The sequence below is a fragment of the Molossus molossus genome, unplaced genomic scaffold (genome assembly GCF_014108415.1).
Source record: "Molossus molossus isolate mMolMol1 unplaced genomic scaffold, mMolMol1.p scaffold_m16_p_2, whole genome shotgun sequence".
NCBI lineage: Eukaryota > Metazoa > Chordata > Mammalia > Chiroptera > Molossidae > Molossus > Molossus molossus.
The window spans coordinates 117,361,226-117,505,404 of NW_023425355.1; the positions used below are offsets into that span (position 1 = coordinate 117,361,226).

At 37.7% G+C, this 144,179-nt stretch overlaps 2 protein-coding genes and 1 pseudogene across 2 annotated transcripts; 1 reads left to right on the plus strand and 2 right to left on the minus strand.

Annotated features, from left to right (window-relative positions):
• Positions 1 to 31,336: 31,336 nt before the first annotated feature.
• DYNLT3 (dynein light chain Tctex-type 3) lies at positions 31,337 to 49,071 on the plus strand. Its single transcript, XM_036271703.1, has 5 exons — positions 31,337 to 31,422; positions 33,858 to 33,899; positions 46,100 to 46,223; positions 46,853 to 46,930; positions 47,223 to 49,071. The coding sequence occupies exons 1-5, from the start codon at positions 31,393 to 31,395 to the stop codon at positions 47,297 to 47,299; spliced, it is 351 nt and encodes a 116-aa protein (XP_036127596.1). The 5' UTR covers positions 31,337 to 31,392; the 3' UTR covers positions 47,300 to 49,071.
• Positions 49,072 to 71,785: 22,714 nt separating this feature from the next.
• LOC118635805 (cytochrome b-245 heavy chain) lies at positions 71,786 to 113,100 on the minus strand. The gene is made up of 14 exons (XM_036270737.1): positions 113,060 to 113,100; positions 108,393 to 108,540; positions 105,334 to 105,429; positions 103,818 to 103,928; positions 98,547 to 98,631; positions 95,907 to 96,052; positions 93,655 to 93,845; positions 90,145 to 90,274; positions 87,069 to 87,161; positions 83,590 to 83,843; positions 82,573 to 82,735; positions 78,518 to 78,664; positions 75,100 to 75,224; positions 71,786 to 73,995 (listed from the first exon to the last, which is right to left on the minus strand). The coding sequence occupies exons 2-14, from the start codon at positions 108,435 to 108,437 to the stop codon at positions 73,869 to 73,871; spliced, it is 1,713 nt and encodes a 570-aa protein (XP_036126630.1). The 5' UTR covers positions 108,438 to 108,540; positions 113,060 to 113,100; the 3' UTR covers positions 71,786 to 73,868.
• Positions 113,101 to 131,966: 18,866 nt separating this feature from the next.
• LOC118635471 lies at positions 131,967 to 132,699 on the minus strand (annotated as a pseudogene).
• Between the last annotated feature and the right edge of the window lie 11,480 nt (positions 132,700 to 144,179).

Genomic DNA, 144,179 nt, shown 5'->3' on the forward strand with positions numbered 1-144,179 from the left:
GTATTTCCAGCTTGACAGAATACATTCCCCTTTATTCTCAATTAACAAAACCATTTTTACCCCTTGTTTAAGGCCCATATTGTAGTGGAATGACATCTAAAACAAACAAATCTCCCCCTTCACACACACACACACACATACACACACACACACACACACACACACACACACACACAAGTCTGACTCTAAAAAGCCTTGCAAAGCCATGTAAGCATTTTCTGATGTTTCTTTATGAAGTAGTAAAGAACTATACCTCAACACAAAGCAAGACATCCCCAAGGTCCTCTCTTAGGCATCACTCTACTCAATCATTTATGGTAGTGTCTCCTAGTCTCTCTCCTCTCTCATAAATCTCCCCAGTGCCTCTTTCACATAGCTCTGCAGCCTCTCCAGACTATTCTCATCTTCTGGAGGTAGGGCTAACCCCTTTCATATGTAATCAACTTGGCGTTTTCACTTTTTCCAATTATTTTCTCCACTTAATACTGTAGCATCAATGCTCCAACAACCCAGGATGCTCAAGAGGTGAAAAAAGAAAAAAGGCTAAAAATACACGTGTTATTTTTCTTTATTTATTCTTTTATCTTCACTCGAGGACATTTTTCCATTTTTTGTTCAGATAGAGCTAGAGGGAGAGAGAGGAAGAGACAGAGAGAGAGAAACATTGACGTGAAAGGGACACACCGAGTGGCTGTTTCCCACACAACCCAACCAGGGCCGGGGACAAACTGCAACTGAGGTACGTGCCCTTAGCGGGAACCGAACCTGGGTCTCTCTGGACCGCAGGCTGACGCTCTAACCACTGAGCCAAACAGGCCAGGGCTACACATGTATTATTAAAACTGGTTTCTGTCATAACTAAAAGCAAGGTTTCAAAGTGTTTATGAAAAATTATCTCAGTTTTTCCTTTCTTCTTCCTCTCCTAATGCAGCCCCTTTTGGGGGAAAAGTGGGTTTATTATTATTATTTTTTAAATGTCTCTCCCTCCGAACTAGGGGATTCAGGTTGTGCTTTTGAGATAATCAAGAAATTGAGGAATTACATACATATTTCCTGCTCAGTATTAGAAATCTCCTAACTTAAGCATTCCCAACTTGTTGAGAAAGACTGCACTGTTTTAAAGATGGGACGATAGCACGGCTGGTGTGGCTCAGTGGATTAAACATTGTCCCATGGACTGATAGGTCCTGGTTCAATTCCCGGTCAGGGCATATGCTGGGTTGCAGGCTTGATCCCCAGGAGTGGGCGTGCAGGAGGCAGACAATTGATGTTTCTCTCACATCAATGTTTCTCTCTCTCTCTCCCTTCAAAAAATCAATAAAAACATATTAAAACATAGAATAAATAAAGATGGGACAATAGCATGTATGGTAAGACTGCAAGCAGCTCAATTGAGCTTTGTGGTCATAACTTCAAAAAGAAACCAATCATAGATGTCTTGGGCTCTAGCCATATTCAACATTTGGAATCATGTGCAGGAGAGTAGAATCAACTGGGGTTGGAATTTTCCCAGGTGATTTTAACTGAGGAAGAGAAGATCATGAGATTTGAAGGCATTTTCAGGGAAGGGATTGTGCAGGTAGATCATGGATCCTAAAGGAGGTAAGTAGTGATGAAGAGTGAAAAAGTGATAGGGTTATTGTATTCTGGGTCTAAATGGGATCACACAATTACTTTGGTGAGGATTTTAGAAGTGAGATAGGAAGAAAAGAGTAAGGATCAGAAAGTCAGATGATTGAAAATAACATTTTTGAGGCTAATATCTAAGGAGCAAGAAAGATCTTCTCCTGCTTGGTACCTGCTTCATATCCTATTGTGGGCATTCAAGCCAGAGGAGGGACGGATTACTAGGAGTACAAGAAGCTTTGTATTAGTGTCACGGCTAAGGGACACCAATAAAAAAGTGTATTTTTTTTATCAGATTTTATGATTCTTACTTATGTATTTCCTTGGCTTTTATATATATAGGGTGGTCTGGGGGTATGAGTGAAAACAATTAGCACATTGACTAGGGAGAAGTAAGCAGGCACCAGAAGAGAAAAAGACTTTTATATAAGTTGATTTCTTTCCTTCAGACTCATAGATTCTATGCAATACATCTATCTTATATTCTTTCCTCTTTTTCCTGTACTCATTCATGTAACTAAGTGTGAAATTACAGTTATGTCTCTGGTATGGTCTGCTTGTTCACATAATTGCACAATCATAAAAATATTTTTGCCTAAAGTTTGAAGGATTCATTTATTTTGTATGTTTTGGTCCCTCCCGCTCCTGTCATTTGTAGCAAAGCTTGTAGTTATTGAAGTATTTATGTAACTACAGATTCTACTCATGTTATGAGCGATCCCTGTTTTATCTCATCCACAAATTACAAATTTAAAACAAATCTCAAGACTCAGAATATAGGCATGCTTCGTTTTATTGATCTTTACTTTATTGCACTTCACAGGTGATTGGTTTTTTACAAATTGAAGGCAAGACCCTCCACCAGCAAAAAAGTCTGGAACTGAGCCTGCAATATCTCTGGAGTATGCCTGCATTTCCTTCCATCACAAAGGAAAAATATCTGTTTATAATTTAGTGTCTGTCTTTTAGTGGAAAGAAATGCTGACCTATTTATTCAGGGTCTATAATCTGACCCTGTTGTCCATTATAGTGCTTTATTGCACTGAAGGGAACTATGTACTGCTTAAATAATAAATGAACGAATCAGATCTGTACTGATTCAGGGAAAGAACAGGTGTAGAGAGACCCATTAAGTCTCACCCACCCCTTAATTTCTATGATTCTTCTAAACCATGTCTCATGGAGGACATTCCCTGATGATTTTGAAGGACTGCAGTAAGGTATTTACACACATAAAACACTTCATTAAGTTTAGCCATTTTACTCATCAAAAATCTGCAGGCTTATCATAGGAAATTATTCATTGTCCAAGTTTATATGCTAATGACCCTCTTCATAGTCAAAGCACATTATAAGTATTTATTCACAGGCCAGATGAAAACCTTTAAAGAGGTTAATTTTAAAACAAAACAACTGTTTTACAGGAAGAATATAACACTGAATATGAACAAAAATGAGCATTTGTGTCATGGTTTCCCATAAGAAAGCATTTGCTAAGCACCAGCCCTAATCACGTATATTCACTCAGTACATGATGCAGCCCTGGTATTCAAATGCATAATAAAATATGAACATATATAGATTGATATCTGTCTACATTAGAGGGTTGTGGTTAGATTTCTCATTGTAATTATTATCACTATATTCCATCCTCCTTAGGTAAAGACATGGATTATACAGATGTTAAACAATGTGCTGAAACAACATGATCAAACAAATTCCTTATTCCTTTATTCCAAAGTGTAAAAACTATGAATAAGCACTCACTGAAATGTTCAAGGCTCCACTGTCTCCCCCCAGAAACAGACAAGGATGTGGAGAACAATAATAGCTTTTTATAAAGGGGTTTCTGCCCACAGAGTCTTATCTCTGTTTCACCCTTAGTTAATGTTTCATGGAATGGGGGATTCAGAGCCTGGAGATTGTCAGTCATTGTATCAAGGGCATTAGGTTGATGTGGCAGGAATTTGTTCAGATGTGAAGGGCTTTTCACTAGAATTGTCTGTCCTGGAGTCATTTTGGAATTTGGTTTTAGGCTATTTCTTTTAGAAATCATAATACAGTAATGAAAGCTATGATTTTCTTTGATTCTTTATTGGCTAAAAATTTAACACAACTCAACACTTGAATTAATCCAACTCATCTGCCTTTTCTCTACTCAAATCCAGGCTGGAAGTAAAAGTCACTTAATGGACAAACTGTAGCCACTGTAACTCTGTGGTCTCCTTCCACAATGGCATTTTCAGAGCATCAGGGGAAGCCTCTGATAATTTTCTGGTCTGCTCAGCTCTGCTTCTCCACCATGGCCATTACAAACATTCTGCCACTCACCAATCCTCTGAATCCAAAATATTCCTGTCACTATCAGCATATTGGTTCTCACTTCACCAAGAAACTGAATCCATCATATGAGACCTCCTTTAACTTCTTGTCACTTAATATAAAAACACACTTAAAATGGGAGGCATTCTTTTTTTCTCATAACAAAAGTAACAATTCCTCCACTGGTTCTTTGATGTTTAGTCTTTCTTGCTCACAAACTATGGAAAAACATGTTTCTGCTCCTTTCTCCTTTGGCTTTAATCCCACTCCTAGGGTTTATTGTAACTACCAACCTCCCTGTCTTGTATCTCTAATTGAAGTATAAACCCCATGAAGGCAGGAAACTGGTCTATTTTGCTTCCCATAGTATTTGTAGAGAAGAGATCAATACCTGATTTTATATATATCTATATAGATAGATAGATAGATAGATAGATAGATAGATAGATAGATATAGATATAGATGATATAGAGATAGAGATAGAGATAGAGATAGAGATAGAGATAGAGATAGAGATAGAGATAGAGATAGAGATAGATATAGATGAATGATTGAGAGCTGAGAGGAATGAGGCAGAGTGGTATTAGAGAACCCAGAGTGTTTTATGGTTCAACTTCAATAAGTTTGTTCCATTTGAAACATGCTGTGAGAGTCTACACTGATAGGTAATCTTTCATCAACAAAGCAGTGGTACTATTGAAATACTTATCTGTATTTGCTTATCTAACTCAACACAGTCTATGTCCTCAACCAGTTTTCAAGTTTATGGCATTTATATTGTGCTGTGCTACTTAGGTGCTACTAATGCATTCATTTCCCAGTGAATTAGTTATCAGAAAGTTAAATAATAAAACTCAACTTGAGATGAGGAAGCATACAAGAAATATTTTTATAGAATTATACTTATTTATTCTATTTATTGGATGATTGCATAATATATGTTCATGTTAGATACCAGTGACATGGTTGAACTTAGTGTGTTTTCCCCCAAAGAAAAGCATTCAGCCTTTACATATAAATGTCAGTGAAGATACAAAAGGTCAACTCCAGGAAACAATGTCATCCAGTAAGGGAAAAAAAAAAGAAACTATTTAGGCCTGTCATTTAAAGGTTATATTTGAGGTCCAAATAAAATGAACCATTCACTCCCAATCTATCACATATCACATTGTGAATCTATCTTGAGGAAGAGTAGAAGAAAAACAGTACATAACAGCCCAAGTGCCCATCAGTAGACGAATGGATCAAAAAGCTGTGGTACATATATACAATGGAGTACTACGCAGCGGTAAGAAAGAAAGATCTCTTATCCTTTGAGACTACATGGAGGGACCTGGAAAGTATCATCCTAAGTGAAACAAGCCAAACAGAGAAAGACAAATTTCATATGATCTCACTGATTTGTGGAATATAATGAACATAACAGTTTGAGGAATGAGGTAGTCCCAGAGACGCGGAAGCGGGGAACAGACTGACAATCCCCTAAGGAGTGGGGAGGTGGGGGAGGGATGAACCACAGAACTTATACGCATGTATGCATGAACAGTGGACATGGACAACAATCTGGGGAAGGGGCAGGGAGGGAAGGGGGAGGGGGAAGTCAGTGGGGGAAAAAAGGAGAATCATCTGTAACAAAAATTAATCAATAAAAAAAAAAAAGATTATGTTTCTTTGTCACTTTTCATCTAAGGTAGTCCAAAACGAATTTTTGTGTGAGGTTTTTGCCTAGTAGACCATATTTTTTCTTAAATTTTAGAATAAAATTAAATACATATTTTTTATTTTAAATAACTATTTCAATATATGTTTGTTGATGTGGCCTGCTATGTTCTAACACTAGCCTGGACTTTGAAGGATAAAGACAAAAAAAAAAAAATGATGCTTTAGCTGAGTTGATTCTCAAAAGAAGGGTAGAAATTAACCAGGCTAAGGAAGGTAAAACTGCCAGAAAGAAGTAACAACATATTCAAAAGCATGGAGGCGTGAAAAAAAATTACAATGTTTCCACTTGACCGGAGAAAGAGTACCTGTGGAGATATAAAATTAGGAGTCCTTATATATAGAGGATAGTTAGATCACAACAGGGATGGGGGAGGGTGTATTCAGAGTGAGGGGAAAAAAGAGCACGGAGGTTGAAATACTAGGAAACTCATATCCAAGGGATGGGAAGCAGAAAAGCCCCCCCCCCCCCCCCCGCAAAGAGAGAGAAAGAACAATTATAGAAACGAAATCACACACACACACACACACACGTAATAGAATAGGTAAATTGCATTAATGACTTTAATTTTTTACCTTTCTCTGTATCTACTCCTATTACTATGTACATTTTCAGTGCCTTCCTACTCTGACTCTAGACTTGATCACATGACATGTTTTAGCCAATGGAATGTTAGGTATGACAGAGATTTGAAAAGCACCTTGTACAATTGGGTTTATACTCTTGCATCTCTGCCATGACAAGGATTAGCTTGGGTAGCTCACAGGTCATAGCAGAAGGATTAACCACCCCCAACTGATCCAAACCTAACTCAACAAACCCCCACCTGACTCACAGACCTATGTTTAAATAACCAATGACTGTTGTTTGAAGTCACTGAGTTTTGAGTTTGTTTGTTATGTAATAATAGTTGACTAATACACAGAGCTTCAAAGAGAGAGTGATCAGTTGTGTGAAATGCCAGAGAAAGAAAATAAGGATTTAAAATAGTACATTGAATTAAATAATTAGAAGGTTTCTGTTGACTTTAATCAGAGCAATTTCAATGAAGTGGTGGGTTTATAACCACAACTGCAGAGTATTTGAAGAATTTAGGGATAGGGCAGTCTACTAATTTATGGAGATAGACTATGAATGTGGTGTGGAGAGATAGAGGGCAATAGGTTCAAATATATGAATAAATGGTGTTATCTGAGGATAGTAGAATTATAAATACCATTATACACTTAGGAGAAAGAACCAGCAAAAACAGAGTGGTTAAAAACATAGAAGAAAAGAGAATGACTTATGCAGAATGATCCCAGAGCAAGTGGAAGGAGATGACCACTAGGTCAAAGGAAGAGGAAAATGCCTTGGTTAGAAGGAGTATTCTCCACTGAGCTGGGGGGGATAGAAATAAGAATTGGATAGATAAAGATAAGTTTCCAGAAAAGAAATAGATGAGAAATAATAGTGAAACAGGGAATTCCTGTATTATGACCTCTGTGTAAAGTACAAAGGATATTCACCAGGTGACTGCAAAGTCACATCACAAAGAGTGAGAAGAATGATAAAAAAGAATTTCTGCCATTAAGTGAATAGAGGGAAGATTTATTCCAATATTGAGTAAAGCTCAAGATATTTTACCAACTAAAGCTGAGAAGTTTATAGTGGTAAGAATACATGATTGTATGATTTCTCTAGATAGGGTTTTTAAGTCAGGTCTGGGAAAAGGTGGGCAGTTGGAGGGATTCTACGTTAGAATGTCACAGAGCAGTGTGATAGGAGGAAATATATATCAAATATATAAGGATCAATTAGGGAAGGAAATTTTATCAGTACCACTGTTCTATGCAGCCATGAACAAGGGAAAACACTACAGTATGTAACAACTTAAATAAGTAAGAGGCTATTTTTCTCATACAACAAAAATTCTGAAGAAGGAATCTAAGGGCCATGCTGTAACTCCACAATATCATTATTATAACATCATTATATTATTTGTTTTCATACTTGTCATATGGCTTTGATCTTTATAGTTGCTAGATTACTGCTGAACAAGTGCATCATCACATCTTGAGTTCCAGTCACAGAGGGGGAGGAAGGAATCAAGGGCTTTCTCTAAATGAGGTTCTCTTTGGAAAGGAAAGCCTTCCATTTGAACTTCCCATAATATATTTAAACAGAACCGTGTCCCCAAAATTTAAGATCTTAATTTTCTAAACTCTATTGCACAGGGAGGCTCAGGAAGAGAGCTTTGATATTAGAAATTAAGTAGGGAAATATAGTATCTAACACAGAAGTGAGATCAAGAGAGAGCTGACTCATTGCAAGGAAACAGAGGAACCAAAGATAGAAACTTTCAATAAACTTGAAAATCAGGTGTGGTGAGAAATGAGAGGAGGTGAAGGGATATTGAAGGTTAAAATTTCTGGGGTAAAGCAATTTAGACAATAAAAGATGATTGTTGAAGAGCCATGAGGGTGAAGGTGCTTGGAATAGAGAGGGTAAAAAAAAAAAATCAGATAGGAAAGAATCTTTTATATGGATATGGATATTTCTCAGGATGACTTGGGGTTTGAATAAAGTAATAAGTTAGTGTTGTTAATAAAGAAAACAATATTATTTTCTGTATATCACATCAGTAATTAAAACAAGCCCCGTTGAACATGTTTAAAACCTGAAAGAAATCAGTATTACTCCAAAGAAACTCAGACAGCAGGTGCAAGAGAAATTTAATATTCATGGACTATGCCAGTTAGCTATGGCTAAATGTAATACCTTAAAACAATAACCATCTATAATTTCTGGAAGTCTATTGACTGGCTGAGTAATCTGGGTTTTGCTGATTAGGGCTGGGCTCGGTATATTTCAGCTTGGCTCATTCATACATCTCTGTTCAGTTGGCAAGTCTGCTGACTGTTAGGTCTAGGATAGTCTCAGCTGGGAGGACTAGGCTCTGTTCTTTGTGGCCTTTCATCTTCCACCAGTCTGAAGTCATTCTTATACAGAGGAAAGAGTCCAAGAAAGAAAGCAGAAGTGTGCAAGGTTTCTTGCCATCTAGTCTCAAAATTGGAGCAATATACTTCTTCCTCATTGCATTGGTCAACATCACAAGGTTGGTCAACATTTAAAAAGTGGGGGAATTCTATCGATAGTATCATGTCGTCTGTGAATAATGATGGTTTCACTTCCTCCTTTCCAATTTGGATCCCTTTTATTTTTTCTTCATGTCTGATTGCTGTGACTAAGAATTCCAGTACTATGTTAAATAAGAGTGGCGAAAGTGGGCATCCTTGTCTTGTTCCTGTTCTTAAGGGAAATGCTTTTAGTTTTTGCCCATTGAGTATGATATTGGCTGTAAGTCTCTTATATATGGCCTTTATTATGTCCAGATATGATCCCTCTATTCCCACATTGCTGAGCATTTTTATCAGAAATGGGTGCTGGATTTTGTCGAAAGCTTTTTCAGCGTCTATTGATATGATCACATGATTTGTATCTTTCATTTTGTTTATGTGGTGTATCATATTTATTGATTTGCGAATATTGTAGCAGCCTTGCATCCCTGGGATGAATCCCCTGTGGTACATATACACAATAAAGTACGATGCAGCTGTAAGAAAGAAAGATCTCTTATCCTTTGAGACTACATGGAGGGACCTGGAAAGTATTATCCTAAGCAAAACAAGCCAAACAGAGAAAGACAAGTATCACATAATCTCACTTTTTTGTGGAATATAATGAACATAACAATCTGAGAAATGGGGTAGTCACAGAGATGTGGAAGTGGGGCACAGACTGACAATCCCCAGAAGAAGGGGTGGTGGGGGAGAGATAAACCACAGAACTTATATGCATGTATGCATGAACAATGGACATGGACAACAAAGCTGGGGACAGGGCGGGGCGGGAGGGGGTGGGGGGAACAGTGGGGGGAAAAGGAGAAACATCTGTGACAAAAATAAATTAATTAATTAAAAAATAAAATGAATAAAATGTAAAAATAAATAAATAAATAATTTTTAAAAAATAAAAAGCATGTATAAATTAAAACATAATCTATGATCCTTTTAAAGAATGTATTGTTAATTCAGCTGTGCCATAGAAATGACTTATTATATCAACTTGATTTTACCTAAAAATATATATTTTCATTACATAGGGAAAAAAATAAAATGAAATAAATAAAAAGTGGGGGAAAGGACTCCATGTCTTGGTGGAAGGAGCTGAAATATCATAATATAATGGCCACAGCTATAGGAAGGGGAAAATTACAGCCATTTTTGCTATCAATCTATTACATTGTTTATTTTCTTGAGTCATTTGTTGAAATTCATGACCATGGTAAGTCTGACTATATATTCATCATAAAAATAAGCATACATGCTTGCAGCTTCACTAAATGGCTTATCTTAAGTTACTTAGAAGTTATAATTTGAAATGTCTGTAGATGGAAGTCATAAATATGAATGTACATAAGCCACTTAGAAGTTTGAATAGCTTTTATTTTTCAGATTGAATTGCTAAACTTAGTAGCTACTATGCATATTAAGCTTTTGTGCCACCTCAGTAATAGTAACTTTGCTCTCATCTTGCCAGCCATGTAACAATGTACAGACTCATCATTGAATTGCTTGGCTATCATGTGCCTGATTTACTAAGCAACTTGTTAGAATACTGATGAAGCTTAGGCAGGCAGTGATAGCTTTCTATTTTTAATGACAGTGATGAAACAAAGAAAAGAGAACTTTTTGTAAATCCAGTGATCCCTCACACCTCTGAAACAAACAATATCAAGCCTAGTGTTCTCAAATCTGTGACTACCAAATGTTCTCCTGACTCTCCCCACCCAAACCATACACACATCCATCTGTGTCAGTGAGGCTCATTCTCTCCCCTCCTCTCTTCCTCTCTCCTCTTTCCCACTCTCCAAGTTAACTCTCTGTGAGTATAGGTTTGGAAAGAGTAAAAGCAGAACACGCAGCCTGCTTTCTCTGGATGAGTGAGTTTCTCTAACAATGACTCTCTCAAATGCCACAAAAAAGCTGTTGTCAGGTGTGGGACTTGAGGGAAGACTCAACTCCCTTACCAGTTGTTCTTTGATGCATCTCTTCAGAAGCCATGAAATGGTAGAGATTTAAGAGCAATCATAGCTTTTTACACAGTTCAATGAAACAATTTTTCCCTTGAAAGTCACTTTATTTCCAGTGGTACTTTCCATACCGATGTGTTAAAAATGTCACGGAATCAAGCTTTTTATTAACTTGTCAGTGTATCCAAAGTATTCCACAGAACCTCCATGGGGGAATTTTCTTGCCTTTTAAACCTACACATTGCCACAAAGGCTTTCCTCCCTAATTAGCAGTGACAGGTTCTCTTTAGTGGAAACATCCCACTCTAAGAGTACAAGAGGGAGCAAGTGGATGGAAATAGATTTGGATCATTTTCTAGGCACAGAAAAAGAAACCAACAGTGCTAACTGCGTATGGCTCAAAAGGGAATATTAAATGAATAAGTCCAGGACAGTGAACTCATACAAGTCAACAGTGGATTAAGGTAATAACACAGGCTCCTTATTCCAAGGAAACTGAAACATCTTCGATGCTTTAGGGACTGAGATTTTCCCCATCTCAGAGTCACATGGCTGAGTCCACAATCTTAGCCCAAACTGTGGGATCTGAGATCATTCTGGTCCCTATGACATTACATTCTGGCCATCATTAGTCATTCTATGGAAGTCCTGACTAACCAATTTCTTGGTGTCTGGGTAGTTTCTAGAATACATCTTTCTTGACTTGCACTGAATTTTATGGCCCTAAACTGTGGATGTCCATTTGTTTCCTACCCTGTTCTCCATCCCTATGTATTCGGATTTCTGAGGGATTATGAGTCCACCCTGATATCACTGAAAATTCATTCACTTAAACTAAGGTAAAATTCAAATTTATTTGATATCCTCAGAAATAGGCTAGGAACCTGTTGAGTAGTTTTTGTAGAGTCAGCCCTATTCTTTGACCCAAAGAGTCCTCATTTGTGTAGCACGATTTTGAGATAGTAGACCATGCCTACGACCCAGGTATTTAATATGAACAGCTTTCCAGAAGATTCCAAGATACTACTATTGGAGTAAAGAATCATTTTGGCTCTCAGTTAAAAAAAAAAAAAAAAAAAAAAACTCTCTTGCAATTACCATTCAAATTTTATATGGCACCCGAACATAATATTAAAAGGTAAAATAGTATACTGTCAGACTTCTACTTTCAGTTTCAATGTGTAAGGAGCTTGGAAGTTGTCACTCTCAACCTTATGACAAGAAAAAGCTAAACAGAAAAAATGAGTGAATTTTTCTTGGACCCATTAGAAAACTTAGGCTGCAGGAGAAACCACCATTCCAAAATTTGGAGAAACAGGTGAATCCCGAGAGTCACGGCTAAGATCTGTTTACCTGTAGCAGAAGTAAATACAGCCATAAATCGGTAAAAACACTTAAATGGTTATTTTGAGGAATTGCTGGAGGCCGAATGTGAACTAGAATAAGAGGGAGAAACTGTGTGGTGATGCAGTCTTGTGGCAGGTTCATATTTTTTTTAGATTTACCTTTGAGAACCCCACCAGGTTCTCATAGTGAAGAGCTGAAAAAGATCCCCTGGCAGCTCTGACAGTGAGAGGGGAAAAGTAGCCATTGTTAACTGTGCCCACAGTATTCTTAATGGCAAAAGCTACTCTCCAGAGGTGAATGACTTTACCAGAGTTGTATCCCACTTTGAGGATGGGCATTTATCCTACTCCATTCCCCTCTAGCCTTCCTTTCTCACCTTAAGAGGGGAAAATAAAGCTAAAGAATGCTTGTGAAAGTTACAGTCTAGGGACACAAGTCCATGAAAAGACTGAGATATCATCATAAGGTTAGAGAACGCTTCCATCCCAAACCTCTTACTACCACCGTAACAGGGCTTGAATGTAATGAAAGTGGATTTTCGCTGAAAGAGTAGCAAGATGCAGACTCTTTCTGAGAAGGAATACTTAAGGAAGCCCAAAGGCAACTGCGGAGGCAAAAATAAGATACTAGAAGAATTCGAAGCCTCTGGGCACCTACAGCTATAGCAAACATTAAACAGAGCCCAACTCCTAGATATATTAAAATGAAATGTTGCAATAAAAGCCTACTTACCACAGTTCCTATTATCTGATATATCATGCCTGGCTTCCAACAAAAAATTCAAGTTATGTTAAAAGACAATAAAACTCACAATCAGAAGTGACAAAACAAACATCAGAACCAGATTTTTGAACTTTCAGACAGTAGATTTAAAATGATTATGATTAATATGTTAAGGGCTGTGATGGATAACATAAGACAACATGCAACAGAAGATGAGTAATTTAAGTAGAGAGGTGGAAAGTCTAAGAAAGTTTTAAAAAAGCTAGAAATGTAACAGAAATGAAAAATTCCTTTGATAGGCTTATCAGTAGACTGGTTATAGCCAAGGAAAGGATTGGTGAGCTGAAAGATAGGTTAGTAGAAACTTTCCAAATTGAAATGCATAGATATCATACTCTTTGAAAACCTTCAGCAGCATATAAAATAGTAATTTTTACTATAACTGTATTTGCCAAAAAATTAAAACATGTTGCTCAGTGTATTTATCAGAAATGGTTGCTTTTTCAGCATCTATTGATATAATCATATGGTTTTTATCTTTCATTTTGTTTATGTGGTGTATCACATTTATTGATTTGCAAATATTGTACCATTCTTGCATTTGGGGGATGAATCCAACTTGCATCTCTCTGACGATTAGTAATGTTGCGCATTTCTTCATATGTCTCTTGGCCATTTGTATGTCCTGTTTGGAGAGGTGTCTATTCAGCTCCTCTGCCCATTTTTTAATTGGGTTCTTTGTCTTCCTTTTGTTGAGTTGTATGAGCACTCCATATATAATGGAAATTAACCCCTTATCTGATATATCATTGGCAATGATGCTCTCCCATACAGTGGGTTGGCTTTCCATTTTGATGACTGTATCTTTTGCTGTGCAGAGGCTTTGAGTTTGATGTAGTCCCATGTGTTCATTTTTTCCTTTGTTTCTCTTGCCTTAGGCATTGTATCAGTGAAAATTCTGCTGCGTATGATGTCTAAAACTTTTTTGCCTACATTTTGTTGTATGATTTTTATGGATTTATGAATCACATTTAAGTCTTTTATCCATTTCGAGTTTATTCTTATGTATGGCGTAAGTTGGTAGTCTAGCTTCATTTCTTTGCATGTAGCTGTCCAATTTTTTTCACCAACAATTATTGAAGAGGCTGTCTTGACTCTACTGTATGCTCTTGCCACTTTTGTCAAATATTACTTGAGCTAATTGTCTTGGGTCCATTTCTGGGTTCTCTGTTCTGTTCCATTGATCTATATGCCTGTTCTTGTGCCAGTACCAGGCTGTTTTGATTACAGTGGTCATGATGAATCCTTTTTGTTGATGTATCACTGGATCCAATTTGCTAATATTTTGTAAGGGATTTTGGCTTCTGTGTTCATCAGGGATATTAGCCTGGAGTTCTCTTTCTTTGCAGTGTCTCGATCTGGTTTTGGAATTTACATATTATGCTGGATTCATAAAATGAGTTTGGAAGTCTTTCATCTTCTTGGAATTTTCTTAGAATAGTTTGAGGAGAATGGGTGTTAGATCTTCTTTGAATGTTTGATAAAACTCCCTCAAGAAGCCATCCTGGCCTGGGCTTTTGTTTGCTGTGAGTTTCTTGATTACATCTTCAATTTAATTAATTGTTATTGGCCTGTTCAAGTGTTCTATCTCTTCCTGGTTCAGTTTCGGGAGACTGTGTGTTTCTAGAAAGTTGTCCAATTCGCCTAGGTTTTTCAACTTGGTGGTGTATAATTTTTCGTAGTATGTTTTGATGTTCCTTTGTATTTCTGTGGTGCCAGTTGTTACTTCTCCTCTTTTGTTTCTGATTTTGTTTATTTGGGTCCTCTCTTTTTGATTCTTGGTGAGTCTGGCCAAGGGTTTATTGATCTTGTTTATCTTTTCAAAGAACCAGCTCTTTGTTTCATTGATCTTTTGAATTGTTTTTTTTTTTTTTTTAGTTTCTATGTCATTTATTTCCGCTCTGACTTTTACTATTTCTTTCTTTCTACTTGCTCTGCGTTTTTCTTTTTTTTACTTTCTAGTTATTTTAGTTGTCGGGTTAGAAAGTCAATTAGGAATTTTTCTTGTTTCTTGAGGTAGGCCTGTAATGCTATGAACTTCCCTCTCAGGACTGCTTTTGCTGCTTCCCATAGATTTTGTGTTGTTGTGTGTTCGTTTTCATTGGTTTCCAGGAATTTTTTAATTTCTTCTTTGATTTCCTTGGTAAACCATTCATTGTTCAATAACATGCTATTTAGCCTTCAAGTATTTGAATGTTTTTGTTGTAATTGGGAAGAGATAAACCACAGAACTTATATGCAGGTATGCATAACCATGGACATTGACAACAATGCTGGGGATAGTGCAGAAGCAGGATCAGGAGGAGGGGGTCAATGTGGGAAAAAGGATAAACATTTGTAACAAAAATAAATTCATAAAATAAAATAAAAAAAGGAGTCCTCATTAACCAAGTTATCAAGAGACTCACATTCTTTTCCTCCTGTTGGTCTTCCAAACCTTCAGATCCTCCTCATTCTAAGAGTCAAAGGAGGCTCATCATCATCACACATGTTGAAACCCATGAAGAAAAGGAGAAAATGAAGTTGAGGCCAGGCATCTTCATTTAAAGATACTACTAAAGAATTGCTCACCAGTTCATGGTAAACAAACATAGCTGCAAGGGGTTCTTGGAAATATAGTCTCTACCTGGTGCCTACCCAGTTTAACAGCAGAGGTTTCTAGTACTAAAAAGGAAAAAAATGAATATTGGGAACATTTTGCAGTCCTGGTCACAGTCCAGTCTCTGGCCACCCAAGTATCCGGGAATACCACTTTCCCAACTCAAACAACTCAAACTGCCTTGCAGTTACTTTATCTAAGTCAAAACCCAGCATCTCTGGATGATGCATATATCTATCATGTTTGGATGTGATTTCTCAAGGTCTGGCAATCTATAAGTTTAAATACAAATGATCAACCTCCCCATCATCTAATATACCAGAGTGGGGAGGGATAGAATAACCACACTCAAAGCTCCCATTTGGGAAAAGGAAGAATGAGAAATAACACTCATTGTTCATTGTAGTTATCAAATTCTGCTGCCCACCAATTGTAAAAATTTCCTGCGCTGGCAGTGGAGGGCCACTGGTTCTATTCTGGAAGTAACTTTTTTGTTTCTTATTCTGGAAGGCCACATTTGAAATGGGTTGCACAGTTTTTATAGCACAATTTCTGCTGGTACAGATTTGAGGGAGTAGGGGTTAAAGTTTAACCAGATTTGGGCATTATAAATCCATCAAAAAATTAGAACCCTACTAGTTTATTTGTTTTCAATCAGTTCCATATAAAACTAACCAGGAACAGTAGTTCTTAAATTTGCCAGCATTTTCTTTTATTTACTAATCTCTGCGCTCAACTCTTTCATTTTATTTTATTTTTTTTATTACTTAATTCATTTTTTACAGATGTTTCTCCTTTTTGCCCCACTGATTCCCCCCTCGCCCGCCCTCCCTGTCCTGTCCCCAGCTTTGTTGTCCATGTCTATTGTTCATGCATACATGCATATAAGTTCTGTGGTTTATCTCTCCCCCACCAACCCCTCTTCTGGGGATTGTCAGTCTGTACCCCACTTCCACGTCTCTGGGACTACCCCATTCCTCAGATTGTTATGTTCATTATATTCCACAAGTAAGTGAGATCATGTGATACTTGACTTTCTCTGTTTGGCTTGTTTCGCTTAGAATGATACTTTCCAGGTCCCCCCATGTCGTCTCAAAGGATAAGAGATCTTTCTTTCTTACAGCTGCATAGTACTTCATTGTGTATATGTACCACAGCTTTTTTATCCATTCATCTACTGATGGACATTTGGGCTATTTCCAGATCTTAGCTATTGTAAATAGTGCTGCCACTAACTTGGGGGAACATATATTCTTTCTGATTAGTGTTTCAGGCTTTTTAGGGTATATTCCTAGAAGCGGGATCACTGGGTCAAATGGAAGTTTAACTTTTAATTTTTTGAGGTAACACCATAGTGTTTTCCATAGTGGCTGCACCAGTCTGCATTCCTACCAGCAGTGTGCTAGAGACCCCTTTTCTCCACACCCTCGGCAACACTTGTTTGATGATTTGTTGATGGTGGCCATTCTGACAGGTGTGAGGTGATATCTCATTTTTGTTTTAATTCGCACCTCTCTGATGATTAGTGATGTTGAGAATTTCTTCATATGTCTCTTAGCCATTTGTATGTCCTGATTGGAGAGGTGTCTATTTAGTTCTTCTGCCCATTTTTTTAATTGGGTTCTTTGTCTTCCTTTTGTTGAGTTATATGAGCACTCTACATGTATTGGAAATTAATCCCTTATCTGATGTATCATTGGCAATTATGCTCTCCCATAGAGTGGGTTGCCTTTCCATTTTGGTGGTTGTTTCTTTTGCCGTGCAGAAGCTTTTGAATTTGATGTGTCCCATGTGTTCATTTTCTCCTTTGTTTCTGTTGCCTTAGGTGATGTATCAGTAAAAATTCTGCTGCGTATGATGTCAGAAATTTTATTGCCTACATTTTCTTCTAGGATTTTTATGAATTCATGAGTTACATTTAAGTCTGTTATCCCTTTTAAGCTTATTCTTGTGTATGGTGTAAGTAGTTTCATTTTTTTTTTTTTTTTTTTTGCATGTAGCTGTCCAATTTTCCCAACACCATTTATTAAAGAGGCTGTCTTTACTCCACTGTATGCTCTTGCCACCTTTGTCAAATATTAATCGAGCATGTTGTCTTGGGTCCATTTCTGGGTTCTCTTTTGTGTTCCACTGGTCTATATGCCTGTTCTTGTGCCAGTACCAGGCTGTTTTGATTAACGTGGCTTTGTAGTATAACCTGAAAACTGGTACTGTGATTCCTCCTACTTTGTTCTTCCTTTTCAAGATTGCTGAGGCTATTCGAGGTCTTTTTTGGTTCCATATAAACTTTTGAAGTATTTGTTCTAGTTCTGTGAAGTATGTCATTGGTATTTTGATGGGGATTGCATTGAATCTATAGATTGCTTTGGGTAGTATGGGCATTTTAATGATGTTAATTCTTCCAATCCATGAACAAGGTATATGCTTCCACTTTTTTATATTTTCCTCTATTTCTTTTTTCAATGACCTGTAGTTTTCTGCAAATAGGTCCTTTATTTCTTTGGTTAAGTTTATACCTACGTATCTTAATTTTTTTGCAGTGATGGTAAATCGGATTGTTTTTGTAGTTTCTCTTTCTGTGAGTTCATCATTGGTATAAGAATGCCATCGATTTCTTGATGTTAATTTTGTATCCTGCTATTTAGCCAAATTCATTTATTAAGTCTAGTAAATTTTTGATGGAATCTTTGGGGTTTTCTACGTATAGTATCATGTCATCTGCAAATAATGACATTTTCACTTCTTCCTTTCCCATTTGAATCTTTTTTATTTTTTCTTCCTTTCTGATTGCTGTGGCTAAGACTTCCAGTACTATGTTAAATAAGAGTGGTGAAAGTCAGCATCCTTGTCTTGTTCCTGTTCTTAAGGGGAGTGTTTTTAGTTTTTGCTGATTGAGAATGATGTTGGCTGTATGTGTTCCATATATTGCCTTTATTTTGTCGAGATATGATCCCTATTTTCCCAGATTGCTGAGCGTTTTTATCAGAAATGGATGCTGGATTTTGTCAAATTTTTTTTCAGCATCTATTGATATGATCATATGATTTTTATCTTTCATTTTGTTTATGTGATGTATCACATTTATTGATTTTCGAGTATTATAACAGCTTGCATCCCTGGGATGAATCCCACTTGGTCATGGTGAATAATTTTTTTGATCTATTACTGGATTTGATTTGCTAGTATTTTGTTCAGGATTTTGGCGTCTATGTTCATCAGGGATATCGGCCTGTAGTTTTCTTTCTTTGTAGTGTCTTTTTCTGGTTTTGGAATTAGAATTATGCTGGCCTCATAAAACGAGTTTGGAAGCCTTCCTTCTTCTTGAACTTTTTGAAATAGTTTGAGGAGAATGGGTATTAGTTCTTCTTTGAATGTTTGGTAAAATTCCCCTGTGAAGCCATCCGGGCCTGGGCTTTTGATTGCTGGGAGAGTCTTGATTACATCTTCAATTTCTCTTGTTGTTATAGGTCCGTTCATGTTTTCTAGATCTTCTTGGTTCAATTTTGGGAGACTATGTGTTTCTACAAATTTGTCCACTTTACTTAGATTGTAGAATTGTTGCAGTATAATTGTTCATAACAGTTGTTAACAATCCTTTGTATTTCTGTGGTGTCAGTTATTATTTGTCCTCTTTAATTTCTGATTTTGTGTATTTTGATTCTCTCTCTTTGCTTCTTTGTGAGTCTAGCTAAGGGTCCATCAAACTTGTTTATCTTTTCAAAGAACCAGCTCTTCGTTTCATTGATCCTTTGAATTATTATTATTATTATTATTTTTGGTCTCCACGTCATTTATTTCTGCTGTGATCTTTACTATTTTCTTCCATCTACTTGCTTTGGGGTTTTCAGTGTCCCTGGTTATATGGTCCTGTCCTGCTGCTTTTCTGTTGCTTTTTTCAGAGGATTTTTCTTTATTTTAGTTGTAATTCCCATTTGGTCCTGGGAGATCGTCTGTGTAACTTCTACTCACTCCGCCTTCATTTTCACATCCTCTAAGCTGGGTCTCACAGACCTTCCTGGTGCCCCAGCACCCTGCAGGTCCCGAGGGTAACTGGATCGCACAGTCCCTTTGGGGACCTGGCTCTATGCCTATGTTATGTGCTGCTGGGTCGTGCAGGCCTCTCTGGTGCTTCAGCACCCCGCACGTCCCCGGGTAACTGGATCACACAGTCACTGCTGGGTCGCACAGGCCTCTCTGGTGCCCCCACACCCTGCAGTTCCAGTGGGCAGGCAGCTGGATGGCACCAGTCTCTCTTGGGCTCTGGCTTCCCTCTGCTCTTGTGAGCTACTGGACTGCACAGGCCTCTGTGGAGCCCCAGGTCCCACCGCTGGTGGCTGGAGAGTGCTGCTGACCTGTGGGGCTCAACTCCTGCTCTGTTTTTGCTGTAGTTTTTGGGGATGGGTCTCAGCTGCTGGTCTGTGCTTCTGTTGCCTGGGGATGGATGTCTGCTCCCCAGCATCTGTTGCTGGGGGTAATCTGGACTCTGATCGGGCTACTACTATGGGAGATGGTGCTGGGCTCCGGGATGTCCGCGGCTTCCCCGACCAGCACCTTGGGAGCTCCACTACTGGGCACTGGTCTGTGTTGACACAGAGTGTCCACTGGTCTGATGGTGCCAGGTGTGTTAGGGGGCTTAGGTTGCTGGGCCCCAGCAGCTCCCACTACCGCCTCCCAGGGAAGACCCAGGATCTTCCAAAATGGTGGGACCCTCTCTGCAGCTCAGAGAGAAGCACCCTGAAGGGCCACTTACCACGGTAGCCTGCTGCTCCGTTCACAGCACAGGAACTTTCTGCTCCGTGGCTCTGCACTGCTGAGGTTTGGTTGTCCACCTTCATGTCCACTCACACTCTCTCACACACTCACCCTCCCTCTAGTCCTGCCCGCCGCCATCTTTGCACAGTCTCTTCTCTGCACTCAACTCTTGTCCTCTTCCTCAATTATTTTTTTTTCTTCCTCAGTATAATGGTGGCTACCTTCAAGGCACCTGAAACTGTGAGCTTGGGAGAAATGATAAAACCTTTAATCTAAACTTTTCTGCTAGTCTGGTTCCTATCTCCTGGCCAAGAACCATTGCATGAGATATTGTTGAGAAAGGCTGGAAGCAACAGTCTTACCCTGAGGTGTTGGAAGTATGGAAGCAGTTGGTTTTTCCAAAATTGCAAAACCTCGAATAATCAAATTCTTAATCAATTTAGATTGTAGGTTACAAGTTGAAAGTATCTTAATAGAACTATCTTCCTTTTCTTTTTTGTTTTTGCAAACTGGTTAAGTCTTTCTCGCCTGTGCTTAGTTTTTGACTGAAATACTTTTCTAAATTAAGTCATGATATACCAACAAAGTGACTTTGGTAACAAACTACTTCTCCATGAGATTCAAGCTCAGTAGGCAAATGGGCTTTCTTTAAATGCATTGAAAAAAGTTAGCAAATGTTTACTATGACATAATAGGGGTCACCATCTACCCAGCCTGCATTATCTGTTTCCTCACTGCCTGCTGACCAATCTGCCAAGCAAGTAGCACATGTTTCAGATTCTGTTATGTCTGCCCTGTTTCTGGTAGCAAACTTGGTGTTTGTTTGGCTGCTTTACCAGAGATCAGAATACAATGATTTTTTATAAAGATAGACAATTTATATGACTCTCACAGAAAAGTCTGAATTGGAGGTAGACTGAAGAATAGGGAAACTATTTTAAAAAGTCATCCAGAAACAGTTTTCTTCTCTTTTTTTACTTTACTATCCTCAAGGATGTTGTCTTCAAGTTCGGTTAAAAGTGGCTCACCACCACTTACCCAGCTTCTGGACTACAGAAACAAGAAAAGGGAAAGTGGAAAGCGATAAACTTCCTTTTAAGAATGTGTCAGAGATTTCAGATTTCAGATATTACTTCCATTCAATGGTGCACAAGAGTTGGCTCATGGCAGCTTTACCAGCTCAAAAGAAGCACTTGTTAAAATTTCAAAAATTTTGTGAGCTGGTTGTGAAACACAGCCATTATTAAAGATTGTAATATAAATATTTAAAGCTTGTCTTTCCTCAGTTATTTTACTCCATTTACTATATTTACTACATTACCTATTCTACTGATTTTGTTTGCATCTATGCTATCAGTATGGTGGGAATACTATATAATAGTGCTATTGCATAATTTGCTACTTGAAAATATTTTCATTCACTGACATTGCATCTTGAAATCAGAGATGGTGGGAGTATTTACACCATACAAATCAACAAATGCTATAAATTATGGCTTCCTCATTCCCTTCTCTGGCACCTACTATATCTCTTTGGCCAGAATTTACTGACATGGACACATCTGGCTGCAAGGGATGCTAAGACATGTAGTCTCTACCTTGGCGGCCATATACCCACCTATAACCTAAGGATTTTATTACAATGAAGAAGGACACAATGCATATTGAGGAACAATACGCACTCTCATGTGGAAGAGTAAGCCCTGGACAGGATTCTAGAACTGAGATACACTTTGCCGGTAGTTCATTAGTAGAAATGATAATAAACTCAAAATAGAGACTTTAGTACTTGTCTAATCCATCATCACAAGGTTAATGAAAATTATCAATTTAATTTTATTATAGTAGACTGAGAATTTGAAACAAGCTCCCTGTCCTGTGTCCAGTTCCTAGAATGTGTGTGTGTGTGTGTGTGTGTGTGTGTGTGTGTGTGTGTGTGCTGGAAGACAAGAAACTGATCCTTTTGTACCTTCAGAAACTATGAGGAATTACTGAGAGGAAGAAAAATAATAGAGGATTTAAGAATGTACCTAAAATATTCCCAGGTGACTGGGGACTTTGAAAAGTGGAAGCCACCCACAGAGAACTCTATACCTGGCTCCACTTTCAGAGAAATCTAAATTAAAACACCAAGTGTACTCAACTATAAAAGAAAGTCTGTACTTTTGATTTACTAAGAAATTGAAATATAGAGGTATCTAGCCCCTTCTTCTTCAATGCTGCTCTTGTAAAGGGTAAGTCTTGTTTTAAAGTTTCAAGTCTGTGAACATTTTTTTTTTCAACTGATATACTAAGCTTTACAATTAGTTCTCAATAGAGACTCCTAAAGCAAGAAAAGATACGACTGGATGCAATGCTTATCTTTGGGATCTGGTTGCAAAGTAAACATCCATGCAACCCATTTGCTCTTCCACATTAAAGTATAATAAAGATCTTCAGACTACCTAATATGGTCAGAGACTTGTCTTATGCATATATAATTTATATTTATATATGCATTTATATTAAATGAGCATTCTACCCAAACATTTATCTTTTATATCATGTTAGAACTGAGAACAAAAGAAGCAAGAAGTAAAAATATAGATATTAAACTTCTTAATTCCTCCTCACACAAAAATAAAAATTACAAGTGTCTGTTTTTTGTATTATTTCTACAGGAGAACATAAAAGCCCTTGCAAGGTAATGGATGAATTCTTAGTGTTTTTGTTTGTTTTTTTAATTTTTTTATCCTCATTTGAGGACATTTTTGCATTTATTTTCAGATAGAGCAGGAGGGAGAGAAGGGGGAAGAGAGAGCGAGAAACATCGATGTGAGAGAGACACATCAACTGGTTGCCACCCACACAACCCCAACCAGGACCAGGGACAAACTGCAACCGAGGTATGTGCCCTTAGCAGGAACCGAACCCGGGACTCTCTGGTCCACAGGCCGACGCTCTAACCGCTGAGCCAAACCAGCCAGGGTGAATTCTTAGTGTTTGATAATAAGAATGGCTAATGTTTCTATGGGGTTAACAGAATTGGGAAAGGTTATACAGATAAATAATACTTTAAGATGTTGGACATTTGGATTCTGGAAGGAATACAAAATTACAAAATTGTTTTAAATGATTTATCTATTTCTCATTTCTTATTGTTGGACATATTCTTGTAATAATATTCATTGAGCACCTATTATATGCAAAGTTCCATTAAGCCCTAAAATAAACACAAAGAAACTCTCAAGAAGCTTGTGTTTTAAAGAGGAATTAAAAACAAACATATTTCAGCTCAACTTTGGTAAAAATATTAAGGGCAAATACATACAGAGTGAGGGGCAAAAGTAAGTTTACAGTAGTTTGTATGAAAAATAATACAATAAATAATAAATAATAATACAAAAAATAAACTGTGTTTCATGTACTCACAACCATAAACCCACTGTTGCCCCACTCTATATACATATACATACCTGTATATACACACATATGTAATATTTGCATATTGTCTGCTTTTCCCCATTGGACTGTAAAATCCATGGATACAGGGAATTTTTCTTGTTCACCCTCATTTAACACAATATTGACATTTGGAGCAAAATAATTTATTGTGGGGGCTGTCTTGTGCATTGCAGAATGTTTAGCAGCATCTGTGGCCTGTACTCATTATATACACCCACCCTGAGTTATGACAATCAAAAGTGTCTCCAGACATTGCCAAATGTGCCCAAGGGTCAGGAGGAGGCAAAATCGCCCTTGATTGAGAACCAGTTCTAACATAGTGTGTGCTAAGTAAACATCTGTTGAATAAATGAATGAAGGAATGACCAAACTATAGGTCACAAAAAAATCCCAAGAAGTAATAAAATTTATTGTTCTAACTTCCAGCAGAACTAAGCTTACCAAAAAGTGCATTTACCTTGTTTTAATGACATCTAGAGGGGGGGGGAAGGATTTTTAACCAAGGGTTCTCAACTCTGACTGCATGTTATAATCAGGTGAGACAAGCTTTTGAAAACTACGGATGCTGGGTCCCTCTCCAGAATGATTATATCAGAATCTCAAGGGATAGGGAATAGCATAGATTTTTTAAAAATTGAGAATACATTAATTAATAACATTATATAAGTTTCAGGTGTAAAACATTATAATTTGATATCTGTATATACACATGCAAAACAAAACCACAATGAGATAGCATATGCATTTTAAAAAATCTCCTCCTGTGATTCTTATTTGCAGCCAAGGATCAAACCCCATTCTTTACAATCCTCCATTTAATATTTTTGGACCACAATTGATCACAGGGAACTGAAACCTCAGAAAGTGAAACCATAGATAAGGGAGGACTACTGTACACAAAGTTTTTCCTTCTCAAAATGGTATGTTGTAACTTGAAAATTGAACCCTGCCTGGTTCTCAAAGATGAATAGTTCTGAAGTGAAATAAATATTTTCTAATTCTGGAAAATATTTCTTATGGACGTAGGTGTTTATCTATGATTTGAAATAGAAGGACTGTCATCTATAAAAGAAATAGGCAGACCATCTATCATCAAATTGCAATCATTGTTCACAAAAATATGCTAGTTAAATTCCCTATGCAAAATAATCTAGTTGCTACAAAGTTCTGCTTGTACTTCAAAAGACTATTTCCTTTGCAGTTGTTGTGTTTGGATTTCTGCCAATGTCAATTAGATAAAAATGTGTTCATCATGTTGTTTAAATCTCCTATACCTTTTCTGATGTGTGTTTTTGTCAGCTAGTCATGACACTTATTGAGAGAGTGGTATTAAATTCTCCCATATGATTATGAATTTATCTATTTTATCTTTTAATTCTATTGATTTTCACTTTTCATATTTTGAAGCAATTTGTTAAGTGCATTCAAATATAGGACTATTATGTCTGCCTCAAGAATTGACACTTTTATTATTATGAAATGTATCTCTTTTCCTCTAGTAATGTTTTTTTCCTTAGAGCTGACTTTATCTGATACACACACACACTAGCTTTGGATAATGTTGAATGGTATATGTTTTACATCTTTTTACTTTCAACTTTTCTGCATCTCTGATCATTTTTATTTGTCTCTTGTAAACAGCATGTGAGTAAGTTATGTTTTGTTCTTTTAAATGAAACATATAATCTCATATTTATCATAATTAGATGTTTGGGTTAAAATATATCATCTTAGTATTTGGTACCCATTGTACCATCTATACTATGTTATTTTTTCCCTCTTTTTCCTTGCCTTATTTTGAGTAGAATATATTTATTATTCTTTTTTAAAAAATATGTTTGTACTATTTTTTTTTAGAGAGAGAGGAAGGGAGAGATATATAGAAACATCAATGTGACAGAGACACATCGATTGGCTGCCTTCTGCATGACCCCTACTGGGGATCTAGCCCACAACCCGGGCATGTGCCCTGACCAGGAATCGAACCCAGACCTCTCAGTCCACAAGATGACATTCAATCCACTGAGCCACACTGGCCAGGTAAATATACTTATTATTCTATTTCCCCACTTGATTAATTTGGTAGTTATACATTTTTAAAACTTTTCCATTATCGCTTACCATATATGAGATGCATCCTTGACTTATCATAATATAATATAACTTGATATTTTTACCCACTTCCTTGACAGTGAAAGAGCCTTTGAACACCAACTCAATTTATCTTCCTGTCAACTTATCCTATTATCCTGTATTTTAATTTGGCATATATATTAAACTCCATAAGACATTATTATCATTGTTTTATAAAGTTAATAATCATTAAATTGATACACAAATTTACCCCTTTAATTACTATCCATTTTATTCTATATGACCCAAATTTCTATCTAAGATTATTTGCCTTTTACCAAAATGATAGATTTTTGTATTTCTTAAAGTGTACTTATGTTTATGATTAATTTTCTCAGTTATTTGCTTTAAATTTTTGTTTCATCTTCATTTTTGAAGGATATGTACGCTGGGTACACATTCTAAGTTCACAGAATTTTCCTTCACTATTTTGAAGATGTCAAAATACATTGTCTTTGAAAGCAAATATATTGTCTTCGGGTTTCTACTGGTTCTGTGTGGAGTCAAATGTCAGTCTTCTTGTTTGAATTTTGAAGTTAATTGGTCTTCTTTGAGGGGGATGCTACATTATAATATTTCTTTTTCCTTTGGTTTTCAGCCATTTTACTTTGATGTGCCAAAATATGATTTTTATTTTATTCTTTCTGCTTGGGGAATCTTAGGGGTTTTTGGCTCTGTGACTTGAGATCAGTATTTAGCGTCCTCTGCCTCTCCACATCCATGCTCCACCTCACTCTCTGCCTCGGGAAGCTGACCCAATGATTGGATTACAATAGCTCCAATGCCCTCTGGTTTCCAGTTAAGTTTAGCTAAAGAGGAACATCAGTAGGGAGAGGGAGAAAAGGTCAGGGTAGATATTCCTCTGGTTTCCTTTGTGGAAGGCACCCTATGTTTGATGTATCTCTCCACAAAAGGTCACTGTTTCTCTCAAAGTGTCCCTTTCTACATGACTGTCTAAGCCTCTTTTCCCCTCAAACTTCTGGGCCTAGAAGCAGTGACAGCTCCTGTATTGCTAGCCTCAGGTTAATGTAATATCACTCATTTGTTTTCTCACACATTTGTGATTAGTCCTTTGTAAATTAGTCCACTTTGATTTATGCCAATTTTAGTGTGCCATCTGCTTATCTTGGCAACCCAACTGATAGACTAACTAGTACCAGAAGTAGCCTGTGATAGTTAATTTTGTGTCAACTTTGTTGGGTCATGGTGTCTTGATATTTGATCAAACATTATTTTGAACATTTCTCTGAGGGTATTTTTGGATGAAATGTTCATTTAAATCAGTGGAATTTGAGTAGCAGATTGCCCTCTGTAATGTGGGTGGAGGGTAATCTGATCAGTTGAAAGGCTGACTAGAACAAAAGGCTGACTTCCCTCAAGCAAAAGTGAAATCTGCAGCAGACTGGTCTTCAAACCATGTCTGTAACATGGGCTCTTCTGGTTCTACAGCGGACTGCCTTTGGACTTAAACTGCTTCTCTTTCCTGAGTCTTCAGCCTCCTAGTCTTCCCCATAAGATTGTGGGCTCACTAAGCCTCCACAGTTGTGTGAACCAACTCCTTAAAATAAATCTTTCTCCCTCTCTTTCTCTACACTCACACATCCTATTGGTTCTGTTTCTTTGAAGAACCCGGATTAATACAGGGTATTAAGAAGTAAATCTTCAGGAAATAGATCCTCAAATGTCACTCAGGGGTGTTCATATACTCAAAGAGCACAATGATAATGTTTACAAGAAGCAATGAGGCATGAGTAATTCATGGCATAAAATGACATCATGATTACTCACATATCACCAGAGAATGAAGATTTCCAGTGCCTTGCTCTGCAAGGAAATCAAGTGCTTATAGCACTTTGTCTCAATGGCAACAAAAGGGTCAACAGAGATTGTAGACTCACCTGGCATCTATTTTATAATAACCTTAGAAAGCACATATATAAAAACATATAAATTAACAGCTGTGAATGAAAAATTAAGACCATACATTAAAAATTAGAAAGCCTCCATGGTGGGTTTGAAGGAGTCCTTCATCTCCCATAATGGTACAATATGACATTGATCCATTGCATTGGTGACATTACATTGCCAATCACAAGGCCCATATAAATATAATAAGTGAGCAATTTAAAATGTGCTATTTGACATTCAGAGGCGACTCATCAGTTACTGTATCGTTCTAAGGCAAAAACAAATGAGTCACAGAACCACCTGAAACCAAAAACATTAGCCATGATCAGTATCTTTCATAGAAGATGGTGGAGTTAAATGCAGGAGAGAATCACGTAACACAATATTGTAATGGTTCCTGCCTGTGTAGCTGGTCAAGAGGATGAATGTTGAGGGGCAAAAGAAATATACTGTATCAGGTTCCTGATACTCCTTGTGGATCCCCTATACTTCCCTTCCAAGTACACATCATTGTAAATAAAATCTTAATAAACTAATATATTTAGGGTTCTATCTGCTTCCAGTAGAGACCGTGATTAATAAAATTCTTTCATCATTTTTGGAAGATCTTCAGCTATTATTTCAGTAAGAATTGCTTCTGTCCATTCTCTCTCATCTCCTTCTGCAACTCAAATTATGTACATTAGACATTCTCAAGGTATTCCTTTTGTCTCTATGCTTTCTCACACATTTTACATTCATTTATGTCTCATGAATAATTTTATGACTTATTTTTAAAATGTCACTAATTAAATCTTCAGTTTTGTGTAAACTACTGTAGAACCCACTCTTTAAGTTTTTAATTTTGGTTATTGTATTTCCCACATCTAGAAATTCCATATGGATATGTTTTATAGCTCCAGTTCTCAACCTTGTCTCCTTGAATACATTAAGCATACTTAGTTTAAAGTCTGTTTCTAATAATTCTACCATCTAGATCCTTGATTGGGCTGTTGTCATTGTCTGTGGATTATAATAGTGTTATTTTGTCTTTTTATGTGCTTAGTTACATTTTATTGTACACCCTATGGTGTGTTTGAACAATTATATATCTATTTTGAGGCCTAGAATTATGTTTTCTTCCTCAAGAAAGAATTTAAATTTGCTTATGGAAGTTGGCTAGAAGCATTAGAAATGCCAGGTCACCTTAAGTCGGTTTCAAGGATTAAAGTGATTTAAAACTGAGCTTCAGTCTCTGCAAGATCAAGCTTTTTTAACAAATTTGTACCCTTACCTTGGAGGGTATGATCCTTGTGGTCTCAACACAAAATTTGATTCTTATTGCAGACTTCCTCGGCTAGCCATAGAATCTGAATTTTCTCACAACCAGGTTAAAAGTTGTCCTGAATGAACAGGACTGTTCATGCTTCCAGCTTTCATTCTTCTGCATCTTAGATCCATACTTTCTCCCACATTGTTAAAACTCCAATTACTTTGAGCAAATGCCTATTATGTTCTGTACAACCTTCCTAATTGTCAGTGAAAGGGGTGGTCTTAATTACTTAGACTACCATCACAGGAGCACTTAAATATAATTTGAAAGGTTTGTAAAACGGGTCTAAATGTTTTATCAGTTACTTTTATGAAGAACACTTCTCAACAATAGAATCTATTAAGATTTGGAGTAACAAGAACTATTAAAAACTCTCAAATGAGAATTGTTTATAGCTATTTTAAGTAAAAAAAAAGTTATGTTCATAAAAGCTGATTGAGGGTCTCATTAAACATTTGGAAGATTTTACAAATTCAATTTTAACATATTTTCTATTTTATTTTTCTTTATAATTACATTACCTGAAGAAAATATTTAAAACCAAGATGCACCCAACATGCCATGCAAATATTATATCTTTTACACATGGACTACAGCATCAAAAAGTTGGGAAGGACTATCCTACCAACAATTATTTCCCTTCCCTTTTTCCTTTCTAGCTGAACTCACTTTTCACCATAGAAGATGAAAATGCAAAACATATGTTTTTCCATAGGTTTTGCCAAGGGAGAAATCAGGTAGCCCAATCTTGGCCATTGGAACCTGAAAAGATTCCTAGTGATGAAGGAAAGATTTGCCTTCCTAAGAAAAACATCAACTCAAGTCAATGTTCATCTTCTTCATTGTATGTGATACCTTCATGCCTTGTGAACTCAGAACTGCAACCATGTGTGAGCATTAAACTAAATATTGCCAAAGAATGTAGGCAACTTCTAGAAGCTGGAAAAAAAAAAAAAAAAGCCAGGGAATGGATTCTCCCCTAAAGTCTCCAGAAGAAATACAGTCCTACAGACCCATTTTAGACTTCTGACCTCTAGTACTGTACAATATTAAGTTTGTGCTGCTTTAAGCCACTAATTTTATGGTAATTTGGTACAGCAACAATAGAAAATTAATACAGTGCTTAAGAACTTGAGTGCTGCTATCAGACTACTTGAGTTTAAGTCCTTCATCTACTACTGACGACATATATAATCTTGGGCAAATTACTTAAATTTTCATCCTGAAAAATGTCATGATTTATTTTAAATTGATTTTTATAGATAAGGACAAAATGTAATCTTGTTTCATTTTTTTTGCACATGGTTTTCCCAGAACCATGTATTGAAGAGGCTTTCTCTACCCCATGGTGTAGACAAATGGGAAGATGATAAGAGAATCAAAGCTGCTGGGTTGATATGTATTTCAATGTGGAAATCCTTAGGATCATCTGGAATTTCCTGCTTTTTAAATAACCATAACCATTGTTCTGCTAACATTCATAATTTAATTTAGATGTTTGTACCTTCTCTCCTATGAATCAAATATTTCTTTTTACATGGTCATTAAGGAGGAGGGGTATAGGAGCATCCACTTTAGGAGTTATGTATACAGCATCTCATTTGAACTTTACAACCAACCATGAAATAGGTATAATTTTAAGGGTTTTTTTTTGTTGTTGTTATTTTTTTATCTTCACCGGAGGACATTTTTCGATATTTTTTTTCAGATAGAATGGGAGGGAGAGAGAGAAACATCCATGTGAAAGGGACACATCGACTGGTTGCCACCCACACGACCCAACCAGGGCCGGGGACATACTGCAACTGAGGTACGTGCCCTTAGCGGGAACCGAACCTGGGTCTCTCTGGACCGCCGGCCCAGCTCTAACTGCTGAGCCAAACCGGCCAGGGCTAATTTTAAGTTTTCATACAAGTAAACTGAAACTGTGGAAAGATTAATTTTTTCCAAGTAACATAGCTAGTAAGTGGACAAATCAAAGCTGTGTGTTCACCAGTGCCTTAACTACACTTATTTGCTGGATGATGATGGACAAATAATATACACATAACCACAGCAGTAGGCACTCAAACAATAAAGTGGAGTTTAGAGTGACTGACACCAGAACACCCCAAATGATCCACACTGGCACATTCCCAGCTCTTTAACATCCATCCCTTGTTTTCAGAAAGGTCAGAAGAATCCTGGAGAGACCAATCGCCTAGAATTCTGACAGTGCTGGCAGGAAGGCGGCGCCGCTGAGTCACAAAGGCGGATCCTACGTAGGGACCACCCCGAAATAAAAACGGGGCGGTGTCTCCCCCGAAGCCAGTGCGCGGCCGCGGAGCTCGCCCCGCCCGTCGCTCCGCCCCCCAGGAGAGTCGGAGACACCATGGAGGAGTACCATCGCCACTGCGACGAGGTACCGCCCCTCGCCGCCTTTCAGCGACCCCCACCCCCGCCCCGGCTCCGGCCCCCGCCCGTCTAGGCCTTGGGTCTCTGCTGGGTGGTCTCCCGGCTCCCCGAGGCCCCGAGAATTGGCGTGCAGCGTCCTTCGAGCTTGGGTCTTCTCCCCCGGGCCGGAGATCCATTCACCCCGCCCGTTCCCGGCCCCCGCCCCCCCCCCCCCAGGCCCAGAGGGTGGGTTGAGAGTCCTGGGTGGCAGAGGCAACCCGTAGCGACTGGCGTTGGCGGTGGGGTCGGCGGTGGTGTCGGGGCCTAGGGGTGGAAGGCCTGACTCGGGATGGGTGGGGTGGGGATGGGGTTACAGGCACCGCCCGTCTGCAGGGACAGGCCTTGGAAACCGGTCTTCCTGGGTGCTGTCCCTGGCCTTTGCCGTCCCCCAAAGTAGGTGCCGCCGCCCTGTGAGCGAGGGGGCCCTAGTTACAGAGCCCTCCAGCTCCCTGTCGCTCTCCCCTGGGTGGGCTGAAAGAAGGTATTTCATGGATTAGGAGCCCTTACTTACTGACTCAGGCTTCCTGAAACCTAGCCAGAACCCTATAATGTCGTTTGTTATTTTCCTGTTATTGATGGGGACTCTGACTTTCATGGTGGCTAAGAGACTGGCCCAAAGTTAAAACTGCCAGGAAAGACAGATGCTCCATGTGAACCTGGGCCTCTGACCTCACAACAACTCTTGCTTCACATTAACCTGTAGGAGGATGAGGCCTGTTGGATCCCAGCATAACTTGTAATAAGCCTGGAAGGACAGAAGAGACAAAGACATTCTCTGTTCAGGATAGCCACAGGTTAATGGTGCGGTGAAAAAAGTAGGCACCTAGGCAGGTAATGCAGGGGCAGCATAAAATAATGTGTTATTAGACCCCTGGAAGCGACTTCTGGTTGATTCTTCTTGAGAATGTGGGCTCCTAGAGAAGCTAAAACCACATTTAATTAGTTCTGTGATACAGGTAGCACACATACTTACAGATTAGTGCTAAATTATTCTTATTTTAGAAATTGAGCCACAAGCAATTTCACCCTCAGACATGTACCCCAAGTGCTAGTCTCCTGACTTGTAAGAGAGTTCTGTATGGCAGTACTTACTAAATACTTACATTTAAAAAGAAATTAAATTATATGTGTCACCATGGCCACCCCATACATCCCAATTACATATTTGGTGACCTTCCAAATCAAAGTGAAATGGACATCCTTTAATTTGTACACCACTTTCTAAAATTGATGAAGACCTTATTTTAAGGTAAAACAAGCATTTTAATAGAGTTAAAACGTGTAGGCTGTTTTCAAAATATTCCCAATAATTTAGGGTATTTTTATTCCTTAATTGGGGAATTCTGTGGTGTAATTGAGTTGAAAATATTTTATATCTATATTCAAGACGATACTTATTGTCAGAATTTACTTGTGTTTGAAACCAGTTTTGTTTTATAGTGGATTTGCAAAAATGATGTCATAAAGTACCTAAAAATTTCTCCATGGAAAACAATCATGTATTAACCTGAAATATTTTGGTGTAGATTTCAGTCTTATTACATAGCCTAGTTCTCTACTCTGGGACAGACACTTAGATGTCATTAACAGTTACTTTTAATTCAGGAGTCTATCAAGTCACTCCAAAGTAAAGATTAAGTTGCCAGACCTATTATATAGTATGAAAGGGTCAATAAGTTAGAATGGTCAAATATTTTCATAATCTTTAATTCAGAAAAGCCATATTTTTGCCTAGCATAAGTTAAAAACAAAATTGAAGTAATCTATTAAGCATGGACCACCTCATTCTCACTTCAGTGCACTTCTGTATACTGATGACACCTCTTTTTTTTTTTTTTATCCTCACCCGAGGACATTTTTCGATATTTTGTTCAGATAGAGTGGGAGGGAGAGACAGAGAGAAACATCTACGTGAAAGGGACACATCGAGTGGCTGCCACCCACACAACCCAATCAGGGCCAGGGACAAACTGGAACCAAGGTACATGCCCTTAGCAGGAACCAAACCCGGGTCTCTCTGGACCGCAGGCTGACGCTCCAACCCCTGAGCCAAACCTGCCAGGGCTGATGACACATCTTTATACCTACCTTCTGCTGTTTCTTGTGCTCTGTAGTGCAAAGATTCTCAATCTAGGGTGTTCATCAGAATCACCAGTAAAGCACTTTTTACAAAAAAGTAGTTGCCCAGGTTCTGCCCCAGATAAAATGAATCAAAATCCCCAGGGAGACGTAAGGAAAGCATTCTGTAACTTTAAGTGTTCGAGGTAGGTTTAGCAGCCTTCCTTTATCACTATGGTCTCCTGTCACTAACACCTGACTAGGCCAGCCTAGGGGATTCTGTTTACCGCCAATAAGAGGAAGTCTGTGTTAAAAGCAGCTTTGTCTTTTGTTTTCCCCCTTTAGGTTGGCTTCAATTCGGATGAAGCCCACAATATTGTTAAAGAGGTAAGTTATACATCTTGTTCATTTTGAAGGCTGCTGCATTGATTGCAGTTTTAAAAGGCCGTGTTTTAACTTTCAGTACAAAGTTAGAAACCTTAATATTAAAACAAGGTTTTTAATATTTGTTGGCTAACTCTTTATAGGAGTGCTTCCAAGTTTTTTTAAAAAAATATTTTTTCTTTATTGATTTTCGAGAGAGAGGAAGGGAGGGGGAGAGGGAGATAGAAACATTGAAGAGAGAGAACATCAATTTGCCGCCTCCTGCATGCCCCCCACTGGGGATTGGGCCCCACAACCTGGGCATGTGCCCTGACTAGGAATCAAACTGGTAACCTCTTAGTGTATGGGTTGATGCTCAACTACTGAGCCACACCAGCCAGGCTGTGTTTACTTTTTTTTAAATCCTCACCCAAAGATAAGGTTTTATTGATTTTGAGAGAGAGAGAGAGAGAGAGAGAGAAGAAACATCAGTTGCCTTCAAACCCGCCCAGACTGGGGATTGAACTTTGCAACCTTTTGCTGTATGGGGCGACTCTCCAACTGATTTACCTACGCGGCCAGGTCTTCTATGTATTTGTGGTTGTTTTTGTTGGAAACAAACTTATTCTCTTGTTTTTTTTTCATTTTAATTTATTTATTTTTGTTACAGATGTTTTTCCTTTTTCCCCTACCGATTGTCCCCTCCCCCACCCTCCCCACCCTGTCCCCAGCTTTGTTGTCCATGTCCATTGTGCATGCACACATGCATATAAGTTCTGTGGTTTATCTCTCCCCCACCACACCGTATTCTGGGGATTGTCAGTCTGTACCCCACTTCTACGTCTCTGGGACTACCCCATTTCTCAGACTGTTATGTTCATTATATTCCACAAATAAGTGAGAACATATGATACTTGTCTTTCTCTGTTTGGCTTGTTTCACTAAGGATGATACTTTCCAGGTCCCTCCATGTCGTCTCAAAGGATAAGAGATCTATCTTTCTTACAGCTGCATAGTACTCCATTGTGTATATGTACCACCGCTTTTTTATCCATTCGTCTACTGATGGACATTTGAGCTCTTTCCAGACCTTAGCTATTGTAAATAGTGCTGCCACGAACTTGGGGGTACATATACTCTTTCTGATTGGTGTTTTAGGCTTCTTAGGGTATATTCCTAGAAGTGGGATCACTGGGTCAAATGGAAGTTTAATTTTTAACTTTTTGAGGTAACACCATAGTGTTATCCATAGTGGCTGCACCAGTCTGCATTCCCACCAACTAGAGTCCCCTTTTCTCCACACCCTCGCCAACACTTCTTTGATGATTTGTTGATGGCGGCCATTCTGACAGGTGTGAGGTGATACCTCATTGTTGTTTTAATTTGCATCTCTCTGATGATCAGTGATGTTGAGCATTTCTTCATGTCTCTTGGCCATTTGTATGTCCTGTTTGGAGAGGTATCTATAGTGCCTCTGCTCATTTTTTAATTGGGTTCTTTGTTTTCCTTTTGTTGAGTTGTATGAGCACTTTATATATTTTGGAAATTAACTCCTTATCTGATATATCATTGGCAGTTATGATCTCCCATAAAGTGGGTTGTCTTTCCATTTGGGTGGTTGTTTCTTTTGCTGTGCAGAAGCTTTTGAGTTTGATGGAGTCCCATGTGTTCATTTTCTCCTTCGTTTCTGTTGCCTTAGGTGATGTATCAGTGAGATTTCTGCTGCGTATGATGTCAGAAATTTTATTGCCTACATTTTCTTCTAGGATTTTTATGGATTCATGAATCACATTTAAGTCTTTTATCCATTTTGAGTTTATTCTTGTGTAGGGTGTAAGTTGATGGTCTGGTTTCTTTTTTTTTTTTTTTGCATGTAGCTGTCCAATTTTCCCAACACCATTATTAAAGAGGCTGTCTTCACTCCACTGTATGCTCTTGCCACCTTTGTCAAATATTAATTGAACATATAGTCTTGCGTCCATTTCTGGGTTCTCTGTTCTGTTGCATTGATTTATCTACCTGTTCTTGTGCCAATACCAGGCTGTTTTGATTACAGTGGCTTTGTAGTATAACCTGAAATCCGGTAATGTGATCCCTCCAACTTTGTTGTTCTTTTTGAAGATTGGTGTGGCTATTCGAGGTCTTTTTTGGTTCCATATGAACGTTTGTAGTATTTGTTCTAGTTCTGTGAAGTATGTTATTGGTATTTTGATGGGGATTGCATTGACTCTATAGATTGCTTTGGGTAGTATGGACATTTTAATGAAGTCATTTTTCCAATCAATGAACAAGGTATGTGCTTCCACTTTTTTGTATCTTCCTCTATTTCTTTTTGCAATGACCTGTAGTTTTCTGCAGATAGGTCCTTTATTTCTTTGGTTAAGTTTATACTTAGGTATCTTAATTTTTTTGCTGCGATGGCAAATGGGATTTTTTGTTTGTTTGTTTTTAGTTTCTTTTTCTTTGAGTTCATCATTGGTGTATAAGAATGCTGTTGATTTCTTGACGTTAATTTTGTATCCTGCTACTTTGCCAAATTCATTTATTAAGTCTAGTAAATTTTTGACGGAGACGTTGGGGTTTTCTATGTATAGTATCATGTCATCTGTGAATAATGAGTTTTACTTCCTCTTTTGCAATTTGGAACCCTTTCATTTTTTCTTCCTGTCTGATTGCTGTGGCTAAGACTTCCAGTACTATAAGAGTGGCGAAAGTGGGCATCCTTGTTTTGTTCCAGTTCTTAAGTGAAGTGTCTTTTTCTGGTTTTAGAATTAGAATCATGCTGGCCTCATAAAACGAGTTTAGAAGTCTTCCTTCTTCTTTAATTTTTTGAAATAGTTTGAGGAGAATGGGTATTAGTTCTTTGAATGTTCGGTAAAATTCCCCCGTGAAGCCGTCCAGGCCTTGGCTTTTGTTTGTTGGCAGAGTCTTGATTACATCTTCAATTTCTTTTGTTGTTACTGGTTTGTTGAAATTTTCCATCTCTTCTTGGTTCAGTTTTGGGAGACTGTGTGTTTCTAGAAATTTGTCCATTTTGCTTAGATTGTCGAATTTTTGCTGTATAGTTCTTAACAATTCTTTGTATTTCTGTGGTGTTAGTTATTATTTCTCGTCTTTCATTTCTGATTTTGTGTAGTTGGGTTCTCTCTCTTTGTTTCTTGGTGAGTCTAGCTAAGGGTCCATAAATCTTGTTTGTCTTTTCAAAGAACCAGGTCTTTGTTTCATTGATCCTTTGATTCAGTTTTTTTTTTTTTTTTTTGGTCTCCATATCATTTATTTCTGCTCTGATCTTTACTATTTCCTTCCTTCTACTTGCTCTGCGGTTTTCTTTTTGTTTGCTTTCTAGATCGTAAAGTTGTGAAGTTAGATAGTCTAGTAGAAAGTTTTCTTGTTCCTTGAGGTGGGCCTGTAGTGCTGTGAACCTAACTCTCAGAACTCTTCTCACTGCATCCCATAGATTTTGTGTTGTTGTGTGTTCATTTTCATTGGTTTCCAGGAAGTTTTTAATTTCTTCCTTGATCTCCTCGGCAACACACTCATTGTTTAATGACATGCTATTTAGCTTCCATGTGTTCAAATGTCTTTGTATGTTCTTGTTGCAATTGATTACTAGTTTCATGCCATTGTGATCTGAGAAGATGCTTCATATGATTTCAGTCTTCTTGAACTTGTAGAGACTTAGTTTGTGCCCTATATGTGATCTATCTTTGAGAATGTCCCATGTGCACTTGAGAAGAATGTGAATTCTGCAGTTTTGGGGTGTAATTCTCTGTATATATCTATTAAATCTATTTGGTCTAGTGCTTCATTTAGAGTCTGTGTTTCCTTGTTAATTTTTTGTCTGGATGATCTATTCAGTGATGTCAGCGGGGTGTTGAAGTCCCCTGCTATGATTGTATTGCTGTTGATTTCTTCTTTGAACTCCTCCAGAAGATTTTTAATATATGTTGGTGCTCCTATATTGGGTGCACATATGTTTACCAAGGTTATATCATTCTGTTGGATAGATCCTTTCAATATTATGTAGTGGCCCTCTTTGTCTCTAGGTATGGTCTTCATTTTGAAATCTACTTTATCAGATATGAGTATTGCTACCCCAGCTTTTTTTCCTTTCTGTTTGCTTGAAGGATTTTTTTCCTATCCCTTCACTTTCAATCTATGTGAGTCTCTTGTTGTGAGGTGGATCTCTTGTAAACAACATATAGGTGAGCCCTGGCCAGTTTGGCTCAGTGGTTGAAGCCGCGGCCTGTGGACCAGAGAGTTCCATGTTTGGTTCCTGCTAGGGGCACGTACCAAAAAAAAAAAAAAAAAAGTATTTGTGAGTCATGCTTTCTTATCCAGTCAGCTACTCTGTGTCTTTTTATCAGAGTATTCAAGCCATTCACATTTAAGGTGATTATTGACATGTACTTATTTATTGCCATTTTTGTTTAGTATGGTTCTATTTTTCTTTCTTTCTATTTCTTCTACTGCAGTTCTTTTAGCATAGCTTGTAGTGCTGGTTTGGTGTTAATATATTCCCTCAGCCTTTTTTTTTTTTTTTGGTCCAGAAAGCTCTTTATTTGACCTTCTATTTTGAATGATAGTCTTGCTGGGTAGAGTAGTCTTGGATTCAGATCCTTGTTTTTCATAACCTTGATTACTTCATGCCACTCCTTTCTGGCCTATAGTGTTTTTGTTGAGAAGTAGCTGAGAGCCTTATGGGGTTTCCTTTGTAGGTAACCTGTTGCTTATCTCATGCTGCTTTTAGGATTCTCTCTTTGTCTTTAATTTTTGGCATTTTAATTACTATGTGACTTGGTATGGGCCTGTTTGGGTTCTTCTTACTTGGGGCTCTCTGTGCTTCTTGAACTTGAATGCCTTCTTCCTTCACCAAGTTAGGAAAGTTTTCTGTCACTATTTCTTCAAATATATTCTTTAACCCTTGCCCATTTTCTTCCTCTTTGTGGTCTCCTATGATGCGAATGTTATTACGTTTCTAGTTGTCCCACAGTTCTCTTAAGCTATCTTCCTGTTTTTGTTTTTGTTTGTTTGTTTTTTTAGCCTCCCCCGAGGACATTTTTTGTTCAGGTAGAGTGGGAGGGAGAGAGGAACAGAGAGAGAGAGAGAAACATCGATGTGAAAGGAACACATCGAGTGGCTGCCACCCGCACAACCGACCAGGGCCGGGGACAAACTGCAGCCGAGGTACGTGCCCTTAGCGGGAACCGAACCTGGGTCTCTCAGGACCGCAGGTCTGCAGCCGAGGTACGTGCCCTTAGCGGGAACCGAACCTGGGTCTCTCAGGACCGCAGGTCTGCAGCCGAGGTACGTGCCCTTAGCGGGAACCGAACCCGGGTCTCTCAGGACCGCAGATCGACGCTCTAACCGCTGAGCCAAACCGGCCAGGGCTATCTTCCTGTTTTTTAATTGTTTGTTCCTTTTGGTTTTCTGATTGGTTGATTTTTTTTCTACCCTGTCTTCTAATTCACTGATCCGGTCCTCAGCTTCCTCTACTCTGCTGGTTAGTCCTTCCAATGTGTTCTTTATTTCTTCTATGTCATTCTTTATTTCCACTTGGTTGGTTTTCAGTGTTTCTATATCTTTACTCATGGTGCTGATGTCATTACTAATACTGTTGAGCTTCCTCAGGATCATGGCTCTGAACTCTACCTCTGATAATTTGCCTAGCTGCATTTCATTTATCTCATCTTGGATAGAGTTCTCTTGTTCTTTCATTTGGGATTTGTTTCTTTGTTTCACCATTGTGGCTATCTCTGGGTTTTCGAGCTTGCCAAATAATCCCTGTGGGTGTTGGTGTTCTGCTGTTTGTGGCTCCCTCTACTGGGATTGGATGAGCCTGGGTTGACCCACGTTAAACACCACTGTCAAGTCTTACTTTCAGGGTAGATTTGCAAGCCCAGGAAAGGTTCAGTTATCCTCTAGCTTTTTCCTGGAGGCTAGTAGTCTCAGTTACTCAGTGCCTTGGAATGTAGCCCTGTTGTTCTGCATAAGAGGATTTCCAAAGGGAGGGATAGATCTTGGTTGTTAATGATCCTCAATTTGCATTACTTTGTCTCAATTGGGAAAAAGTGAATCTCCACAGGGTTGGGGGGCTGCTGATTTTCCCCAAAGCTCTGGGAAGAAGCACACTGGCCACCGTTCTTTGTGGCCGTAACTCAGCTAAAACCCTGAGTGCCCTTCAAATCCCGGTTGTCACCACAGAGTTGCAGCCCAGTCTGCCCTCCCTCTGCTGTAGCCCCCAGGTAAGTGGCTGTGGCTGTTTTAGTGCTCTGTCCAGGCTCTCTGTGCTGTGGAGCAGACTTGGTCTTTATTCCCCAAGGGCGCTGCCCACACCTAAGACTGCTGCTGTCCCTGGGCTCCCAGCCCGCCACCCTCTTGCACCTCCACAGATTCTACCAGTGTCCCTGGTTATATGGTCCTGTCCTGCTGCTTTTCTCTGAGGATTTGTCTTTATTTTAGTTGTAATTCCCATTTATTCCTGGGAGATCATCTGTGTAGCTTCCATTCACTCCGCCTCCATTTTCACATCCTCCCCAAATATTATGTTAAATGTTAATACTATAGATACATATATACATACTTTTTATATGTAAATTTATACACTTATATATGTCATATATATCGAAGAAATAAGAGAGCATGGAAATATCTGCCTTTGGTCATTATATGCTCTTTTTTTTAGCATAGTATAATTAGAAAGATAATCACTTGCCCAGCCTGTGTGGCTCACTGAACTGGTTGAGCATCAACAAATGCACCAAGAGGTCACTGGTTCTATTCACTATCAGGGCACATGCCCAAATTGTGGGCCCTATCCCCAGTGGGGGCATGCAGGAGGCAGCCATTTGATGTTCTCTCTCATCGATGTTTCTGTCTCTCTCTCCCTCTCTCCTCCTCTCTCTGTAAAATGAATAAAGACAAATATTTTGAAAAAGGAAAATAATAATTTAACATCTTTAGACACAGGTATGATGATAAATAAACATCTTTTTTTTGTTTGTTTTTTCCCCCACCCAAGGACATTTTTGCATCCATCCTCAGACAGCGCAGGAGGGAGAGAGGGAGGAAGGGAGAGAGAGAAACATTGACGCAAGAGAGACACACCGAGTGGTCACCACCCACCCGACCCCAACCGGGGCAGGGGACAAACCACAACCAAGACACGTGCCCTCAGCGGGAACCGAACCTGGAACTCTCTGGTCCGTGGGCCGACACACCAACCACTGAGCCCAACTGGCCAGGGCAGTAAATAAAAATCTTAAGAACAATATTTGAAATATCAATGTAGCCCTCCTGTTAGGCAAATAGACAAGCAGTTCTCTTTGGGAATCAATTCTGGCAAAGGAATTAATCTAGTGGCATCTACACTGTGGGTAAGGTATTTATGAACACTTTTAATAGTCCTGAGTAATTTTTAACTGTGCCAAATCCTAGAAAAAATGGGCTGGCCTGGAAAGCAGGGTTGTTTGGTCGGTGTGACTGTTGGGGCCTGTGTCCTTGCTGACCCTACCTGCCTTTAGACTAGGCATTAAACATCTTGCCATCCTGTCCTGAGACAATGCCTTACCTGCCTGAGTGTTCTGGAGCACAAGCTCACCCAGAACTCAATCAGGGATGGCCTTTTTTTTTTTTTGGTACTTACCCCTAGCAGGAACTGAGCCTGGGACTCTCTGGTCCGCAGGCTGATGCTCCAACTGCTGAGCCAAACCGGCCAGCACTCAGGACTGGCCTTGTACAGCTAGGATCTACTTGAGGCCTAGGCAGACACCTGAAAATCCTGCCATATTTTAATAGTTCAGAAATATGTATTAGAACTATGTGGCCCAGGAATATTTAATTTTTAAAACAGAATGCAAATGTTTTCAATACCTTGACAGTACAGCAGCAAAGTGAGGTCATTTGGGAGGTGGAAGAGGGGATGGAGATCATGGAAAGGGCAGGAGTGATAACAACCTCCTTTTTCTCCTTTTTCTCCTTTTTTTTTTAATCCTCATCAGAGGATATTTTTGCATTTATCTTCTGATAGAGCGGGAGGGAGAGAGGGAAGAAGAGAGAGAGAAACATTGATGTGAGGGAGACACATCAACTGGCTGCCACCCGCACGACCCCAACCGGGGCTGGGGACAAACTGCAACCGAGGTACATGCCCTTAGCAGGAACCAAACCTGGGACTCTCTGGTCCGCAGACCAACGCTTTAAACTCTGCGCCAAACTGACCAGGGCACAACCTCCTTTTTCAGAGTGTTCATGGTTGATGGAACATGAAGAAAAGGATGCTGGGGTATCTGAGGAGGCTTTTTTAAAAAAATATGTTTTTATTTAATTTTTAGAGAGAGAGGAAGGGAGAGGGAGAGAGAAACATTGATGTGAGAGAGGAACATCGATCAGCTGCCTCCTGCATGCCTCCCACCTGGGATCAAGCCTAAAACCCGGGCATGTGCCCCAATTGGGAATTGAACCGGGACCTCTCAGTCCATGGGATGATGCTCAACCCACTGAGCCACACTGGCTGGGCAAGGAGGAGCCTTTTAAACAGACCTTCTTTACTCACATTCTGAGCCAAATGAAAAGACAAGAGTCACTAGAAAGAGAATAAAATGTCATCTTTATTTTTAGTTAAAACTGGGTTGGAGATTAGAGCTGAGTTTGCTAACTCCCTACCTGTTCAGTTCAGTTCAGACCTTGGAAGAGACATCCAGTGGAAGGATTGTGTCAACAGAGAGAAACACTTAGCCAGGCTGGTGCCTTTTGTTGGTCTGGGTGGAGAGGGAAGGAGAAACCAAATATTTAAGTCCAAGGCATTTGGGAGATTGACTCTCCCAAACGAGAATGGTGGAACAACGGTTGTCACTCATTAACCAAGTAATTCACTCCACCTCCATGAGGAGGAATAATAACAGGTGGAACAAGAGGCCAGGAATGTTAGGGGAAAATCCTCTGTGTGGAAAGAAATGCCAAGAGTGGAAAAGAAACATTTTCCTAATAGTGTAAATATAAGTAAAAATACTGAGTTCACTATTGAGGAGAGAGGGAGGAAGGTAGCGGGAGATCTGAGGGAACTAAATTTTCATCTCTCATAGCAGGAGCTCTAGTACTGTTGTCTATAATTCATAAATCAAGAAATGGTGGTATGAACATTATTTGGAGATACTTAAGTAATCTTTTAGAATAAATAAAAGCAGTTGTACATTGACAGATTTTCCTCTTGGGAATGAAACTAGGGATGGGAAAGGGTGGCGAGGGGATTCTTGCTTTTCATTGAAAGATCTCTTCCGTTGGGTTTTAAAAACCGTGTGCATGTGTTACTTTGATGCTTTATTAAATTAAAAGAACCATGCTTCTTAAACTGGGATACACATACTTGGTGGTGGCTAGGTGGGGCTAGGAGGCCCTGGGTACGTTTTAGAGCATTGGTTTTACTTAAATACTTGCAAGAGGGAGTTAAGTAATATAAATAATTTAACGAAACACATTTTTAATTAAAAAAAAAAAAACCTCTGATATATTATAGAGTCAAAAGCAGGCTTCACTTGAAGTTTTTATATGAAATATGAGACTTCAAACAAATCTCACGTTTGCTCCAGGTGACTTGCAGCTCCACGTCTATTCTCTTTCCTCCTCCTCTCTTCCCATGAATCAGCTCTTTGCTACTGAGGCAATGGAAAGGCTTGAGAGAGTGAAAGAGCACTATTTTAAAACATTTCAGCACACAGTTTCAGCAGGTATTTCTGTTTTTCTTATCTCTTTCCAATCGCCTTTTCTTTTCTTAGATTTCTTACTCCCAGCCCCTGTGCTAGTATTTTTTCCCTCTGAAGTCCTTAGAGCCGTTCACTTATCAGTGAAATGCATATATTTCATTTGTCAGTAATACAATGAGCCGCCAAATAATTTCTCAGAGAAAAAGTGAGTTACAAATGGGATTAACATGGAATTTAGTCTAAAGTAGATTTGATTTAGGATACTCAAAGAGTATATTAAAGATAATATTACTTCAACAACAAACATTTACTGAGTGCCTGCTGTGTGCCCACTTCCTGAGTTTGGCCCTGGGAATACAGACAGGTTAAGGACCTCATTATCTAGTGGGCCTCCTGGCTAATACTAATTAAGAAGGCTAAATGTTAATTAATAGTAATTAGCAGGGCTATTTACAGTGGGATCCAGAGCCCCACGATGCTTTTCTGTTGTTTAGATAACCCGAAAGAAAAACTAGTGCTCTTAGTTTCCCATTTAGGAAAGGCAGTATAGAGGGAGTAGGAGGTTTGCCTAAGCCCTGGGGTAGTAAAGTCAGAATTAGAACCCTGTTGCCCTGACCCTTGGGCCACAGGCCCTCCTGCATCTGTCATGCTATTGCATACTCTCCAGGAGAATAATTTGAGCCTTGTTCCTTTTTCCAACTTGTCTAAATTTAACTTTTCTTTCTATGTTTTATCATTAGTGAAAATTTCATATTGTCCAGCTTAACATTTCATATTAATTTGTGCCTTTATGAATTTTTACTACATTTGTAATAAATGAAAGCTGCATATGTGCATACACTCGTGTGTGTGTGTGTGTGTGTGTTTGATTAAGCTAGATTCTATAAATGAATTGAATGAGTGCTTTATTACCCAGGCTCTATTACTTGAATATAAAATAATAGCAGCAAAATTAGTCAGAGAAAGACAAATACTGTATGATCTCACTTATATGTGGAATCTAAAAAAGTAGAACTCAGCCCTGGCTGGTTTGGCTCAGCGGTTAGAGCATTGGCCTGTGGTCCAGAGAGACCCAGGTTCGGTTCCCGCTAAGGGCACGTACCTCGGTTGCAGTTTGTCCCCGGCCCTGGTTGGTCGTGTGGGTGGCAGCCACTCGATGTGTCCCTTTCACGTTGATGTTTCTCTCTCTCTCTCTCCCTCTCTCCCTCCCACTCTATCTGAACAAAAAATGGAAAAATGTCCTTGGGTGAGGATATAAATAAATAAATAAATAAATAAATAAATAAATAAAGTAGAACTCATAGAAACAAAAAGTAGAATGGTGGTTGCCAAGGGCTGGAGGGCAGGGGGAATGGGGAAATGTATATCAAAGGGTACAAACTTAATTTGGGGGGATCTAATGTACAGCATGGTAACTACAGTTAACACTGTATTGTATACCTGGAAGTTGCTGAAAATAGATCTTAAATGTTCTTAACACACATGCAAAAATAATAACTGTGAGAAGATGGGTACATTAATTCACCTTATCATGGTAATTATTTCACAATATATACGTGTATCAAATCATCACATTGTACACCTTAAACTTACCTGATGTTACATGTCTATTATATTTCAGTCAAACTGGAAAAATACAACAAGCAGCAATAATGATAATGATGATGATAATAATAATATCTAACATGACTTACTGTGCTTACTCTGTGGCAGTCGCTGTGTTTTGAGCACATGGCACTCGTTATCCCCTTCTATTCTCACAACAACCTGATGAGATGAGGCTGTTATATCTCTACTTTAAGCAATAGGGAAATAGGGGTTTCAAGAGGTTAAGTCACTCACAAAAGGTCACACAGGGAGTAGGTGGCAGTGGTGACCTTAAAACCAAACACTATGATTCTAAACAGGTGCTTTTAATAAGATATCACAAGTGAATGGAAGTATTATTTAACTTTCCCTTTATAGAGCATTCATCCAGAATATAGTGTTTGTTGATGATTTACTTTTAATGGCAGGTGTGCTAGTTTTATAGCTAAGCAATTCCATAATGTGAATAAGAATATAATTATTATTCATGATAATTACATTTTCAGTTGGTCTCATCCTTTGCTTTTACCATCTGAAACCTAGTTTAAATCCCAACTGTTTCAAAGATATTCTTTAATCAGTTGACATCACCCTTTTTCAATTTCTACCCGCATAATCTTTCTATGATATAATTTATCACCATTGATTAGTCTTCCTTGTGTTACAGAATTATTAGCTTCTTTGCTAGAGTAAGTTCTTTACAACAGAGGCCGTCTCATACTTATCTTTACATGACCCATAGTATCTCAGAGGGTGAGATAATGCATACAGAAACGCTTTGAAAATTCTTAAACTATTAGAGACACTGCTTAATAAATACTTACTAGATGCATATTTTCTAAGATGCTCTATTGGGTTATAAATGTATTTTGTGTTCTGAATACATTTTTGCTACAATGTGTGTATAATTTGTTTGAATATCCTCTGCCCTTTTAGTGTATAGATGGAGTTTTAGGTGGTGAAGATTATAATCAGAACAACATCAACCAATGGACTGCAAGCATAGTGGAACAATCCTTAGCACATTTGGTTAAGTTGGGAAAAGCTTATAAATATATTGGTAAGTACCACTGTCTTTCCTTAGAAATTCACTCATCTTTGTTTGCCCTTGTGATTTTCTCCAAATTTAGAGAATATAAATGAATGATAGACACTATAGTTGGATACTAATAGGGTTTGAAGGACTTCTGAATTATTTATGAAAAGATAATATAAGATACTATCTAAAAGAAGGAGATCTTTTGCTATTCAAAAGCAGTTTGAGCTTCTGTCAACCATCTATTTTTTCTTGGTAGTACCACTTTTCACATTTACATCAGTTAGCTCTTTCTACTGAAACCAACTGAGCACTACTGTCTTCTTTTCAGTAACCCCGTGTCTCCTTATATGTAGGACTATGAAGTATCACACAAAAATTCTTTGTGAAGTGGAATATTTTCTTTGGCTGAATTACGCCCATGATGTAGGGTACATAACCAGTGGTTATGGCAATGGGCAACAGACTGGACCCAGTGGGGACAAAATCATGGTAGATAATCAAGATGAGGGACTATTATTTTTTTAATTCATTTGTTAAATGCTTTGTTTTCTATTTTTGTACACCTTTTAAAGCTCTGAACTTAAGCACTTAAATCTTGGATATCTTTTTCTTTGTTTATAAGTATCCTCACTCTGTGACTTTACTTTTAGTGACCTGTGCAGTGGTCCAGAGAAGTGCATATGGCTTTCACACAGCCAGCTCATGCTTTTGGGATACCACATCTGATGGTAAGAGACCTTAAGCTGATTCAAACAATATCCAACTTCTAGCAAAGTCACAGTGTACTTATTATCAGATGCTTTATTTATCTCTAATTAAATTCTGAAAAGACTTTATCAACAGTATTGCTTTGTACCTAATCAAAACTAACATATGTGCTTTTAGACAAATATGAAATGTGAACATTTAACAGACTGCAGGAAACAAGCGATTAAAACCTATGAAAATGCATATGTACGTTTTCTGCTAATTTTGATGTTTTGTTGGTATTTCAAAGTCATTTTGTGTGTGTGTTTTCAGGAACCTGTACCGTACGGTGGGAGAACCGAACCATGAACTGTATCGTCCATGTTTTTGCCATTGCCATTGTCCTGTGACAGACTAAAAATGTTTGGCCAAAGCCATTAACTTAAGAATTTGTCAGTGTATCCTTTCTAAAAAGAATAAGTTACTTATTAATATGCTAGATGACAAGTGTGCAATATGCTTCAAAGCTATCAACAAAAACTGAATGTTATAAGCAAGCAATCTCATAGTAAATTGGCAGGTTAGCTCATATTCTATAGGTACAGAATCATTTCAGTAGGAAAAATGTAATGTCAGCAGAAACAAATACAGAAACATGGCATGACATGAAAATACAACCTTATATTTACACCAGCTTTTCACTAACATTATGTACCTAAGGAGATAGGGAAATCCATTCAGATAGTAAAATGATCTTTCTTTCAGCTTCAGAGAAGTTAGCAGGGATACATATATGAACAAAATGCTGCAAGGATAAATCTGGAGAAAATAATAATTAGCTAACACTTCTTATGTTTGTATTTCTTCTCCTCAGTTGTACCTATGGCTTAGTAGAAAGTAATCCTTTTTTTCTCTCAATTAATATCGCAGTGTGCAACTACTATTAACTTGTTTATATTTTCTGAGAATGATTAAAACAGTTTTTAAAATTTCATAATCTTGGATCTATGTTTGAGGGCGAATTAAATCTGGTAATCTTGAATTAGCCAGTTAAACAAAATGAGTTACAGTGTATGATGAAAACTATCTGACTGACAGCTGCCTTACAATTCACACATTCTGTGTGTAACAGACACTATTGAATGTCTGTTATGAGCCTATTTCTCTGCTAGTCATTATAGTTATCAATCTGCTGTTCACATTCTAAGTTTCTTTTGGCACCTGTTCAGTTGGACTATTGACATTTATGTTTGGGGAAGAAAAAAAGTTGCTTTACAAGAGAGAGAAAAAGTGAATCTGGTTATCCATGTAGAAGTAAGCAAAGTGAAAAGCACTTATTGCTGACAAAGAATCATAGCTGTAATTTTAAGAATTGCTCTTAGGAAGTTAAAAACGCGTGAAGTATGCAGCTCTTAGTTAAAGGCCTTATTAGCAGTCTTACTGTACAAGTAGTAAATTTTATCATTGCTTTAGTTACAACCATCTGTAAATATTTTAAAGTACTTATGTGGGGTTCAAGTTAATTGGAATGAAGTATAAATTAAAAGTATACAATCATTGGCAAGGTATTGAAAATCTCAGGGCTTATGAAATGTAGTTAAATTTATTTAAAAATTAAAGTACACAGCTGGCTGCCAAATGCGAAGTCAATCTGCCATTTAATCTTGAAAATAAACTCGTGTTTGCATATTACCACTAATGCTAATACATATAGGGACTGGGACCATGATTCATTGAATTTGGTGGGAAAGAAAAGCTTAGTGTTAATACTGACACTATTAAGATAGTATTCTTGTAGGAATACTATGTGCATGTTTGATATTTTGCTGAGTAACAATAATTGTTCAGTGTTTAAGAAGAATATTAAGAGAACACAGGGGTAAAGTTTAATGCAGTGATGTACATTTTTGGCCCGTGGGAAATTCTCATAGTCATTACCTTTATGTTAATTCATTCTGCTGGCTTTTGTGCCCTTGAAGATTACAGTAGTGACCAAAATATTTGTGCAGTTAAGACTCGTTTTGATTATTGTTATTGAAGCCTGATCTTAAAAGAATAATAATCAAAAATACCTTATGAACTTGCTATCTGCTGTTTCTAGTTACAGTATAATAAAGATTATCTTACTGTGCTGTACTTTTGCTTCTTGATGATTATTGAATAAAGAAATGGCATTGTGCTTACTCTAAGAAATTTTAAGTAGGAGAAATGAGGAAGACAAATACATGTCAGACCACATAGATATATCATACAGAATAAATACTGTTGAAATAGCAAGCCAAACCCAGGATTCACATTTACAATATAATTAATGGCTTCTATTTTATGCCCTTTATTTTATGATTTTAACACAAAGTTTCATTTTAAAAAGTCAGTGTAAAATATATTCTATAACTATTTATTAGCTTTTAATGACTACTTTGGGCAAGGAATTTTGTCCTGTTTGTCAATTTGCTATTGAACTGTGTTTTTTTTAATTAATGACTTTAAGTATATAAAATTTGTGTATTCAAATGTAAATACTAACTCAGATTTTTGTAAAGCTATAATTTTATGTTTGTAAAGTACCAGTATGCTGCCCTAAATGATGACAACATCTCATTACATTTTCTCTAGTAAAAAGTACTTTTGCTCTTCTTTTCAAGTTGGGGGTAATCTAATTATGAGTCACTAAAAGCATTTTCACCGCCTACGTAAATCACTTAAAATTTTTTTTCTTTATTGATTTTAGAGAGAGAGGAAGGGAGTGGGAGAGAGAGATGGAAACATTAATGAGAGAGAACATTGATTGGCTGCCTCCTGCATGCCCTCCACTGGGGATTGGGCCCACATCCTTGACATATGCCCTGACTGGGAATCGAACCGGTGACCTCTTGGTGCATGGGTCGACACTCAACCGCTGAACCACTCCGGCCAGGCTAAATCATCACTTTTTAAAAGTAATTTTATGATGCTGCACATTATATTTTCAAAATTTGAAGAAAAAATAACTTGTCTATTCTTGATAACAGCTTTTTTAAAAATGGGAGAAAAATCTGTGACATTTTATAACAAAGAAACTAGGTCTTTCTTATAGCAGACACCAAAGCAAAGTTTGAGAGATGAATTTTACCCTATGTGTTAGAATCTCCCCAAGGAGAATTTTTTTTATAATCCAGAAGTTGGAGCTATATTTGTGGCTTAAGAGGCTTATAGTTTCAATGTCTAGTAATTCAGTAAAATCGACCTTTGCATGTTTATTAAAGTCCTTATAAAAGAATCTTAGCATTCAGCCTTTATAAGATTTAGATGGCCACCGTCAATACACATTAACTTCAGTGGTCCAGGAGATTCTAGCTCACCTTGTCTAATTGTAAACCCTGTATTTCTCATTATGGTTCCACTTAACGCCATTCCACATCATCCTTGGATATATGTAGGTAGGGTATATTGACAATCCAGACCTAATTGGAAATGGCCTCTAATTACTTAATGTAAAGTGTCTCTTGCCAAAATGTTTTTTAAGGATCTTGGGGACAAAGTTACAACTTTGTACAGGCATTTGCAGCATCACTGTTATGATATGTTTCTTTCTATAGGACACAAAATGTGGGCAACTACCCCCCACTCTGGGGTCCTTTATTTATTTATTTAAAAAATTTTCTTTATTCATTTTAGAGAGAGAGGGAGGGCAAAAGAGAGAGATAGAAACACTGATGAGAGAGAACATCTATTGGCTGCCTCCTGCATGCCCCCCACTGGGGATCGGGCCCACAACCTGGGCATGTGCCCTGACCGGGAATCAAACCAGTGACCTCTTGGTGCATGGGTTGATGCTCAACCAGTGAGCCAAACCGGCCAGGCGCTCTGGGATCCTTTAAATATGAAGGCCATATAGGGAAGTTTCTTTGCAGCTCTGCCAGATCAGGTCAGGGAATTTGATGCCTGGATTTACCCAGTACTCTCTCTATATATATTTTTTCATTCCAAAATACATACCTTTTTATTTTACTGAATATTTCATCTTCTAAGATACATTTTAAGTATGCCAGCTTCTAACTTGAGGTATTTCAATCTGGGTTTCTTAGGGCAGAGTTTTATATGAGGCAATATTATTATTTAATGCAAATTCTGTAGACTCATTTTCCTCCCCTATAATGCCTTATGGAGAAAATCTCCATACAAATTATTAGATTGTGACCTGTACTAACTGACCTTTCCTTAACTTTTAACTTTGTAGACTAGGAATTTGGGTTAAACTGCATGCGCTAACAAAGGCTTTCATAATTAATGCTCATGCAGAATACCCAAAATGCTTAGGATTAGAACAGTGGTCCCTTGATAATGAGATTAAATTAAGGCAAACTTCTGTAAAGGGTCAAATCGTAAATATTTGAGACTTTGTAGACCTTTGCAACTACTCAGATATGTTGTCCTAGTGTGAACACAGCCATAGACAATCAATAAACGAATGGGTGTGACTGTCTTCTCATAAAACTTTATTTTCAAAAACAGGTGGCAGGCTGGCCAGAGTTTACCAACCCCTGCATTAGAGGAAAGAGTGTTTACTAGCCACTTAAAAAAAAATTGTATCTTGATCTGAGAACTCTTTTGTTAATGGAACACAAAGCGCTTTTATACATTGTGTTTTTATTATCTTGGACCCCGAAGGACTTTATCAGCAAGCCAAATCTGTAATCTCTATTAAAAAGAGGAAGGGCTACAAATCAACTTTCCCAAACTAAAGTATATATATATATATATATATATATATATATATAATTAAGTAATATTATATATATATAAAATTAAGTAATATTATATATATATATAAAATTAAGTAATATTATATATATATATATATATATATATCACTTAACTTTTTACTAGTTTGCAGATAATTTTAACCTTATTTTATTGGAGCTCATTTTACAAACTTATTTTAAAGATAAACCAAAGAACTTATAGGCATGTATGTGTAACCAATGGACACAGACAACAACAGTGCTTGTGGGGTGGGGGGTGGGGTGGGATAGGAAGAAGGGTGTCTGGGGAGAAAAAGGAAAAACATCTGTAACAAAAATAATTAATTTAAAAAAGTAAAAAATAAAGTAAAAGCATATTTTAAAATATTTTTTAAAAAGACATTATTAAAGTTCAACATTTTGTATTTTATTGATATTTGCTTGTTTTTTGTGTGGCTGAAGACAGATAAGATGGATATCTACTGGACATGGCAGTAATGGCTCATTCTGTGCTTCCTTTTAGCAGAAATTACACACACACACACACACACCATGAAATTACACAGCCCACAGATGAAATAACCCCGCTCCACAGTTTGGGGAAGTAGATGTTCTTTACCTGGGAATGGCTATGAATTACACTAGGCATGCACACCTGACCCAATGATGGTTCCTCTATAGGATGATTTTTAATCCAGAAGGTGGGTGGGGTACATTAACTAAGGGAAGAAAAGTATTACCCTCTGAATTTTGTATCAGAAAATAAGAGCATTAGTCACCAGGAGGCAAGGGGAGCAGATGAAGAGAGAAGAGGTCTTGCCCAGAATTGATCTGAGTTTTCTTATTGGCTGAACTGTCACCACAGCTGCCTTCTCCCCCCCCCCCCCTTCTCTCTACTGCCCTCCAGTCCAAGGAAGACAGATAAAATTCCAATACCAGAAACAGCAGCAGCACTGCTGAGAATGGCGAGAGCAGCAACAGAGGCAGAGAGAGTGGTGTATTAGGCAGGGAGTAGGTTGATGAGAATGATTGGGCAGACAGCTTAGAATCGCCAACATAGGGTGATAACCAACCCCCCCCCTCCACATATACACAGTAAAACTCTGTACATAAATATTAATAACAGCTTTATTAGTAATAGCAGAAAATTAGAAACCATTTAGATTCCCTTCAAAGGCTGAATGGTTAAACAAACCGTGGTGCATACATGGCATATTACTCAGAAAAAAAGGAACAAATTATCGATACACACAAGAACTTGCATGAATATTCAGAGAATTACACTGAGTTAAAAAAAAAAAAAAGCCATTCCTAAAAGAATACATACTGTATGGTTCCATCTAACTTTTTGAAACATTTAAAAAAATGGAGAACAGATTAGTGGGTGGCAGAGGTTAGAGATAGTGGAAGGGGGAAAGGAGCAGGGCAGGGAGGTGAGTATGGGTATAATAGTCCAACATGAGAAATCTTTGTGGTGTAGGAACTGCTCAGTATCTTGGTTGTGATGGTGGATACACAAAGCTACACATTATAAAATACTGTTGAACTAAATACAAATGAGTACAAGTAAAATTGGGGGAAAAAATAAGTTTGGCGGATATAAGTTGTAATATTGTAGTATAGGCTTGAAAATGTTACCAGTGGGGGTATTGGAAAAACATATAGATCTCTCTATATTATTTATTACAACTGTATACAAATCAATAATTATAACAAAATTTCAATAAAAATGAAGATGAAATAAAAACAATTTTATACATAAAAGCAGATCAGTTTTTGGTTGGTATCATTGTCTTTAAATTCTCTACAATGTTCCCTCTTACTGCTTGTAACCAGAGAAGACCACACCCATCACTCCCTACACCCCTGTGTATAGACATAAAAGAAAAAGTGGGCTTCCAGAACAGCCAAGCTCCTCTGTAAACATCCAGTCTCTTAATCTGGAAAATTCTATGTGCTGACTATCTTAAATTTGGGCTCCTGGATTGTTCATTTGAATAAGGATAGAGTTACACTTAGACCAGAAAAGTGTTAGCTTCTCCTAAAATATATCAGAGCTATTGGTAGAGGGCTAAATATTTCAACAAAAATTTGGGTACTTTTTTTTTTTTTTACATACTATACATTTAATTAATCCATTCATCAGTCAATGGATATTTGGATTATTTTCATAATTTGGTATTATGAAAATGCTGTGACCATATGTGAACAAGTTTTTGTGTGGACATGTTTTCATTTCTCTTGAGTGTATGCCTAGGAGTGTAATTGATGAATCAAATGATATAAAAATGAGGTGAGTATTAGATGCTGGTAAGCAATCAACAGTGACCACTACCCTTCCACAAAGAAATGCTTTGTCATATCATTATTGAAATATATGGCCATCTTAATCTTATATGTGGAATCTAAAAAACAAAATAAACAAAACACACTCATAGATATAGAGAACAAACTAATGCTTACCAGATGGGAGGGGGATTAGGGGATGGAGGAAAAAGGTGAAAGGGTGCCCAGCTGGTGTGGCTTAGTGGTTGAGCATCAACTCACGCACCAAGAGGTCATCAGTTCAATTCCCAGTCAGGGCACATGCCCAGGTTGTGGGCCAAATCCCCACTGTGGGGACATGCAGGACGTGGCCAATAGATGTTCTCTCTCATTGATGTTTCTATCTCTCCCTCTCCCTTCCTCTCTCTCTAAAATCAATAAAGAAAAAAATATTTAAAAAAAGAAAAAGGTGAAGGGATTAAGAAGTACAAACTGCCAGTTATAAAGTTAGTCATGGGAATGTAAAGTGCAGGATAGGAAATATAATCAATAATATTATGATTATGTATGGTGTCAGATGGGTACTAGACTTATCGGTGTGGTTACTTCATAATGCATATATTTCTCTAATTACTATATTTTACACTTGAAACTAATATAATATTGTGTGTCAACTATAATTAAAAACAAATTAAAAATTAGTAGTAATAGTAATTTAAGAGAGAAAACAATTGAGGCTCTTCAAAATAGCAACCCTCTGTCCCATGTACAAATATGCAACATATGTATACATACATTGCTAAAGAGATCCTGTGGCAGCCCTTAAGAAGCACAAAAATCATATACACTGGGCCTGCCTTTTTTGTCATGCTTAGGATACCATACCTGCCCAGTTCTTTATAATTATGTATATGTGTGTGTATGTGTGCATACACACGTGTGCATGTGCTACATAGAACTTGCAGTGGAGTTTGTTTTGTATAACTGTCTTAAACCACAGCAATTAATGTGGAAATAAGAGGGAAATGTAAGAGACATAATGAAGTTTGAATTCTCTGGAACTTACAAATAGTATAGCTAGGGAAACAGGCAAAGAGCAAAACTAAGAATGCCATAGAGTTTAGGTTCTCATTTCTTGAGCTGAATAATGTTTGTTGAGGTATCTAAATCACAGGGAGCATTCACTGTTCACTAGGATCAGCTACACCTCTCTGCTGCCAACAATGGAACTTGACTAGGAGTAAGAAGGCCTACATTTTAGTTTTGGCTCTACCTCCAGATGGCTAGATGATCTTGAAATCATTTGACCTTTCTAAGCTGTACTGTATTGATCTATAAAATGAAGGGGACATGTTGGGTTCTTTTTAAATTTAATATTATTGTGTAAAATAATGCAATCCAAGAGTCTCTCCATCTAACACGTATTCAAAGCCCAGTTAACCCTTTGTATCTGTCCAGGAGCTTCTCTGGTATTTTTTCCTCATAATATGTGTTATAGGGTGTTACAGAACCAAAATGGGACAAATAGAAAATCTAGTGCTTAAGCAAGCAAGAAAGCAGGTTCAAGCAGGAAACTTAGCTGAGGCTGTCCATGATCCTGAATCCAGGAAGACAGAATGAGAGCGATCAGCAGCTGAAGCCAGAAGTCTTTGCAACATTGAGTCATGTTTGTCACCAAGTCAGTATACAAGACATATGAGACAGACAAATTATACTTATGGCATTTTCAAATTGCTTGACTTTTTGCCTTTAAGGGTTTGGGGCAGTGTCAAAGGAGGGGTTTCAGAACCCTCTTCTGTTATGCTACCATTTTGGCCATGTTTCCCAACTGACATCTGCAGAGTACCTACAGTGAGGAGACATGAAGTGCTAGCTAAAATGATGTCCAGGCTCCATCCTTGATGCTCTAAATCAGAGTTGGAAGGTGAGGTGGGGAAGAATAGGAATTCTTTATTTTTGCCATTCTCTGGTGATTCCTATGCATGCTAAAGTTAAGAGAACCATTGGCTGGGAGTCAACTGCGATCAGGACCATTTTAGAGGTAAGCTCTCCAGCCACACAAACTCAGAAGTAAGGCATGTATGGTTAGACAGAAGTAAGAAGCACACAGTAAGGGATCCAAGAGGGGTGTAGATGCCTCCAGCAAGTGAAAGTCTGAGTGGAAAAGTTAAAGATGCTCAGACTCATAGACTAGAAGGGAGTGGAGTGAGACTTATTATAAAGTCATAGAATCTTAAGTTGAAGAGGGGACTTTGAGGTCACCTGTGCCAACCCCACAGCCACAACATAAATCCTTTCTACAAATACATTTGACAGATGTGTATGACAGGAGGTTGTCTAAGGCCTGGAATAGGGGACTGTGTTTTACATCCAAACCTAGCTATGTAAGGTGAGTATCTTCCATTCAACTGATCCCCTTTGATGCTGAAGTCACATTAATAAGGAAGCATGGCCATATTTCATGAGGTAGAACTTTGGGAAATCTTTATCCCAAGGAAACACACAAATGCAGACACACGCTTATGGTTCCTACAGGCTTTGAGAGCTATATATAACCTTGACAATTTTGTTTTGCTTTCTCTTCTTCAAGGAATGCATATCCTGGTGCAGTTGAGCTGTGCTGCCACCAGGGGACAGAAGGATGCCATTGATTGGGTACTTAAGTATGAACTTCAAAATTTGCTCTCCCTTAGATTCAAAGGATGACTCTCTGCTAGTTTTGATTCCTTACCCACAATGTATAGTCATAGATATCCAGCTTTTCCTATAAAACATATCCATTTGTTAAAATGATTAAAATCTGTTATACTAAATCCACTGTACTGGAACCCACACTTCCCAGGCCTCTGAGTATAAGCAGGAAAAATAGCAGTAGTCTGGCTTATAGCAACTCTTTGTCAGAGAAATCACCAACATTCCAGATCCTGATGTTTCATTTGAAATCTTTCAGCTCTGTCTCATTTGTACCCCTCAGTAGCCCTTCCAAGCCTCCTCTTGTCAAACTTCCAACACTGTCTCTCTGTCCTTGATCTCTTCCCTACACAAAACAGGCTGAGGTCAGTGATTCATGCTGTAAATATTTACTTAGTGTTCACTATGTGCCAGACACTGTTCCAGGCTCTGGAGAAAACAAATGAACAAAACCCCTACCTCATGGAGCTTACATTCTAATGGAGAGGTAGATAATGAACAAATATGTTCAGATGGTAATAAGTGTTACATAGAAGTAATAATAAATAAGAAAGAATGCAGAGGAGGAAGGGGTGATTGAGGGAGGAGTCAGTGGCAGGGCTGCTGTTATATGTGGGATTGTCAGAGCAGATCTCTTTAATAAAGGTGATTTTTCAGCTGAGGCATGAAGGAGGTAAGGGAGTAAGTCACACAGATTTGTGAGAGAAGATGCATTCCAAGCAGAGGAAACCATAAGTGTAAAAATCTTGAGGATAAACCAATCTTGGTATATTTGAGGGACAGCAAGGCGGCCAATGTGACTGGACCTGAGTGAGAAAGGGAGAGACCAAATAAATAACAGGGGACTATCATACAGGACCACTTCTCAGTGAGATTATATAATATGGATAGTTTTGAGCTAAAGAGTGATGTGATAAAAGTGGCTGCTACATTGAGAGTAGACTGTAAGTGGGCAGGAACAGAAGCAAAAAGCCCAGTTAGGAGGGCATTGTAAAAGTGCAGGTGAGAGGTGATGGTGGCTCAGAGTAGAATAGCAGTAGAGGTGACAAGAGGTAGTGGAGATCAGATTCTGGAAATGTTTTAAAGGTAAGGTTGGCAGGATTTAATAATGAAATGCATGTGGTATATGAGAGAAAACGGAGACAAGGATAGGCTAAGGTTTTGGAGTTTGTTTATTGCAACTGGAAAGACTGTGGGTCAGACGGTAAAGTAAGAAGAAAATTAGAGTGTGGAATCCTTCAAAATCAAGTGAAGAATATTTTGCAAGGAGGAGGGTGTGACACTGTGGCACACACTAATGAGGTGAATGGCATCCCTTCTGGCTGCAGCTGTGGCTACAGATGCTGCCTGCCTCACAGTCTTGCTGACATCAGTGGACTTCTCGGCCATGTCTGACACTTGCTGGTTTGGGAGATGGTCCTCCTTTCTCAAGTGTTAGAGACAATTCTACTAATGAGTTGTTGGCTGTTAACTGAGAGTTGACTGGTTTGCAAGTAGAAACTATAGTAACTCCTGGGTATCAACTAACATTTCCGGAGTTGGAGCTTAATGTTATGACAGGATGGGAGGACTTTGGGGTTGTCAACCTTGGGCAAAGGCTGAGTGTATTTTGCATACAAAAGGGATCATGAACTAGTGCCATTTTCCAAAAATGTCCGGTATTACTTGTAAGCATATGGCGGGATGGCACTTTCCAGGCTCCTTGGTATTAGGTATAATATCAAGAAGTGAAGAAGTGAACCCAAAGAAGTAAACACAATCCCTTTTAAGTCACATTAAAAAAGTCAGGGGTCTGCCCAGCCAGTGTGACTCAGTGGTTGAGCATCGATCCATGCATCAAGAGGTCGCTGGTTTGATTCCTGGTCAGGGCACATGCCCAGACTGTGGGCTAATCCTCAGTGGGGGGCGTGCAGGAGGTGGCCAATCAATGTTCTCTCTCATAGATATTTCTCTCTCTCTCTCCCTCGTTTTCTCTCTCTCTCTCTCTCTCTCTAATCAATAAAGAAAAAAAAAGTCAAGGATCTACCCTGAAGCAGTAGGAAGCCTTGATGAGTTTTTAAAACAGAATAGGCTAATGTTTTGTATAGAATATCTATGCACAAATTTGATCATGTGAAATCTGATCAAACTATTCAAAAACTAACAACATAAAGCATAACATAATATAACATAGAATAGAACTGAGACTTTCCTTTCACCTAATCCCCAATTCCCTATTATTTCCCCAGATTACCATATCAATGTTTTGGTGTGCATCTTTCCAGACCTTTCCTATGCACCTAAAACACACACAAACACACACACACAGCTTCTTTCCCATGAATAGGATCATACATATAGGTCAAATTATATGACTGTATTATAAGTATTCCATTATGTGGATGCACTATAATTTCTTCTTCTTTTTTTTTTTTTCCAGGACTCTCTGGTCCACAGGTCGACGCTCCAAACTCTAAGCCAAACCAGCCAGGGCTATAATTTCTTATTGAAGGATAATTAGGATGTTTCTGGTACTGCATACATACTTTGTATACATGTAGTATAATTGCAAAGTCTATCTTTAGACTAAATTGTACATGATGTATGCTTCCCTTTACTTAAAAGTATGTATGACTCCCTCTAACAATTCTCTTTGAAGCCCCTCCTATCAATAGAAGTAAAACTAATGAGTCTTTTTAGGATTATGGCTTTACTACCACCATGGAACTTGGGCCAGAGTTCCAGAATCTTACACAAGGCCAGTGGGCTGGAACATTTGGACATTGTTTCTTCTGTCCATTTCCCCATCAGATCTCATGTCTCTCAGCTATTTTTGTGCCACATGAGTATATAAAATTGTTTTCATGATATTATATATATATAATATCTCCTTTCTCCCTCAGGTCTTGCTAATACTTTACCCCTTCTATTGTACCTTTAATTTTATCGCATTCTATTTTTTAACCTTAGCTGATTTTTCTGTGGTTTACCTATTATTAATTTTAAAATTAGAAAACAAATAAACAGCCTTTACATTACTGTAACATTATGTAATTATATTATATAGCATATAATAATATATAATAATTTATATTTTTTAAATTTTAGCTGAGTTGTGTGCTAAGTTTATTTTCCCTTTCTATGGATCTAATGCCATGACTATACCACTAAAGAGGGAATCTTCTTAGAGTGACGTTCTTTTTTTAATTCCCAACAAACGATTTTACCATAACCTCAAGAAACCTCTCTCTATCACTTTACTTACTTCATCAAGTTCCTTTATTTGCTGGAAATCTTGTTGGATCACTCTTGTCTCCTGCTTCTATCTGAAATAGCTGCCCAACTTGAAATACTTCACAGCCATAATCCTGGAACATTCTTTCTCTGCTTTCCTGGGTTGGAGCCATTGCTTTAGATCTTATTTCCTTATTTGTTTCAGATTACTTCTTCATTTAAAAAAAAATACAACCTCAAGTGACTTCTCAAGAGTTATGGGAAATTAATTTTAATGTACCTAAAAATCTGAAAATGTCTGAGAGTTTCAGTTACTCCATGTCCTCGCCAACACCAATACTTGTAAATTTTAGCTGTATTGGTGGATGAGGTGGTAGTGCTTTGTGACATTAATTTGCATTTTCCTGATGGCTGGTGATATTGAGAATTTTTCATGTTTATTGGCATTTTAGATGTTTCGTTATAAAGTGACTGTTCAAGTGCTTTGTCCATTTTTAAATTTTTTGTCTCTGTTACAGATATGTACAAGGTCTTTATATATTCAGAATATGAGTCTTTTATGAATATATGTATTATAAATGTCTTCTCCCAGTCTATGACTCATCTTTTCACTTTCTTAAAAATATCTTCTTTCCACTTGGTTTTGAGATGACATGGAGGGACCTGGAAAGTATTATCCTAAGCGAAACAAGCCAAACAGAGACAGACAAGTATCATATGACCTCACTTATTTGTGGAATATAATGAACATAACAGTCTGAGGAATGGGGTAGTCCCAGAGACGTGGAAGTGGGGTACAGACTGACAATCCCCAGAAGAGGGGGTGGAGGGGGAGAGATAAACCACAAAACTTATATGCACGTATGCATAAACAATAGACATGGACAACAAAGCTGGGGACAGGGCGGGGAGGGAGGAGGACAGTGAAATCAGTGGGGGAAAAAGGAAATATCTGTAACAAAATAAATCAAATAAATAAATAAATAAAAAATATATCTTCTGCTTAGCCGGTGTGGCTCAATGATTGAGCGTCAACCCATGCACCAAGAATATATATATATATATATATATATATATATATATATATATATATTCTCGATTGTATATATAACATTGATAATTGCTTCAGGTCAGTTCACCACCTTGAACTGGAAGTGTCTAAATTTTTATTGCCAAGCCAAATCTCTTTTTCATATGACTTGTGGGTTTAATGACTATTTAGCAGGGTTGTTTTTTCCTAAATGTTAGGCATGTTTTGGATTCATTTGGCCAGTTTAATCTTTACTTAGATAAGAGCTTATAGTTTTCCACTGTCTCAAGCAATCAACACCACCTGCAGCAGACCTTTATCCATCAGGGAGGTCAAAACTGAAGGTCAAAACTTCCTCATTTCTTAAAATAACTGTGTTTTTAAATACCTTTAAGAAAGCAGAACATAAAAAAGTATTAGCAAATTTTATATTTTTCACTATCGGCATATTTAAGGAATTATTTTTTAAAAAATAAAACTTTATTTTTTTTCTTTTAATGCCTTAAATGTCATGTAATTTTGATTTCCCCTTCCCACTTTGAAAGCAACCTAATTATTTTTGTCTTTAATTTGTAAGCAAATTTTATTTCTTTACACACAATCTACACAAGTTCTTTTTCTTTCCTGCAGAAATGTGGATGTTTCTGTACTGGGTATAGACATACTAATTATTCAAAACTTACAAAAAATTAGGCATACTAATAATACAAAACTTAAATCATCTGGGAACACTCTGGAATGAGTCGTTCTCTATGTACGCACTTCTCAGATAACTGAAGATTTACATTTTAAACACAGGCAAAAATTTTAACCATTCTGCATGACTATTTTAGCTGACTTAACCCTTTAGTGAATGGACTGTTAAAAACATCACAGTCATTACACATGTTATTGTACCAAGTTGTAAGCTCTAATTAATAGTCTTAGTCCTTTAGGTTCTGGACAGTAGACTGACCAGAGAAAAAACAGTATATATAGCATTTGGTTAATAAATTACTGATAGGGAGGAGGGTGTATATGGGGGGGGGGGAGAAACATCTGTAACAAAATTAATTAATTAACTAATTAAGAAATACATTAACATGATGCTGTTAGGTTCTGTTGAGATATATGGAGCTCTTTTTCCTTATACTAAATGACCTCAGACTACTATGCTTCTGAGATCTTTTATTATGCTTATAGTGTTTCTTTCTTTGCCCTTTAGATTCTCAGTGTACACCTACCTCCATTAATTCTCATTTATTTTAACTTGGCATTTGTCATTAACAATGAATTGGGGACCAAGATCACTAAGTTTGTTATATATAACAAGTATAAAAAAGCTCTGATTGGATGTCTGATTAGCTATACCAGAGTTTAATATACTACTGTCTGTGGCTTTTAGTTCCATTTTGATTACTCAGACACTTCCTCTTGCCATCACTCCCTGTTTTGCTTCTATTTCAGATAGCAAGATTGCTAGATAGCTTATTTCTACATGGATGGAACAACTTGCTAGTTATTGGGGTAGATTTGTCTAAAATAAATTATCTGCTATATTCTAGATGACAACATCTTTGTACACCATGAGCCCAGGACATTTAAAACAAGTATGACTACGAATAAGTCATGAGAATTCAGATAATATAGTATTTTCCTCATAGTAAAGTTAATATGTTCTTTACAGTACACCTTACAAAAGCTTGCCATGCAATGTAAGCATAAGTATAATCACCTACAACTCTCATCCTGGACACTTCCATCTCTTTTATCAATTATTTTTTAATGTCAATAGCTTTACAGTGTAACAAGTACCTTGAAGTTAGTGGCTTAAAACAAGAACTATTTACCATCTCCCATGTATCTACAGGTAATCTGGGTGACTCTGTGGTTGTGAACTAGGCTCACTTATGCATCTGCAGTCATCTGTGGGTAACCTCAGAAATTCTATTAATCTTGGTCTCTCTCTCAGATGTCTGGTGTCTTTGCTGATACTACTAGGCTGACTGCTCTGCTCTACCTGTTTCATCCTAGAGCAAGCTCACCTGGGTATAGCGTCATGAAAAAGGCAGAGGAGTAAAATACAACAAAAGCATGCCAGGTTTCTTGAGGACTAGAATGGAATTCACACATCACTTTGGCTGCATTCTTTTTTTTTTTTTTTAATTTATTTATTTATTGTTGACAGTATTACAGATGTCTCACATTCCCCCCTTTTGCCTGCCTCCACCCAGCCCCCGTCCCACCCCAGGCCTTCCCCACACTATTGCCTGTGTCCATGGGCTATGCACATATGTATATATGTTCTTTGGTTAATCTGGTCAGTGCAAGACACAAGAATAGCCCAGATTCGAAGGGTGAGCAAAGAGACCACTCCTCTTGCAGGAAAGAACGGCAAAGTCAAATTGCAGAGGACACGGATACAGAGAGAAGTGGAAAATTGGTAGCAAATTGCAATAAATGTAAGCATTATTTTTTTTTTTGCAAGTAGAACAGATATATTTTTATTAGTTTACAGTTTTTTATTAAATTTATTGGGATGACATTGGTTAATAAAATTAATAATCACTCTATTCATTTTATTTTAATATTTCTTACCCTGTTTTGTTCTTTTTAGTTAATGCTCATACCATCTATTTATATTTCACTTTTTTCTTTTTTTAAATCTCTGATATACAATATCTTTTATTAAAATATATTTTTATTGACTTTTAGAGAGAGAGGAAGGCAGAGGGAGAGAGAGATAGAAACATCAGTGGGCTGCAAGCCTGCAACCCAGGCATGTGCCCTGATGGGGAATTGAACCAGTGACCTCTTGGTGCATGGGTCGATGTTCAACCACAGAGCCACACCAGCCAGATCTTAAAGAGGAAGATTTCTCAAAATGCATTTTTACATTGTCAATGGGAAGTAAAGTTTGCGGAATATTTCCTACAAAGAAAAAGAGTACAGCCCTGGCTGGTTTGGCACAGCGGTTAGAGCGTCGGCCTGCGATACAGAGAGACCCGGGTTCCGTTCCCGCTAAGGGCACGTACCTCGGTTGCAGTTTGTCCCCGGCCCTGGTTGGTCGTGCGGGTGGCAGCCACTCGATGTGTCCCTTTCACGTCGATGTTTCCCTCTCTCTCTCTTCCTCTCTCTCCCTCCCGCTCTGTCTGAACAAAAAATGCAAAAATGTCCTCGGGTGAGGATTTAAAAAAAAAAGAAAAAGAAAAAGAGTACAAAAATGTACATTTTAAAGGGTGTTTTACAGCCTATTTCCATTGTGAGTTGGACATGGTCAAACTCACTGTTGCCTTTGAGCTCAATAAAGTTGTAGGCACATTTGCCCTAGTAGAATGAAACACTGGGTAATACATGCAGCAGAAAGTTCACAACACAGATGTCTGAGTTTAATGTTTTGGCCATGGGTGATACAGAACCTCAAATGTAAAACAGGATGATCAGATAGCTCTGCTAACCTTCAATAACTAGATTTGTAATTAACTACTATGTCAGTAATGTGCCCTGGTGATTTTTAGCCAATACTTGCACATTAGCCATTCTCAGGAAATGTTTAGATAGAATGATTTTTTTCCTCATCAACAAATTCAAGGAACTCTGACAATTGCTCTGAAGTCTCTTTTGAAGGACAAAGGAGATTCATTCCTCCTGCCCTAAATTTCCACCCATCTGACCTGAAAGAGTGATTGATGTTTAGTTTTTTCCATGCAAGTAGGTAGGTTAGTGATTTCATTGTTACTTAATTGAGAATTGCATGGCTGAAAAGAGAAAGCAATGTTTAGCAATTTTGGTGATTACTTAATATTCTAATGTAATTCTAAAATTTAAAAAGATCTTTTGTGGCTCATTTTTATATAAATCAAGTTTACTGTATTTGGAGAAGTCTCCCCTGAAGGGTAAAGTTTCAGAATATAATACTCAGGGCTGTTTTCAAAAGTCAGACAGGTACAGTTCTCAGAGTATGACAAATAAAATCAACTCACATGGCCAATATTTCATGTACAATATTTCTTGTAATTTATTTTGTTCACAAAACAGTATATATCTGGATTTAATTTCTTCTTATACCTTAAAGTACCCCAATTCCTTGAAAACTGCTAAAATGTTAGCAATAATTATTAACTGGAATATCCTATTATTGAGAGTACTGCATTCTCCAACCTCTGCAACAAGATAAAAAAGACTATAGCTCTAAAAGAATCACATGCCACCAGGCTGATTTTTTGTTGAAATTTTAAGAATTTCTAAGGGTCAGATTTCTTAGCCTTTGTCAGCATTTTTTTTTTTTTTACCCAACAACATTTACAGTTGAGAAAGTCTGTCCTTTTATAACTTAGCTTCTTTTTTTATGTACTTTTATTTTCAACACATTCACCTACACACCTATGGTATGGCCAATAACTGGCCATTCTTTGCCAGATAAAAATAGTTTACAAAAAAATAAATAAATATTTAGCCCTGGCTAGTGTGGTTCAGTTGGTTGGAGTGTCATCCCATGCACTAAAAGTTGGTAGGTTCGATTTCTTGTCAGGGCACATACCTAGGTGTGCATTCTATCCCCAGTCGGGGTGTCTATGGGAGACAACCAATCAATGTTTCTCTATTCTCTTCTCTTATCTCTCTCTCTAAAATAAATATTTAAAAAGTAGATTCATTAAATAGTATTGAGTCACCCTAGAGCCTTCTTTTCTCCAGCTAAATAATTCCACTTCTTTATAGGTCCTATCTTATCTTAATTTAACATAAAAATTAGGGTACACGGAATGAATGGTGAGGTAGGAGAACCCAGCTTCCCTGTCTTCCCATGAGCAAAAACCGCTCTGAGAGACCTCTACAGTCCACTTTGTACATTTTAGTAACATTGTGAAACAAAATTCTTTAAAAAAATCACACAAAAGAAAAGGAAAATGAATCCATATTGCCTGCATAATCCCATCCCTCAAGCTGGCATTGTTTAGCACCAAGAAGGAACTTCCCAGCTAGAAAGAGTTCCCCTCACCAGGAAGAGAAGAGTGGGGTGAGTGATCAGCTTTCCAAGCCTATTGGGATACTGTGCAAAGGTCCCACTTCACTTTCATTCCATATAGACCTGCATAGTTGAGATGTGCTAAACTAGCTAGGAACAAGGAAGAAAGCACAGGCTATTATTAACAGACGTATAGCAGAAGCAATTGTGGCTCAGATACCTGCTCTGCAGAAACCTAGGCATATTTTGTCACTCATGAAGCCAATGGCCAGCACAGTTGCTGCAGATGCCCTGCAGATTTCACCAGCATTTTTCTCACATGCGCTGCACCAGCCACCTGAGTCTCTCCATGCTCTCTTCCAATCACCAGTCCCCCTGGAGACCTAGACTGCTGTTACTGAGGTCTCTGTAGCTGGGCAAGTGTAAAATGACAGCTGCCAGAGTCCCTCTCCACCCTCCCAGAGCGTGAGAGCCATGTTCACAGCCAGATCAGGCTTCTGCAGCTGTGGAAGTACAAGACACCAACTGTGCACTTGTATGCCACTGGCCTGCTGCCAGTCACTGCAGCCCACAAGCATTGAGGGAGAGTGTGCAACCATAGGTGAGCACCACAACAACCAACAACCGGGACCCCCACAGCTGCCTCTGGACCTATTTCAGGTCCAGCTTTCTGTCACTGGCTGGCACAAACATGCCTACTTATAGCTAGCCCCTCCAGCTTTGTACCTGAATACTCTTAGTACCAAACCACCAACAGCCTCCACTACAGGTGCTAGCCCAGAATGAGAGTGTGCAGCCACAGAAGAACATGTCAATAATCAGGCCCTCTGTAGCTGCCAGTGAGCCTATAGTTGTTCCTGGCCGTGCTATCTGCCCTGGTCCCTGTGACTGTGAGGATATCTGCAGCTGGCCCCATTGTATAGGTGCTTGCAGCTGGTCCCCCACAGCCAAGTGTGTGCACACTGCCAGCTCTGGCCACCACTACTGCTTACCATGAGGCCCAGCTAATAGAGCTGGTGGTGCCATTTAGGACCCCAACAGCCCCTGTAGTCACTGCAGACTCCCTGTTTCGCTCACCAAGGACCACACAGTTTTGATACTATGGACCCCAGTGGCCTGAGCTGAAGAGACATCAAACTTCTCCAGACCTGGTGCTGTCATACACCACCACACTTGGCACCCTGTACCACTAGACCAAGGGTCACAACATGATCCAGTGTGCCCCCAGCCTCAGATGAAAGGCTTCCCTTAGTGAACTTAGTCCACAAAGTCTAAAAGAGGCAATTTCTTCTTCAAATGTGCAGACTCCTTTGTATGACTACAAGAATTACAAAGAATCAGGGAAATATGTCTGCATCAAATGAATACAGTGAAACTTCAGTAACTGGTCCCAGAGAAATGGAGATCCAGGAATTACTAAACAAAGAATTCAAAATAATTGTTCTACAAATATTCAGAGCTACAAGAGAACATGGATAAATAATTTAATGATATCAGGAAAACAATATAAGAATAAATGAGAAGTTCTACAAAGATAGGGGAAAATAAAAAGAATCAAACAGAAATTTGGAGCTGAAGAAGACAATAATGAACTAAAAAATTCAACTGAAATCTTCAACAGCAGACTTGAGCAAGCTGAGGACAGAATTAGTGAGTTAAAAACATTTTATGTATATGATGTTTTATGTAAGCCTCATGGGCACCACAAAACAAAAATGTGTGTGTGTGTGTGTGTGTGTGCATGTATCTATATCTATATCTATATCTATCTATCTCTCTCTCTCTCTCTCTCTCTCTCTCTCTATATATATATATATATATATATATATATATATATATAAAAGAAAAGGGAATCAAAGCATACCACTATGAAAAATAATTTACAAAGGAAGGAAGCAAGAAAGGAAGAAGAGGAAAACGAAACTACAAAATGGACAGAAAGCAATGTAAAAGATGGCAATAGTAAGTCTTTACCTATCAATAATATCTCTAAATGTTAATGGATTGACTTCTCCAATAAAAGGGCATAGACTAGCTGGATGGATTAAAAAAAAAAAAGAGTCAATTAAATGCTGCCTATAAGAGACTCATTTCACCTTTAAGAAAAAACATAGACTCAAAGTGAAGGGATAAAAACAGATAGTCCATGCAAATGAAAACCAAAAGAGAACAGGGATAGTTATATTTATATCAGATGAAATAGACATTAAGCCAAAAATGGTTACAAGAGACAAAAATGATCATTATAAAAGGATAAGGGGTCAATTAGTCAAGAAGATATAACAAATTAAATATGTATTCACCCAACATTGGAGCCCCTAAATATATTAAGTATGTACTAACAGATTTGAAGGGATAAATAGATAGCAATAAAATAATAGTATATTGAACTTCAATACCCTGCTCTCAACAATGGATAGGTTATCCAGACAGAAAATCAACAAGGAAACATTGACCTTGAACCATACTTTAGACCAAATAAAAATAATACACATGTACAGAAGATTCCATCCAAGAGCAACAGAATACACATTCTTCTCAAGTACACACAGAATATTCTTCAGGATAGACCAAATAATAGGTCACAAAACAACTCCTAGCAACTTGAAATCATAAGTATCTTTCCAGAATACAGTGGTATGAAACCAAAAATCGATAACAGGAGGAAACTTGAAAAGTAACAATTGTGTGGAGATGAAACAATATACTGAACAACTAATGGGTTGAAAGAAAGAAAGAAAAAGAAAGGAAGAAAGGAAGGAAGGAAGGAAGGAAGGAAGGAAGGAAGGAAGGAAGGAAGGAAGGAAGGAAGGAAGGAAGGAGGGAAGGAGGGAAGGAGGGAAGGAGGGAAGGAGGGAAGGAGGGAAGGAGGGAAGGAGGGAAGGAGAAAGAGAGGAAGGAATCCAAAGGAAAATTAAAAAAAAAAATCTCAAAACAAATGAAAATGGAAGTACAACATGTCAAATCTATGGGATGCTACAAAAGCAGTTCTAAGAGGGAAGTTTATTGCAATAAATGCTGACATTAAGAAACAACTCATATAACCTCACTTTATACCTCAATGGACCAGAAAAAGAACAAACTAAGCCCAAAGTTAGCAGAAGGAAGGAAATAACAAAGATCAGAACAGAAATAAAGAAGAGACCAAAAAAAAAAAAAGAGAAGAAAAAAAAAATCAGTGAAACAAAGAGCAGCTGTGTGTTTTTTGTAAAGAGAAATGAAATTGACAAACCTTTAGCTGAAACTCAGAAAAAGAGACAGGACTCAAATAAAAATAGAAATGAAAGAGGAGAAATATAACTGATACTACAGAAATACAAAGGATCATGAGAGAATACTATGAACCATTATATGCCTGCAAGTTGGATAACTTAGAAGAAATGGATAAATTCCTAGAAACATATAACCTACCAAGACTGAATCATGAAGAAATAGAAAATCGGAAGAGACCAAAAAAGAATAAGGAGATTGAATCAGTAATCAAAACCTTTGAACACAGAAAACCTCAAGACCAGATGGTTTCACTCGTGAATTCCACCAAACATTTAAAGAAGAATTAATGCCAATCCTTCTCAAATTCTCCCAAAAATTGAAGAGGAAGGAACACTCCCAAACTCATTTTACAAGGCCAGCATTTTCCTGATACCAACTCCAGATAAGGATACTACAAGAAAAGAAAATATAAGCTAATACCCCTGATGAATATAGATGCAAAAATTTCCAACAGAACGCTACCAAATCAAATGCAATAGCACAGTAAAAAGGTTATACACTATGACACTAAGATCCAGTGGGATTTATCCCTGGGATGCAGGATGGTTCCACATACACAAATCCATAAATGTGATATACCATATTAATAGAAGGATAAAAATCATGATTATCTCAATAGATGCAGAAAAAGCATTTGACAAAATACAATATCCTTTCATGATAAAAATGCTCAACAAAATGGATATAGAAGAAACATACCTCAACATAATAAAGGCCATATATGACAAGCCCACAGCTAACATCATACTCAGTGGTGAAAATGTGAAAGCTTTCCCCCTAACACCAGAAAGGAGACAAGGGTACTCACTCTCATCACTCCTATTCAACATAGTACTAGAAGTCCTAGCCAGAGCATTCAGGCAAGAAAAAGAAATAAGCAGCATCAAATAAAAAAGAAAGAAGTAAAATTGTCTGTTTGCAGATGGTATGATTTTATATGCTAAAATGACCAGGTGAAAGGCTATTGGAGAAAATGGTATTTTTATGATCACAAAATATTCCCCAAATGTTACTTACTAGTTACAAAAGTAAAATAATACCTTTACATTTATAACAGAGAAATCTAGTGATTAAATGTCATAACACCAATAACTGTACAAACTGACAATACCTATCTCCTAATGCAATGTACTGAGAATACAGTGACCTATACATGATTAATCTTAATGATAATTTGTATCAGTGTTAAATTTCTTGGACTGGTTAATTGCATTGTAGTTATATTGGTGAAAATTATTGTTGTTTGGGAAAACATTATTTAGTGAATTATCACATTGTATGCTTTAAATATCTTATAATTTTATTCATCAATTATACCTCAGTAAAGCTGAAAAATTGAAAATAAATAAAAGTAAAACTTAGCATGAATTGGTTTAATCAGTGTTTCTACACTGAGATATGATACCGAGATGGCATAAAACAGAGGTTTATACCATCACTGTTACCCAGCTATTCTTTTTTTTTTTCCTTATTGATTTTAGAGGGAGAGGAAGGGAGAGGGAGAGAGAGATAGAAACATTGATGAGAGAGAACATCGATTGGCCACCTCCTGCATGCCCCTTACTTTGGATTTGGCCCACAACCTGGGCATGTGTCCTGACCAGGAATTGAACCAGCAACCTCTTGGTACATGAGTCAATGCTCAACCACTGAGCCACACCAGCCGGGCTACCCAGCTATTTTTTTTTTTTTATCCTCACCTGAGGACATTTTTGCATTTATCTTCAGATAGAGCAGGAGGGAGAGAGGGGGGAAGAGAGAGAGAGAAACATCAATGTGAGAGAGACACATTGAGTGGCTGCCTCCCACACAACCCCAACCAGGACCAGGGACAAACTGCAACTGAGGTACGTGCCCTTAGTGGGAACCGAACCCACTGGTCCATGGGCCAACGCTGTACCACTGAGCCAAACTGGCCAGTGCTACCCAGCTATTCTTAATATATGATCTGTACCTAGCATAATAGTTTAAAAATTATCTTTGGTTACGTATACCTTGTCTAACCTGTTAGTGTAGTATAAAGAACACAGACATTTTTGCCAGAAGGATGTAGATTTAATGTTGACACAATCACCCAGTAATTGTGGGATAGTTTATGCCTAAGTTTTTCTCTTTCCCCCTCAGTTTTCTTTTTATCAACATGATTAGGATAAAATGGCTACCTTGCAGTATCCTGAGGGATTAGTTGAAGTGTATGTAAAATATTTGGCATAGTAAGTGTTTACTAAATGTTAGCTATTTATATTATTAATACTTGTTTCAAGTAATGTCCTTTGCCACCGGGCAGCACTTGCTGACTCCCACAGAGACATATGCCTGTGTGTCTATTCATTTCCTAGACAGTGGGGATTATAACTGGCTGACTTATTTAGAACAATGGCCAACACAGAACTATGACTGTATATATTCACAGTCTGATTTGAGGACACCTAATTGCATAGTTAGAACCAAGTGGAAATGAAAAAAAAAAAAAAAAGGTCTTATGCTAGGGACTTCATTGCCTTTTAAATTCTGTCCACAATATGAGATGATATTTCTCCTTGTCCCTTACACCAGTGATGTGAGGGTCACCAGAACATTAATTAGCACAGAACTTAATATTAAATTTTCCCTTCCCAATCCATAAATTGTGCAATATTTGGAATGTCATCATATACAAAACCACAGGGAATCTCATCTTCACTGGGGCAGGAAAAAAATTCTCTGCTATCTGAATCTACCCTTTAATACAAAAATCAACAACACAGACCCAAAAGAGTTAATTAATTTTAATAGTTGAACACAGTTTTAATAGTTCTTCCTAAGAATTTTCTCCCAGGGACCCCCAGGACATTCACATATCATACCTACAAGTACTCAAATTTCATAAACACAATATTGAAAAAGCAGGAGAACTAAGAAAAGCTTTTAAAGCCTTGAGATTAAAACAATGCTTAGTTATTATCTCAGTATTTGCTACTAAATGCTGAATATTAGATGCTAAAAAAGCTGCGTTGGTGGTTTGAAAGAAGCATGAAGAAGAAAGCTCTCAAAATGACAAGCACGTTTATACTCTCTTTTATCTCATAACCAGAATGACACAGGACAGATCTCTACATTTTGGTAATCATGTTGGTGTCAAAGGGAGAAAACCCTTTGATAGTGTCAAGGGGAGAAACATTTTCAGAGCAACAAATGGAGTTGTTTTATTTATGCCATAATAGGTTAGTGAGGGCCAAGATTCCCAGACTCCTTATACCTGCGTATGCTTCCTTCAATTACATTCAGTACATACAAGTCTGGGGTAGAAACTGAGCAATGTGAGACCCCTTTCCCCTACCCTAACCTTTTGCCTTTTTAAACTTTCTCTCATTATCTTATTCTCATTCCTTCTTCCTGCCCCTTTCTTCTGAACCTAGTCTCTGCCCTTATCCCTGCTTTCTTCTCTCTCTTTCTCATTACTGAAGTTGAATAATTCTAAATATCTATGGTTCCAGAGGGTTGGGCCAATAAAGCTGTTTTCAGTTCCTGGAAATAAGAGCAGTTGTAAGAAAAAGAAAACTGTTTCTGGCCATGTTAACAGTGATTTAGAGACTCTCTTTTGAACACATAGATATCGAGAACTTTCTATTGAGTGTGAATTCAATACCTACACAGTAAGCTGGGGATTTTAGTTTCTAGGATATATATTTCATGGTTATGATGATGATGATAATAAAACAATAAACAATTATACAAAAAGATCCACTTTTGTGTGTATTTAATTAAAACAAGGAGTGACCCTAATTAAACAGATGGGCACATCAGATACATATTTGTCACAATTCTTAATTTCAAATTCATAAGTGCTGGCTGGAGGAGATCCTTTCAGGCAGTAAATCAGTTTGCATTTCTTTTATAGCATAGAGAGCAAGACCAGAGGAGCCAGCCAAAGTTATGGAAGGAAGTCAGTTCTTTGCCTCCACCTTCCTTCTCTCCATGCTTCAAATAAGAAGCAGATCATCCTATTGGTTACTATCCTTAGCCTGTTCCCTACCCTCAGGAGTGTCACGTTCCTTTAGCCTATAAGAATAACAGAAGTTATTTCCTTAGATAATTATGTTTAAGGCTTTAAATTAATTCTACCCTGGCATTGTATGGTTCTAAATGTCTTTTAATTCGTTCATTCAACACATTTTTATTATCTACTCTCTGCCAAGCATGATTGTAAATGCTGGGTAATATATCAATTCCAGATACTCTAATATACTTGTGTAAGAAGAATCTCTGACACAATTAACATGATATACTGGTAAACTGGAGTATGCACAAATGTCAATCTTGTCACTACTAAGTGTTGAATCACTCTCAGCATGTATTATCTCTTAACTATTTGGAAAATTTCCTTCCATATGACAATAATGACAACAAAGATTATACAAAATGGAAAATGAATAGTTACTTTCTGGTTTGCTTCTTCTTTTGAGGAGTATACAAACCCATTTCCAGGCAGCTTGGTATTGTGGGAAGACTACCAAACCTGGAGTCAGATGGCCTAGATGCATCTCAGCTTCATAACCTTCAGGAAGTTACTTCACCATTTGAGTCCCCATTTTTTTTTATCCTAAAAACTGAGTCCAGGAATTTTTGCCCTACCTTTCTCTGGCATGAATGATAGAAAAAAATAATAATAATGTTTGTAAAAGTGCTCTGAAAACCATCAAGCCCCAGTCAAACACAAACTATCACTATCAAACAATCTGACATTCTTTTCAGGAAAACTTTCACATTAGAATTTCTTTTTATCCATTTTTAAAAGGAGGAACTTACATTGTCAACTAGCATTATTTGGGCACTTATTTCCTCATGAAAGAGAGCAATTAGAAGTTTTCCTTATTGAAAATGAAATGCACTCCCCGAGGGCCAGACTCAGAGTTGGAGATGCTTTGTTTGCTTAGGGTTTCAGCCAAGGATTCAGGTCCGCAGAGGAAAACTCCTATTCTGGTACTTTGGGGAAAGAAAGAAAAAAAGAAAGAAAGAAAAGACAGTTTCAGGCTTTGGGATGCAAAAGTTTACACAGCATGTAGGGGGATTTTAGGCCCCAGGGCAGAATCCCCTCTGCTCCTTTGTCTTTTCCACAAATGACTCAGTTCAGGTTGTGTTATGGGAGAGCTGCTAAGCCCTGTTTGTGAGGGCAGCAGGATACTTCAAATGGCAGTTAACGTCCCTGGAAAATTACATTAAAGCAAGGTTTGTGGAAACTTCTACCACAGAAAAAATGGTGAATTTGTGAGTCTGTGGGCTACTTCCCTTCAGGGCTCTGTGTCCTCCCAACTCTCCCCAGCATCCTGAGATCACGAACAAATTCACTTTAGGTACACCAACTCTTTCCACAACTTGGTATGGCTTTATCCCTCTACATTTTAGAGTCTGAAGCCCTGCTTCTCAAGGTGTGGTTCCAGACCAGTAGCCTCAGCAGCAGTTTTATAACAATGCAGATTCTTGGGTCCCACCCCAGACCTATTAAAAGCAGAGCCTGCATTTTTAAAAGCCCCCTCAACTGATTCATATGTTCATTAAAATATAAAGCATGGGTTAAGGGTATATTTGTGGAGATTTCTTGAGTTTATCATATATTCTAGCAAGATAAAGAACCCCCTCAAAGTTCCTTGATGGTTAAAGCTTTAGTGAGGGCAGAAAGGACCTTAGGATGTGTCAACTTATGATTTTAGATCCAAAAGCTAAAACTGAAAGTGGACACAGTGTTTTCTTAATAATATGTATAAATTGTATTGAATTAAAAGAAGTAGAGACACTAGTGAAATTTAGAAGGTAGAAAAAAAAGAACCAACTTATGGTCCTGCTTGGGAGGAGCAGGATTCAGTCCGAGGTGGGGGCCTGAGAATCTTTGTTTTTAATAACTCTCCAGGTAATTTTAATGTGATTAAAAGACTCCTCTTGAAGTCAAAGATATGTAGAACCTCCTACTGGATGTACACTTATGAATTTTGGTATTTTGTTTTCAATAAGCACATCTAGCATAGTTTGGAAGCTGCTGCTTTTAGGCAGACCATGAGCCTCAAGAACACCATGAAGTGGGAGATGCCTTACTTTGGGTGTTGACTCGCAATTGTCTTGAACTCATTATCCCAGTTAGGCCGTCCATACAAAGTCTTTTGTTTCAAGCCTGTGATGACATCCTTCTCTTCATCATGGTGCACAGCAAAGTGACTGGCCTACAGGAAAGGAAATGAATTCATAAAAAAAAAAGAGATATGCTGTAAAAATACATAGATATTTTTACATATTTTTACAATACATATCTTGCAAAGCAAGCTCTCACTACCCATTCTAACCATATATATATATGGAGCAAGGTATGTTGAAGGGTAGAAGATAAAAAAGATGAACAAACTAGGTATCCTTATGCAATTTATAATCTAGAAGGGCAGATCTTGAAGTATCAACTTGAATAATCATATTTGTAGACTAGAGTATTATAAGTGCCATGGAAGGGACACAGACTTCTCAATGAGAGCAAAGAAGGGAGTTAGGGTGGGAAGATATGGGACAGTTTCAGGTTGGCAGCATTTGATTCAGGCTTTGAAGCGTGTGTAGGATTCAAATTCTGTCCCACTTGTTTTTCTCTTGGCTTTGTATCTCATCTGGTCTACGACTTTCTCTCTTTGCGTTAATATACTTCCACTCCCACTCTTTTAGGATAATCATAAGAATTTAAATAATGCTTGACTAAAATGCACTCATATTTTGGTAACAAAATGAAACATAAAATCAAACCTAAAGCTAGTCTGTCTGTGTGGGTGTGTACACACATATTGATGTCTGCTGCTATTCTAGGGAGCCTCAATTTGAATAACATGTTTTTCATAAAAGTAGTTAATTAAATGCATTTAAAAATTAAATCAGATTTTAAATATTCTGGACAGAGATGAATGAGGTTAAGAAGGGTGATTAATCTGGTTTAATAATCCTGTAGAGACTAATTTTGAAAGTAAAATAATATTTTTTCAATACAAATAAATTTCCCATTAACAAACTGTATCCAGCTTTATAAATAACAAAACTGCAAAGAAATGTATATATATATTAGATATTTTTCTGGGTTCCATTGTTATCAAGTATTTTTTCTTGTTGTTTTGTTTTTAAATTGCAGAAGTTGCATCTTGAAACCAGAGTAGCAATTTTCATGGTCATGTGTCCCTGGCACATTTGCAACAAGACTCTTCTAAAACATGGAGAATCTATGCTAAACAATACGCCAAAACCCAAATGAGAAAAAGTCACTTTTCACAGGTACAAGTTGTATGGGAAAGATGCCCAGGATTGAGGAGCTACTGAGAGACTGGTCAGGAATAGGCAGAGACTCTTGCCATAACTCTTCCTCAGAGTGACAGTTATGCTGCTTCCATGAAAGTCATTAATGTTTGCGTATTTATAAATATGTTACCCCCTTGGAATTAACTTTCAGAGTTTCTCTATTGAGGCACTTTTGTCATATAGGACTATATAATTCTTTGTTGTGGGAGGTTTGTCTTCTGAATTGTAGGATGTTTACATTGCTAAATGACCCTGGAGGGAGGAGATACACAAATACACACACACACATACATATATATGTGTGTGTATGTGTGTGTGTATATATATATATATATATATATATATATATATATATAGACACATATATATACACACACATATATATCACCTTTGTTAGATATAGTTTGATTTATTTACAAATTATAATAGTGAAAGACTGAGAGTTGCTAAGAGTGCACCTCTGGAGCATTCTGACTCTGCTAATTATTAATTGGATTCCTTTGGACAAATGACCTAACTTGTTCTGGGCCTTGGTTTTCTCATCTGTAAAATGTGGATAATAATAGTCGTTACTTCATAGAACTGTTATGAGGATTAAATTAGACAAACTATAGAAACACTAAGAACAATATCTGGCACATAGTATATGCTTAATAACTCTGAGCAATTAAATACTACTTTTATGTAAATTTTGTTTTATTGTTGAAAGTATTACAGCTGTGTGCCTTTCTTGCCCAATTGACCCCCCTCCTTCTCATTCCTTCCACCAATACTACCTTCACTACACTATTGTCTGTGTCCATTGGTTATACATATATGCATATAAATTCTTAGGTTTATCTCTTCTCACTCCCTCTCCTCCCTTACCCCAGAGGTTCCTCAGTCTGTTCCCTGCTTCCATGTCTCTGGATCTATTTTGTTCTTCTGCTTATTTTGTACATTATATTCCACATATAAATGAGATCATGTGATACTTCTTTTTCTCTAACTGGCTTATTTAGCTTAGCATAATACTCTCCAGGTCACTCCATGTCATCTCAAAGGGTAAGAGATCTTTCTTTCTTACAGCTGCATAGTATTCCATTGTATAAATGTACCACAGTTTTTTTATCCACTCATCTATTGATGGACACTTGGGCTGTTTCCAGATCTTAGCTATTGTAAATAGCACTGCTATGAACATAGGGGTGCATATAAATGTATGATTGGTGTTTAAGGATGATATATTCATAGAAGTGGTATCACTGGGTCAAATGGCAGTTCCATTTTTAATTTTTTGAGGAAGCTCCATACTGTTTTCCATAGTGGCTGCACAAGTCTGCATTCCCACCAGCAATGTACTAGGGTACTCTTTTTTCCACACCCTTGTCAGCAGTTGTGGTTTGTTGAATTGTTGATGGTAGCCATTCTGACAGGTATGAGGTGATACCTCATAGTCATTTTAATTTGCATCTCTCTGATGATTAGTGATGTTGAGCATTTTTCCTGTCTCTTGGCCATCTGTATGTCCTTTTTGGAAAAGTGTCTATTCAGGTCCTCTGCCCATTTTTCAATTGGATTGTTTGTCTTCCTTTTGTTGAGTTTCATTAATACTTGATATATTTTGGAAATTAACCCCTTATCTGATGTATTGTTAGCAAATATGTTCTCCCAGAGAGTGGGTTTTGTTTTCATTTTGATGTTGGTTTCTTTTGCTGTGTAGAAGCTTTATATTTTGAGGTAGTCCTATTTGTTTATTTTTCCTTTGTTCTCTCTTTTAAAATGTTGTATGTATTATAAAGTATGCAAAAACAAAGTTGAAGGTATATACAGTATATGTATGTAGATGTGTGTATATATAAAGAGAAAGAGAGAAAGAAAGAAAGCTAATACCTTCTCGTTACCCAGTGGATCATCTGGTCCACCTGGTTTGAAACCCCTGGTGGAAGCATTGCTCTAATAAGTTCATAGTCATGGCTTTTATTCCTTGTTGACTCCTTAGCTTTGATCTGTTCCACAGACATAAACTTTACATCTAATCTGAACAATCTGAACATGTGGGGATATTGAATGGGAGTAAATGGGCTTAATCACTGGAATCCATCAAGTGTTCATAGTAAACACAGTGCACAAGACAGTTCAATAGCCAAAGGGAAATCAGTAAGCCCTGGGCACTGTGGGGAGGACCTGAAATTTGGGATCTTGTCCTCACCTGTGACTCATCCCAGCCAGTCAGGTAGATGTTATAGCTGAGGAAGCCAGCATTGTTGCTCTTCTGCATCTGGGTCTCCAGCAGCTGCAGCAAGTCTGCAAACCACTCAAAGGCATGAGTGTCCCGGCATAGCCAGTAGAAATAGATCTGAAAGAGGATGGATCATAAAGCAGATTGTATTTAAATAGAACCTGTCAGAAATGACACAGGAATTTATTACCTCTCCCTAACTTTTTCTTGCTGCTCAGAAGGTCTAAAAAGAGGTTTTCAGAAAGCTCTAGACATTTACAAGCTAGTTCACATGAACCTGCTCTGGCCTTCATATTGGCAAGGCAATAAATGAATAGCTTGGCCTCAAAAATGCAGTTTAAGAAAAATATTAGCTCACTACTTTCTCTGCCCTTGCCCTTCCAGAATCCCTGACTTCCTTTGTGCTTCCTTTCAGAAAGACCACTGGAATCTAGACCAGCAGTGGCTGCCACAAGACTACTTCCCTGACTACTGCCAGACATTCCTGAGTTCTTAGAGAAAAAAAGTAGTTCTATCCACACCATTCTCACATAGAAAAGAGAAAAAGGGGAAGATGAAAAGTCATAGTAGGGGGACTTCCAGTCAAGATGGCAGCATAGGTAAACACGGTATCGCATCCTCCCACAACCACATCAAAGTTACAACTAAACTACAGAACAACAATCATTTAAAACTGCCTGAAATCAAGCTGAATGGAAGTCCTACAACTACGAAATTAAAGGAGAAGCCACATTGAGACTGGTAGGAGGGGTGGAGGCAGATGGGCTGGTCCCACACCCATGTGTGGCAGATAAAAATTAGGAGGATACCTTGGCTGGGAAGGTCCTCCTTGAGGACTGAGGGGTCCCCACCCCACACCAGGTGCCTTGCTCAGGGTTCCAGTGCCAGAAAAAAAAGTACCTATAACTTCTGGCTGGAAAAACCATCGGGAACTGAGGCTCAGGGAGGCTGAGGCAACTGGAACCCCAGGCAACTCCTCTTAAAGGGCCCGCGCACGAACTTATTGGACTCACTCCCTCTAAGCTTGGAGGGGAGGCAGCTCAAGGGGCACCAGAGAGCATAAAAAAGGGCCAGTCAGAAATGAAGGATGCACAGTCAGAAATGAAGGAGGCACTAACTGAAATAAAAAATAATTTACACAGATTCAATAATAGAGTAGGTAAAGCCAAGAAGCAAACCTTCGATTTGGAATATAAGGAAGCAAAAACACCCAATCAAAACAACAAGAACAAAAAAATAATCCAAAAAAATGAGGGTAGTGTAAGGAGCCTCTGGGACAACTTCAAGCATGCCAACATTCACATCTCATCTTGGGGGTGCCAGGAGAAGAGAGAGAACAAGAAATTGAAAACCTATTTGAAACAATAATGGCAGAAAAATTTCCTAACTTGGTGAAGGAAACAGACATACAAGTCCAGCAAGCACAGAGAGTCCCAAACAAGATGAACCCCAAGAGGCCCACACCAAAACACAGCATCATCAAAATGCAAAAGGTTCAAGACAAAGAGAGAATCTTAAAAGCCGTAGGAAAAAAACAGTTAATTACCTACAAGAGGGTTCCCATAAGACTGTCAGCTGATTTCTCAAAAGAAACTTTTCAGGCCAAAGGGAGTGGCAAGAAATATTCAGAGTGATGAAAAGCAAGAACCTACAACCAAGATTACTCTATCCTGCAAAGCTGTCATTTAGAATAGATGGCCATACAGAGTTTCCTAGACAAGGAAAAGCTAAGGGAGTTCATCACCACCAAACCATTATTATATGAAATGTTGAAGGGTCTTCTTGAAGAAAAAGATAAAAAATATAAACAAACAAAATGGCGATGAATACATATCTGTCGACAATTGAATCTACAAACAAAATGAACAAGCAGAACAGAAACATTTTCATAGGTATAGAAAACATTTTGTTGGTTGCCAGATGGGAGGGAAGTTGGGGGAATGGGTGAAAAAGATGAAGGGATTAAGAAGTACAAATTTGTTGTTAGACTGACAAACCTCAAAGGGAAGGGGGGTTGGGGGTGGGAAGAAATAAACCAAAGAACTTATATGCATATGTGCATAATTAATGGACACAGACAACAGTGGGGGAAAGGCAGGAGGGGGGCGGGAGTGGGGAGGAAGGGGTCACTGGGGGAAAAATGAGGAACATCTGTAATACATTCAACAACAAAGATTTAAAAAATGTCCTCAGGTGAGGATTAAGAAAAAAAAAAAGAAGTCATAGTAAACTTAGTGTTCCTATTAGAGGTACTCTCTAGGGTTACTAGAATGTCTCAAGTTTTATTAAAGATGTCTTTTATCAGACAATGGAACCAAATTTATTTATTTATTTATTTTAGAAATTTTTAAGAATCTTTAAAAAAAATTTTTTTCTTTATTGGTTTTAGAGAGAGAGAGGGAGGGGGAGGGAGAGATAGAAACATCAATGAGAGAGAACATTGATTGGCCACCTCCTCACACCCCCTACTAGGGATTTGGGCATGTGCCCTGACTGGGAATCAAACTGGTGACCTCTTGGTGCATGGGTTGATGCTCAACCACTGAGCCACACCAGCCAGGCAATGGAACCAAATTTACATGGGACAAACCAAATCCTCTGGGAATTTATTCTAAAGAGCTATCCATAAGAAAGTTAAAGTTACATGAAAGACATGTGTCCTACCCTCCTCCTACAACAGAAGTATCATGGGGCTGAAAATGAAATTAATCACTAACTTAGGATGATAGAAAAATTATTTTATATCTTCTCAATGGAACATAAATGAATCATTAAAATGATTATTATAGAGTCTGCAACATCACTGAAAAACACTGTTTTTAGAAAAACAGGGCATGAAATTGTACAGCCTCATTATTTACAACTTTCTAAAAATATGTAAACATGTAGGAAAATATTGAAAGAGAATATACAAATAAGGACAGCTGTTGGATTGGGATTGTGAATACTTTCTCTCTACCCCAACTTTCTTATTTTTGAATTTCTTGTAATATACTATTCTATATAGTAATATACAAATATAGTATATCACTTTTACTAATGGGCCTGCTTATATAGAAGGACATTTAACTTATCAAATAACCTTTTTTGTTGTTGTTGTTTTATTCCAATGTTTGGCAGTTTTCTTTTTAAAAAATTAATTAATTAATATTTATTACACATATTTCTCCTTTTTCTCCCATAGACACCCTCCTCCTGATCCCACCCTCCCTATCCCAGCATTGTTGTCTATGTCCATTGGTTATACATATATGCATATAAGTTCTTTGGTTTATCTTCCCCCCACACCCTCCTCCTCTAAAGTTTGTCAGTCTGAACCCTACTTCTTTCTATTTCTCTGGGTCCATTTTGTTCATCACCTTATTTTGTTCATTATATTCCACAAATAAGTTAGATTATGTGGTATTTGTCTTTCTCTGACTGGCTTATTTCGCTTAGTATAATACTCTTCAAGTCCCTCTGTCTCAAAGGATAACAGATCTTTCTTATAGCTGCATTGTGTATATGTACCACAGCTTTTTTATCCACTCATCTATTGATGGGTACTTGGGCTGTTTTCAGATCTTAGCAATTGTAAGTAGTGCTGCTATGAACATAGGGGTACATATATTCTTTCTGATTGGTATTTCAGGTTTCTTGGGATATACTCCTAGAAGTGGAATCACTGGGTCAAATGGCATTCAATTTTTAATTTTTTGAGGTAACACCATATTGTTTTCCATAGTGGCTGCACCAGTCTGCATTCTCACCAGCAGTATACTAGAGTCCCCTTTTCTCCACACCCTCGCCAACACTTCTTGTTTGATGATTTGTTGATGGCGGCTATTCTGGCAGGTGTGAGATTAGAAGATAGGGTAGAAAAAATCAAATAACCCTTTTAAGAGAATGCTGCCTCTCTGGAACTACCCCAAACCTGCCTACACTTCCTTTGGTCTCTGCCACCATCAGCCATGAAGGCTCTCTTAGGCTTCATTTATCAGAGTGTTATGTGTGTTCCAAGCCCTCTGAAAAATGAAAGAACCTACCTTTTTGAGCTTCAGATTGATGGTCTTATTGCAATATTTGTACCACACTGACTTGAGAATGGATGCAAAGGGTGTGACCCCAATCCCTGCTCCCACTAACATCACCACCTCATAGCTGAACACATCTTCGCTGGCTGTGCCAAAGGGCCCATCAACTGCTATCCTGGAGGGAAGCATAAGAGAATATGGTTACAGATATGTCTTACTCTTCAGAGTGGGATGGAGCACACATTGTATGTCACTTCAAACCATGACAAGGTATCTATTGGGCAGTTTATTCTGTGAAACAACTTTCAAGTAACCACTTTAGTGTCAATGTTGTGGTTGGAAGTACGAAGAGGAACTTTTAGCTTACTGAAAACATTTAGTAATTCTCAGGGGTATTTAGTTCATTTCCTTATCTCCCTTCACCCACAACCCACTCACATACACACACTCATGCGCATCTGTATTTCTTGCCAGGGTGTCCCATGATTGAAACTTCTGTTTATATTGCACATTGGAGTGAGAAATTTCTACATCATAACATCTTGTACATTTAATATGTCCAGTTTTCATCTGTCTCTTCACTGAGTAATTCAACAAACTTTTCTTCGGTATCCACTAAGTGCCTGACACGTTAGGCACGTGGAAAGAAGGAGGTAAAGTGAATGATATATGGCATTTACCCTCAAATAACATATACCAATTAAATTTTAAGAATATCTTTAATAGAGTATAAATTTGTATATTAGAAAAGTTAATATACCTTGGACTTCATCCTTACATATTGAAATAAATTTGGGAATGTTCATTGATAATATTTGATTAAAATATTTTATATATCATGTAAGATTTATAAATGTATGCACAAACACACCACACACATAAAATGGGGAGCATGGAGATAGCTACCTATATTTGTAGAACCTGTGTGTTTTTGCGACTCAGGAGACAGTGAGAGAAGGGAGGAGGGGAGATCTTTAGTGTTATATTTCCTGAACTCATACATCTTTGTAATATGTGCTTTTTACTCACTTAGGTAGTTTCCAGGCATCTTGAAACTCCTGTTTATCACATCCACAAGCATTGAACAGTCCCTCTGTCCAGTCACCAACAATGCGAATATGGATGCTAAAGAAGTCTTCTTCAGGGGCAGAAGTCAGTGTGAAAGGGTGCCATTCCAGCTTGGACACCTTGGGGCACTTGACAAAAATGTATTGTCCCACCTCCATCTTGAATCCCTTCTTTTTCATCTGTAGCTCGATGGTTTTGAAAGGATGAGTGACCACCTACAGAATAAAACATGTCTCTGAAAACTACACTTTCCCCAAATACTTGCCTTTTCAGTGTCCATATGGATAAAGGGCTGAGCTAAGATGTCACACCTAGGTCCCTTCTTCAGGGCCAACACAGCATTTCCTGCAACAAATGTGTCTCTCATTGGACATTGCCCTTGGCTGTAGCCCATGGACAATAATGAGCTGATACAGGGACACAAAAACCTGGCCCCTCTCTTCAATTTGGGACAACTCTGAGGGGCCATATTAACTCCAACACTCCCTATACTATAGGGCCTATAGGATCTGCTGAGGCTGCAATTACAATAATGAGGGTCAGCTTTTCCCTCTCCCCAATCTTGCCCTTCTTTTCTTTGACGGGTTCCTATCCTGAGAACATGCCCCAATAAACCTTCTGCATGCAGTTTTCTGTCTCAGTTTTTACAAGGGAATTCAACCTAAGACATCAGCTTATTATCAATTTTTTCTCTAAGAAATAAAGGCAGAGGCTACAAACAGAAAGAAGAGATGGCTTCCTGCTCAGCCTTCCTTTCTCCCCAGGAACCTTAGCATCTGGATGGAAGGGGAACCTTAGCATCTGGATGGAAGGGGAAGAATACCCCATTGGTGAGTTACAGCAACATCTCCCAAACCAAAGCTGCATTTGTCTGCCTTTGTCCTGAGTCACACCTCAAACCTGTCTGACTCCTTGCATTGTTTCTGTATTTCTCCTTATGTGGAATATACCATCCATCTCTCTGAAAGCCATTGCCATCTATCCATATATATATATATTGATAACATCTTGTTTATAATAGCAAAAAATGAGAAACAGTCCAAATGTCCATCAACTGATGAGTTGGTAAATAATTTTAGAAATAGAACACAATAAAAAGCTTTAATTTCAATACAGAAAGTAATATATTGTTTGTTTCTTTGATGATTCCTAAAAAGTCTATGACTTTATAAGTACAACTAAAAACAAACCAAGAGATATAAAAAAGGAAAAAAAATCAATAGAAAAAAGTAGCAGTTTTCTAATGTTGACAAATCTTGCTGAGTTTTGTTTTCTCCAGTGAGGAAGAATAGAATGGGAAGTCCTTATAATAAAAATTGTCAAGCATTTTGAAAACTTGTGATTCAAATATATCTTACATGATGCAACTGTAACCAGAGTTGTAAAGCTTCCCTTTAAAAACAGAAAATAAAAGTTTATCAAAATTATTTTGAAAATTATGTTTACCATGTTGTAATAGTATATGGTGAGACCAGTTTTTATCATATAGCAATTTTGCTACCACAGGCAAAATTGGGATTGACATTAATAAAAAGTAGTAGGGGACAGCATTATCACTGGAATACTTATAGATCACACCATGATTATTATGTGTGCTTATATGAGAAAAAATGAGTCTCTATTTTATTCACATGAAAACAAGTTTGCCTTAGAAATATGTTTAAGGGAAACACTTGTTTGGTTAGTCAGTTCTATGCTAGTAAAGCAAATTTTGAGGTAGCTCTTTTTGCTGATCTGTGGAATTTTTCTTACAGTACAATATAAGTATCATAAAAAGAGAACTTTTGTGGCTTTTTGTATTTCCAGATTTCTAATGCCCGATGGTCCGTCTTTACTATGACCTTCCATAGATGCTAAAAAAGAAAAATTAAGGTGAAGGACAGGAAGAATTTCTGTGTTTTGTAAAAATAACCCATGATTTTGGTACATAATTTTTTAACTAAACTGAATTGAATTAAATTTAATTTGATACAAGTAGTCTTGTCTGGTGTTTACTGAAACTATAATAAGAAGTTTGTATTTCTATTAATTTAGCTGGATATTTATTTATTTATTTAATGATGAGAAGCAGCATAGATTGTTGGGGAGAGAACCACTATATACTCGGAGCTAGGAGACTCAATTCTAGACACAGTTTAGTTATTAACTTGTTTGAGACTTTGGGCACTTTAATGCTGATAGTTTATGATTACATACAAAGCACATAAAAGAAGATAAAGAGAACTTGGGAAACTGTCTCAACTTCGACCAAACCTGCCCTTGGTTCCTTGGTTCTTTTGGCATCTGAATATTTTATTTTTAAAATTTATCTTTATTGTTGAAAGTATTTCAGATGTCCCCTTTCCCCCACATTGACACCTTCCTTCCTGATCTGCCCCCTGCCTTCACCACAATACTGTTTGTGTTCATTGGTTATGCATATATGCATAAAAGTTCTTTGGTTTATCTCTTCCCACCCTCCCCCTTCCCACTGAGGTAGCTAAGATCTGGAAGCAACCCAGGTGTCAATCAGTAGATGAGTGGATAAAAAAGCCATGGTACATTTACACAATGGACTACTATGCAACTGTAAAAAATAAAGATGTCTTTGAGACAGCATGAAGGGACCTGGACAATATTATGCTAAGCAAAATAACCCAGTCAGAAAAAGTCAAGTATCACATCATCTCACTTACATGTAGAATATAATGAACAAAATAAACTGACAGCCTGGCCGGTTTTGCTCAGTGGTTAGAGCGTCACCTGTGGACCAGAGAGTCCCAGGTTAGGTTCCCGCTAAGGACATGTACCTCGGTTGCAATTTATCCCTGGCCCCAGTTGGGGTCATGTGGGTGGCAGCCACTCAATGTGTCTCTCTCACATTGATGTTTCTCTCTCTCTCTTCCTCCCTCTCTCTTTCCCGCTCTATCTGAAGATAAATGCAAGAGTGTCTTCAGGTGAGGATTGAAAAATGAATAAATAAATAAATGAATGAATAAATAAATAAATAAATAAATAAATAAATAAATAAATAAATAAAGTGACCAAAAAATAGATCCAGAGACATGGAAGCAGGGAACAAACTAGCATCTGAATATTTTAAGGCTCGATGTATGTCCTTTTGAACTCATCTCTCGCTTCCCCACTCTTAACTAATCACATTATCACTTTATGTTCCTCCCCTCTACACACACATACACACACACCCCACATTCAGTCACACAAAACACTTGGGTTCATTTTTCAACAGAAAATATTAACTTCCAGTTTACCCAGTTAAAAGGCCTAACCATTTGATTATCAAGCTAAGTACATTGAAATTAACTAGATCATCTCTTTGCTCTAAGTTTAATCAAAAGAAATTGAGTAAAAGAGATCTCTGGCCAATGATATAGATAACTTGGGTAAAATTTTCCATGCTATAGTTAGATTCTATTAGTAATTCCTAAACCAGCCAATACCTTGGTGATGACCACCTTCTGTTGAGATCGCCAAAACCGTACCAACCTCTCACAGAGGTACAGGAACATGGGACCCACTATCCACTTCCAAGTCTGTAATAAGAAAAAAAATATTTAAGAAAAAGAAGAATGTATTAAGGCATTATAGTTAATAAAAGATTCATGGGGACAAAAACATTTTAGAAGTTAAGTTGATCTTTATAGGCTTTAAATATTTTATATTAGATTAATAAATGTCTTCTACAACAGAATGCATGACAAATATCTCAAAATTAAAATTTGAACCAGTAATACTAAACATTCTCCATGGCCACATTGGGGAACTATATCTACAATATAAAACTTTCCAAAGAGGAACTGTGCACAAGAATGTGATTTCCTCTTAGTGTTGCAACAGCAGTTGCAATAACCCTACAGCAAAGCAAGGTTGGTTTCGGAATTAACATTTCTCTAAAAGATAGCATTTCAGCAACACCATATTTTTAATGCAATATTGCAAGTGTTTTCAATTGTTATGTAATCAAAATGTATTCTTTTGCAAGATGATAAATTTTATGTAAAAATTTAGCTGTTTCTCCAATATCCTGGTAAGTTCTTGGGAGCTCTGCAATGTACTTGCTGAATAGGGACAAACCCAAAGATTTTCAGATTTCTCTAGATTCCCTCTCATCAGAATCTGTGGTGTTTCATTACACTGGAATTACTTTGTAGCACTGTTGGTTATATAAAAGCATTGAATCCAAAGATATCCATCCTGGGACAGTAAATTAGGTTCCTAGTTTAATACCTGAAGCAGTAAAGAATTTAAGAAGGCAATATCATCTAAAAGATGACATTCCAGAATGAATTTCAAGACGGAAATAAAATCATGAAGTGCTTCTCACAGTCTCACATATGATCTTTCTATTAAATTATTTTTTAGAAATGTATTATTGGAAACCGAGAGCACCTAGTTCAATACCTGAAGTAACAAAGACATTTAGGAGGCATTATCACTTAAATGTCCCCCTCTCTAGCCACAGTTGAAGAATATCTGCCCTAAAAGTCAGTAGTGTTCTGTTATTGGCCTTTGTTTCCATGGTACAGGAGGTTTTTAAAACAGTCTGTCATCATCCATCTGTTTCCCAGGTGCCACCATGGGGCTCCACTGAATGGAACCAGGTCTTGGACATTGCCTCTAATATCCCCCAAAACCCAGAAGCTCCTCTGAGGTAGATGCCTGTTAATATAGTATTACTCTGACTCCAGCTGTCTTCGAGGAAATGTGTCTTCTCTTAACCTATATGAAAAACTGAAATACAGTTCCCTTTTTATCCTTCCTGTTGATGTCTGCATGTAGTGGGGACAGTTCACTGAGGTGTCTAGTTTCTTTTATTAATGAACAAGTATGCTTAAAGATGTTAAGTCCTTAGAGAATGTTCTGTGTCTAAAGGAAGAGTTCCCCTATATTAGTAGAGGACGGAAAAAGAAAGGAGAAAATGGGATGGGGAATTACATTATATTATGTTGTGCTTAAGAAAAAAATAATAATTCTGCTCAGAAGACCTGTACAAATGTTGACATTTTTTGGATAGCTTTATACCACTGGCTAGCATAATAAGAATAAAGCATACGGCTTGCCAAGGGGGAGAAATATGAACATCACAGAGCCCACTTCTCACTCTATAGACTAGAGGTATTAAGAATATACAAAATGGCCTGGCTGGTGTGGCTCAGTGGATTGAGCATTGTCCCATGAACTGAGAGGTCCTGGTTTGATTACTGGTCAGGTCACATGCCTGGATTTTGGGTTCAATACCCAGTAAGGGGCATGCAGGAGGTAGTTGATCAATGTTTCTCTCTCACATTGATGTTTCTATCTCTCTCTCTCTAAAAAATCAATAATAATAATAATAATAATAATAATAATAATAATAAAAGAATATACAAAATGGAATTCTTCAGAGCTACCAACAAAGGACAGTAAAGATTTCGGCATGTTTCCCCTTTGTCACCCTTGCCACACTCCTGCTGTACTATGCAGTGCTATTGCATGTTAGTATGAAGCTGGCTGTCCAACCTTTCTATGCCTCATTCATAGGACCTCCCGATGCCTAAAGGCAACCATGTGTGTCACCTAGGAATATATCCTAAGAAGCCTGAAACACCAATCAGAAATAATATATGTATCCCCATGTTCATAGCAGCACTATTTACAATAGCTAAGATCTGGAAACAGCCTAAATGTCCATCAGTAGACGAATGGATAAAAAAGCTGTGGTACATATACACAATGGAGTACTATGCAGCTGTAAGAAAGATCTCTTATCCTTTGAGACGACATGGAGGACTTTGGAGAGTATTATCCTAAGCGAAACAAGCCAAAAAGAGAAAGACAAGTATCATATGATCTCACTTATTTGTGGAATAAAATGAACATAACAGTCTGAGGAATGGGGTAGTCCCAGAGATGTGGAAGTGGGGTACAGACTGACTATCCCCAGAAGAGGGGATGGTGGGGGAGAGATAAACCACAGAACTTATATGCATGTGTGCATGAACAATGGACATGGACAGCAAAGCTGGGGACAGGGCGGGGAGGGAGGGGGAGGGGGAATCAGTGGGGGGAAAAGAAGAAACATCTGCAACAAAAATAAATAAGTTAATTAAATCAAAAAATAGAGAGTCTTACTTCCTGGTATCCGAAGAGGCTCCTAGCTCCCTATAGCTGATTATCTGAGCTATTCAACTCAGCTCATGATGGAATCCCTCTGAAAATCACTAGCTGGTGTTATTGTGACCTTCACATCCAGAAGAGAAAATACAGAACTTCTTGAACTCAAAGAGCACTTTCAAAAACAATGCTTTTCTGAATTTTATATCAGGACATTCATAAAAGACCAATGAAAAGCTTACCTTTCAAGAAATAATTCTATACTAAGTTTAGTTTAAAAAAACAACAACAAGATACTTATAACATTCTAGCAGTTCCATGACATTTGTAATGGACAAGTCTATGACATTTGTATGTATTTCTTAGACACAGTTTGAAGATCTTGGTAATGAAACTGTACTAGCAACAATGAATTGTACATACCATAGGAGGGTTGCCATAGAACTGAGGGACTGGGCAGTCCTTGTTTTTTCCCCACTCTGAGATGTTTTTATAACATAATTCTATATTGTGCTCCATCAAACTCTCTGGGGTCTGTCCACGTACAATTCGCCTGGGGAGGAAATGTAAGTACAGATCATTTAGTAGCAGGAAGTTAAGCAAATTTTTGACAGTCTGGGCATATTTTATATTATTTATTTTTTACTTTTTAAATCCTCACCTTAGGATATGTTTTTTATTTATTTTAGAGATAAAAGAAGGGAGAGAGAAAAACATCAAAATGAGAAACATCGATTAGTTGCCTCCTGTATGCACCCTGACCAGGAATTGAAAATGCAACACAAACCTAGGTATGTGCCCTGACCAGGAATCAAACTTACAAACTTTTGGTGTACAGGATAAAGCTCTAACCAACTGAACCACCCAGCCAGGATTGGGAATACTTTAGTATTCTAATATAGTTCTTGTACTTTTCATTAAAATGTTATATCTTATTGTTCCCTCCAAGTAGATTAAAGAAATGGAAAGAAAATATATGATCTTCAGCAATAGAAAAAGTATGTACAGTGGCACAAAGAATATATGTAATCTTATAGTGGAGAAGTTTTAGATCAATACCTGTTTTCTTAGGGGAGCATTTGTGTTTTTGTTTCTAGAATTATATTCATTTATATACAACCAAACAAATAAACAAACAGAAAAACTGCAAATCTAATGAAGTAACTGCTAACCCATATAGTGCCTTTGTGCAATTTAGAACAAGATACCCCTTCTGTGAGGACAGTCCTACAGGCAAAGACCTTGGCCAGCAGAATGTGGGTTAATTTTATTCCCCTTGTCCAGGCACCCTTATGTAGCTGACAACCCCTACAGTCATAAACAGTAGCCATGAGATTTAGTACAAGTGCTTTATTTGTTGTTTCAAAATTGTCTAAATTAAACCAAAATGTTGAAATCAACTTAAGAAGACTTAACTTTGTGGAGATTAAGACATTCTCCCCTTAGAGTGTTCAGAGCCTATTCACTTCAATAAATACTAATTGAGCAACTACCAAAACTTAAGACAATGAAAGTTTAGTGGGATAGAGGAAGGGAGGCACAAAGTTGAATAAGTCATGTCCCTGACCTTAAAGAACATAAGTAGCAGGGTCTTCAAAACATGTACTAAGAGGAGAAACAGAAGTCCTTTCTAGAAGTTTGTTTGGGGGACCTAAATTTTATTGTGCCACTTGGTATATTTTGAGAATGTTTTAATTCAAGGTTATTAACCATTCTTTTCTATCCCTAGGTCTTGGGAAAGATATTGCCATGTATTGAGCATCTATTATGTACCAGGCCTGGAAAAGGCACTATATACAAATTATCTCATAAAAAGCCTGAAAGATAAGTATTAGTACTCCCATTTTACATATGAGGACAATGAGGCTTAGAGAGACTAGGTAACTAGAAGCAGAATGATCTGGTGAAAACAGTTATGGACCCAAGCCAGACTGCCTTGGTTTCAAATTCTAGGTTCACCCCTTACTGGTTTGGTGACTTGGGTAAGTTATTGAATTTCTTTTGAGCCTCAGTTTCTTCAGCCTTAAAAATAGATATATTAGAATCTCATCAAATATTTGTTTTAATAATCAATTGGCATGATGCATAATAAATGCCAGATACAGAATAAGCACCCAACAAATGATAACTATTTAAGTTCTTAATGCTCAAGTTCACATGCGAAGGAAAAAATAGGGAAAAAAAATCTGATTTTTCTCTTTCTCAATGCTAGGACCAGAAATCATGAAGCCTGGATTTTAATCCCAGTTCAGCTATTACCTAGCCATAAGACTGTGAGCAATCAGTCAACCAGTGTAAGTAACAGATTCTCCTCAAATGGAGAATGGGGTAAATATATCTCCTCTGCCTACTCCAAGAAAAAATGCTTATTAATAAAACTACATAAATGTACAGTGGTGAAATTATTAAACAAGGGGGGAGCATTTATTTATTTTCTCTAGGGTTCTCTGAAACAGCTGGATTATGATCAAGTCCCATTTAAAGATACTCAACTGCACTTTGAAAACCTGAAGTTTAAGGTAGCAATTCCCTTTGCATAATAAAAAAATCAGTGAAATTCATTACCAACAACAAAACAAGAAAATATTCCCCCAAGGAGCATCTTGCAATATGAGCAAGTTGTTGCAAAATGAGGGTTGAAATTATAAAAGACAAAGAGAAATTATTCATTTACGATGATCAAGTTATTGAAGTTCTAGTTTTAGGATTCTTTCTTAGGTGATAAAGGCATAATTTGGTTGTGCCCTTCATTTTTAAAGTTTTTTTAAAGAGAAGTAAAATAAATTATATATATTTTAAAAATCAAGATACTCAATTGTTTTAGGAGAGTCAAAAGATTCATTTTCTACACAGATTTTTCGTGTGTAGAAAGAGTAGCTCATGGGGCAGAGTCAGCAAGTCAATCAGGAATGCACACAAGTGGTTGCCCAATGATGCTTCTCCCCACCCTTCCTCTTTTCATACTTACTAGGCCACTTCTAGGCCAACTTGACTCTGAGCAGAGTCATTGAGCCTTAAGCATGTACTTCCTCCATCTTTAGTTATTTGGAGCCCTATTCCAGTGAACTTTCCCAAACCTGCCTTTGTGTGCAGGTGGGGGAATCAACTAGTGCGAAACAGTAGAAAAAGGAAATCTAGTATTAAAGAGGATTCCCGATAAGGCAAACTCTTCCAACCACATGTTCAGGCACTGTGTCTCTGAAGTGTTTTAGATCATCTTCACTCCAATCCCAGCTATGCCACTTACGATCTGGATGGCTTGGACTACATATCTTACTTTTTATAAGTCTGGTACCCTGTCTACAATTTCCCCAGGAAATGGGGATAGTAAGAGCATGTCTATCTCTTGGGGATTAAAAGAAATATTTCATGCTCATAACAAGTGTTCACTAGAAGTTACCTCTTTTATTATATTAGAATGCTTGAAGGCAATAACCATGTATTTTTTTCTTCTATTATTCCTCACAGTGCCTCAGATTTGTTCTCATACACAGTAGGCAATCAGTAAATGATTAGTTTGAATCAAAACTCATTGAACTATAGCAAACCTTTTCAACTGATTAATCATTAACTTTTTTCGTTTGGGAATTTGTCTAATATATTAGTGATTAAGCCACAGAAAACATAGCAGACATTCAAGACCATGTGAGCACTTTCAACATGTGTTATATGCTTGCAAAGATACTCAAACTTTGATGTATTTTCAAGCTTGCTATAAATAGCAGCACTGTGAATAGCTATTAATTTGGTGCAAGAAACTAAAATGCTGCTGAGTGATTTCTACAACATTGACCTCTGTTTTTCCCTAATATTCCCTCAGAAGACCAGCTGACCACACACAGACAAGGAGGTCACTGTGCCTCTAACAGAACATCACACTTGGAAACTGAAGGTGTGACGTAAAGTATTTGGTCTTGGAATTTAAACACTTACTCAGCTCCGTGGATGGCGAGACCAATGAAGAAGATCACAAAAAGATGGTGTGTGTACCAAAACACTTCAAAGTAAGACCTCCGGATGGTTTTGGTGGAAGAGGTGATAATTAATATGAGACATAGTGTGATGACAATTCCAGTGATGCCTGCCAACCGAGTCACAGCCACATACAGGCCTCCTTCAGGATTCTATAAAATGCAAATACATACACACATTATTTGTAGGGTCTCAAATGCAGGACTACCTATATATAAAGTGTCAAGTGTATAATGTAATAGGTATTTTCATTCTCCCTTTATATAATCCTAACCATCCTTCACAGAGAGATAGACTTTGAATAAATATTTCTCAATTTTAAAAAGTATTATGTGGTTGAGGTGTCACAGGAAATATGAATTGATACACTGAAATAGTTCTAAGGGAGTGTCAAATAAAGGAAATCAGTCTACTATAAGATAGCCCAAAAGGGGCTCAAAATCTTTCAACCCTTGATTTGGAAAAAGGCCACAGTGCTTAGTTTTAAAATTCTGGGCATATCTAACATCTTAGGCTGCATTTCCCCAAAGAAAAACCTGAGGTGAGAACTCATGGGCAAGTGATTTAGAAATATTGTGTTTCAGGAGAAACTGGTAAGGGAATAGATAATAGAACATGAAAGATCAACAAGTCAAGTTAGAGAGTAATCTCAGGCTAAATCTTATAGAAGGTAGCTTCATCCTGATGCTGCAGGGGAACTATGAAGGGTAAGTTACAACTCAGAGTTTATCCTGATTCAAGGCAAGGAAAATGGGCTTTCATAGCCTGCACCCATCAGGTACTGGCTAAGTGCTGCCCAGAAAGAAGTAGATAGCCAGGCCTTTCTAGATCTCTGAGCTTGTGGGCAAAGGGACTCCAATAGCCCCAGGGTTCTAAGAGGAAGACACACTTGTACAGAAAACTGGAAGTGAAAGTACACTGAAGGGTGGGGAAGTACAGACATAGTAAAAGTGATCCAAGGAGATCTGGGCACATGGCAGTGTTGGCTCGCTTACCTCGTATGTTCATAATGCCACCCTTATATGTCATTGTATAAAATAATGAACAATATAAAAGAAAAACATCCAACATATTATAGAAAAAGAGTTTCTGTTTTGTTTGATGCTATTTAATTCTGTCCTTGAGGAAATCAGGCACATTTTTGCATGTCAAGCCCAAGGATAATTATTTCTTCAGAATTAAGGGATTTTTCTTATAACTTTTTCTAAACAAGAGGAGACATGTTTGAAATTCGATGTATGGTGATGTGATTTGATTTGGCCATTCCCCCAACCCATTGGGCACATGAAGATGACTTGGAGCTTCTCCCTCTGAGTGTAGGAACCTTCAACAGCTGCTGGAAGGGAAGAAGTCCTTGCCTGTGGATACCCAAAATGGCTTCCCCTGGAGAACTGCTAAGTTACTCCCAGCACACTATGTATCTCAATAAATGACAATTAGTGGACATAGGCTACACCTTAAATGTTGAAGGTGAGAAAGAACAAACTGGTACTGACACCTAGATCAGAGTGTTCCTTATATTACATGAACAATTTCATAGAACACCAGCATCATTCTGTGACTGCTATAGAGTGAGGTAAAAACAATACTACTCTAAAATTATGTCTGAACCAAGATAAGAATATGGGTGACTGCTGTTTCTTTACCTTTTAAACATTTAGCTTCATTCTATTCCCTTGTACCTCCTAGAAAACAATTAAGATACTCAGTCTTAGCACTACCCCCAATTCCTGACAATACCTGATCCACAGCAAATCCTTGCCTGCGTTAAGCCCCTCCCAAATCATCTAACACAAGCCCAGGTCCTATAATAAGCCTCTCTTAACATCCTTCTGAGATGCTCCAGACTTCCTCGTAGTATGAGGTCCCTTTTGCTGCAGCAAGTAATAAATCCAACTTTGTCTAGATGTGTAACCCTGGCTTCCTGTTGGGCCTTGTCATGGGTGACCCTGAGTTATTCCAGGCACACACACATATTCTCATAGGTGATCTTAGGAAACTTATAAACACCGAGTGACCCTCCACACATGGCATCAGAAGTGTGGGAGGCATTTTCTCTGTACCTACTTTCTTAGAACCTATAGACTTGTTAGTGTGATAGTCAAATTTGTCATTGTTGTCATTCTGACCAAGTGAAGTTCTTCACTAATTGAAATCTAGTCCTCAGTTTTAATGGTCTAGGGAACATCAGAATCAAGAAATAAGAGGCTTACCTTGATTCTCTCTCGAGCAAAATTGAGGTAAGTTTCACCAGGCTTATCTCCAATGTCAGACAGTGCTATTGAGTATGGATCAGAATTGTTGGTTCGGGCATTCACACACCACTCCACATTAAATAGATGCGCAATGGTGTGAATCGCTAAAGAGGACAAAGAAGAGAAACAAAAAGGGTGAAGGATGCGGACAATTTTACTATAAGCTGGGTTTGCCTTTAGCCCCTGACTATGATAAGTTACAGGGAAACACAGGGATGACCCAATATACTTATACACAAAAAACAGGTCTCCAGGACCCGAGAGGCAAGACAATTCTAGTAGGCAAGCTATTCTCTGGTTGTGTGAGTGTATGCAAATCACTTCATCTCTCTGGTCTTGGTTTCCTAATTTGCAAAATGAAGGTGTTGAACTACATGATCTTAAAGACCCAACCAAGTTCTAAGATTCTATAAAATAACCTTGGTCTCTGAGAATATTTAGATGTCCTCCAGTTGTCTCTCTTACCCTGATATATTTATGCTCAAACAGGAAGGCTCTCATGTAAGGCACATCTTTGGCTGTTCTGTTCACTGGACTCTCTGTCATTACTCCAGAGAGAGATGACAAAATTATATGGAAATTATACAAAACAATGGCCAAAGGAATGAATTTAAAAAAATTGAATTCTTGCCCAGCTGGGGTGACCAGGGAGGCTATGCCACTGGAACCTACAAAATACCTAATATAATAGGCCACCCTAGGAAGCCTAGGAGACATAGTGACTCTACCTAATACATAGAAACAAACACAGTGAGGTGGCCAAAATGAAGAGACAAAGAAACATGTCCAAAAGAAGGAACAGAACAAAATTCCAGAAAAAAAAAAAACTAAACAAAATGGAGATAAGCAATTTAACAGATGCAGAATTCAAAACACTGGTTGTAAGGATGCTCAATGAACTTAGTGAGAATTTCAAGAAACTTAGTCAGAACCTCATGAGCATAAAAAAGACCAATCAAAAATGAAGGATTCACTAACTGAAATAAATAATAATTTACAGTGAATTATTAATTAATTAATTAAGAAAGAGAGAGCAAGAAATTGAAAACCTACTTGAAAAAATAATGACAGAAAACTTTCCTTACTTGGTGAAGGAAACAGACATACAAGTCCAGGAAGCACAGAGAGTCCCAAACAAGATGAACCCAAAGAGGTCCACACCAATACACATCATCATCAAAATGCCAAAGGTTAAAGTCAAAGAGAAAATCTTAAAAGCAGCAAGAGAAAAGCAGTTAGTAACCTACAAGGGAGATCCCATAAGGCTGTCAGTTGATTTCTCAAAGAAACTTTGCAGGCCAGAAAGGAGTGGCAAGAGATATTCAAGGTGATGAAAAGCAATGACCTACAACCAAGATTACTCTATCCTGCAAAGCTATCATTTAGAATCCATGGACATATAAAGAGCTTCCCAAATAAGACAAAGCTAAAGGAGTTTATCACCACCAAATCAGTATTATATGAAATGTTGAAGGGTCTTCTTGAAGGAGAAGAACAAAAATATAAACAATAAAATGGCAATTAATACATATCTATCAACAACTGAATCTACAAACAAAATGAGCAAGCAGAACAGAAACAGACTCATGGATACAGAGAACTTTTTGTTGGTTGCCAGATGGGAGGGGGTTGAGGGGTGGGTGAAAAAGATGAAGGAATTAAGAAGTACAAATTGGTTGTTAATATAATGAACCTCAAAGGGAAGGGGAGGAAGGAGGGTGGGAAGAAATAAACTAAAAAACTTATATGCATATATGCATAACCCATGGACACAGACAATAATGTGGGGAAGGCAGGAGGAGGGCAGATGCTTCCTCCCACACAACCTGATCAGGGCCATGGATGAACCGCAACCAAGGTACGTGCCCTTGACCAGAATCGAACCCACGACTCATTGGTTTGTAGGCCAAAGCTTTAACTACTGAGCGAAATCGACCAGGGCATTGTTACAGGACCTTTTAACGTCTACTCTCCTAGCAACTTAAAAATACAGTATACAATACAGTATTATTAATTATAGTCACCATGCCAGATACACTTGTTGTGCCAACACCACCACCTTAATAATTCTGATAATACATTATACATAATATATGTAAACACATGTATATTATATGTGAATATATGTATATATACATATACAATAATAGTAAATAAAATGTTCAGCTGATAAACTCTGTCTTAAGTGATTTTCAATTTATAGGCTGTGACCCCTCTAAGGTTATTACAAGAAATATATAAATCTATAGGTTTAAACAAGAATTTTTTAAATGAATGAATAAAAGCTCTTATATGTGGACTAACCAACATTTTTTTTATATTAAGAAGAGTGAAAAAAAAGGTGAAGACACTTGGATTCTATCAGAGGAGCTCAAGATAAAAAAAGTGTTAAGACATGAAGAAATAAATTCTAATATTAGGATGGTGGAAAGAGAGGTGAATATTTTTTAACAGAACTCATTTAAAAAATACAACATATCTAATGACCACCTAATATGCCCATAAAAGTTGACCTCTTATTTTAAAAAGTATCTAAGAATAGAGGGAGATCTCTGGTTTCAAGTTTTTTTGCAATCTCAAATGTTTTAATAACCTTACCAGTGTGAAGTGCAATCATCCATGCCACCATTTTATGAAAGGTGAGATTCCTGTCCAGTTGTCTTCCAATTCTTGTTGAGCAGAACTTTGGATTAAGGAGAAAATAATGAAATAATAATTGTTAATAAGAAGATTTTCTCTGTGCCAGGCTTTAGATACATATAATCTTATTAAATTCTTACAGCCACCCTGAGAACTATGTCATTCTACACATTTGATAGATGAGAAAACTGAAGCTCAGATTGATATAGTCATCCTCCCATTGTCAAAGGGTCAGTAAGTGGCATAGCTAGCTTAACCAATATGTTGTATGTTCCCTTACTAGTGATCTAAAAAGCTTCTCTTGGAATCCATTGCTTAATTTTACAAAATAGGAATCTAACCACATAGTTTCTAGTTCAGATTAATTTATTCAATAAACAGAGGATATAAAAATTAACAAAACACAGTCCTACCCTCAGTCTAATGGGGACACAGACAAGTGAACAGTTCTAGAACAAGTGAAGAATATTAGAACAATACCCTTCTAGGACATACCATATGGGAGGAGAAAAAAACAGTCCACCTGTCTATGTTGATAGAGACAGCATCACAAGTGGAGTTTATTAATCAAATAACAATAGCACGAATAACAATAGCTAATATTTACAAAGAGTTTATGCATGGAGTTGCTTTAAGTCTTTTACATGCATCAAGTCATTTCATTCTTATATCAATCAAATTGGCGACCTCTTGGTGCATGGGTCGATACTCAACCATTGAGCAACAACAGCCAGGCTAGCCTCATTGCCTTTTGTGTTTGTTTCAAGTTCTGTACTTTGTTTAACTATATTGTATTATTTATAATTTTAAGGAAATATCTTATTCCCATTTCCCAATTGTTTCTTAGAGTCCCTGTGATAAGCAGAAGTCTAAGATGATCCCCAGTGACCTTATATAATCTTCTCCCTTTGAGTGTGGGTGGGACCTGACCTATGAATATGATGGGATGTCCATCCCATCATTTTGTTACATTACATGGCAAAAGGGACTTTACAGATGTAAAGTTCCAAATTGTCCTTATGAGAGAGATTATCTGAATGGGTAAGACCCAATTACAAAAGCTTGTTAAATCTGGGCCTAGAAGTCAGAGTTGGAGGAAGTCAGAGATTGGAGGCATAAGAAGTGTTTGATGCACTGTTGCTGGTTTGAAGATGGAGGGGAGTTGCCAAGCAAGGTCTCACTGCCCAATGTGCATAGAAGCCAATACTATGACACTGGCTTTTGAGAAAATAAAAGGGTTTTATCTTTGAGTCTACTAGTAAGGAAACAGGAGGCAAGGCTCAAATCTGGCTCCCTGATCCAGTGTTCGGGGTGGGATTTTAAGGGGTTTCAAAACCAGATCTTCCTGGACAATAGACCATTCACTTCTGTACTCAGGTTGCTGTCATGTCCTGGTCCTTTGCTTCTGTGGTGGGGTTGGAGGTAAAGCAAGTTAAGGGTTCCCAACTGTTACTCGTAAGTGGTGTTCACAAGTGTTACTCATAAGTGGTGTAAATTTTGGTTCTGGGTGTTGTTAGAAACAGGATAGAACTAGTTCGAGCTGGATCTGCAGTTACAGGGCCACATGACAAGGAATACATGAACATCTAAGAGCTGAGAGCAGCCCCTAGATGACTATCACCAAGGAGACAGGGACCTCAATCTTGCAACTGCAAGGAACTGAATTTAGCTAACAAGAATGAACTTGGGAGATAATTTTTACCCAGTTTGCATATGAGAATTCAACCCAGTTGACACCGTGATTCCAGCCTTGTGCTACCCTGAGCAGAGAACCCAACCACAGATGAACTTCTGACCTGCAGAATAATGAACTAAAATATTGGAGTTTTTTTTTTTTAAGCCAGTGAGTTTGTTGACATCTTTTACACAGTAATAACTAATTAATACAGTCCTTATTGGCATGCTGGAACATAGTTGAATTTCTATAAATGAGAGAATGAAAATGAGTAGGATCAGAAAGCAGCACTGAATTACATTTCAGAGAGCAACTTTTGCCATGAGATATACTTGTGTTGTATCCCAGCTCTACCACCTAGCTGTAAGAAGTTGAACAATTTACTCAGTTTCCAGTTTTCTTATCTATATATTTATCATAGTTCTTCCCTCTTAGGTCTTTTTCATAGATTCATTGAGCAGTATTTATTAAATACTTACTTTTTTGTATCATTATTTAACTTTTCATTTAGTATGGCTTTGCTTCCCAGCTAGAAAGTAAGCTTCCTGTATGCAGAGCAATATGTCATGTACTTCTTAAAATCCTTTAATAACAATTTCTTTAAATGAATTGTACTATTTCACGGTCCTAGAATCTAAGATGATTATTCTAAACCTATAGAGAATCTAAGATGATTATTCTAAACTCGAATATTTACACTTGCCACACTGTTTTTTGTTTGTTTTGTTTGTTTGTTTGTTTGTTCCTACTTCCTGACAAATCATCTTGAAACTCTTTGGGGATTTCTGTATACTAATCCCCATCCTTTTCCATTTTCCTCAACAAAGCAGGATCAGTCTTTACCCCTATCTTTCCTGGGGTGGGCTAACCCTGCATATTTCTTTCTCCAGGTAACCAGAAGTATTATAAAGCAAAATCTAAATGATTAAAACCACTAGAAACTGAACAGAAGTTCTGTGACTGTTCAGTTTGCATACTGTCCTACTAACAAATTCTTAAAGTTACAAAATCTTTGCCATTTCTACCTTAAGTTATTCAGCATGCTCAATCATTCATATATATGATGGACTTTCTAAGACTCTAATACCAACAATAGGACAGTTTTGAGTTTAGGTGGCATGCAGAAAAGTGAATGAGATTTGGGGGCACAATGACCTTGGTTTGAATCCCAACACTGCCATTTAATTTCATCCTCACCTCACTAGCTTGATATGTAGATTTCATGAGGTGGCATCTATGAAGACTCAATTAAGTGGAAACTATTATGATTTCTAACATTAGTCACAGCACACTCACTCACTTTAATCACAATCAGAAAAATAAGTTTCATTTACAAAGTTCACATTTCAGACTGGGAAACCCAGAAGGAGGAACACACACTGCCTGTAAAAGAATGTTGCTTGCTGCTAATGTTAAATAATTATTTTACATGTAGGGCTTTCTGATTACAGCACTGGGCTTCTCTGAAATTTGAAAAACAGCCCCATTTTATTCCAGTCTTTAGAGACCTTCATGAGAATTTTCCATCCTGGGTCACAGGAAGCCTAAAATCAGCCATTACAACAGGCACTGCTCATGGGTCACAGCAGCTCAACGGCAGTGCGATTTGGGTCTGTGGAGTAACAAGAATTTCCTAACAGGCCATTCTGGTGAAAACACTGTCTATTTCTCAGGACTTACTTCCTCTAAATGCAGAGTATTGAAACAGGGGGCAAGGAGGTGATAAAAATGAATTGTGTCTCCTTAAAAACCAAAAACCATAGTGCATGAGCTTCATTTAGCAAATGTTCACTGTGTACCTATGGTATATCAGACATTGTACTTTACAGGTGGCTCATCAATAAAACTTTCAAACAAATGGAGTTTTACCACTGTGGTTTCTTCAGTTGAAAAGATTATTTGGGAATTCTTGTAATCATTGTCTACTGTTAGTTGTAGTCTGCTAATCCTATATTAGTAAACTGAGTGTTATATTGCTCTTAAAAAAAAATAATTTCCCTTAGGATCAATGTGAATCTAGTATGACTTGGAAAACTGAGGTAGAGTTCAAGAAAACTCTCCTTGTTATTGATAGTTTAAACCACTTTCCTTCCTCAAAATACTCTGTGATTACCAAATTAGGTATTAACTCCTGAGCTATACATTCAAGGTAAGAGTTTACCAGCAAAGCTCCAGCTTCACATCAGCCTTATCTCAGGTATCTTCCCTTTATAATCCCTACATTCCCATCAGAGTAGATTGCTTGCTGCTCTCCTCTAGAAATTATCTCTACTTAATAGGTAATATTTTTTAAAGCTAGTTAATATTAGAAACATACATTTTATTAAGAGAAAAACCAGAGGAAAGTAGTTGCTAATGAGTTAGTAGAATAGGCCCCAGCAGGGTATCAATCCCTAATTTTGGAAGAGCTATTCCAGTGTGATCAGGAATGGCAAAAATGTCCAAAGGGGAGCCAGAAGTCATGCTTACTCAGGGCTTTCAAGAATATGATTTCCTCACCATTTCCTGTGCTTTTGCCTATGCCATGTTTTCCAGGTAGAATGTCTTTTTTCTCATTTATATCTCTTAGAGGCTTATTTCATCCTTATATGCCCATATCTAATACCACCTTCTCCAAGAAGCTTTTCTTCATCCTCTGCCCACCTGATAATTTTCCCTTCCTTTGATTCCCTGTAGCTCCTTATTTGTAACATTTTGTGGGATCCACTTATTTGAGTAAAATGTGTAGGTTTTAAGTTCTGTGTTTTTCATCCTTGTATAATAATATCAGTAAGAAATTTGCATGGCATTTTTTTTTTTTTTTTTTTGGTACGTGCCCCTAGTGGGAACAGAACCTGGGACTCTCTGGTCCGCAGGCGGATGCTCCAACCGCTGAGCCAAGCCATCCAGGGCTTTGTATAACATTTTATAGGTTACAAAAGTTCTTTTTACATAATCTTTATTATTTTTTGTTTGTTTGTTTTAGCATAGCACATTCAGGGACTCTTGAAATCGCTCAATTGAAAGTGAAAGGAACCCTGGGCAATTGGGAAGCTCTGAACTCCTCAGTTCCTCAGACCCACACCTCTTATTCACATTTATTATAATGTGACTCACTGCCCATTGATTTCATCTGCTTGGGATGCTATCCATAAGAGAGATATTCTCTGACTTTGAAAAATATGGCACTATAAGATTAATTCCCAAATTGCACCTCAGCCTAATAAAGCTCTGTTTATATACAGATTTATACATATTATATTATGTATGCCTGTATGTGTGCATGTAAATGGGCTTTATTGCTATTACTGAGGTATAGGTTGATTGGTTGTGTGTGTGTGTGTGTGTGTGTGTGTGTTTTAATGTCTGTTTCAGGTTCAATGGTTATCCCAGGGAGCTCCATCAACAAATAATATATAAATAAACTACAGAATCAAGCATGGCTTGGCTCACAAATATTCTACAGAGGTTGAAATCCTCACAAACCATTGGTTTGCTTTTCTTAAGAAAGGGCATCTAGCTTGATGGCCTTTAAAATTTTGAGGAACTCAAACTTTGTAAACGTTTGCTCTTACCGTACAAGAACCCCTGAGGAAGGAGAGCAGATTTCGACAGACTGGCAACAGGATCAGCATGCAGTTGAAATTCAGGCAGGCCGCAGGGGCCCTGGCCAAGGCCAGCGCTGACTAGAAGAGGCAGAAGAAAGAGTAGGGTGATGCCTGTAAGCACAAAACACCTCACCCAATTCCCCAGGGTTCCCAGCATGAGTTCCACACACCAGAGACATCAAATTACCTAGAAAAGAAGGTCCTTCTGAGCCAAGGATTTACCTTTAGGGCCTGCTAGGAACCTTTGTTTTCAAGGTGGTAAGGTGGCCCTTACCACCTCCCACCCAAATATTTTTTAATTTAAATTTTCAAACATAGAGAATTTTAAACCATTTCATATTGAATACTGTTTACCCACCTCCAGGATTCCATCTTTTCCATCTCCTGGATTCTATCTTTTACTTTTTACTACTCTTGCTTTATCACAGATTTATCCACCTATTCATCGATCTACCCATCCCTCTATCTATCCATCAATACATCTTACTTTTGATGCACTTCAAAGTTAATTGCAGACATCAGTTCACTACCCTCTAAATACTTAAGAATGTATATTATTAACTAGACTTCAGTATGAAAACTGGGGTTTTTAAAGAAGGTTCCCTTAGCACTTAGACTGACCCCAACAGTAACTTAAGTTGGTATGATATAATGCTTTGGCATTATAATTGCTCTTTGAAATACCTAAAGAAGTTGCATATTTTGGAGGGGAAAAGCAAAGAGAACTCATCCTTCTCAGCATCAACCTGAATAAGTTAACAATAACCATAATAATGTGGTATAATGATATAATTATTTTATATGTGATTTATAATACATATTATAATTAGTATTATTATTAAGCAATGAAGCCATGGTTTCAACATGATGTATCAAATAATATCCTCTGAGGGAAGCTATAATTGAAATTATTTTAATCTATGATGAAAAAGAGACCTGGCAGTTCAACGAATCTGAGAATGCTAATGGACACAAGGAATGTTGGGGAGCTTCACTCTGCTGGCCTAATCAAGTAATGTAACTTTTGGGAAAACCCCCAAAGGCTCCATATGTAAGGGAATTCATATTTCCTGAAAATCATTTCATAACATGCCACTAGGAGCAGGACTCTCCATGTACAAAAGTGGTAGGAATCAGATGATTTAGAGAATATGAAAGATCCCACTTGTCCGAACTGTGTCATGCCTGGATATTTCTCTCCAACCTGCTTTTTCATTCCTGAGCCAGAATTAGATTTCTCCTTTAAGCTCAACACTTGTCCAGTGGTTTTTGGGAGGGGAAAGATGCTGCTGGGATGCCTGCCACACTTTTATTTGTCCCACACTAGACCTAGTCCAGGCAATTGCACTGGAGGAAGTGAGGCTGATGGTGTTATTTGAGTTGGTCAGAATATTTACTGAAAATGTTAAAAGGAAAATGAACAAGATTGTTTGACTTAAAATGTGAGCCAGTCAATATTGTATGAGATGGAACTTATACTTACCCCAAGAAGTTTTCGAGTGTAAAAGAACTTAAGTGGAATATCATAAACCCGGTAGTACCAGACAAAGAGGAAGACATTCAGCCCCAGCCAAACCAGCTGCACAAACAGAAACAGTTGAGTGAAGTTTTCACATTTCAACAGGTGGATTTCACACAAGATTGGTATCAGACCATGGTTAGGACTTCCCCAAGTCAAGTCTTTCACACAGGTGGTTACAAAGCTGGGTGTAACCCATCTTAGACTCCGTTCTTTCCTAGGGCAGTGACACTGTACTTCTCCGAATTAACTTTCCACCCTGTGTTGTTCCACATGATTGTTTTACTACTGGGCTGGTATGCCAAGTTATCAGTCTATCTCCCCTCCTTTTTTTCTCCTCTTCTTTTCTGCTTAACCTTAGATAGTACATGACTCTTCTTAAAAAGAGAAGGAAAAGAGCCCTGGCCAGTTTGGCTCAGCAGTTAGAGAGTCAGCCACAGACAGGATTGTGAGTTCTATTCCCAGTCGAGGGCATGTACCTGGGATGCAGGTTTAATCTCCAGTCCAGGTCAGGGTAGTGCAGGAGGCAACCAATCGATGTGTTTCTCTCATATCAATGTTTCTTTCTCCCTCTCTCTCTTTCCCCCTCCCTCCCTTCCACTCTATCTAAAAGTTCATGGAAAAATATTCTCAGGTGAGGATTAACCAAAGAAAAAGAAAAAGAGAAGAAAAAGAAATATGTTGCTATGTTGTTCCCCACACCAGTAAGACTCTGTGTTCTGCTCTCACAGGTGCTGATCACCTCCCTCCACCACACAACATCCCACCCCAGCTAGTGGATGTTTCATAAGCTAAAATGTCAAGTATTTAATTCAGCGATTTTCAACCCATGTGCCGCAGCACACTTGTGTGCCGCAAGAGACACACTGGAGTGCTGTAAGAATTTTTAAACCATGCAATACCTGTTTAGTCAGGAGCACTGATCTCTTTTCCCTTAGATTATCAAATTAAAAAAAAATAAAAATGCACAGCAGCCAACACAATAATAATCATCTGGTGTGAATGAATCAAAATTATACCTATATTTTTTGTCAGATAGGCAAAAAATATATCATTTCTAGTGCACTGCAGAATTTTAGTAATTAGTTTATGTGTGCCATGAGATAAAAAAAAAAAAAAGTTGAAAATCACTACTTTAATTCTATTTGCTAAGTCTTGTTTAAATCTTGAAGGAGTGTTATTGAGCATGAATACGGAGGTGAGGCACATGGGATTTTTTTTTAAAGAGACTCTTCTAGGTTGTGACTGCTTATTTCATCAAGCAGGAACACTGCCCAGTCCTCTACCTTTAGCTCCATAGTGATCTTTTCTTAACTGTGCTTTGAAGCTATTGAATGCCCATAGATGCTTGAGAACAACACTCTCTCTTTAAAAAGAAGGTGTTAAAACAACTTCTCCATTTCCTAACCTTGTCTTTCTTACTATTGCTTTTCAAGCTGTGCCTTCACTTTCAAGTATGTGAGTATATAATTTAGAAGGAGGTCATTTCCTGGGGAAAATTGTGGTAGGATCTAAAAGTATAATTTGAACTTGTTTTCTGTAGAGCAGTAACCTGTTTATAAAATGGTGATAACTCAAGTTAACAGCTCTGAGTCCTTAAAAGAATTCTATATGCATTAGAATGTTGGTTTGGCATTAAAGTTTATTTTTCTTTATTGATTTTTAGAGAGAGGGAGAGAAAGATAGAAACATCGATGAGAGAGAACATCAATTGGCTGCCTTCTGCATGCTCCCTACTGGGGATTGAGCCCACAACCTGGGCCTGTGCCCTCGCTGGGAATCGAACCAGCGACCTCTTGGTGCATGGGTTGATGCTCAACCACTGAGCCACACTGTCTGGGCTGGTTTGGCATATTTTTAAATGACAAAATATTGTTTCAGTTATATTTGTACCACAAATTTCTCTCTACCTAGAAAACTCAGACTCAATATTTATTTCATGATAAATTATTTCAAAAGTTCAATTTATTAGTTCTTTTTAACATCTATATAATATTTTTATAGGATATTTGGAAAGGCTAGATAAAAATCACATTTCGGACAATCCTCAGAAAAGGGGGTGGTGGGGGAAAGATAAACCACAGAACTTATATGCATGTATGCATGAACAATGGACATGGACAACAAAGCTGGAGACAAGGCAGGGAGGGAGGGGGAGGAGGAATCAGTGGGGGAAAAAGGAGAAACATCTGTAACAAAAATAAATTAATTAAGTTTAAAAAATCACATTTCTATCTTCCCAATTGTCTGTGATTGCTTTGCTGAGCCCACCAACATAAAATAATAGTTGATCTTTGCTATGTTAAAAACTAAAGAAATTAACATGTCTATTTTAAAATTAACCATATCTTTACTTACAAAAATTAATTCTCAAGATAGGTTAAATTGATTTATATATAAAATAATATGTAGTATATAATATATACACTGTATATATGAGTCTAGATACCTAATTTCAATTTCCTTTCCTTAAATTTTTATAAACCTTATAAATAACTCAATTCACCTCAGAGATAAGAAGGCACATTTTTAAAAAATGAGAATGTCAATCATTTTTGGTGTAATTATTGAAATAAAGATCAGTTTTCCACACATGAGCCAGTCTTATACTGTTATTTGGAAAATGATATAAAATTTCAATTGCCCATTTTTAAAGTGGTATAAACACACCAAAAGTAGAAATTTGCCTTTGGAATCAACATTAATAAACAACTCAGACTCAGTGATCATTAGCATGAAATGTCCTCTATTCCCTCTGTGAAATGCTGGATAATTCAGTACTCCTAAAAATTCAAGAAATAAACTAGGTGAAGTGAGCCCATAGTTACATTCTTTCCAAAAGTAAGTTTGGAAGAATGGACTCAGTTGGTTCACAAATGGATGCATGTTCACACAGTAAATTAGTTTCAACACAATATATCAAAGAAATAAAACCAATAAACAAAAAGCTTTGCTCTATTTTAGTTCCTAACAGAACCCAGACAAGTCAGAGAATTCATAATGTATCTCTCATTGGTACTTACTATGACAAAGATGGAGAGCCCCTCATTCACAAACCAGTTCCCCATGGTGGCAGAGGTTCAATGCTTCGTGTCTGTCTTGCTTCTCTGCTGTGCTTCTTCCTCCCATGAGGAAATGAAAATAGCGCCTTGGGGCAAGCTGTTTCCTTTTCTACAATCAGAAATTAGCTAATCATTGGTCAACTGAAAAGCTTGTTTTCATAAAAAAAAAAAAAAATTCAATCTTTAAACCACAAAAATAAAACCTACAGAAAAGAGGTCTATAATGATCCAGTCGCAACTAAACATAGTAGGATATGAATGAAACTAATTTCTGCAACTAAGAGACAAATAAGTGTAATTCATGGAATGTATTTTACACAGTGAATTAACTTTGTGACTGATCAGTTATCAAATATAAATTTTTTTCTTTATTGATTTTTAGAGAGAGAGGAAGGGAGAGAGAGAGAGAGATAGAAACATCAATGACAGAGAACATCAATTGGCCGCCTCCTGCATGCCCTCCACTGGGGATCGGGCCCACAACCTGTGTACCTGACCAGGAATCAAACCAGTGACCTCTTGGTGCATGGGTCAATGCTCAACCACTGAGCCACACTGGCCAGGCACAACTAGCAGGTTTTTTAAAGTTACCTAACTTAACCATGCCTTCATGCTGGGTAAAAAAAAAAAAAAAACATTAAATAAGTGTGATATATTTTGACAGGCTGGAGCAGCATTTTCAGTCTCGTTGAGAAAAATAATAACAATAGTGATTGTTGATATTTAAAAAAATGCTTACATTGTGCCATTTTCTAAGATAAATATGTGTGTATACATACACGCACACACACACATATACACATATGTTAACTCAGTATGTGCAATTCATTTAATTGTAATAATTCAAGCTGTATAATGTATGTTCTATTATTATGATTACATTTACAGATGAGGAACCTGAGACCCAGAGCAGTTAGGTTACTTGTCAAGGGTCATGCAGTTAAGAAACAGTGGAGCTAGAATTAGAAACACAAACAATTTGGCTCTACTTTTAACCATGTTACCAGACAAAAAAACCTGTGACAACCCCATCCAAAATTACTTCAAATACAAGTATAGGAAATAAAAATATAAAAAATATACTAAAATGTTAGGATCATAATAGTATCTCCAATGGCATCCTCTAGGCCAGGTATGTAAACAGGGTCGGAACAAAAGTAGGTCACATGTGGTAGATGCCTAAAGCCAGATTTAGCATTTTTTTCTGACTACTACAGAACCTTCAGGACACAAAAGGAACAGGATGGCAGGATGGCAGGATGGCAGGATGGCAACCCCACTATGAGATTAAACTTGACTAATTGCACAAGGGTGGTTATACAACAACTATACTTACTAGAGAGGTAAAAGAAGAAATTGGAGGAACAAAAGGGAATGAGAAAAGTAAAAAGAGAAGGAGAGGTATGAAATATTTTGATTGGTGTCTACGAACAACTGGAGATAGCCTCCAGAATTATGACAGTTAATAAAGTAATATTATTTTGCTTTTTTTAGTATTTAAAGAAAGATACTAAAATGTGACCTCCATTGTTCTTGGATAATATATAACCCACATAAAGGACGATTGGCTTCATGCTTCCATTACACACAGATTAATTCAAAGAAATACAGACAAGCAAAACCTGTGCTAGTTATTTGCATCTGCTCTGAGATCTATTCCCCACCCTTTCCTTGCTCCTCTCTGTTTCAGAGAGAATTGTATTTGTCAGGTTCTTAGCCTCTGGTTTCTGATATGTTTCGCTCAGCTGGAGAATGAACAGCAGGAAAGAAGCCAGAGTGTTTCTTCCACTGGCTTTCTGCTTCAAGTGGCATCACTGAGGCTCCAGCTTCCACCAGTCAGCCTTTCCCTCTGTAGTATAAGCTCCTGCTGGCCATTGCCACTGTAGTTCTAGTTCCTTTGAAATGATACTGGCTTCTGGGAATGAGTAAGGGTTGTTACCACTTCCTGTAGTTGTTAATATTTATGTTGCCTCTACACCCAAGTTGGGATTCTCCACTTTCTCATCATCCATGTAACAAATTCATGGTATGCAATTCCCTGTGTTGAAATATGATAGCTTCTGTTTTCTGACTGCACTTTGCCTGAAACAAAAAGTAATTCAGATATATACTCATTTTTCATCTAATTAAAGAAGTGGAGCATATATGCCTAATGAGAAATAAAACACCTAAAAAGTCTGCTCTCCCTGTCTAGGGCACTCTCAAATTCTTTCACAGGGATGACTACTGCTCCACTGAGCTCTTTGAAACTTATTAAAGTCTTCTTCTCTCTACTTCTCCCCTCTTTTCTCTTTCCCGACTACTGGTCAATCTTCTCTTATCCAATCTAGATCTTAAAGTCTCTCCCACATATTTTTTTTCATCTATTTCCTGAGACCTGTGCTTTGCTGGAAAAGCAATGGGAAGCGGACCATGAATACTCATATACTAGCATATACTAGGAAATAATGTTCTTAGTTTCACATAAACCTATCACTGGAACATTTTCCAATTTCCTTCCTTCCATAATTTGAGAAGGAAATTAAAACAAACAAACAAAAAAACATAGTATTTTCCCTGGGTAATCAACCATCCTCTCCTATTGCTTTTCCCCCCTCCTTTATAAAAGTAATCACAGGGCTATGAGTAGAGATTTCTTGAGAGCCGTAAGAACCCCAATCAGTTTCACAGCTGGAGGAAGAGCGATAAGTTGCAATGAAGAGCAAAATATTTATTTTATGGAAAGTGCTTTCCTGTTTGAGAACACTGTTCTAGTAAATTGTAATGTGCACCACTCTTAGAAAGACAGGCAGAGTGTTTGATAAAAGAGCAACTGGGCCTGGCCGGTGTGACTCAGTGATTGAGTGTCGACCCATGCACCAAGAGGTCACTGGTTCGATTCCCTGTCAGGGCACATGCCCAGGTTGTGGGCCAAATCCCCAGTGGGGGGCAGGTGGGAGGTGGTCATTCGATGTTCTCTCTCATCGATGTTTCTGTCTCTCTCCCCTCTCCCTTCTTCTCTCTCTTAATAAAGAAAAAAATATTTTTTTAAAAAAAGAGCAACTAGTATTGGTTGACTGGTATTGACAGGACATGGAGAGTGAAGAAAATTGAACTTCTATGCATTAGCTAACAATTTATCTTCCTAGCCACTGTGGCTTCCATTCTCTTCAAAGTGGTTAGTATCAAGTGATACTGTAGTGAATGTAAGGAAGTACTCACCCCTATCAGGTGGCAGTAAGGATCAAAACCCTCCAGCTTGTGATTAAAATCCTAAACATGTCTGGCTGAGATAAAAAGGGAGAAGCAAAGCCAAGTCTCCAGGAAATTCCCTGACTTTGCACCTTGAGTATAACTCCTTCTTGAGTTCTCAAATTTTAAAAATTAGGCTCCTAATTTATTCTAAGAAGGATGCATGAAATTGCTGAAGAAAGAGAGGTATGTTACTATACCAAGATTCCCAATGAGTCTTGTTCCCAGTGATGAGGAAAAATGGATTTCTGTATCTTTAATCTCTACTGTACATGCTGTTTTTTCCAGAATTGCCATGCTACTACTCTGTAAGCTTCTATGAGTTATGTGGTCCCACTTTCCTTGCCTAAGGGTGACCAGTGAAAAAACTTTATCCAACTGGACACAGTGATTGCCCCAAGGGTGGGCATTTGCCTCCCACCCCAAAAAGCCAATTAGAGTTATTTGCATGAGGAATTAGTTGTTAAGGATGTTGGAGGAGAGATTGTGAAGACTTTCTTTTTCAGTGAAGTGTGCCTGCTGCCGCCATAGATCAACTCTACTACTTTGTGCTAAGAAACTGCATAAGAATTACATCAACACAAATAAAATCCCATCAGTAGCCAGTTAAAGGTGAAGAGATTTATTTATTTTTTTAATTCTTTTTTTTTATCCTCACCCGAGGACATTTTTCGATATTTTGTTCAAATAGAGTGGGAGGGAGAGAGAGAGAAACATCGACGTGAAAGGTACACACTGAGTGGCTGCCACCCGCACGACCCAACCAGGGCCGGGGACAAACTGCAACCGAGGTACATACCCCTAGCGGGAACCGAACCTGGGTCTCTCCGGACCACAGGCCGACACTCTAACTGCTGAGCCAAACTGGCCAGGGCAGGTGAAGAGATTTAGAGACAAATATGATAATGTTTAAATTCTCATGTTTGATCTGCCTGAGATACTTGGACATTTCAGTTATTCTCACAGATTGGGTTTCTTGGGAAGTAGACGCTGAGATGGAGATTAGTGTTCAGGAGATTTATTAGAGGGTACCTTCACAGATAAACACCCATGGAAAGCAACAAAAGATAAGAAAGCAGAAGGAGAAGTGGAATTATTATATGGTCACAATAAAGCCTCAGCAATACCGTGCGGAGACCTGAAGCTGGGATGACTCTGAAAGATCTTAGGCAAGATGACTCTCTTCACTGAGACAATCCCTTATAGATACTGACAGCAGAGGAGTAAGTCCTTCATTTTTGAAGTTCAACCTGGTCACCACACTATAGTACCTAATTTAGTTACATAAGTCATAAATTCCCACCCTTATCAATTCCCGCTTAAAAAAAATAAATGTTGGCTTTCTACAACTTATACCTAGAAGGGTTCCTACTAAAGCATGTTGTAATGAAACTCACTTTTATTCCATAACCACGATCTCCTAGGTTAGTGAAAGTTGAACAAGTCTGCTAGAATGGAGTCCAGATGTTCTATCTCCTGTTTGAAGGAGAAAATAAAGTAAAAAGAAGAAACATTCAGAAAGGAAAAGGCAATTTACTGAAGTAAGTAACTATAGGCATTAAGAACATGGTTTTAACTGGTATTTCATTTAATAAAAAGTGAAAAGATCTCTGTGATGAAGATCTAAAATTTAACTCTTTATGTTAAATGATTTGCATACATTAATTAAGCAGAATAAGGAAGAAAATGAGCAAAGCTTACATATTTTCTCTCACTAATCATTGATTTGAATTTAAAATGTTCTATGCCTCCTATGTAAATTGGCTATTTTCTTGAAAAAAAATCTATTTTTACAGACTGATCTTGGTCTTAACAACAGCAAACATTTGTAAAGCAGTTTATATACATCCCAAGTGCCTAATGTGCTCTACCCAATTTGCAGCACTCCCTTAAGCAGTTTTCAGTGGTGTTTCCATACAAATAGCCTGTTTTGGCTCATGCTGAAATATTTCCTAAAATCTCTCAAAGGTTCACAAACCCCAAACAAGCAGCATCTTGTACCTCTTACCTCTTACCATCTTGTACTCTGTACCTCTTGCTAAGCAGCCCCAACCCGGGCACTAGCACAAGCCAGCCTCAGTTCACAGCTTGGTCTCTCTCAAGAAACTCCAAGCCCAGCACAAGTGGAAACCACCTGCAGATTGCTCTGTAGCTCATACCATATGGCCCCAGGTGGGGCACAGACAGTGGCTGATCTTGGCCTGAAACTTCCAGGAGGTTCCAGAGCCAGCATACATAGTGGACAGCTTCAGACCACACTGGAACACCACCCAACCATCTCCATGAGCAACACACTCAAGGAATGGATTCAATGGGCACCAGGGCCCCTCTGAAGTACATTCTGCTCTGTGGGGTGGACCCCTACACAGCAGCTCCTCTGCTATAGTTGCAACTGGTCCTTGCAGCTGATCATCTTGGCATTTAATCCTTTCCATTGACATGCCAACAGCAATCAAGACTCAACTACAACAGGAGTGTACACACAGCCCACACAGGTGAACACCTAAAGTGCCCCATTTAGGTGACCGGGGAGCTATGCCACTGGGCCCCACAGGACACCTACTAGATAAGGCCACTCCACTAAGACTGGAAGACATAGCAGCTCTACCTAATACATAGAAACAAACACAAGAAGGCACCCAAAATGATAAGACAAAGAAACATGTTCCAAATGAAAGAATAGGACAAAACTTTAGAAAAAAAAACTAAACAAAATGGGGACAATCTACCAGATGCAGAGTTCAAAACACTGGTTATAAGGATACTCAATGAACTTAGGGAAGAATCAATCAACTCAGTGAGAAGTTCAACAAAGAGATAAAAAAAAAAAAGGAGATATAAAACATAAAAAGGACCAGTCAGAAATGAAGAATACAATAACTGAAATGAAGAATATAATAGAAAGAATCAACAGATTAGATGAAGCAGAGTATCAAATCAGCAATGTGGGAGATAAGGTAGCAGAAAACACACAATCATAACAGCAAAATGAAAAAAAAAAAAAGTGAAGTTAGATTGAAGGGCCTCTGGGACAACATCAAATGTACCAATATTTGTATCATGAGAGTGCTGGAAGGAGAAGAGAGAGAGCAAGGAATTGAAAACATATTTGAAAAAATGACAGAGAACTTCCCTAACCTGGTGAAGGAAACAAACATACAAGTTTAGGAAGCACAGAGAGTCCTAGAAAAACATGAACCCAAAGAGGCCCACACTAAGAAACATCACAATTAAAATGCTAATGGTTAAAGATGAAGAGAGAATCTTAAAAGCAGCAAGAGAAAAGCAGTTAGTTACCTATAAGGAAGTTCCCATAAGACTGTCAGCTGATATGCAGGTCAGAATGGATTGGCACCAAGTATTCAAAGCAATAAAAGCAAGGACCTACAACCAAGATTACTCTACCCAGCGAAGCTATCATTTAGAATTGAAGGACAGATAAAGAGCTTCACAAACATGAAAAAGCTAAAGGAGTTCACCACCACCAAACCAGAATTACAAAAAAATGTTAAAGGGTCTTCTTTAAGAAAAAGATGGAAAAAAGAGATAAAAATATAAGTGATAAAATGGCAGTAAATAATTATCTACTTTACATATAAATGGATTAAATGCTCCAATCAAAAGACATATGGTAGCTGAATGGATAACAAAACAAGACCCTTACATATGCTGTATACAAGAGACTCACTTCAGATTGAAAGACACACAGACTGAATGTAAAAGGAGGGAAGAACATATATTTCATGAAAATTGAAATAAACAAACAAAAGAAGCTTGGATAGCAATACTTAAACCAGACAAAATAGACTTTAAAACAAAGCCTACAGAAAAAGACAAAGAAGAACCCAGCAATTCCATTTCATATTTATCCAAAGAAACCCAAAACACTAAATCAAAGGACATGTACATTCATTATGTTCATAGAAGCATTATTTATAATAGCCAAGATATGGAAGCAACCTACATGTCCATAAATAGATGAATGGTTTAAGGAAGAAGTTGTGCATATATACAATGAAATATGACTCAGCCCCCCCCCCCCCACACACACACACACAAAATAGAAAAAAATTTGCCATCTACAAAAGCATGGATGGACCTAGAGGGCATTGTGCTGAGCAAAATAAGTTAGACAGAGAAAGAAAAATGCCAGATGATTTCACTTATATGTGGAGTCTAAAAATCAAAATGAACAAACAGAACAGAAATAGACTGATAGATACAGAGAACATTTTGACAGCTGCCAGAGGGGAGGAGGGTTGGCGGGGCTGGGTAGAAAAGGTGAAGGGATTAAGAAGCGCAGATTGGCAGTTACAAAATGGTCATGGAGATGCAAAAATTATAGCATAGGTGTTTTATCCATTTAGTTTATTCTTGTGTATAGCATAAGTTGGTGGTCTAGTTTAATTTTTTTTGCAGGTACCTGTCCAATTTTCCTAACACCATTTATTGAAGAGACTGTCTTTTCTCCATTGTATGCTCTTGCCTTCTTTGTCAAATATTAACCGACCATAAAAGTATCGATTGATTTCTGGGCTCTCTGTTCTGTTTCATTGCTCTATATGCCTGTTCTTGTGTCAATAATAGCCTGTTTTGATTACAATGGCTTTGTAGTATAATTTGATATCTGGTATTATGATCCTTCCAACTTTTTCTTCTTTCTCAAGATGTAAATTGCAAAACCATAAAACTCTGGATGAAAACAGGCAGCAAAATCTCAGACATCTCATGCAGCAATACTTTTGCTGATGTATCTTCTAGGGCAAGGGAAACAAATGAAACAAAACAAAACAAAACAAAACAAATGGTACTACTTCAAACCAAAAACCTTCTGCACAGCGAAAGAAACTATCAACAAAATGAAAAGGGGACCCACTGTATGGGAGAACATGTTTGCCAATAATACATCTAATAAGGGGTTAGTCTCCAAAATATACAAAGAACTTATACAACCCAACACCAGGAAGACAAACAATCCAATTAAAAAATGGGCAAAGGACCTGAATAAACACTTCTCCAAGGAGGACATACAGATGGCTAATAGATATGTGAAAAAATCCTCAATGTCACTAATCATCAGAGAGATGCAAATTAAAACAACAATGAGGTATTGCCTCCCATCTATCAGAATGGCTACCATTCATAAATCAACAAACAAATGCTGGCAAGAATGAAGAGAAAAGGGAACCTTGGTGCACTGTTGGTGGAAATGCAGACTGGAACAGCCACTATGGAAAACAGCATGGAGTTTCCTCAAAAAATTAAAAATGGAACTGCCTTTTGACCCAGTGATCCCATTTCTGGCAATATATTCTGAGAATCTTGAAACACCTATCAGAAAGAATATGTGCACCCCTATGTTCATAGCAGCATTATTTACAATAGCCAATATCTGGAAACAGCCCAAGTGCCCATCAGTAGATGAGTGGATAAAAAAGCTGAGACATATATATATGATGGCATATTATGCAGCTGTAAAAAAGAAGGACCTCTTACCCTGTGCAAAGGCATCGATGGACCTGGAGATAATTATGCTAAGTGAAATATGCAAGCTAGGGAAAGACAAATACCATATGATCTCACTTATATATGGAATCTAATGAACAAAATGAACTGATGAATAAAATAGAACCAGAGGCATGGATACATGGAACACTGACAGATCTCAGAGGGGAGGGAGTTGGGGGGTGACTGGATAAAAAGAAGGTGAAGAAATAAACCAAATAAAATATGTATATAGTCCATGGACACAGACAACAGTGTGGTGAAGGCTAGGGAAGGGTGAGGGCAAGGGCAGGGTGAAGGTGGGTAAAGGGGAAAATGGGGGATATCTTCAATAGTGTCAACAATTTAAAATGTTTAAAGTATAGCACAGTGAATATAGTCAATAATATTGTGATGACTATGTATGGTGCCAGATGGGTACTAGATTTATCAGGGTGATCATTTTGAAAATTATACAAGTGTCTAATCACTAGGTTGCAAACCCAAAACTAATATAATATTATATATCAACTGTAATTAAAAAATAAAAAATAAGTTATTAAGCAAAAAAAGAAATTTGTTTTCTATGTAATCTATTTAAAAATGAACCTATGTAATAAAAAAAAATGTCACTGTCATGAAAGACAAAGAAAAGCTGAAGGATTTTATAGATAGATAGATAGATAGATAGATAGATAGATAGATAGATAGATGATAGATAGACAGACAGACATAGACATAGACATAGACATAGACATAGATATGAATTACCTCACATGGTTAAAAGGATTTTGCAAATGTGATTAAGTCAAATATTTTGAAATGGTGAGGTTATCATGGATTATTCCTGGTAAGGCCAATGTAGTCATAAGGGTCCTTATTAGAGGGAGGCAAGATGCTTAGAGGACTAGAAAGAGGGTGTGAAGAATAAAACAGAGATTAGAGAGAAGGTTCCATGCTGCTGATTTTGAAGATGAAGAAAGAGGCCAGGAGCCAAGGAATGCAGCTCTAGAATCTGTAAAAGGCAAGAAAATGGGTTCTCTTCTAGAGCCTAATGAAGAAATGTAGACCTGCTGACACCTTAATCTAAGCCCAGTCAAACTAATTCCGGACCTTTGGTATTCAGAACTGTAAGAAAATAAATTTGTGCTGTTTTAAACCAGTTGGTTTGTGGTAACACGTTATAGCAGCAATAGGAAACATACACCATTTTACAGATGAGAAATAAGAGCTCTAGGAAGATAAAGTAACTTGTCCAGTCCCAGAGGCTACTTCATGCCAGAGCTGAGATTTGAATCTGGGCAGTATTTTGTATCATTGCTTATTTGAGACACCAGAACCATTTTTAAAGCTAGGGCTTCATTGTAAATAATAAAATCATTTCATGAGCATCAGCTACTGTCCCAAGGCCCCTGGATGGGATTTGAACTCTGCTAACTTGCTCTTGGTTTGCAACACATAATATAACTCTTCTCCACAACAATGATCCAAAGAACCCTTGATTTCTAGTCTGTTTATGACAGCCTAGATTTTGTTGACAGTTTCCTACTGTGACTATATGCCTGCAGAACCGGCTCAGCCCAAGAAGCCTGAAGAAATTTGTTAAGCAACAAATGTTAGATCCCTACAAGTTTCTACATATTTTGCCTGTACCTGCAGGAAGAAAGCTCTGTCTCTGGGTCTCCTCCATCACTTTTCCTTGTCCCAGGATCTATCTGAATGCTCACAGTCACACCTGGGGCAGTTAGCAAAGTCTCATCCTTGTGAAGATGTTAATCAATAACTTAAGCGTTAGCCAGGTGAGAGATTCAAGTGTCAGCTCTTCCAGGAATGCCAGCATTGTAATAGAATTCTCTCTAAGAGGAAAGGCATATTCATTTCACATGACCCTGAAGTCTAGCTCCCTTGATACTTTCAGCAAATAATTTTGGTCTAACAAAACTAATAAGGTCTGATTGCTTGCTAGTGAGAAAATGAAGATGTTTTATGTAATTGCATGTATCTCATGCAAAGTATCTGTTAACATACATAACCATAGTACAATGGTCGAAATTAGGAAATATAACATGGACACCACATTATTGCCTAATTTACAGTTCATATATAGTTTATCAACTATCCCAATAATATACTTTTTGCGATTTTTTTGGAGCTCTGCTCCAGGGCCCCATCTAAGATCATGCATGGAATTCAGTTGTCATCTGTCTCTGGTTTCCTTTACTCTGGGCCAGTTTCTCAGCCTTTATTTTCTTTTATGACTATGGTAAGTTTGAAGAACATACACTGGTTATTTTGTAGGCTGTCCCTCATTTGAGGTATGTTCATGACTAGATTCGGGTTATGCCATTTTTGGCAGAAATATATTGGAAGTCATTATGTCCTTCTCAGTACATCATATTGGGAGGCACATGATATCGGTTTGTCACATAACTGGTGATGTCCTTGCTCCTAGGATATGCACACAGAAGTGTTTAAGAATAAATGAAAACAACTTATTCTCAAATGATTAAAAAATAATATGGAGGGAATGATAATGTAAATGTGACCAAATGTTAATAGTTGATAAATGTGGGTAAATAGCACATTGGATTTCTTTGTACTATCCTGGTAACTCTTCTACATGCTTAAAATTATTTTAAAATAAAAAAATTCTATAAGTTACTTCAAATATAAAATTTGTTTATTGCATATGCTCATTTAATAGTTTATAAAAAGCCTTTTTCTCATACAACATTTTTTTCTAGTTTTATGAACTTATTACTACAATGTTTTTTTTGTCTGTTTGTTTGTTTTTTAATCCTCACCTGAGGACATTTTTTTCATTTTTTGTTCAGATAGAGTGGGAGGGAGAGAGAGGGAGAGAGAGAGAGAGATAGAAACATCGACGTGAAAGGGACACTTCGAGTGGCTGCCACCCGCACAACCAACCAGGGCCGGGGACAAACTGCAACCAAGGTAACGTGCCCTTAGTGGGAACCGAACCCGGGTCTCTCTGGACCGCAGGCCGACGCTCTAACCGCTGAGCCAAACTGGTCAGGACAATAATGTTTTGTTTTAGCCATGTAGCATATATTCTCTTAATGTCTCAGTAAATTTGATATATAGTTGATGGGATTTTGTTATTTTATAACATTCTTTGGCTAATCATCTGTCCAGCATCTTATTAACCTAAACACTGTGACCATTGTTTGGAAATCTGTCTTATGGAAAGAATAAAAACATTTTGTTTCACAGCTTTAAAAAATCTGATATACTAGAAGCTGTTTTCATTTTGTACATATTGCTGTTGGAATTGGGGGATGGATTAGTTTTGGGGAGATTCTGCCCTTTTGTTAGGGAAGACACTTTGATATACTTTTTGGTAATTTAAAGTCACTACCTGCTCTAGAGGTTAGAGGTTAAGTTGAAGAAAAGCTAAACTGCTGAGTGCAATAAAATGAAATTATACTGTCCTTGGGTAGAGAGATTTACAGTGTTACCTGATTTGAGGTTTGCACTGGAGATTGTGGAAGAGAATGTCATGATGTATAGAAGTGGTTCTCACAGAGATGAGTAATAGGTTCCAGAATGAAACAGAATGTCTGGCTCAAGAGAGGACATGGTCAATAAGGGACTTCCTTGTTTATGGTGATGATTTTAGAGAACAGGGATACACAATAATGATTTCTGGTTTTTCCTTTCCTATATTGTAATTATTTGTGTTATTTGTATATCTTCACTAAAGTTGATTAATCAGTGCAACACAGCATCAATCTTCAATTAATGGTCATCTTGGGGAATAAGGCAGAAGCTGGCCATGGGGCTGAGGCAGCAAGGAGAGGTAATAATGTAATAATCAGAAGTGACCCAAAGGAACAGCAGGAGACAACCAGGGGGATATCAGCAGTCTGAAAATCCCTGAGAATATTTGGGAAAATATATAGTACTTCTAGGCAGTCTCTGGGGCTTGCATTGTAGTGATTTGGATAATAAAGAAAAGAAAACTGCAGAACGCTGAAGAATTTGATTATATATAGGAAAGCAGAATTCAGTTGTTATATATGGATCAATATAATAAATGATTTTAAAAAATGTTGCAATGGTTTATTCAAGTCCAAAAAAGAAGGTTGGTGTGCCTATTTTTTACTGCAATAATCATTAGGTGAATAATGATTTAGCAAGGAAAAGTCATCCAATGCAGATGAGGTGGTTCAAGAATGAAAATTTTCCTATGTGTATACTTCCAAACTTTGCTAATTTAAGGATGATGTGCAAAAATATTTACTTTAACATAGTGAGATTATTGATTTTTGTCATTTGTGAAGTTTACTGAACTGCTTTCTTGAGACTGAGATCTAAGTAATTGAAGTCTAAGAAACTCAACCAACAAGAGTTCAAATTATTCATAAGGCTTTGTTTTCTCACTGAACTTGAAACTACAGCTAAAAATGTGAATATTGCTGTCAGTTCAAGGAAGTGAAGATATTGAGATACAATTCAAACTTTTATATAATTCAGAGACCACATTAATTTCATTTACTAAACTTCCCTGGGATCAAAGGATTAACAATTTTGAATAAAGGCAAACATTTTGGTGGAACTGAAACCAAATTTTCAAAAAGGTTCGATGACTATGAATGACATATAAAATGTCTTTATTTTTCTTTGATATTTAAATATCTATATCCATACACAGATAATTGCATTATTAGCTTCGTCAATGTGATTCCGTTTTAAAAGTACTGGTTTTGCTTAAAAATGAAACATGCCCATCAAGACTGCAAGTGTCCCTATTACTATAGATGCCAAAACTCTCATAAAATATCTATCAATATGGTCCAATGATGAGCAATGTTTGGGTCTCAGGTGACTATATAATTGCTGTCACTAATAAAATCACTGACATCAAAGAGGTACCATGAGTAACGAAAGCCAAGAGTCAAAATGAGGTACTCTCTGGCTGCATTCACTCCACAATACCCCAGGATAATATTTTAGCCTGTGAAATACCAGCATTGTTTTAGACTATTCCAAAGATTTTCTCAGACTCCTTCTCCTCTGCTGCCTCCAGATATATGTGTATATTATATATATATATATATATATATATATATATATTATATATATAAGTGAGATATATATATATATATATATATATATATATATATATATATATATCTCAAGTACTAGGTCTCCAAAACTTTCTCAACTTCCCAAATGTTCTTACAACTAACCTTAAAAAATTCTTCCAGATGGAAGGGAGATAAAGCATTACTGGGAAAGTTTTTTACTTCATTGAACTAACAATAGTAATAAAGTCTGAATTATGTCAGCAAAAATGATAGTGTTGTAGATTGAATTTCTCTGCTCCAAAATTCATATGTTGAAGCTCCAACCTCCAATGTAACTGCATTTGAAATAAAGGCATTAAGGAACTAATTAAGTTTAAGTAAGATCATAAGGATGGGGCCATAACCTATAGGACTGGTGTCCTTATAAGAAGAGGAAGAGTCAGCAGAGAGCTCTCTTTCTTTGCACATGCACTGAGAAGAGGCCATATGAAAACACAGTGAGAAGGCAGCCATCTATAAGACAGGAAGAGGGGCTTCACCAGAAATCAACCCTGATGACACCTTGATATTAGAATTCTAGTCTCCAGAACTGTGAAAAAAATAAATTTCAGTTGTTTAAGCCACCCAGTCTGTGTTGTTTGGTTATGGCAGCCTGAGAAAGTTAATACGAGTAAACTAAAGATATCAAGGGGCCTTTCCATCCCAGAATCATAAAAAAACCTGAGAGAAACTGTCAAGTTAAACTATATAAGAACTCTGGAAGATAATGAAAGGTTTACAGCAACTAAGTGAATGCGTAAATAAGAGAAAGGTTACTAAAACACAGTAGGAGAGCTTTGTGGCATTTTTACTTAACCTTGTCTCATCCTTCTCTCCAGTGTGGCAGTAGTGATCTGGAAGACAGAAGCCTGCATTCCCACTTGTAGGTACCTGGTTCTAAAAGGACCAGAGCAGACTTTATTCCCAAGGATCAGTATGTGTCTATTTTGACCTGTGTGGGGGTTCTGTGAAGGACTAACAAAAGTAGTTCACTTTGTTCCCCTTAAATTAGAGTTCCCTGACAGTGGAGATGTGGCTATGCAAAGGTCCTTCATCAAAAACATTGAAAGGAGCCCTGACTGATATTGCTCAGCAGTTAGAGCATCGGCCCACAGACCAAAGAGTTCCGGGTTTGATTCCGGCCAAGGGCACATACCTCGGTTGCAGTTCTTCCCCGGCCCCAGTTGGCAACCAATCGATGTGTATCTCTCACATCGATGTTTCTCTCTCTCTCTCTCCCACCCTCCTGCTCTATCTGAAGATAATTGGGAAAATATCCTCAGAGGAGTATTAAAACAAACAACAACAACAACAAATTATTAAAAGGAAAGCCACTCCCACATGAGGTAAAAAATAAATAAATAAATAACAGTTGGGGCAAACAATAGACACTTTGACAGCCTGGAAGGAAAAGCTGGGGAATAAGGGTTTTGACAAGTTGCCCTGTAGACTGGGAAAACTAGAAGAGCAGACACATGTCTGGGGGAGGATACATGCTGAGAAAAGACCTAAGAAAACCATAAGCTTTCATGGCTGGCTGATCTTTAGGCTCCGAATAAGGAGCAAGTAGGAAGTAAAGGTTAAGATAGAATTGCAAATGAGCTTGCTAAAGGTTGAAGGACTGCCTAAAACAAAGTCAGTATTCAAGGATCTGGACAGTATATTTTTCTTTCTTTCTTTTAAATTTGGCTTCAGGTGTTTAAGGAAATATCTGTCAGTTGACCAGCTCACAACTGAGCAAAAGGAACAGAGACCTCATATACCACTCATGGTAAAGAATACAGTCTTTATAGAGCAGTTTAGAAAACACACTAAACAAAAATCTCTGACCCACACTATCAACAACTAATCTCTGAGTGGGGAAGAATCTAAGTTTACAAAATCCAGTTTTCAACAAAAAATTACAAGGCATGCAAAGAAACAAAAAAGTATGGCCCAGATAGATGGATAAAGTAAATGTGTATATATATATATATATATATATATATATATATATATATATATTTACATATATATAGTTACGTGTATATAGTTACGTGTATATAGTTACGTGTATATAGTTACGTGTATATAGTTACGTATATATAGTTACGTGTATATATATACATATTTACATATATAACAACTATGCAACTATATATAGTTCACTCTTGAACAAAGTGGGGGTTTGGGGCACTAACTTCCCATGCAGTAGAAAAATCTGCGTATAAAATTTTTGTTGTTTGTTTTTAAATCCTCACTAAAAGACATGCTTACAGAGAGAAAGAGAGAGAGAGAGAAACATATCAATGTGAGTGTGCATGATTAGTTGCCTTCCATATGTGCCCCGACTGGACATGGAACCCACAACCCATGTGTGTGCCCTGTCTGGGAGTCAAACTGGCAACCTTTTGGTGCACAGGATGAGACATTCAACCAACTGGGCCACTCTGGTCGGCGCATATAATTTTTGATTCCCCAAAATCTTAACTACTAAGAGCCTACTGCTTGACCAGAAGCCTTACTGATAACAGTTACCGATAACATAAACAGTTGATTAACATATATTTTGTATGTTATGTGTATTTTACACTGTATTCTCACAATAAACGAGACTGGAGAAAAGAAAATGTTATTAAGTCATAAGGAAGAGAAAATACATTTAGTACTGGATTGTATTTATCAACACCATAACCTTACATTGTCTGTTTTAGACTAAATAGTTCATTTGCAAGTTTTTCCAAATTGTTGATTAAAAATATCTGCATGTAAGTGGACCCACATAGGTCAAACTGGGTACAAACTTCCAGCTATAAGATGAATGAATAAGTTCTGGGAATCTAATATACAGTGCGGTGATTATAGTTAACAATACTGTATTATATACTTGAAAGTTGCTAAGAGAGTAGATCTTAAATTTTTCTCACCACAAAAAAGAAATGTTAATTATGTGATGTGATAGAGGTATTAACTAACCTTAATGTAGTAATCATTTTACAATACATACATATGCATATCAAATCACCATATATATAAATTATATCTCTGTAAAGCTGGGAGGGGAAAGATAAAGTTATACCAGGAAATGATAGGCCCTTAATCCTACATGACTCACATCCTTACAAGAAAAGGATCTGAAGATAATAAGAAAATTATGTGATGAGAGAAGCAGAAATTGAAGTGTGGTAGCTATACGCCAAAGAATGTCAAAAATTGCTGGCAACTACCAAAACCTAAGGAAAGAGCAAGGAAGGATTCTCCCCGATATGTTGCAGAGGGAGCATGGCCCTGCTGACAACTTAATTTAGGAATTCTAGATTCCAGAACCACGAGATAATACAGTTTTGTTGTTTTAAGCCACTCAGTTTGTGGTATTTTGTTATGTCAGTCCTAGGAAATAATACATGCCCCTTGTAGAGAAAACAACATGTTCAATGACCTGGAGACAAGAGAAAGAAGGGCTCAGTCAGAGAACTGCAAATAGTTCAGTGTTTTTGAAATTTAGTGAAAGAGGGGGGCAATGCCAAGAAGTGAGGCTTGTTAAATAAACAATCTGGGACTGGATTATTCAGGAGTTTGTAATTAATCCTAAAGATAAATAAAAGATTCATTGAAAGGTTTAAGAAGGGGTATGAGATGATCAGATTTGTGTCTTAGAAGAGTAATATGACTTCAGTAGGAAATGGGTTGGAAGAGAGATTATAGAAAGCAGTAATAGGAGGTTACAGAATTTGTCTAGGTAAGTATATAAATTGGCTATTGTGGCATAAGAAAATTCTCTAAACAACATTCAATACTATTTTTTGTGAGTACTTGGATCAGTTGATAGATGACTAACCTAGGCTGGGCAATCTGGAAGTCAGCTGATCCAGACTGGCTTTGGCTGGCCATGACTTCATACCCTGTGTTTATCCTCCTCCTGAGAACACACAAACTTGGGCACATTCTTCTCTTAGAGATGGAAGAGGTACAAGAGAGCAAGTCAAATTGAACAAGGACTCTTTCAGGCCTCTGTTAGCATCATGTCTGCTAACATCCCATGGGACAAAGCACATTACATGGCTGAGCTCAGTTTCAAAGAGTAGGAAAATACATTTAGTCTCTTAATGGGAGAATCTATAAAGTCACATAACAAAGGTTGTGCATATAGGTAGGGGTGAAGAATTGAGGCCATTAAAGCAATCATCTTGTCATGTGGGAAACTGCCTTAATATAATGGTGGAAAATTACCTTAATGTAATGGTAACCTCCAACTATATTATTAGGCAAGCTATCCCAGAGGTCACAGGAAAGACAGACCCAATGATCATATGAAAAGCTTGATTCACATAGTTTATCAAATAAACAAATAAATGTAAGCCTGGCCAGTGTGGCTCAAGGGATTGAGCATCATACCATAGACTGATAGGTCCCAGTTCGATTCCTGGTCAGGGCACACGCCCAGGTTGCAGGCTTGATCCTCAGTAGGGGGTATGCAAGAGGCAGTCCTGATCAATGTTTCTCTCTCACATCAATGTTTCTATCTCTCTCTCACTTCCTCTCTCTTTAAAAATATCAATAAAAAATAAAAATAAAAAAAAAAAAAACCTACTTCTAAAAATGGCAAAGGGAAAGAGATAAGGTAGATTTGCTCATCGAATTTAAGGTATAAGCAAGCAGAACAACCATACTTCTTAAATCTTTCACCCTCTCCCCTACGTCAGCCTTTCCTACTGATGGTATGGTTATGAGCACCAGAGTTGAGCCTTGAGTCAGGGATCAACAGAAAGATGGTGCCTGGGACCAATGGCACACACCTCCTCTGATAGATGCAGAAATAAGTATCCCTAACCACAGCTGTAGCTTTAAATAAATCTGATTAACAGCTAAGGGTTTTATTTGTATTTCTTAGGAAGAGGACACATGGGGTCCAGATGTGTATCACTAGTTGATGGCTGAAGCAGGACCTTCATAAATATAATCCTGATAATCCTGATATAAAAAATAGTATGCCTTTATTTTGATATAGGCCCCTTGGCTAAGGTGACTAAGCGATTCCATTGTTATCTAGGCCCCTTGGCTAAGGAGACTAAGCGACTTCATTTTTATTGGCAGTGGACCTTCCTTGGTATTTTTCCAATAATAGGTTGATTACCCCTAGAAGTAAAGGACCTTTGCCTGAGGTTATGGTTGACCTACATAATGGGCTGTATCTTGCATAAACTCACCCTGACAGTTTCTGAGTATCAGGAACTAAAAATCATGAGCCCAGTGACTAATGCTTATCTTGGCTTCTATAATAATCATTTTTAAGACCACTATTGTACTTGTTTCCTGAGGGGAAGCCAAAAGGGAATGTGGCTTCTGTGTTTAAAAGCAGACTAGCAAGAACAATTGGGGCTGCAGATTTGTGTAATGTCTGCCCCCGCAGCCCGCTGGTGAATAAAGCGCTCCTCTTATTTACAATTTGGTTGTGCATCTCTGATTGTCTTACTGGCTTGCCATAACAATTTATCATATACATCATGAGTACCAGTGTTTCCTTGCTCCTTCCATCCTTTTCTGTTTATTTTTATATGTGTATGCTTTATTTACTTATCTCACATGTCTTCCATATTTGCTAATATGGACTGAATCATGTCCCCTAAAATGCATATGTTAAACCCTAATCTCCATTGCGAGATAGTGCTTTTAGGAGGTATTTAAGTTTAAATGAGGGCATAAGGGTGGGTCTCTAAACTGATTTGATTGGTGTCCTTATAAGAGAAAGAGAGAGAGAAAGATATTTTTCTTTTTCATGTGCATAAATCAAGGAAAGGTCATGTGAGGACAAAATAAGAAGGCAGTCATATGCAAGCCAGGAAGAGAGACTTCACCAGAACTCAACCATACTGACACCCTGATCTCATACTTCCAGTCTCCAGAACTGTGACAAAATGATTTTTTCTTTTTTTTTGGTTTAAGCTATCTAATCTATGGTATTTTGGTAAGACACAAATCTATGCTTAACACATCATATGAGTTTCATCCATCCCATTTGTTGTCTTCCACAGAAGAATTGAATATTCTCAAACAATACAGAAAATATATAGTGTACCAACATTCTGAGAGAGGGTAATGATGTGAATTAGACTAGAAAAAATGTCAAATGAGAGAAATGGAAGGATTAATTAGTAATATTGCCAGGATTTCTTGACTGAGAAATAAACTAGGATGAGACTGAGAGATGGGAAGGAGTTAAGGATGACCTCTGGTTTCTGGTTTAGGCAACTGGGTTAATGGTAATGGCATCTCCAGGAGAAAAAAAAATGCATAGGAAGAACAACCATGATATGGAGGAAGATAGTGAGTTAGGTTTTGCACAGGACTGGGTTTAGGTTGGTTGGGAAGGTGAGATCTCTGAGGGGAAATGTTGGCTGGTTAGTTGGATATACAGATGTGGAGCTCAATAATAAAGTCTGGCAGGAGATGTAAGTGTGGGTGTCATTAGTAAGTAGAAGATAAACAAGATCATGAGAGAATGCAGTAAAAAGAGAGGAGGCCCAGAGCAGAACACTTCTTGAAGATCTTGGTTTGAAGAATGGCAGAAGAGGGAGAATCTGAAGTGAAGAGGAATGAAGGCAGTCTGAGAAGAAAGGGTAAACCTGCAATGATGGAGCTTGGTAGCCACTGGAGTCTTAGGTACCAGTCATTTGATGCCAAAAGTTTAAGTATGAAACAAATTGATAAGTGACCAAGGGGTCTTGCAATAAGGAAGTTATTAATAACTTCAGGAGGAGATTTCAGTGGACAGCAAGGAGGGAAGCCAGATGTAAATGGGTTGAAGTGAGAGAATGGCATTACCTCAAAATGATTGGCTGGAATAGAGAAGAGAGAACTTGGCTGGGATAAAAACAAAACAAAACAAAACAAAACAAAATACAGATACCAGAGGAATTTGGTTTCATTTCCTTTTTAAATAAGAGCCTATAAATTTTGAGAAGGGGCTAGGACAAAGGGAGAGGCTAAACATGGAGGATATTTGATAGAACAAATTTCCTGAGCACATGAAAAAAATGGAAAATGGAAAAAATGGAAGGAGCCTTAGACAGGGGGATGGGCCTCTTCTCTTGTAAAAGGAGGGAAAGAGAGAGTAAATGCAGGAAGGTTTGTAGGGGTGGCAGCAGGAGGTTGAGGGACTTCCTCTTTGTGGTTTCCATTTTCTTTGTGAAAGAGCAGAAAAGGTAATTTGTTAAAATGAAGTAGTTAACGTTTCAGGAAAATGAAGAAAGTTTTCAGGTTTTGTTTCTGCTGTTGGGAAATGGGTCTTGGCTGTAGAAGCCAAAATAATTTCCAGACAGACCTAAGGAGCCATTTGAGTCTGAGATCATAAATCGGTAGTGGTATAAATCTGTGGGTAATTTTCATAGCTTTCCTTAGCAACCTTAGTGTGAGGGTAGAGGAATAAGACAGTTGAGGTGATCAGAGTTGAGATTTGCCTGGCAAAGGGTACAGAAGCACAGTGTGTGAGAGAATTTGAAGTGTGTGCAAGAGAATGACTGAGGTGATGGCTGGTAGAGTCTAACATGGGTAGAACACAAAAAATGTGAACACGAGAGGGAAACACATTCAAAAAGAAACTAAAGGTTGTGATGAGGTTGAAGGACAATCATTTTGGGCACGAATGAATGAGGAAGAGAGAGGAGCAGGAGGTGGTGGTCTGAGGGGGCATATCTGAGGTGGAGATTTTAAATAAAATGCACTTCTGAGAGATGACCTAGTCCACAATGTGACTATGGGGGAGGATGGCTAAAGTGAAGATCCCTGAATTCAAAGGCAAAGGAAGAGTGAGGCAAGGTTCTGGATCCATTCAAGCTACCCAGAATAAAGGTCCTCCTATCATTTGAAAGAGGCTCAGTAAAGTTACATAGACTTTGTTTGAATCCAGACCATCTACTTATCAGCTGTATGACCACAGGCAATCTATTTAACCTTTTAGAATCATTTCCCCATCTGTAAAATGGAAGAGGGGTATTAATACCTACCTAGTTGGGTGGTGGGATGATGAATGGTACACAATGCACATAGTACAGTACTCGACACAGTATCTGCATAATGCATGAGTTTTACCTATCTTTTTAAATGGGGTCCGCAGCCTTGAGAAAGATGTTCTAGGTATGGTCTGACTGGTCAAGTATGGAGCTAGATCTTGCCTTCCTGTTATTGTGGAGATAACATGTTTATGACACAATTACAAACATATTGTGCTACCCTTGCCTCACATTATTGGCTCACATAGAAATGTGCAATCAATTTCCACTACCAGAACATTTTAATATAAACTTCAGCAATTGAGTCAGGGTAGCTGATAAAAATATCTGGCCTGAAAATACATATCTGTATCTATAACTATGGCTATAGCTATCTATCTATCTATCTATCTATCTATCTATCTATCTATTTATCATCTATCTATCTATCTATCTATCTATCTATCTATCTATGTACCTACCTATATATAATCTTCATGGGACAAAGAGTTGTTATATTAGTCTGCTAGTGCTCCCATAATAAAGAAGCAGATTGGGTGGTTTAAACAACAGAAATTTATTGTCTCACAGTTCTGGAGGTTAGAAGTCCAAGATCAAAATTTCAGCAGGTTTGGTTTCATTCTGAAGTCTGTCTCCATGGTCTGTAGATGGCCATCTTTTCCTTTGTCTTCACAAGGTATTTCCTCTGTGTGTGTCTGTATTCTAATGTCCTCTTCTTATAAAGACATCAATCATATTGAATTAGGGCCAACCCTCATCACCTCATTTTAACTTAATTCCCCTTTAAAGACCCTATTTCCAAAAACAGTAAAATTCTGAGGTACTGGGAGACAGGACTTCAACATAGAAATGTTGGGAGGGACACAGTCAGTCCATATCAGTTGTAAATGAAAATTTCATTTCTTAAAAAAAAAAAAGTTGAGAGCCAATATAAATTAAGTTTCAATAACATATAATATTATAATCTAACATATAACATTCATACCAAAAGGGAAAAACTGAAGAATTATTTACTGATGGAAGAAATAAATAATGAATCCTTTTCCCTAAAGATAAAATGTATAAACTTGAGTCTAAGAAAGAAGAAAATAAAATTAGATGTGGGTAGGTTGTCTTTTTCTATATTTATAAAGGCTGAGCTGGTGTCTGGATATGCGTTTCTTCTTGGAAACTTGGGCATCAATGTTTCTCTGGAGTTTGAGTTATGACAAAAACTCTGCTAAAATGCATCAGTGATGGTGCTGCTGCCCTGCAGATAGGTCCTTGGAATTGCTGTTAGAAATGCAGGGCAGATTCTACTAAATCATCTGAATTCTCTCATCCAGTCCTTATTTAGAGGTCACACAATTTCAAGATAACCACATAAGTCTTGGAAGGAAACCAACATTTCTTGAATATCAACTACTATCAGGGTCTGTGATAGTTTGGTCTGCATTCATTAATTTAATACAATACTCCCATCCAAATTAAGAAGTATTTCTTCCCATCCCCCATTTTATAGATGAATATATTGAGGATTAGGAAAACCAAGTGCCCCATCTAAAGTCTCATGGTGGTAATAAAAGAGGTCCTATCATGTGGTCCCAACAATAAACTCAAAAGTTTAAGACGAACAGAGCTTTGATGAGCTGTGTATAAATACTTTAGATTAGGTACAGTTATACAAGTTGAGTTCATTTGAAATCTTCAGAAAAATGTTTCTATGAATCTTCAAATGATACTTGTTACAGTTAACATTTCTGCTACATGTGTGCATTGAATTGCTTGTCATGTAAGCATAGCAGCTATTCTTTACCATTTATCATTAAGGACTTTAGCTGTTTTCTTCAATGTTTACTCTTTCTTGACCTTTCTCACTAATTCTCTTTGTAGTAATTTTTCTGCCATTAACTAGTTTGGTAAAAGTCAATATGGATTTGAATATCCCCATCCCACTACCACCAGTTTCAGTGGAAGACAATGAAATAAAGCCCCATTTAATGACCTAAATGAAGTAAATCCTGTATCAAAAGAAGAAAACCCTCCTACCAAAGATGTAAATCACAGAGGGCAGAGAAGAATGACCCTAGGCCCTGGCTGCTGCTCCCACAGGTCCCCGCTGACTTTCAAAGAAGTTGTGAAATGGGTGTTCAAAGAAGTCAAATGAAAACAGGTTGTTTCCACCAAAAAATTCCCTGAACACATTATTTGGGTTCAGGAATGTAAAGCCGAACTCAAATAGGTTGTCAAAATGACTACACCTCCACCACCACCATTTAATTCTTCTTTGCCATATTTGTCACAGATGTCTCATTTTTTAGCATCTGAGAGCACCTCACACACCTTAACTTCTTGTTTGAATTTCCTCTCTGCTACTTGATTATTCTCAGGATTTTTACCTGGATGTCACTTCAATGTCAGTTTCCGGTTCACCCTTTAATATCCTCCACTGAAGGCATGACTCTGCATACCTAGAACTTCACAGTAATTCACCATACTTTAACAGGCTGTTGGAAAGAGTTGGAGGACCAGGAAGCCTGCAGCAGAAAGGCATGGCAGGGCGATGAACGAGTCTCCTGGGCTTCTTGCGCTTTCTTTTCTCTTGTCTCCAAAAACGTGTCACTGAAATTTCCATTGGACACTGTTGGTCTAGAACAAACAGGCCCTGACAATTGAATTGTATAATCACTTCTCTGAATCTTCCATTGACTAGATGTTTTACAGCGACTAATAAAAATATAGATAGGTACAAATTTGATCACTGTGTTTTAAAATCATTTTTAAAATTATGAAACATGAATAGCTAGAAGTGATTATAACATCATGTGTAATTTAACTAATAATTTTAAAGTGAATACCCATATAAGCACCAGTAGGATTAAGAAACAGAGCACTGCCACTCCTCTTGTATCCCTCACTTGGTGCATCCCTTCTTGATCATAATCTGACCCTCTTTCCTACAGGGGTAATCATTAGTCTGGCTTTAGGTAATCATCACTCTCCTTTATAATTTTATTACTTATGGATTTATTGCTAAATCATAGAGTTTAATTTTCTCTTTTAAAAAGTTTATATAGATTCAACTGTGAACCAAAGGCTCTTCAAGTTACTGTGACTAATAGCCTTCAGGCAAAAATCTAAGGATAACCGAACCATTCCTGGGCTTGTAAATCTACCCAAGAAACTAAGACTTGACAGTGATGTTTAATGTGGGTCCTCCCACGCTCATCCAAACCTAGTAGAGGGAGCCACAAATATCAGAACACCAACATCCACAGAAAAAAATTGGCAGCCTCCAAAACCCACTGATAGCCAAAATGGTGAAACAAAAAATAAATCCCAAATGAAAGAACAAGAGACCTCTACCAAAGATAAGATGAATGAAATGCAGTTAAGCAAGTTATCAGAGGTAGAATTCAGAGCCATGATCTTGAGGAAGCTCAACAGCACGAGTAAAGATATCAACACCATGAGTAAAGACAGAGAAACATTGAAAATCAACCAATTGGAAATGAAAAACCACTAAGAAGAAATGAAGAATAACAGCAGAAATAAAGAACACATTGGAAAGACTAAACAGTAGAGTATAGGAAGCTGAGGGACTGGAGCAGTGAATTAGAAGACAGGATAGAAAAAATCAACCAATCAGAAAACCAAAAGGAAAAAAAAAAAAAAAAACAATTAAAAAACGGGAAGAAAGCTTAACAGAACTGTGGGACAACTGGAAACGTAATAATATTTGCATCATAGGAGTCCCCAAAGAAGAAGAAAATGAGCAAGGATTAGAGAATATATTCAAAGCAATAGTGACAGAAAATGTCCCTAATTTGGTGAAGAAAGAAGGCATTCAAGTTCAAAAAGCACAGAGAGCCCCAAGTAAGAAGAACCCAAACAGGCCCACACCAAGACATATAGTAATTAAATTTCCAAAAATTAAAAACAAAGAGAGAATCCTAAAGGCAGCAAGAGATAAGCAACAGGTTACCTACAAAGGAACCCCCATAAGGCTCTTAGCTGACTTCTCAAAAGAAACACTACAGGCCAGAACGGAATGGCATGAGGTAATCAAGGTCATGAAAAACAAGGACCTGAATCCAAGACTACTCTACACAGCAAGGCTATCATTCAAAATAGAAGGTCAAATAAAGAGCTTCCCAGACAAAAAAGAAAGCTAAGAGAATACATTAACACAAAAGTAGCACTGAAAGAAATGTTAAAAAGATTGCTGTAATTAGAAGAAATAGGAAAAAGTATATAACCACACTAAATAAAAATGGCAATGAATAAGTACATATCAATAATCACCTTAAGTGTAAATGGATTGAATTTTCCAATAAAAGACACAGAGTAGCTGACTGGATAAGAAAGCATGACTCATATATATGTTGTTTACAACAGACCCACCTCCCAACAAAAGACTCACATAGGTTGAAAGTAAAGGGATGGAACAAAATCTTCCAAGCAAATGGAAAAGAAAGAAAAAAAAAAAGCTGGAGTAGCAATACTCATATCTAATAAAAAAGATTTCTAAATCAAGACCATAACAAGATACAATGAAGGCCACTACATAATATTGAAAGGATCTATTCAACAGGAAGATATAACCTTGGTAAATATATATGAACCCAGTATAGGAGCAGCAAAATATATTAGAAATCTTCTGGAGGACTTCAAATGAGAACTCGACAGCAATACAATCATAGCAGGGAGCGTCAACACCCCGCTGACATCACTGGATAGATCCTCTAGAAAAAAAATTAACAAGGAAACAGAGACTGTAAATGAAGCACTACACCAAATAGATTTAATGGATATCTACAGAGAGTTATACCCCAAAACTAGCAAATTCACATTCTTCTCCAGTGCACATGGGACATTCTCAAAGACAGACCACATGTTAGGACACAAATTAAGTCTCTACAAGTTCAAGAAAATTGAAATCATATCAAGCATCTTCTCAGATCACAATGGCATGAAACTAGAAATCAATTGCAAAAAGAACAGGCAAAGACATTTGAACACATGGGTGCTAAATAGCATGTTATTAAACAATGAATGAGTTACTGAGGAGATCAAGGAAGAAATTAAAAAGTTCCTGGAAACCAATGAAAATGAACACACAACAACACAAAATCTATGGGATGCAGCAAAATCAGTTCTGAGAAGGAAGTTCATAGCACTACAGGCCTACCTCAAGAAACAAGAAAAATTACTAGTAGACTATCTAACCTCACAACATAAAGAACTAGACATCAAACAAAAAGAAAACCCCAGAGCAAGTAGAGGGAAGGCAATAGTAAAGATCAGAGCAGAAATAAATGACATAGAGACCAAAAAAAAAAAAAAAAAAAAAAAAACAATTCAAAAGATCAATGAAACAAAGAGCTGGTTTTTCAAAAAGAAAAACAAGATTGATGGACCCTTAGCTAGACTCACCATGACACAAAGAGAGAGAACCCAAATACACAAAATCAGAAATGAAAAAGGAGAAGTAACTGACACCACAGAAATACAAAAGATCGTTAACAACTACTATGAACAATTATATGGCAACAAATTCGACAATCTAAGTGAAATGGACAAATTTCTAGAAACACATAGTCTCCCAAACTGAACCAGGAAGAGATAGAAAACTTGAACAGACCAATAACAACTAAGGAAATTGAAGAGGTAATCAAGACTCTCCCAGCAAACAAAAGCCCAGGCCCAGATGGCTTCACGGGGGAGTTTAACCGAACATTCAAAAAAGAACTAACACCCATTCTCCTCAAACTATTTCAAAAAATTCAAGAAGAAGGAAGACTTCCAAACACGTTCTATGAGGCCAGCATAATTCTAATTCCAAAACCAGAAAAAGACACTACAAAGAAAGAAAACTACAGGCCAATATCCCTGATGAACATGGATGCCAAAATCCTGAACAAAATACTAGCTGATCGAATCCAGCAATACATCAAAAAAATTATTCAACATGACCAAGTGAGATTCATCCCAGGGATGCAAGCCTGGTTCGGTATTCACAAATCGATAAATGTGATACACCACGTAAATAAAATGAATGATAAAAACCACATGATCATATCAATAGATGCTGAAAAAGCATTTGACAAAATCCAGCACCCATTTCTGATAAAAATGCTCAGCAATGTGGGAATAGAGAAATCATATATCAACATAATAAAGGCCATATATGAAAGACCTACAGCCAACATCATACTCAATAGGCAAAAATTAAAAGCATTTTCCTTAAGAACAAGAACAAGGCAAGGATGTCCACTTTTGACACTCTTGTTTAACATACTACTGGAAGTCTCAGCCACAGCAGACAGGAAGAAAAAAAAAAAAGGGTTCAAAATTGGAAAGAAGGAAGTGAAACTGTAATTATTTGCAGATGACATAATATTATACATAGAAAACCCTAAAGACTCCATCAAAAATCTAATAGACTTAATAAATGAATTTGGCAAAGTAGCTGGATACAAAGTTAACATAAAGAAATTGATGGCATGCTTATACACCAATGATGAACTCACAGAAAGAGAAACCAAAAACAAACAAATAAACAAACAAACAAACAAAACAATCCCATTTACCACCGCGGCAAAATTTAAGATACCTAGAAATAAACTTAACCAAAGAAGTAAAGGACCTATTTGCAGAAAACTAGGGGTCATTGAAAAAAGAAATAGAGGACAATATAAAAAAAAATGGAAGCACATACCTTGTTCATGAATTGGAAGCATTAACATCATTAAAATGTCCATATTACCCAAAGCAATTTAATAGATTCAATGCAATCCCATTAAAATACCAATGACATACTTCACAGAACTAGAACAAATACTTCAAAAGTTTATATGGAACCAAAAAAGACCCCAAATAGTCACAGCAATCTTGAAAAAGAAGAACAAAGTAGGTGGGATCACAATACCGGATATCAGGTTATACTACAAAGCTACTGTAAACAAAACAGCCTGGTACTGGCACAAGAACAGGCATATAGACCAGTGGAATACAACAGAAAACCCAGAAATGGACCCAAGACATTATGCTCAATTAATATTTGACAAAAGAGGCAAGAGCATACAATGTAGTAAAGACAGCCTCTTTAATAAATGGTGTTGGGAAAATTGGACAACTACATGCAAAAAAATAAAACTAGACCATCAACTTACACCATACACAAGAATAAATTCAAAATGGACAAAAGAGTTAAACGTGACCCGTGAATCCATAAAAATCCTAGAAGAAATGTAGGCAACAAAATTTCGGACATCATACGCAGCAGAATTTTTACTGATACATCACCTAAGGCAATAGAAGGAAAGAAGAAAATGAACACATGGGACTACATCAAACTCAAAAGCTTCTGCACAGCAAAAGAAACAACCACCCAAATGGAAAGGCAACCCACTGTATTGGAGAACATCATTGCCAGTGATACATCAGAAAAGGGGTTAATTTCCAAAATATATAGAGTACTCATACAACTCAACAAAAGGAAGACAAAGAACCCAATTAAAAAAATGAGCAGAGGAGCTAATTAAACACCTCTCCAAACAGGACATATAAATAGTTAAAAGACATTTGAAGAAATGTTCAACATCACTAATCATCAGAGAGATGCAAATTAAAACAATGAGGTATCACCTTACACCTGTCAGAATGGCTGCCATCAACAAATCATCAAACAACAAGTGTTGGCGAGGGTGTGGAGAAAAGAGGACTCTAGTACACTGCTGGTGGGAATGCAAACTGGTGCAGCCACTATGGAAAACACTATGGTGTTACCTCAAAAAATTAAAAATTAAATTACCATTTGACTCAGTAATTCCACTCCTAGGAATACACCCTAAGAAGCCTGAAACACCAATCAGAAATAATATATGTACCCCAATGTTCATAGCAGTACTATTTACAATAGCTAATATTTGTAAACAGCCCAAATGTCCATCAGTAGACAAATGGATAAAAAAGTAGTGGTACGCCCTGGCCGGTTTGGTTCAGCGGTTAGAGCGTCGGCCTGCGGTCCTGAGAGACCCGGGTTCGGTTCCCGCTAAGGGCGCATACCTCGGTTGCAGTTTGTCCCCGGCCCTGGTCGGTTGTGCGGGTGGCAGCCACTCAATGTGTTCCTTTCACATCGATGTTTCTCTCTCTCTCCCTCCCACTCTACCTGAACAAAAAATGGAAAAATGTCCTCGGGTGAGGATAAAAATAAATAAATAAAAAGTAGTGGTACATATACACAATGGAGTACTATGAAGCTCTATGAAAGAAAGATCTCTAATCCTTTGAGACGACATGGAGGGACCTAGAAAGTATTATCCTAAGTGAAACAAGCCAAGCAGAGAAAGACAAATATCACTAGATCTCACTTATTTGTGGAACATAATGAATATAACAGTCTGAATAATAGGGTAGACTCAGAGATGTGGAATTAGGGTACAGACTGACAACCCTCAGAAGAGGGGGAGGGGTGGAGGGAAGAAATAAACCACAGAACTTACATGCATGTGCGTGTGGCCAATGGACAGGGACAAGGAAGCTGGCGATGGGGTGGGGGGATGGGGAGGAGGGTGTCAATGGGGAATAAAAGTAAGAACATATGTAACAAAAATAAATTTTAAAAAAAGTAATGAAATTCTGGCATATACTCCAACTTGGATGAACCTTAAAAACGTTCTGCTAAGGGAAATGAACCAGCAGCAGTTCAAATACTGAATGATTCCACTTATATAATGTACTTAGAGTAACTAAATTTCTAGAGAAAGAAATTAAAATAGTGGTTACCAGGAACTAAGTAAGAGGGAAATGAGGAGTTATTGTTTAATAGGTATAGAATTTTCCTTTGGGATGATGAAAACGTTCTGCACACAGATGGTGGTGATGCTTGTTCAACAATGTGAATGTGCTTAATACTACTGAAACATATACTCAAAAATATAGTTAAAATGGTACATAATAAAAATAAATAAAATAAAATACAAACTTTATATAAATTTAATCATAAAGTAGGCATTATTTTTTTTTCATCTTGCTTCTTATGTTCAAAGCAATGTAAGATTCATCCATGTTGTTGCACATATTATATGTAGTTCATTCACTTTCTTTGCTGTATATATAGCATTCCCACTGTATAATTATGCTATACTTTATCTTTCTCTTCCACCGTTGATGGCCATTTGACTTGTGTACAGTGTTTGACTATTACAAATGTCCTGTGGAGGGGGGGAGGATTTTCCCTTATGTCAAAGTGAAACTTGAGTTAGCAGCAGGTTACAAACATTTCTGACCACAAATGCAACATGAATACATCTTATATTATGACCCAGTACACTCATAAATGTATAAAATTGAAACAAAAATTTCCCCAAAGAATAACCGACTTGATATATGTAAGAAAGTCACTTTGATATTTTCCTTTGTATTCTATTCTAATCTATTTCCTTTTAAAAACAAATTTCTGATTGTGACCCATTAAATTCATTTTGGGATCCATGAACAGTCTGCAACCCACAGGTAGTAGAATTCTGGAAAGTGCATTACAAAAGATATGGATGGCAATACTAGAATAGAGGGGCCCTTCCAGGACAAGCCTTCTACAGTTTCCATGACTACCCATTTTTCAGGCCAACAAAATCAACCATGCAGTGAACCAAAACTGTCATGGCAATCTGCTGCTCCCTCTCTTCTTCATCAGAATGGGAATATAAATACAGCAGCACACAACTGAAGCAGCCAAAATGCGGGATCTGTCATCTGTGTTTACAGAGAAAATCTAGACCTATCTCTGCAGGAAGCCTTGTGTCCCAGAAATGGTTTGTCCACATATCTCATCCAGGCTACAGAAGAGCTGACCCTTTCATTTACCTCAACAGCTGCTCAGAGGAGAATTTATTTATTTCCTTATTGAGCTGGCCCTTCCCCAAGGTGTGGAGGAATTACTGATGACTAGGATAAACCTAACCTCAGCTCTGAATCAGAGGACACACGCCTCCTCACAAGCCATTCTTTGTGTTTTTCCCACATTCCCAAGTTCATCCAGCTTCTCAGCAGTGCTGACTGTGTGTGTCACCTACCTCACCATATGCCGAACTACCCATTGCCATTAGGTTGACTTCCCTATCTGGGTATTTTGGGGCTCTTTCCCAGCTAGCTGGAATTGGGACCCCAGAGTAAAGGGCCACAGCCTTACCAGGGTGGTATGTCAAGTCTCCAACTCTGATTTTTCTGCAGAATTGTGACCTGCAGGTGGTGAAGGGGAGTGGCATCTGGGAATTATGGGTGTGGTGTGGGCATGAGGGTGATGGCATTGTTCTACTTTTAGCTGCTGAAACAAGAACATGTGATGTTTAGGAGGGCCTCAAGGGAGTGGGTGGTTTAGAGCAAGAGTTTAAAGTCAGATGGCTTGGACGCAACCCCAACTCTTCCACTTCCTGGCTGCATGACTTTGACTGATTGTTTAGCATCAGGCATGTTTTCCACATGTGTAACTGTCACATCTCAGCCATGTTTTGAAGATTAAATGATACAATGCACAAGAATCACTAAATGCCTTGCACTCAGAATTGGCTCACTGATGATAGCTGCTGTTATTAATATTTTGCTGTTATCATATTGGGGAAGAGGAAATGGTGGAGAGGCTTAGGCAATATTTCTTGGAAGCAGCTAAATATAGGATGGAATGCCTGGGAACTGCATATATACAGTAGTTCCTCCTTATCCAAGGGGATATGTTCTGAGACCCCAAATGGATGGCTGAAACCATGGATAGTACCAATCTCTACATATACTATGTTTTTTTCCCTATGACATAGTTTAATTTATAAATTAGGTACAGAGATTAACAAAAGTAATTAAATAGAACAATTTTACTAATATACTGTGATAAAAGTTATATGAATGTGGTCTCTCTCTCAAAATAATTTTTTGAATTATTTGTTTCTGAAATTTTTTGTTTAATTTTTTCAGACTGCAGTTTACCATGAGTAACTGAAATCATGAAAACCAAACCATGGATAAGGGGGACAGTTATAATACATTCAAACCCAGAAACTTGCTCTACCTGGGATAGCAAACAGCGGTTCATCTTGCTGGCTTGTGGGTGACTAGAAATTTCAAGGAGAGTTGTGCTGAGAAGGACTCTGAAGCCACAGTATGTGTCAGTGAAGCAAAAGACATCTTGTCATCCTGGCATGCCATGAGCTTGGTGTGGCAAGGAGTAGAGAGATTGGAGTAGAGAGATCAGCTGAGATTTTGCTTTCTCTGCCCCTTTAGTGACTTAATATTTAGTGATTTAATCTTTAATTCCCCCGTATTTTCAAGGTCGCTCTTAAAAACATCATTTCTAATGGGCACCTTGCTGTGTGGTATGTAAGCCTCAAGCACATTTCTGCAAGGTGCATATTTCAGAAAGTGGTTACATGGATAAAGGAGGTGGGTCAAGCAGTACAGGAGGAAAGAAGTGAAAAGGAAAAAAAAAAAACAGACAGTCACAAAATAAGGAAAGTAAACAGGAAGGAGAAAATTAGAATATGTGCAACTTCTAAAACAGCACCCTAAACTCAGGCTGGGCCCCAGGGCAAGGCAATTGTTAACACTCTATATCTAGCTGGGAAGACATCGCCCTCTGGTGGCCAAGGACAATGTGATTGTTGAGGGGTCAGTTTGGAAATCACTTTTTTTTTTTAAGAAACACAGATGGTGTTTAATTTATTTTTTATTTTTTATGATTTATTTATTTATTTATTTATTTATGAACAAATGCATGCATGAACAAAGGTCATGGACAACAAAGCTGGGGACAGAGTGGGGAAGGAGGAGGAGGGGGAAAATCAGTGGGGGGAAAAGGAGAAACATCTGTAACAAAAATTAATTAATTAATTTAAAAAAGAAACACAGATGGTGTTTTATTTTTTATTTTTTTATGATTTATTTATTTATTTTTGTTACAGAGTTTCTCCTTTTTCCTCCATTGACACCCTCCTCCCCCTCCCTCCCCACCCTGTCCCCAGCTTTGTTGTCCATGTCCATTGATTCAAGGAAGTAGGAAATCACATTTTTGAAAAAAATGTGACAAAATGGGTGAATGGATAAAAAATTTAAAATGTGTTTTTCATGTGCGTGTAAATGTGAGCTGGGTATAGAAGCTAGAGGGTATTAGAAGTGAGATTAAAAGGTAAACGAGGAACACGCATCCTTTCTTTACAGCTGACTTTATTGAACATTTACAACATGCCAGGCCCTAGTCTAAGGGTTGAATGTGTATTATCTCATTTACTCCCCACATCCACCTTATGAGATAGTACAATGATATCCCATAGTGCATTTGTGGAAACTGAGGCACAGAGGGGTGAGTGCATGTAGCCCAAAGTCACTCAGCAAGGAACTGGCAGTGCTATAAGTTCCACCCTGGCAGTTTACCCAGAGCCCAGTGCTTGCATTTGACATAAAGGAAACCAGAGATTCAGTTAAGTTTCAAAGAGTTTTAGAGTAAGTAGGGAAAGGAGCTGAATTAATAATGAAGACATGAAGATAATGTATCTTTCCCCAAGTGAATCACTCCACAAACATTTACGGAGCCACAACTTCCACTACTTATTGTGCTAGGCAGTGGGGGCTGCGAGTCTGATATGGGGTACAGCCTCCACCCTTAAAAAGAGTTCAGCTCGGTTGGTGTGGCTCAGCGGTTAAGCATCAACCCATGTACCAAGAGGTTCGATTCCTGGTCAGAGAACATGCCCAGGTTGTGGACCCAATCCTCAGGGCAGGGGGCAGGGGGGGCAGTGGAACACTATATAATAAGCCACACTAGGTTGATGGAAGTGTCCGGAATTCAAATGAGCCTGAAACAAAGAATTTGTACTCCACAGTGAGAAATTAAACATTGTTGGGAGAGGAGCTTTAATGATCAGTAATAAATCCAACTGAAGTTGTATTCCTGCACATTTACTTACTTTTCCCTTTCTTTTTTTTTCTTTATTGTTGAAAGCATTACAGATGTCCCTCCCTTTTCCCCCATTGACCTCCTCCTCCCTGCTCCCAACCTGCTACTGCCTTCCCCAAACTATTGTCTCTGTCCGTTGGTTATGCATATATGTATATAAATTCTTTGGTTTATCTCTTCCCAATCTCCCCACCCCTCTTCCCTCTGAGGTTTGTCTGTCTGTTTCCCACTTCCATGTCTCTGGATCTATTTTGATTGACAACTTATTTTGTTCATGCTATTCCATAAATAAGTGACATCATGTGCTATTTGTCTTTCTCTGATTGGCTTATTTCACTTAGCATAATACTCTCCAGGTCCCTCCATGTTGTCTCAAAGGATAAGAGAGCTTTCTTTCTTATAGCTGCATAGTATTCCACTGTATATATGTACCACAGTTTTTTTTTATCCACTCATCTACTGATGGACATTTGGGCTGTTTCCAGATCTTAGCTATTATAAATAGCACTGCTATGACCACAGGGGTGCATATATTCATTATGATTGGTGTTTCAGGCTCCTTAGGATATATTCCTAGAAGTGGAATCACTGGGTCAAATGGCAATTCAATTTTTAATTTTTTGAAGGAAACACCATATTGTTTTCCATAGTGGCTGCACCAGTCTGCATTCCCACCAGCAGTGTACTAGAGTCCCCTTTTCTCCACACCCTCACCAGCACTTCTTGTTTGATGATTTGTTGATGGCAGCTATTCTGGCAGGTGTGAGGTGATATCTCATAGTTGTTTTAATTTGCATCTCTCTGATGATTAGAGATGTTGAACATTTTTTCATATGTCTCCTGGCCATTTGTATGTCCTATTTGGAGAAGTGTCTATGCATGTCCTCTGCTCATTTTTAATTTGGATGGTTTGTCTTCCTTTCGTTGAGTTGTATGAGTACTCTATATATTTTGGATATTAACTCCTTATCTGATATATCAATGGCTAATATGTTCTCCCAGAGAGTGTATTCCCTTTCCATTTTGATGG

Bases quoted from the DNA above. Each gene is read 5' to 3' on its own strand.
- DYNLT3 (XM_036271703.1), top strand. From the start codon at position 31,393: ATGGAGGAGTACCATCGCCACTGCGACGAG. The intron at 46,224-46,852 runs GTAAGTACCACT...CTTTACTTTTAG, and splicing joins AAAAGCTTATAAATATATTG to TGACCTGTGCAGTGGTCCAG. The intron at 46,931-47,222 runs GTAAGAGACCTT...GTGTGTTTTCAG, and splicing joins TTGGGATACCACATCTGATG to GAACCTGTACCGTACGGTGG.
- LOC118635805 (XM_036270737.1), bottom strand. From the start codon at position 108,437: ATGGGGAACTGGTTTGTGAATGAGGGGCTCTCCATCTTTGTCATA. The intron at 98,632-103,817 runs GTAAGAGCAAAC...CTTAATCCAAAG, and splicing joins TCCTCAGGGGTTCTTGTACG to TTCTGCTCAACAAGAATTGG. The intron at 75,225-78,517 runs GTGAGGACAAGA...CCTTTCCTGTAG, and splicing joins CTGGCTGGGATGAGTCACAG to GCCAGTCACTTTGCTGTGCA.